This window comes from Pseudonaja textilis, chromosome 5 (assembly GCF_049901715.1).
Source record: "Pseudonaja textilis isolate UNSWEBS1 chromosome 5, rPseTex1.2, whole genome shotgun sequence".
Taxonomy (NCBI): Eukaryota; Metazoa; Chordata; class Lepidosauria; order Squamata; family Elapidae; genus Pseudonaja; species Pseudonaja textilis.
In genome coordinates this window covers 75,934,956-76,068,009 of record NC_141994.1, presented here as the reverse complement: position 1 = coordinate 76,068,009, position 133,054 = coordinate 75,934,956, and the positions used below count along the sequence as shown (strand labels likewise).

The 133,054-nt window shown below is 62.8% G+C and overlaps 8 protein-coding genes across 15 annotated transcripts; 5 read left to right on the top strand and 3 right to left on the bottom strand.

The window, feature by feature from the left end:
• Nucleotides 1–29,257: 29,257 nt before the first annotated feature.
• On the top strand, nucleotides 29,258–34,559 carry LEP (leptin). The gene is made up of 3 exons (XM_026721928.2): nucleotides 29,258–29,348; nucleotides 31,335–31,492; nucleotides 32,448–34,559. Exons 1-3 carry the CDS (start codon nucleotides 29,258–29,260, stop codon nucleotides 32,805–32,807), a joined length of 609 nt encoding a protein of 202 aa, XP_026577713.2. The 3' UTR covers nucleotides 32,808–34,559.
• An 8,264-nt stretch (nucleotides 34,560–42,823) lies between these two features.
• RBM28 (RNA binding motif protein 28) lies at nucleotides 42,824–49,883 on the bottom strand. Its single transcript, XM_087935455.1, is given in 23 exon segments — nucleotides 42,824–43,097; nucleotides 43,194–43,266; nucleotides 43,269–43,305; nucleotides 43,431–43,765; nucleotides 43,919–43,993; nucleotides 44,202–44,336; nucleotides 44,816–44,974; nucleotides 45,470–45,534; nucleotides 45,629–45,764; nucleotides 45,878–45,951; nucleotides 46,187–46,261; nucleotides 46,264–46,295; nucleotides 46,461–46,530; nucleotides 47,076–47,248; nucleotides 47,434–47,521; nucleotides 47,743–47,823; nucleotides 48,566–48,658; nucleotides 49,075–49,150; nucleotides 49,291–49,351; nucleotides 49,353–49,386; nucleotides 49,526–49,675; nucleotides 49,758–49,835; nucleotides 49,838–49,883. Coding segments are annotated over 23 exon segments (2,268 nt in total). The 5' UTR covers nucleotides 49,869–49,883; the 3' UTR covers nucleotides 42,824–42,960.
• A 12,130-nt stretch (nucleotides 49,884–62,013) lies between these two features.
• Nucleotides 62,014–72,498, top strand: PRRT4 (proline rich transmembrane protein 4; the record flags this gene model as incomplete). Its single annotated transcript, XM_087935630.1, is given in 4 exon segments — nucleotides 62,014–62,506; nucleotides 62,736–62,858; nucleotides 70,647–71,368; nucleotides 71,371–72,498. Coding segments are annotated over 4 exon segments (2,379 nt in total), but the record flags the coding sequence as incomplete, so codon positions are not given.
• Nucleotides 64,993–66,590, top strand: LOC113450648 (adenylate kinase 8-like). The gene has a single exon (XM_026721932.2). The coding sequence runs from the start codon at nucleotides 65,006–65,008 to the stop codon at nucleotides 66,554–66,556; it is 1,551 nt and encodes a 516-aa protein (XP_026577717.1). The 5' UTR covers nucleotides 64,993–65,005; the 3' UTR covers nucleotides 66,557–66,590.
• Nucleotides 72,499–74,085: 1,587 nt separating the features above from the next.
• On the bottom strand, nucleotides 74,086–96,849 carry IMPDH1 (inosine monophosphate dehydrogenase 1). Its single transcript, XM_087935446.1, is given in 17 exon segments — nucleotides 74,086–74,790; nucleotides 78,476–78,491; nucleotides 78,494–78,558; nucleotides 79,148–79,291; nucleotides 79,557–79,701; nucleotides 80,080–80,331; nucleotides 80,589–80,684; nucleotides 82,150–82,240; nucleotides 82,444–82,643; nucleotides 82,783–82,839; nucleotides 82,842–82,869; nucleotides 83,165–83,371; nucleotides 83,523–83,597; nucleotides 83,756–83,857; nucleotides 84,139–84,187; nucleotides 87,789–87,887; nucleotides 96,522–96,849. Coding segments are annotated over 17 exon segments (1,833 nt in total). The 5' UTR covers nucleotides 96,707–96,849; the 3' UTR covers nucleotides 74,086–74,768.
• A 244-nt stretch (nucleotides 96,850–97,093) lies between these two features.
• On the top strand, nucleotides 97,094–108,981 carry LOC113450649 (Golgi-associated RAB2 interactor protein 1B-like). 3 transcript variants are annotated; one of them, XM_087935449.1, is made up of 6 exons: nucleotides 97,110–97,368; nucleotides 102,434–102,612; nucleotides 103,324–103,585; nucleotides 106,761–106,876; nucleotides 107,441–107,505; nucleotides 107,703–108,981. In XM_087935449.1, the coding sequence occupies exons 2-6, from the start codon at nucleotides 102,455–102,457 to the stop codon at nucleotides 107,927–107,929; spliced, it is 828 nt and encodes a 275-aa protein (XP_087791575.1). In that variant the 5' UTR covers nucleotides 97,110–97,368; nucleotides 102,434–102,454; the 3' UTR covers nucleotides 107,930–108,981. The 3 variants fall into 3 exon arrangements, with proteins under 3 accessions (XP_087791573.1, XP_087791575.1, XP_087791574.1); XM_087935448.1 differs by lacking the exon at nucleotides 97,110–97,368 and adding an exon at nucleotides 98,455–98,492; XM_087935447.1 differs by lacking the exon at nucleotides 102,434–102,612 and having other exon boundaries at nucleotides 97,094–97,368.
• Nucleotides 108,982–119,439: 10,458 nt separating this feature from the next.
• On the top strand, nucleotides 119,440–121,514 carry LOC113450642 (regenerating islet-derived protein 4-like). Its single transcript, XM_026721925.2, has 6 exons — nucleotides 119,440–119,533; nucleotides 119,669–119,763; nucleotides 120,004–120,141; nucleotides 120,241–120,346; nucleotides 120,804–121,145; nucleotides 121,408–121,514. Exons 1-6 carry the CDS (start codon nucleotides 119,476–119,478, stop codon nucleotides 121,512–121,514), a joined length of 846 nt encoding a protein of 281 aa, XP_026577710.2. The 5' UTR covers nucleotides 119,440–119,475.
• CPT1B (carnitine palmitoyltransferase 1B) lies at nucleotides 121,467–132,826 on the bottom strand. Of its 6 annotated transcripts, none has more exons than XM_087935453.1 (20): nucleotides 132,627–132,826; nucleotides 130,676–130,746; nucleotides 130,007–130,152; nucleotides 129,515–129,654; nucleotides 128,862–129,039; nucleotides 128,617–128,718; nucleotides 128,123–128,260; nucleotides 127,895–127,972; nucleotides 127,664–127,771; nucleotides 126,985–127,069; nucleotides 125,830–126,025; nucleotides 125,513–125,698; nucleotides 124,832–124,937; nucleotides 124,562–124,678; nucleotides 123,805–123,969; nucleotides 123,528–123,662; nucleotides 122,740–122,892; nucleotides 122,498–122,611; nucleotides 121,943–122,035; nucleotides 121,467–121,790 (listed from the first exon to the last, which is right to left on the bottom strand). In XM_087935453.1, the coding sequence occupies exons 3-20, from the start codon at nucleotides 130,145–130,147 to the stop codon at nucleotides 121,701–121,703; spliced, it is 2,325 nt and encodes a 774-aa protein (XP_087791579.1). In that variant the 5' UTR covers nucleotides 130,148–130,152; nucleotides 130,676–130,746; nucleotides 132,627–132,826; the 3' UTR covers nucleotides 121,467–121,700. The 6 variants fall into 6 exon arrangements, with proteins under 6 accessions (XP_087791579.1, XP_026577712.1, XP_087791578.1 ...); XM_026721927.2 differs by having other exon boundaries at nucleotides 129,515–129,649; nucleotides 132,627–132,768; XM_087935452.1 differs by lacking the exon at nucleotides 132,627–132,826 and adding an exon at nucleotides 131,881–132,065.
• Nucleotides 132,827–133,054: the final 228 nt, after the last annotated feature.

Below are 133,054 nucleotides of genomic sequence, written 5' to 3'. Positions count from 1 at the left end.
CGTGCCCGGGGCTGCCAGCCATGTCGGGCCAGCAGCGAACGGCGAGCCTCTTCCCGCAGGGTCGGGGAAGGGCCCGCCCGCCCGGTCAGTTTCAGCACCGCGGGCGCGGACAGCTCCGCGACGGCGGCAGGAGCGGCTGCTGCGGCGTTCCGGGAGAAGCTGCGCCCCGCCCGCGGCAGGAAGGCGCTTTCCCCGCGCCGGACAGGGGCCTGGCCGCCCCCCAGGTGGGGCCACGGGGAGGCCCCGCTGGGCCGGAGGCCTTCGCGCCTCTCCCTCCGCCTGCCACTCAGCGGGCGGGACTCGGGCCAGGGAGAGAGGCGACTTGACGCAAAACTCCGGGTAGAGCTTCGCAAAAGACGCGCCGAAGCTCCGGAGAGGCTCCTGCTTTAGAGCCGGGCTGGGAAACCTGCCAGTCAGGGCCGGTCAGGGCCCAGTTTCAACGCGGAGGTTTTTCCCTCCCCTCGCCCAGTGAGGCCAATTCACACATGCCACCTGGCCAGCCGGGGTCACTTCGGGGCAACAGGTGAAGGGCGGCCTGCAACGGAGCTCTGGAGTTGAGGGAGAGAAGCCGAGGGGAGGCCACCGTGTCCTCCTGGAGCCCCCGATCCAGCCTGGAGACAACGAGAGTGGGCGCCCTGCTAGCCAGCCTCCACCTGGGGTCCCTCAGGCTGCCAAAGGCCTGGGCTCCTCTCTGTTTTGGAGTGTGGTGCCCGGACCCTCTGCGGGTATGGCTTTGTCCTCCTTCCCTGCACAAAGTGCCACCCCCGAGCAGCCCAGGCAGGCAGAGGAAGAGAGCGGGCATCTGCCAGGGGCATCTTCAGGCACCTCGGAACACAGCCACAGATGCTGGCCGGAGCCCGAATGGAGGGGGGGGTGACGGTTGAGTGAAATGTGATTGCCGAAGTGTTCCTTCTGCCTAAGGGGTGGGGCCTTTCTCAGAGGCAGCCGAGCACCCTGTCCTCACCTGTGGGGAATCAAACATTTTGCCCAGGTGGGCAGAGACACCTGCCGGCCATGCTGACCACAGGAAAGGGCAGGGGGTGCGGGCGGGGGCTTTAGTACCACTGCTTCTTCCACCTGGGCCCTTCAGTTGGCCTTGGAGTGGAATGGCTTCCACTGGATCTCAAGAGGTGCCCTCTTGGCCCGCCCCCCTCCGGTCGGAGCTGAGTGAACCGTGGTTGACTTGCCCACTTTCTCCGCTGGGCTGGGCAGCCGCAGAAGCCCCTGGGACAGCCCTTGCAGGGCTTCGCGCTGGGGGCAGGAGAGGGCTGGCTAACTGCTCACCTGACTGGTGGAGAAGAGAAACCACCAACCAACTCCACTCTGGCTGACCACAGCCGTCTCTCCTGAGTTTTCCTTCTCAACTTTCCTGCAGGAGCGGCTGCAACAGCCTTCAGAGCGAGGTGGGTTTCCATTCATAAGGATCAATGTTTTCCAAGGGGTGTTGAGGGGGGGGGGAATCTCTTCAAAAGCCCCAAGGAAGCCTCTTGAAACAATGCACGTGATAGCAGCCGATTGCGGTGGCTTTTCCATAAAGAAACTAAAGAAAGAGGCCTGTTCTTCCTTCTCCACTTGACACTTAAGGAGGCAGCAGCTTCTTGGGTATTCTCTGCAATGGGGCCTGAGAAGGAGGAGGGATTCGGACCTTTGGACAGACGCATCCTAGTTGAGCAAACCAAGGCCAGCTGATCTGGCCTCTGGGACTCCCTGATCCAGGGCTTATCTAGGGCAGGAGAAGCCCAAGCCTCCGGATTCTCCAATGTTCCTCAGCCTTTGGGTCCATTCTGTGCAGGTTCTCTCTCTCTGCAACGTCCACAGGACAAAGAGACTGGCCCTTCCTGCCTAGTGGACAGGAAGCCCAGGGGCTGACCGCTGGTCCTCCAGAGCGGGAGGGGCCAGAGCTTCCCAGGCAAATCCCTCTCATTCCTGACCACCGGAGGGTCTTTCCAGCATGAGGTGGAAGCCATTGGGGCTCCCTCCTTGCGTCTGATTACAAGCCAGCTTTGTAGCTGCATAATGGTGGCTAACCGCCAGCCAGCTGTCACGCTGGACTCTTCGCTGAAGAGTAGCCCCTGCCCTGCCACAGACACAAACCAGGGACAGTGGCTCTGTGAAGAGGCATTGGGGCCAGTCGGGCCTGAGTTACTCTTAATGAAGCCGTGTTGTGGCTCTTTCCGAAATGCTCGGCAACCCATTGGTTAGTGATCTGCTCTGGAGTATGGATCTGAGGCTGATCGGCCCCTGCTGTTACCCAGAGCCTCTGGCCTTTCCCCCATGTTGACGGAAGGACTGCCTTTCCCTTCGCTCTCCTGGCCCTCGGCTACCCAGGGTCCCTCGGAGGTCCCCAAGCGGGGCATCCGTGGAGACGCTGGCTTGTCCCCGGGTCCTTGCGTTCATCCACGGTCGTCAGAGGCACCCCCCCCCTTCCCTGGGCTGGTTGAATCCGGGGTTGTGCTTCAGCTGCTTTTCCCACAGCATCTGGACTCTGCGGACGACCCACCCACCTTCCCCCAAAGTTTGCCGTGTTTTTACCCCTTTGGCCACCTCTTCCCTGATGCCCTGCTCTCTTCTCCAACCTCTGGAAGGTCACAGAGGGTTTCTAGGATCTTGCAGCCTCAGATTGGTTGGTTTTCTAACCAACATCTGGGCAAAGTTTCCCATTATGAGTCTCGCTCTGCAGCCAGACCTAAGGAGGACCCCCGTCCAGATCTTCAGCCTGCTTGGCCTTATTTCCTCCTCTTTGTATTCTCACACAAATGTTCGTACATCCTTGCGTCTCCAGGCAGGCCTGTAGTTCCTTCCCCTAGGAGGCTGCGGCTGATCCAGGCGGCCTCGGTCTGCCCAAGAGCACGACTGCTTGGAAGGGCCATTTCGGGGGCACCTGGAGATGCTCCTTTTCCTCCCCGCCCCAGAATTACCTTCCCCCCGAGGTCAGATTGGCCATGAGCCTGTGGGCCCTTTGCAAGACCCTGAACCCCAGTAGGGAGACCCAGGGGTGCGGGGGAGCTGGGCGCTGGTCGTGCAGTTGATGTTGCTCTCTTTTTACCTTATGTGTCTGTTGTTCTTGTTTTGTTTTACAATGTTGCTAGCAACCCAGAGCCATGAATTTGAGTTGGGAACCCATATAAATGGAATAAATAAGTGCCTTCTTCCTCCTCCTACCCCTCCTCCTCCTCTCTGTTTGCCTGGCCTGTTCCTTTCAGATCGATCATGGCCTCCATTCCTGCATTGCTCTTATGTTTATGGCTATTGGCAGTAAATTGTATTTGCTTTCCTGCCTTTAGACGTCTAAGAAACCTCTCTGCTCTCTCTCTCTGTTCCCCATATTCTGCCCCTGGGAGCCACCCCCTACCCCAACCTGCCGGGCTCCTGACCCTATTCCTTCCTTTAATTGCACACTCATTATTGGAGGCCTCTTCCTCCCGTGGACTCTGCCCCATGCTGGCCCCCGACCCACACAGGACTCAGCTCAAAGTCAAATGCATGAGTTGCCTCTTCCAAAAACATCCCCTCCTCTCTCTCGTCAGGGATCCCTTGCCTAGAAAACGCCCCTCCTGGTTGTGCAGCCCAACTGTTCCGGTTGGTGCCGTCCATCCATGCAGCCTGTTGCTCCCTGCAGGGCCGCCACATTTGACAGGAGGAAGGGAAGAAAACACCCCCTGCGTCCTCCCCCTTTTCCTTTGATTCTGGCCGAGCCTTTGTGGCTGCATAGGGTCATGACCCTCATTCCCACATGGGAAGGGACGTTGGTCAGCAAGCAGGAAGGGCTGCGGAGACAGAAGACTCCTCGGGGACCCTCCAGCTGCGGTGGCAGTCATGGGGGGGCCCACCTGGAGCAGCCCCCAGGCTGAATGATGCCCACATGCTGGAGTCGGGCAGAGGAGCCTCCCTTGGGCCTTGATGGATGGGCAAACTCGGGGGCTTGCCAGTTTCCTGGCGCTCCTGAGCCAGTCTGGGAATTACAGCCATGCATCAAAATTTAACAGGAATGAGCTGAATCCAGAGCCACACATTAAGCACCGCACAATCAGCCGGTTCCATCCATAACAATTAATCCAGTATCATCAACAATAAAATTACTAGTCTGTAACCATAACACGTTGTGCAACAAATATCCATTGTTCACAGCTGCTAAAAATGCAATTAATTTTAATTCCTACATAATAAAACAATTCTACCAATAAATCAGGCGGCGGTGGAAGGAGCTGGCTGGGGCCCGAAGAGGCTGCTGCTGACGCACAGCCCCCTCCCCACCTGCGTTTCGTGACCTCCCCATGCCTCGCCTGGCGCTGAGGAGAAGGGGGGTCCCCAGGGAGGGGAGTGGAGAAGACACGGGGCGGGGGAGCCTGCCAAGCCAGCAGCATGGATGCAAAGCCTTCCTGGGTGTGCCAGTCGGGCGCATCACCCTTGCTTCGCCTGCCAAGCATCCATTGCCCACTTGGTGGCCGTATCCCCTCCCTTCACAGCCCTTCGGTCCTCCAGGTCTTTGGCTCTTCCCTGGGAGCCCCGAGAGCCTCCTCACAAGGAAGAGACCGGACTTCCGAGAAGGCCTGGAGCCTTTCAGAGGGGCCGAGCCCCAACACCTGGCCCCCTTCGTCAATCCCAGCAGCAGCCAGGAAGGGGAAGGGGCTGGTTTGCCTGGGCTTGGCTGTGCCACGTTAGGACCTCCCACGCCCTCCACGGACGCCTGCTGAGGCTCCATGTCACTCCCGGCGTGGCAGGGACCCTGTGACGCAGCCTGGGCTTCTTTCTGGGAGCCCTGACACCCTGTCCTGCTAGGCCCACTTTGCTTTGGTGGGCAAGGCCCTGCCGGGCTCTGCCCAGCCACACTTGGCCTTCTGGCTGAAAGTCCCCTTCCCGGTGGTTGATTGGCACCAGATAACAGATTGAGCGGGAAGGGACTTTAGAGGTCATCTAGTCCAACCCCCCGCCCAAGTGGGAGACCCTACACCATTTCTGACAAATGGCAGTCCAGTCTCTTCTTGAAAGGCTCAAGTGATGGCGCTCCCACCATTTCCGAGGGCAACTTCTGTTCCATGGGTGGATTGTTCTCACTGTCAGAAAATTCCTCCTTATTTCCAGGTTGAATCTCTCCTGGTTCAGTTTCCATCCATTGTTCCTTGTCTGGCCTTCAGGGGCCTTGGAGAATAGCTTGACCCCTTCCTCCTCTCTGGGGCAGCCCCTCAAATATTGGAAGGCTGCTCTCCTGTCTCCCCTGGTCCTTCTCCTCCCTAGACTAGCCAGGCCCAATTCCTGCAACCATTCATTGTATGTTTTAGCCTCCAGTCCCCTCATCATCCTGGTTGCTCTTCTCTGTACTTTTTCTAGAGTCTCAACATCTTTTTTATAATGTGGTGAACAAAACTAGATGCAGTACTTAGGTGTGGTCTTACTAAGGCTTTATAGGGTGGTATTAGTATCTCCCTCGATCTTGACTGTATCCCTCTGTTAATGCAACTTAGGATTGCATTAGCTTTTTTGGCTGCTGCCGCATATCATTGGCTCCTATTTAGCTGGTCGTCCACTAAGACTCCAAGATCCCTCTCACAGTTACTGCTATTGAGCCTGGTTTCACCCAGTCTATATGGGTCCTTTGGGTTTTCCTTGCCTAAGTGTAGGACTTTACTTTTCTCTACATTGAATTTCATTGAATTTCATTTTGTTAGATACCGCCCAGTCTGTCAAGATCATTTTGTTAGATACCGTCTAGTCTGTCAAGATCCATCTGGATCTTGAGCCTATCTTCTTAGGAGTTAGCTATTCATGCCAGCTTAGTGTCATCTGCAAATTTGGTAAGTTCCCCTTCTATTCCCTCATCTAAGTCGTTAATGAAGATATTGAAGAGTCCTGGGCCTAAGATGGAACCTTGTGGCACCCCACTGCTTCCTTCCCTCCAGGTAGACTTAGACCCATTAAGGGCTACTCCTTGAGTACGGTTTGCCAGCCAGTTGCGAGTCCATCTAGTGGTGGTGCTTTCTATTCCACTTTTTTCTAGCTTACTAAGAAGTAGGTTGTGGTCTACTTTGTCGAATGCCTTGCTGATATTTAAATATATTATGTCCACAGCACCAGGTCCTGGGTTCAGTTGGGGGGTCCCTTGTGCTTCTCTTGGCCAGAAGCCTGTCCAGCCGAAGACCCCTGGTGCAAGGGTCTGTGACAACTCACCACGGCCAAATCACCAGGGACAAGAAATAGGATAATATCAAAAAAAAATAGTGCAATAGAATCATTAAAGAAAGAATGGCAAAGGAGGGACAAGATGAAATGTGAATGATAAAAATTAAAATACTTTTTTAGACAATTTCAAATAACGGAGTTGAGTTATCTCTCAGCAAGTTGGCCGTGGTGAATCAGCCGTGGCGAGCTGCCTGCAGCGAGATGTCCCCTTCCGCTGTGGGGATCCTTGGGTGCTGAGCTTGTGGGCTTTGCCAGAGTTGGCCAAGAAGCTGCTCTCAGCTGGGCTGATGCAAAGACCCAGCCCGGACCAAGCCCTTTGCCAGGATGGGGAGCCTGTTGCAGATCCTGGAGGAGGCAGGGGGCGCTTTCTTGTTGGGGGTGCGGAAGAAGGTGCGGGCTGCCCCTGATGGGGAGCGTGGCACCCCGGTTCCCTCCAATCCCCAGACCAAAGGCTGGGGGGGGGGGAAATAGAAGGAACGGCTGGGTGCCAGGACGAAACGTCTGTCTGGAGGGCATCCCAGCAGGTGGGGCAGGGTCCTGCCCTCCCCCTGTGGACTGATGTGGGGAGGGATGTCCGAGTGGCCCCGGATGAGCCAAGGCATTGCCAGAGGCAGGAGGAGGAGGCTGAGGGCTCCTCTTTGCCTGTCGAGGGTGGCTCCTGAGTCTGGAAAGCCTCCATCTTGCTTCAGGTTTGGGCCCCTCCTGCCCCTTCCTGCCTCCAGGTGCTGCCTGAGTCCTCCCGCCTCTGCTGTCCAACCCGAGGGGGAGATGCAGCGCTGGCAGGTGGAGGGAGCCTCTCCCCCAGGGGCTTCCGCTGAAGCTGCAGGGGGGCCCCTTGTGTGACCCTTATAGGGTGGACTACGGCATGACAATGGACAGAATAATAGGATTACAGAATCACGGAAGGGCCCTTAGAGGTCTTCTAGTCCAACCCTCTGCTCAAGCAGGGGACCGGTGGTTTCCCAGTCTCTTCTTGAAGACCTCGAATGATGGAGCGCCCAGCCAGCCTCTCCCCTGATGAATCGCTCCGGCAGTCAGGAAATAGTCACCCGCATCTTCCCTCCTAGTCAGTCCAGAAGGAACCTGGACCCAGGAATCAAAGGCCTCTGAGGGGTCCAGCAGGACCGGGGCTCCCTCCCTCCCGCCTCCCCACCCTCCAGAGTCCTACCCAAGGGCAACCCAGGCGGTCTCAGGCCAGCTCTGATTCCCAGCTGGGAAAGGCCTGGGTAGTTGGGACCATGAATGCTGAGGGAGCTGTGATGGGCAGGAAAAGCCCTCAGGGCGGCTGAGTAAGGAACCCCTGCAATGCCTGGCACGGACCCACCGAGTCCTGGCAAAGACACCGCGGGGGCCGGCGGGGGCTGAGGCTTGGCTGCATGGGATGTCTTGTGGATTGGGCTTCAGTGCATCGCTTGGCTTCACTTGGGGAAGCTGCGCCCATCACGGTGAGCTTCTCCTCGCTGCCAGCGCCTGAACCTCAGGGAAGAGACGATGTCTGGTGGTTTATGCCCCTTTGCCTCCACTTGCACCAGAGTAGCAGGAAGGAGGTCGTCTCAACATCTTTCTGAGGTCCTGAACAATTTGTTGTTGTCCGTCCATCATTGTGGATGAAGATCTCAACACATCAAAACTAAGCCTGGAATGTCTGAAGGCGATCGGGCAGGCCAATTCGGGCAGGGACCGTCTTGGCACTCATTGGGCAAGCGTAGGTGTGGACATGGCACTTCATGCACTCTCTAGACTGACACAGCTTGTCCTCCCGTTGTGCTTCCTCGGTGAGCCTTGCTTGTGGAGGAGGCCGGGCTGGGCTGAGCGGTTCTATCCCTAGAGTGGCCCAGCGGTTGTGTCTGTGTCAAGAGGGAGGCCGTTGGTGGCTCTTAGCCGTGTCCCTTCTGCCCTCTGTGAGGGCATCTTCCAGGCCAGAGTTCCCCGAAAGGAGCCGCCTGGGCGCCCGCTTGTCCGGCGTACACATGACAGGCTCTGCCCACCGGTCTGCGCTCCCGCCAGCCGTGTGCAGAGTGATGGGAGGCCTCTTCTAGAGAGAACTCCAGTGCCTGGTACTTTATCCAGCCCCCTGAGGCAACTCGGGGGGGGAGGCGACAGAATTGAAGTGTTTTGTGAGGTCCCCAAGGATTGTATATGGAGTCCACAGTTCTGCCCCTGAAGCTTCTCCAGGAGTTGGAACGTAGCCAAGATCATGTCAATGGTCCCACAGGCTCTTGGGAAGCCCCGCTGGGACTCTGGCCAATCTCCAGGTGAAGCATCTTGCAAGGGTCTGTCCTGGCATGGACAGCAACGAGACTCCTCCGTGGTTGTCAAGTACTCGTTGACAGGTGTCTCTGGAGACTCTCGGTCACATCCGTGTCATGGCGGTCCCAAAGGTGCTTTCTCAAGAGGCAGCTGAAGACCTTTCACTCCTCATCTCTTCAGCTTCAAGGAAAACCAGAGAAAGCCCAGCCGCCTCTTGGGAAGGCCCCCTTGGGACTGACTGGTTGGCAGCCCTTCCTCTTGTGCAGGTATGGGACGGAGGTGACTTTAAGCTCCTGAGGAATGGATCCTTGTTCCCCCAAAGACTGGGATAATTCGGGGACTTTCTCTACCGATACAGGACTACCAACCGTGGAGATCGCTGCCAGAGGGGCGTCTGATCCCGGGGCTTTGCCCACAGATGGCTGGTGGGCAGTTTCCGTGTTCAGCTCCTAGAGTGGCTCACCTGTGGCGCTGTGGAAGCTGGCCTGGAGAATTGGCCCACGGTTAAGAGAAGGGGGGTCAACTGAGGACCGCTTCAAAGTGTCTCTGTGGGGTCTGAGCCGGCTCCACCAGCAGAACTGCGCCTTCTACCCCGGGAGGGGGGAAACCCCCAGCCACGGAGGCCTGCAGAGAGAGTTAAGGGCTTCAAAGACGGCGTGTATATCCCCCTCCTGTCTCTGCATTGGGGCTGCCTTGGCACTGAGCCAGGCCTCTTGCATTTTCCCCAGTTCATTCTGGACTCTCCTAGGAGCCCCGGGAAGGGCCTTTGGGGAGCTGATGGTCAGCCCTTCTGACGGACACGATGAAGGCGAGGCTTTTCCAAAGTAACGCCTGTATCTCCTCATCACCCTCATCAAACCAGTCAGGGTGACTGCAAGGAGGGGGCTGCGGGGAGCAGGCGGCCTCCGTGCCGATGAATGGGCAGCCTCCCCAAAGTGTTTCCTCGGCCGGAGGTAGGCCAGCGAGCTCAGCTTCTCGGTCTCCAGCCAGGGCTGAAGCTGGGCCGGGTTCTTCCTCCGTCCCACAGCCTGCCTGCCTGCCTTGTGGGGGCCTCGGGTGGGAGAGAGAGCTGGGTCCCTCGGTCACCCTGCCTGCAAGGGCCTCGTCCCTCAGATGCCACAGCTTGGATTTGTGGGGCATCCAGGACTGCTGGAGACGGGCAGGCGGAAGGTTGCATTGGGGGTGAGGTGGCCGTGTGGTGCTCAGGTCCTCGGTAGGACTAGACCACCACGGAGCACCCCTCCCTCCCACCCTCCCTCCCTCCCTCCCTCTCCCAAGGCCTCTTTGCAGAATCACCCCTGGCTGGGGCATCAAGCCACCGGGCAAAGCAGGGCCGATAGCAAAACTTCCAGGTCTTCACAGAATCGTGGGGGGGAGGGGCCTTGGAGGCCTAGTCCGACCACCTACTCAGGCAGGAGGCCCCCTACCACTCTGGACAAAGGGCTGCCCGGCCCCTCCTTCAAAGCCCCCAGAGATGGAGCGACCCCAACTTCACCCCACTCAACTGTTCCGTCAGGAGGTTCCCCCTTAGTTGCAGGTTGCCAGTCTCTGCTGGGTTAGTTTCCATCTTCTTGTCCTGCTGCCTTCGGGGGGCCCTGGAGAAGAGGCCGACCCCTCCCCCCGCTCTTCTCTGGAGCAGCCCCTCACTAGAAAACTGCTATCCTGAAGCCCCCGGTCCTTCTTTTCATTAGACGAAACGGCCCCAATTCCTGCAACCTCAATTCCTCCCAGGTTTTAGCCTCCAACACCTTCACCCTCTTTACGTGACGGGAGACTCGAGCTGTCGGAATGGCAGGAACGGAGCTGTGGGCCAGGCAGGCCAGCTCTGGGTGGAGCTGGGGGGGCTGCCTCTGGGGGCCTCCGCGGGTCCCAAACTGGAAGTGAACCAGGGATGGGATGGGATGGGATGCGCCAATCCTTGGCTGCCTCAACCACAGTATTGCGTCGAGAGGAGGAGAAGGCGCTGCTCCCTCTGTCTAGGCTGGTCAGCCACACCGAGGACCCTGCAGCTGGGCAGCACCCTTTGCATCCTCTCCGGGCACAACCCAGGGAACAGGAGTTGCCCCTGGAAGCGGAGGGAGCTTCACCCCTGGAGGCTGGGCGGCCCTCGGCCCCAAATGGCGTAGGGTTTCCTGCTTGGGTGGAGGGGGTTGGACTAGAGGACCTCCAAGGTCCCTTCCGACTCTGTTAATCTGTATCTGTGTGTTCCACCTGGGCCAGAAAGAGCATCTCTAGAGTTTATGGAGATCCGTGGCTTTTTCATCCTTCCTGTATAAAAATCCCTGGCTTCCTCCCCTTCCTCCCGCTTTCAGTCTTTTCTCACCGCTATCACTACCCCGATACCGTAAGCCCCTATTCCTAGTAGAAGCCGTGGTACTTGGTGCTTGGGAACAGGGTACCCACATCAGGAGAAATCAGAGTTCCAACCCCGAACTTCTCGGCGTGCTGTCTCTACCCATTCGTGGTGAAACCGCAGCAGCATCGGGCCATTTATCCTGGAGACCGGTGCCAGAAGAGGGGTGCCCAACCACGTCCCCTCTGTGCCCCTCCGGGGGAAGGCTGGGTGGGGACACGCTAGAGGCCAGGGGCCCGTGTGGGAGAGAAAGCCGAACGAAGAACTGACTTTCCGGGCCTTTTTACTCTTTAACCTCTTCGGTGGAAGAACCTCCTGGGCTCTGAACCAGCCATTTCAACTGCTCCGACTCTGGCGGTTGCTCCAGTTTAAGGAGAGGTTGGGTCAAATGGTTGCAGGCGCTGCCCTCTTCCCAGCCAAAGGGCCCTAACTTCCCCTGCCCCACAGGGATGGCCCAGCGGGAGCCCCTTTGAATGGAGACCCCGAGGAAGGAGGGCAGCAAACTGGCCGGGCCAGGCTGTCAGCCCACAGGAAGCTGCCCCAACTGGGGTGGGATGTTTGGCGGTGTGGGTGTGTGAGTGTGCGGGGATGGGGCGGGTCAGGCCCCCCTCCTGGGCTGACCTGAGGGGAGGGAGCCGGGCAAGGCCAGGGGTCAGCCAGCCGGCTGGCACCGCTTTGACTGTGCATTTGCAGCCTCGCTCCGGGAGGCCCACTCGCGCTCTGCTGCTTGATTGCGCCCGGCTCCCGCGGCTGTCACGGAGCGGCCAGGCCCGGCCTGGGATGGGGGTTCCCTTCTGGGCTGGCAGCTGGCTTTCCACAATTGTTAGCTGGCGCTGCGTCCCACCATCCTGTTTCTCTCCCGGGGCTCTGGGTGACAAGGGAGACCCCTCGGTCGCCAGTCTGAGGCTGTGACCGGCGCTCAGGCGACTCCCGCCAGCAGCCTCCCCTCCTCCACTCTTGGGCGCTGCGCAGTGTTGAGCCGGGAGCGCCGCTTGGTGAGGAGTGAGAAGCTCCCGGGGGAGCCATGATTGGGCGCTAAATCAAACGATTAATCTGTGATGATTAGGGGCGAAGCCTCCCCCCGCCCACAGCTGGGCCTCCAAAGGGGAGTAAAGGTCAGAAAGCAGAGCTAACAGCCCAGGGAAGGCAGAGCAGGCCTGGGGGCGGGGGGGGGGGGACCTCAGCCCAGGGCAGGAGGGCCTGTCTGGCCCCCTGGGAGGCTGGGGCTGGAAAGCAGGCCCAGGAAAAGGGCGTTCAGGGGGCCCTTGGTGGACCACCCAGGCTTGGGATAGCCGGCGGCGCCTCCTTTCCGGGCCTCCCTCCAAGCCAGGCAGACTTCTGGGCTGGGTCCAGCGGCAACCCCACAGCCCCCCTCGGGCCGGCCCAGAGCCCGGGCTCTTCCCGCAGCTACAGGATGCCCTGAGCTCTCACTGGTTCTCTTTCTCTTTCTCTCCCCCACAGCCCCCCTCGGGCCCGGCGGAGTGAAGGGCTGCGGGGCCCAAGGACCTCGGCCTCCAAGAAGACTGCGGGGAAGAGGCCAGCCGCCTCCCTGGAACGCCCTTGTTGCTGGCCCCTGCGGAAGACCAGGAAGCCTTGGGGGCCGGAAGTGCAGCCAGGAGAGGACCTTCACGAGCTTCGGATGGGCTCCTCAGCCGCCTGCTGGGTTCTGCTGCCACCGTCTTCCTGGCGCTCCCGTGGAGGAGGAGCAGGTCGGCCAGGCGAAGCCCCTCTGATCGGCCCCAGGAGGAGCCCCCCCTGGCCTGCAGGCCCCTGGGGTGTTTCTCCTCTCCCCTTCCTCTTTCCGGCCTTGGTGGGGGGTGGGGGGGGGCTTTGTGACTTGATAGGGATGTGAAGGGAACACACCATCTGCCCTCCCGGCGGGAAGAGGGTTTGCATTTCCAGGCAGAGGGGAAGGTTTCCTTCGGGAGGCACAGCCCATGAGGAAGAAGGCCCGAAGCTCCCGAGGTGCCAGGTGGGGGGCAGGCGGCCCCTGACCCCTCCAGGAAGGGCCGGACCTTCTGCGGAGAAACAGCCGAGGAAGCCACCAGGAAGCCTCGGCAGAGTTCCCAGCGATGAAGAGGAGACGTCCCGGGGCCCGAGGCTCCCCTGCCCCTCCTCCTGGGTGGACTTGGAGACTTTCTCTCTCGGATCTTTTTGCGGTCTGGGCTTGCTGTTCCTCCAATAAGTAGCCAGGAAGCCCTTACCCCAAAAAGTATTTGCGAGGGATCACGTCATCCGGCAAGAAGGGCCAGGCGGCTTGGAGGTCGGCCGCCCTCCCTCCTCAAAGGACTCGGACGACATTGACGCTTCTCCGGGGCTCGAGCTGCCCCTTCACACACACACCCAGCTCCCCCAAAGGCAAGTGGCTTCAAGAGAGTCACCTTGCCGCAGGTGGGATGATGGACAGCTGCCCAGGTGAAGTGGAGGCTGCTGGGAGGGGCAGCCATCACGGACGGTGGGGCTGCGGTTGGCTCTTGAGTCCCACCTGGCAGTTTCAATTGATACCAGAATTCAAAAGTCGCAGGTAACACCTCTTAAACGTTGGTCTGGGAACGGAGCCCATCACCTTCGTCAGGACACTCTTCCCAGCATGAAATGATGCTTTGTGGACCAGAAGAGGCGTTGCAGACTGCGGAGGGCCCGTTCCTTCAAACCCAGGGCCGCGAGGGGGTTCTAGGCTGCTGCTCGGAGCCGCCCAAAGCCCAGGAAACCAGGGCAGAGTAAATAAACAAGGAACTGAGCAGTTGGGGTAGGTTGCTCATTACGGAGGTGTAACCTCAGGTTACGTCGGTGATTATCATTGCATTTCTTTAGCTTCAGGCTTCCTAATTGGTCCGCCTGTCCAAATTGCACGGGGATAGCTGGGAGTGGGGTCCCCACCTCCGGCCTTGCCTGAAACTGCCGGCCTCCCTGGGAAGACTCCGGCAGGCAGTCCGAAGGGCCAAAGAAGGACCCCGCAAGCTTTGGCACAAACAACCCCCAAAGGCAACGAAAGGAGGAATTGTTGAACCTGCAGAGAAGCAGCCGCTTCACTGCATCGGAGGCGTTTCTGCTGCGTCGTCCTGGGATCTCCAGAGAGGTGGCTCCCCAGGAAAGGCTTGCAAGTGGCCAGAGGGCCAGAGGTCAGCAGCCTGGTCCTTGGGACTGGACAAGCAGCAATAGGTAGGAGGGTTTTGTTCCAGAAAGAGCAGCTGAGTTGCCCAATACACACACACACACACACACACACACACACAGAGAAATGAGGGGTGGGATGGGGATTCTCTTTAGCTGAGCTTTCCAGTCCCAGAATTCCTGAAAGCCGAAGCCTCGGTTGTGCGAAGGGGTCCCTCCCTCACTGCCTGTCTGTGTGGGAAAGCGCCCCTGGGCTGCTGAGAAGGGAGGGTGACCCTCCCCCCCCCCGCCCCCAGAGACCTCCTGGCTTCTCCTGGACGGTGAGTCCTCCCTGCTGCCAGCAGCTGCAGGCCTGGGCTGCTTCCTGGCAGCTGAGCGTGATCCGAGCTGGCATTTTGGAAACAAGCAGCCGAGGGGGAGCAAAGGGGTTTCTCACCCTTCAGAAAGGAGGTTGCAGTGGTGCGTGGAAGGTAACGCTCGATAAATGGCCTGGCCAGGAAATTTCAGGCTCGGCTGCTCACGTTTCCACTCTGGGCAAGGATGCACAGCCGGCCTCTCCCCCAGCTCAGCTCCAGAGCATCACTCCGGAGCCCATCAGGCACCAGGGAGGCATGGAGTGGCCAATGGGCCAAATCCAAGGGTTTCCTGGCCTTCTCCGGAGGGAAAGTTCAAAGGCTTCACAGCATCTGCCAGCCCAGCCTTGCCCCCCCCCCGCTCCCCACCCCAAGGGAGGCCGCACTGGAAGAAGGATAAACGTCTGGGGGGAGTCTGAGAACCCCCAATCCTCAGGGATCCTCCTCCAGGGGCAGCTGCAAAGGCCCTTCTCCAATAGGGCCCTTGGATTGGGGGCAGGGGGCAAGGAGGACCTCCGGGGGGGGTGGCTTCCTCAGTGTTGTCTGGGGCTCCTGCCTCCCCTCCAGCCGGCCCCCTTGGGGTGAGTGCTGCCACCCTTTCTTTATTTATTGGCCCGTTTGCTTTGCAACAACTAGAAAAGATTCCAACTGTGCTGGGGAAAATCATTTTACTCATTCGAAACAACTGCCTGTTTAAGGCCAAAGTGTGAAACCGAGGCACCCTGAAGAGCCAGAAGGGTGAACTGACCATCCCTTCAAGGCCAAACGCCCAGGGGGGCACAGCTGCTCCCCTGACCCTCAGGAAGGTCGTGGGGACCGGTTGGACCTCAGGCAGTGCCCGGTCCATGGGGCAGCCAGCCAGCCAGCCATCCTGGAGGGGCCCCTTCTGCCTCCCCTCCCTCCCCAGGTGCTGCACCGAAGGGCAAGCTCTCTTGGGGGGAGGTTCCCCAAGGGGAAAAGGGGGCGACCCCTTCAGGGCTCTGCAGGTGAAGCGCAAAGGGGCCTGGAGGGTTGAGGTGGCAGGCAAGCATCTGGGCCCGATGCCCGTCCCCCAGTGGCCTTCCAGGAGATCCTGCTGCCCTACACAAGGTGGGCAAGACCCACTGTGGCTGCCCCCTCCACAAAGAGGCCCAAGTAGTCCCCAGACGTGGGCAGAGACCCCCGAGCCACGGAGAGGCTTCCGGGGAGTCCAGAAAGGGGCTCCAGTCACACCTTTGCTCTTCTAGCCTCCCAGAGCCTGCCGAGTGTGGATCAGGACCCTCGGCGGCACCTCTGGCTGGGCATGGAGCTGCGAAATGGGGCATCCCCAACACTCCAGAGCCACCAGGGAATCTGGCTGCTTTGCTCCTCTACCAGCTCCAACCATTAGCTCCAAACGGAGCGGAGCCATCAGGACGTGGTGCCCTGTCCTTGAAAACGGTCCGGGACACACCCTGCCCAGCTAAAGGCCACAAAGAACTGTGCAAGGGGGGGGGGCGAGGTCACATCCCCACCGTCCAAATCTTGAGGAAGGTCCACCACCAGAGTGCCAGGCAGCCTCTGACCAATGGCAAGCCCACACCCTGAAATGACAGCAATAGGAGAGTGGGGAGGGGCCCGGGAGGTCTTCTAGTCCAACCCCCTGCTCAAGCAGGAGGCCCCCGCACCATTCCAGACAAGGGGTTTGTCCCGTCTCTTCTTGCAAACCTCCTGCGTGGGGAGCCCCCACAACCTCTGGTGGCCAGCAGTTCCACTGCGTAATTGCCCTCCTTGGTAGGAAGTTCCTCCTTCCTCCCAGGCTGCTTCCGGTTCTGCCTCCAGAAGGGGCTCTGGGAAAGAAGTCGCCCTTCTCTGGGGCAGCCCCTCAAACCCCGGAAGGCTGCTAGCGTCTAGTCCTCCCCTTCGCCAGGCCAGCCAAGCCCAGTTCCTGCAACCGCTCTTCCTGGGTTTTAGTCCCCCGTCCCCTCATCCTCTTCCTTGGTCTTCTCAGCCTCCTTTTTACATCGTGGCGACCCATAAGCCCCAAAGCGCCAGGATCCACCCCGTCCGTCCGGGCTGCTCTCCAGCTGAAGCTCTGCTAAGCTCCCCAGGCAGAAGGGGAAGGCTCGAAGAAGCAGCCCCGGGCCTCTTTCAAGCCCCCCCCCCCGTCTCAGCTGCCTGAAGGAGCCGGGTGGGGGCTGGGCCAGCTGTTGTGGAAAAGCCCCTCGCTTCCTCTCGCCACCAGCTGCAACAACGGCCGGGTCGATTTGCCAGACGTTGCCGGCCACCTCATGGGATCTTGTCTGAGCCGCGTCGAGCTGAGTGTGAATCTGAGCAATTTTATGTGCGAAGCGTCAAGTGCCACGCGCGTCCGACGGCCTGCGGGAGACGGCCCTGTCTGCTTTTCTCCGAGAGAGACTGAGCAGGCCCGGTTGGGACGAAAGGCCCCGTTCCAGCCCTAATGCCCGGAAGCGGCCGTGCGACGCTGCTGCGGTGAAGGTCTTGCCCCGAGGGGGCTGGGCTCCGAAGACCCCCACTTCCCGGGGCCCTGCTGTTAAAGAGGCCAATGACAGCCCCGCTCTTCTTCCGCAGATGAAAACCTGGATGCCCGCTCCGTTCAGGTTGGGGCTGAAACAGGAGGGGCCCCGTGTGCAGCCTCTTCTGCCCTCAGTGAAAAGCACGCCCCCCCCTACCTTCTCTGGACCCCTCTCAGCCACCCAGGTTGTCCCAAAGGCCCAGTTGGGACCCCTGATCTGGAGGCTGGGAGGAAACCGGCAGCCAAGGTGGGTGGGGGCATGAAAAGTGCTCCAGGTCAAAGGCTGGCAGACCCCACCTTGGGTGACAGGTGGCAAAGCAGAATAGCAGCTGTTGGATCACAACTGTGGATTTCCACCTCTCTCTGCTCCTTCGCAAAGGTTGGCATTGGGCAGCCGGCCGGGGGGGAAGGGGGGGCTGGAGGGGCTGTAAGAGAAGGCCCCGTGTGCCCCTCCTGGACAGGGGTGAGGATGGCGCCCATCACGTGAACTTTACGTTCAGGGGTGGCAGTTTAGTGTCCTTCCAAAATGTGGGGCTCTCCTGATTAGCCACCTGGCCTCGGCAGGAGACGAGCGGGCAGAGGGCTGCTTCTTCCGACTGGCCCAGGGCTTCCTTTCCTGACCGAAAGCCCCCCCTCCTTCCTTCCTTCCAAGGCCCCCTCCCACTGGGCAAGGGATGATCTGAGCTCATGGGTCTCGGGCTCTGGGGTCGCACCCTACAACAGGGAGGGGCTCCAGCATGTGATGGACACAACAGTTGGGCCTTACCAACTGGGGAGTGAGAGGCACCAACATCGGCTGCGTCTCTCCAGCCGGCCGGGTTAACCGAAGCCCGAAGCCAGAAGAATAGAAGCCGGCGGTCTGGTCGGCTTGGAGCCCAAGAAGTTTGTCCCTGGGGGGCCCTTTCCCCGTTTCCCCGTTTGCCTTCTTGAAAAGCCTGCTGGGCCCTCCAAGGGGATCTGCACTGCAGGGACTTTTGCGGTGACCAATAATCAGAAAAGCCGAAACCAGGCCCAAAGGAAGCCAGGAGGCAGCACTTTCCGCCTTCGGAGCAAGTGGCATGTAGACCACTGGCGACCCCAGGATGCTGCTGCTGCTGCTGCTCTTGAATTAGGACGGAGGGAGGAAGCCCGGCTGGAAAGGGAAACCTCGGCCAGAAACCTCGCTAGTCCCCCAGGACCGAAATGGCTTCCATAAAACAGACTCTCTGGTTAGCCTTTCCATTCCCATTTGTCTGTCAAAGCCTTTAATAGCCCGTAAAGGCAATTGTTTTTATTGGTGCACTAATAATAAAATGTGGAAGCCGAGACCTTTGCTGGTCCCCCACCCCCCCTCCCCCCACAAATGGCTGAGAGGATGGGGAAAGCCGCCTCCCCCCTTCCCCAGACCCACAGCCTGGTTTGCCTCCAAGCCCCCGGCAGTTGCTACAGGGATGGCATTTGAGATGGAAGCAGAGTTCTGGTGTTTTTGGAGCTGGGCTCTGATGCCGCTCCAGGTGCTGGATGTTTGCTGGGAAAAAGAGGGAAATGTATTTGATTCAAACAAACGGGATGAAATGAAAACCCAGGCCGGCCCAGAGGAGGAGGGGGAGCGAGCTCTGCAGCTGGTGGAAAACAGCAGCTGGAGGGGGAGGAGCTTGGCTGGGGGGCAGGGGGGGCTCCCCCTGGTCAGAGGCCGTGCCCTCCCTGTGCCCTCCTGCCAAAGACGTGCAAGACAGGCCCCACCCCTTGGGAAAAGGTGGGGCAGGGGTCGGCCTCCCTCCGTTTCAGCTCCCCACGTCCCACCCTTGGCCTGGCCTCTTGCCTCAAAGGATGAGGACAGGGCAAATCCCACCCCCCAACACACACACACACACACACACACACACACACACAGAGGTGTGTGTCAGTGAAGGGTGCTTCCTTGCAGAAGTTTCACTACCCAACTAGGTAACCTCATCAGTGCTGAGCAAGAAAGGTCTGCCGGAAAACTGCCCGGCTCAGAGTGCACCAGGCTCTCAATTGCAGCCCCCTGCTGCTTCCTCCCCGTCTGCCCCCCCAGGAGGCTCCCCATTCATCAGCCACCCCAACAGGGGGCAGCCTTTTCCTTCCAGCTCCCACCTCCTCCCCATGGCCAGAGGTCTCTGGTCTCCAGCCAAGGGATTCTGAAAGGGGGAGGGGAGACTGGAGAGCTGCAAGGACCCCCGTCCCCGGGGCCGGAGGAGCTTCTGAGCTCCGCCTGGGGGGTGGGGGGAGGGGCGACAACCTCAGCCTGCACAAGTGGAGGCGGCTTTTGGGGTGGGAGGGATGACTCTCCCCAAGTGGGCTCCGGTATTCCTCGGCAGCCCTGGGAAGCTGCTCCAGATGCTGCCAGCTTTCCCCTCCTGTCAGCCCCCTCCCCCTCTTGCCGGCAGGACGGGCCCCCTCCGCCCGGCGGGAATCTCCAGGCTCTCTGGGCGGAGAGAGTATGGCCTTGCGCCAGGGCTGAAGGCCGGCGAGCCCCTTTCGAGCCACCTTCGCTCCCGCCCGCGCACCGCTGAAAGCCGCTCCGGCTGCTTGGGGCTTCCCCCGTTTCTCGCTTTTCCAGGAAAGCGGTTTTCCGCGGAGAGTGGATGAGGCACTTATCAAATTATCCTCTCCATTACGCTGCTCTGCGAGCGTAATAAAAATCTCATCCCATTTATCCCACCTGAATTGTAGGCTCGAGTGCGCACACAGGCCGAGCCTCCGACTCGGCTCCTCCGCCCTTCGGCCGCCTTCCCAGCTCGCTGCAGGGGCCAGCAAACCTCGGCAACTCCCAAGAACGCCCGGCTGCTCAGGGGGGCTGGGACCCCTCGGGCGTCTTCTGAAGGAGCGCTGGGGGTCTCGCCCGGCCCCTCCCTCTTTCTCAGCCCCTGCCGAGCACAGGGTGGGTGGAGGCAGCCGGACAGAGACGGTCCGTTTGGAGAAAGATTTGGGCCGAGAAGAAGAGAGCCCGGCCGGGGCGGTCTGTGGACCAGCCTCCCCGGCGGTCCCAAGGGCTCATTCCCGTCCCGGCCAGGAGGGAAGCGCTATCCCAGGCGCCGCCTCCGAGGTGCGCGGGGACAGGCCCAGAGATGCGCTGCAAGGCTGGCCCGGCCGAGGGACCGCTGCGGTTGGAAAGAGGAGGAAGGACCCCCAAACACAAGGGCCCCTCTGGCCAGCCGCCTGAGCCAACGCGGGGCAGGGAAGCCGAGGGGCTCCGGAGAGGCGCTCCGTGGACGAAGGGAAGAACCAGGATCGTTCCAGCAGCCCGGGGGTGGGGGTGGGGTGGAAGGGACCCACACTTACCTGGGCATTTCAACGGGGGCGGGGGTGTCAAATGCTGCCTCGGAAGCAGAGACAAAGACCAGGCAGCGAAGGACTTCGGAAGAGCGCTTTGCTCTGAGGAAGGGTTGTGTTGAGCGCGCTGGGAAGCGACTTCACACACCCACACACGTGTACACACCCACACAAACACAGGCTAAAGAGAAGCAGCAGCGAGGCTGTTTTCTCCCCTCAACCTTCAGGTCAGCCAGGGCCCTGGGGGTGGGGGTGGGTGGGACGGTCGTCTCAGCCTGGATTTGCAGAACCCAAGAAGGGAGTTGCGTGTGCGCGTCCTCCTCCGCCACTGGCTCCTCGGTGCCTCTGAAACGAGGCAGCGGCACGTCGTCCCCCGTGGAAGCGTTTGACCCGCCATTCCTCTCTCCCGTCCAAGGACGGCTCTCTTCGCCAAGCCCCGAGAGCTGGGAAGCGCTTTGGTTCCACAGCTGGAGCAAGAGCGACACCCAGCAGACACGGGTGGAAGGACCCCGTTGGATCTTCTGGGAAGTCAGCTCACCGAAAGGGACCCAGTGCAGCCTCTCAGCGCTGAGTGTAGGAGAGGCCGATCTAGGGCTGGCAACTACCGGGCGGCACCTGGGCTGAAAGAAACCCAGGCTAGTGAGGCGGTGGGGGGGCTGCGCTCTGCCGACTCCAGGCTTGGCTCGAAGGCAGGGCTGTCCAGACTTGGCCACTTTAAGGCTTGTGGACTTCAAATCCCAGAATTCCCCAGCCAGCAAAAGTTGATGTCCGCAAGTCTTAAAAGTGGCCATGTCTGGAGAGCCCCACAAAATCTCTCCACCAGCTGCCTTTGGAGGCCACTTGAAAACAGCAGAGGGCCCCAAATTCAGCTGCCCCCTCCGTTGCTAATTGCCCTGAATTTGCACCCCCTTCAGGGTTACTACAAGGCATGCCCCCCCCCGGCTCTTTCCAAGCCCCCGACTTCAACGCTTGGCTTAGCCAGCAAGACCTTTCTTGTGTTGCAATGACAGCCCCCCCCAGAGGAGGGAAAGGGCCTTTGACAGGGGTCCCAACCATCCTTTCACCAGTGCCCGGCCAGCAGGGCTTATCCGCAGAAGGAACCCACCAACCTCTGAGGCCGTGTGGGAAAAGAGGTGTGGGGGGGTGGGCCCAGCCATCTGCTCCAGGAGTGGCTTTAGGGGTCTCCAAGGGAAAGTCCGCTTGGTGGGAGACTTAGGAGGCTCCTGGGATGGGCAGAGCCTGGATGTGGGACAGGACGCCAGGGCACAATTCGTGTTGCCTGCAAAGACCAGGGTTTTCATGGGACGGTCCTTCCTTTTGTCTTGGAGCTCCCATGCTGGCCTCTGCGCCCGGCCTGAAAGCTCTGGAAAGGCGCATGAAAGGGCCTGGGATGCATAGCTTTTCCCCCAGGCACGGCCCAGGCCCTTTCGCGTTTCAGTTGCCCCTCCCCTGATGCACAGAATCCCCCCAAGGGTTCTAGGGAGGCAGTCCCCACCCTCTGGCAGGAGGTAGGCTCCTTTGGGGGGCAGGGGCCGCCCGGCCTCTCCTTCCTCTTGCACTAGGACCTCTGGGTCTCCTGCTTGGGCAGGGGGTTGGACTAGATGACCTACAAGGTCCCTCCCAACTCTGTCCTGTCCTGTTTTGCACCTTCCCCACCCTTCAAAGCCGAGAGGAGATCCCTTTGGGGCCGGTGAGCCACCTCCATGGCCGGTCTGGGGCTGCCGGATCTTCCCCCTCCCTTCCGAGCAAGGAGAGAAGAAAAGAGCTGTCAGCTTTATCTCTTCAGAGGCAGCCCTGCCAGAGAGAACACCAGATCGATCATGCAGAAGGCTGAATTGCAGCTGACAGTTTATTTTGCCTTCCGAACAGATCAGATCACCCTTGTTCTTGTTGACAATTGTGCTGTGTGAGGGGCCTCTTTGCCAGCCGCTGCCATAAGGCTTAGCTGGAGTGACGGGGGGGGGGGGGGGAATCCTGCTTTCTGTGGGGCTCCACGGGACCTTTTAAAAGCCGCCACAATAGAAGAAACCTCAAGAAAGGAAGACAAGATAAAATAGATAAAGATAGATAATAAACAAGAATTATAAATAAAGACAAAAACTACTAAGGGTATGTACGAATAGATGACGGAAATATGGATTAATATCAAGTGTTGATGCAAATGCTGTTGAAAATGCAATGAAGACATGTACTGGTGGAAAACAATAAAAATTATTTGGAAAAAAAAATAAAATAAAAGCAGCTACGATGTTGACCTTATTATATTTGTTGTCATTTAATTTTGTTCAACGTTATAATTACAATAGTAAAACTAATACACAGAGTAGTGTGAAAACATTTGCTTCCCACTTGGGAGGTTGAGGATTCAATCCTAGGTAGCCGCAGATGTTTCTCTCCTAGAGCGCAAAGGGGGAAAAAAATCTGCTGTGAACTGCATATCGGCACCAGGAAGGGCTTCCGGCCTGTAAATGCTCAGCTCCGTTCAATTGCTCCGACTCTACGCGAATCAAGGGGTTACAGGGTCGTAAAAAGGGAGTAAACGAATACACACTAAAATAAAGATGTCAAAACAGAACAAATAAAATATTGGAAGGATATGCAGAATAGAAACAAAAAAACCCCAATAGAAATAAATATAAGAATATGCACATAAAACCAAAAATATCCTGTATGACTCCTTCATCCCACCCCCCCACCCCACCCCCCCACCCCAATGCTAGAAGGAAGCTTCCTGTGTTTATGGGTGCTGACCTCGGGCCCCTCTTGTGCCCAGCATCTTCAAGGGCTTCGCCACTTCAGCTGAAGTCAGGAGAGCAAAGCTGGCGGCCTTTGGAGACCCCCTTTGGCTGCTCTGCAGGACAACACGACTGGCCTCTAGATGGCGATGGTGAACTACAAGTGCCTGACATTGGCCACCGCTGGCCAAGTCCCATTTGAGCATCAAGGGCTGAGAGCCCGTCCTGAGCTTGGATTCTGGCCTTTGGACAGGGGGACAGGACAGGACGGAGGACTTCAAGGTGTGCCTTCAAGTGATTTTTTGACACCTGGCAACACCCCCTGCCTGCTGTTTTCTGGACAGCATTTTTGTCCCCAAAGGATTTGCCAGTTCCTCCGTTCTAGGGCCCAGCTAAGTGGCTGGCCTGGGTCACCTAATGCCTTGTGCCTCTGGTGGGACTGGGACTTCCTGCCTCCCGGTTTCTAGCCCAGGTGTCTTAACACCTGTGGAGAAAGGACCCTTTGAATCCCTTTCAACCTGAAAGCTTCCTTTTAGCTTTGCAGGCCTCCCCTGCCAGGGTGGAGGGCTGGCAGGGCTTCTCCAAGGCAGGCAGGGAGAGCGGGGGGGGCCCTCTGGCTTCAAAGACTGGCTTGTTCCACCCTTGCAGTCTGAAGGGGCTTCAACCCCCTCCAACAGGCTTGTCATTTGGAGTCGACTTAAGACTCTGAGCTCCGAGCTGTGGCTCAAGGGACCTTCTTGGAGCCCCATCTTGTCCAGGGATGGTGGCCTTCCTTGGCCTTTCTTCCACTCTCGCTCACTCCTCCGTGGCCTTCCAAGCAGACTACCGCCATGCGCTCTCCATGGGGCTGCCCTTGAAGAGCATTTGGAAGCCACAACCCGTCCAGAAAGTGCTGGGTTCATCTCAAGCCACCCACCCAGCGCCTCTCCTTCAAGAGCTTCCCTGGCTGCCAACCGGGTTCCAGGTTCTGGTTGGCACCTTTTGGGGCTCAAGGCCCGGAAACAGCACCGGATGTTCTCGGGCTCGCTTCATTAGCTATTCTCAACATCTTAGTCCCCACTCCCACCCCCAGATACCTTTTTCCATATATAGAGCCCCCACCCTCCCTGCTGAAGATCTGGCTCTGTGCCATCTGGTCCCTGGGCTGGATTGAGCAATTCACTTCATTGGATTCAAATATTATTCCCCATGTTTGTATGGCTCATCATGAAGGGTGGCTTTGGTTTTAAATGCGGCTGTTTGCTTTCAGCCCAAGAGTACAGATGTGGAGAGTTGTCCTTTGCTGAAGGCTGATTGATTGGGTGGCAAACAAACAAACGAACAAACATATAAATAAATAAATTCTGGCCTGTGCAGAATTAGTGTTCAGCTTGGATCTGGGTTCAAATCCCCATCGGTCTGTGAAGCCGCTCTGGGCACGTCATTGTTTCCCAACCTAATGGGGTTGCCATGAAGGCAGAATTATAGGAGAGAGGAAGGGTAGAAAAATGGCTGAAGAAAAAGCTCTTGAAAAAGCACTTGGGCTCTTGGGGGTCAAGGGAAGAAACGAAAACCTCTCGAGGAAACGAGGAGGCCAGGACAGCTGGGCTGGGGGGCATCGCAGCAGCAGCAGCAGCAGCTCAAGCCCAGGCTGCCCAGGCAGGTTCCTTGCCCCCCCTTGCCCAGGAAGAGAAGGGCAAGTGGAGGCTGCCACAGCTGCTCTGCTGGCTGACAGGGGCTACCGGGGGGCCCTTTGTGGGAAGCGGGGGAGCCAGGGAGGTCTGCCCTGGACACAGAGCCAAGCAGTAGGTGAGCCGGCCCTGCTGAGCAGCTCCCCAGTTCCACAGCACCCTTTGCAGGCTCAATGGATCCCAAGCCAGGGGGCACCTGGCCATCCACCTAAAGCCGGCTGAGGGGCTCCCTCCTGACCCCCACTGGACCAGAGGAGAAGGGGGGGCCCAGAGGAGAAGGGGGCCCCTGAACTTGATCCCAGGGGCCCCTCAGCCAAAGGCTGAGCTTGGACTGCAAGATCCCTGGTGCCCAACCAGCCCAGGCCCTCAGGAGGCAGGAACCGGGGAGCGCTGTCGCACGCAGAGTGGCGGCCCTGGGCTTTTCCCACAAGGCAAACTGGCTGGACAAGAAAGGCCGGTTCCTGCACCAGGCCCTGGGAGGGAGGCAGGGCCTCCGATCCGGCTGTGGGCTGTTCCCTGCCCCCCCATTGGACGGGCCTGCTGGGGAGGAGGGGCAGGGGGGCCCCTCTCCCAATTGCCGAAATGGTCTCCTAGCCCAGATGGGGCAAAGCCAGGTGGGAGCAGCCTCAGATTTCATTCATTCATTCAGAGGAGGAGGAGGAGGAGGAGGAGGAGGAGGAAGGATTCCCAGGGAAGGGGAGGGGCAGGTGGGCAGAGGAGCCCCAAGAAGGGGCTGGGGGCAGGGGGCGAATAGAAGAATCCGGGGGCTGGAAGGAACCCAGGGCCCTCCTAGCCCAACTCCCCAGAGGTCCCCCCTCCCCCGAGAAGTGGCCTTTGCTTGAAAGTCTCCAGAGCCCAACAATTCTCGGGGGGGCGTTGGGGGCATCGGTGTATGTTAGCCCAGCCCAACTGTTCTCTCCCTCCCCTCAGACAGGGGCACACATGCCAAGCCCCTCGGCCAAGAGGGCTCCGTTCGGCTGGTCCTTTTTCAGATCTCTCCCGCCATTCTCTGGAGACGCCCTTCCTCGTCCTCCGTAATTTATGAATGGGGTGGGGGTGGGGGGATCCATTCTTTTTCCCCCTCCTGTGATCTCTTGTAAGTGACCTTTCCGGAGGGAGCTGTATTCAGATCAGCAAACCAACCAGGGATCCTGGCATCGAAAGGACCTTGGGAACGAGATCTCCACCCCATCTTTCCTGGGGGTCCCAGGGATGGAGCCCCAGGATTCCCTCCTTCGTTCCAGCTCAGAAGTGGATCCGCCCGCTGGGTCTTGCCCGGCCCTCGGAGCCCCTGTGGAGAAAAACTCCAGAGTCGCCTTCTAGGGAGACGGGCGGCCTCAATATTGAAGGAATAAAAACACAAGCAAACGGCTGCAGCCCTTCGAGGCTGGGAGGGCGGCCTCCTCTGGAGGCTGAAGATGCCGCCCGGGGCTTCTCCTTCGCGGGGTTCAGCTGTGATCCGAGCTGCCTTTCTCGGCCCCACTTCCAGTCCCTCAGTCCTTCTCCTACTGTGGGGACCAGAACCGGCCAAGGTATTCCAGGGGGCCAGTCTGGCCAGGGCACGCGGCCCTTCCCGTGACCTCCCAATTTGGCCTCTGGTGCTGCAGCCCATGAGCTGCTTCGGCAGCTGCAGCCGCACACGGCTGGCTCATGCGTGCCACCAAAGGGAGAACCCGCTGCCTAAATGGATCCTGCTGGTGGTCCTTCCCGCTTATTGGCCATCAAGGTTCCGCACTTCCTTCTCATCCAGGGTCCAGTGTGGCACCCAGAGGGTTGAAAGCGGAACGAGAAGCCTGCCTGCCTCCTGCTCCGATCACCGCGAGCATCTAAGCCGGGTCTTCACCGCAGCGAGCTCCTCCTGGCAGGGAGTAGCCGAGGGGCAGAGCTGGGCCGAGGCAGCTGCCTTCAGGGTTCAGGACCTTCGCTTCTGGTCGAGGGGTGAAGTCGCTTCTGCTGAGTTCCCGCCCCCCCCCCTGCTCAATGGGCTCTTCCTTGGTGGAGGGACGTTGCCTCCCCGGCTTGCTCCTCTCCCAGCCTCTCTAACTGAGCTGCCCAGATGGGGGTGGGGGGGGCACAAGCCCTGAGGAGCAGAAAGGGGCCCTGACCCATCAACTGCTCTCTTGCTGGTCTTTTGTCAGAACAGAGGACAACATTAGCCTCGTACTCGGGAAATTAGTACAGGCAGTCCTGCTTTCCAACCTTCCAGGTTCCTAGGACTACAGCTCCCAGAATCCCCAGCTTCTTCTTCTGGGCGGGGTGCTCCCAATTGAGGGAACCTATTCCTATCCAAGGAGGTCCCGGAGCAGAGGGGAGGCAGCAGGTCTGCCAGCCAGCAGCCAACCGCAGAAGCTGGTCAGAACCACGTCCAGCTCCAGCGCTGCGGTGACCCCTGGACGTAGCCCCACCGCAAGCCGTGAAAACGAGGCACCTGCCTTGACAGGGGTGGCTAACAGCCCCCTTCCTGTTGGGCTTCCCCCCTCCCCTCCCCGTTTCCCATGGGCGAGAACCCACCTGCTCCGAGACGAGGCAGGGCGGCGCAGCGCTCGTGGGCTCGCTAAAGTCTCGAAGGGAAACGGAGGAAAAGCTGGGCGGGAGGCCGCCAGCGCCTTGGAGCGAGGCTCCGTGCCTGCGTTGAACAGAACGACCTTGAAGGCCCCCCCCCCCCCGGTCCACCCCCTGCTCAAGCAGGGGACCGTACAGCATTCCGGACAAACGGCTCTTTCCCAGCCGCTTCTTCAGAACCTCCAATGATGGAGCCCCCACAAGTGGCCAGGCGTTCCACTGGTTAATGGTCCTTCCTGTCAGGAAACCCCTCCTTAGTTCTAGGCGAGTGTGATGAGTTTCCATCCTGCCTTGACCCCTCCCCTCTCTTCTTTAGGGCAGCCCTCAGGTACCGGGGAACTCCCACCCGGTCACCCCCAGTCCTTCTCCTCATTAAACCAGGCAGACCCGGTTCCTGCCCCCGTTGTTCCCGGGTTTCAGCCTCCAGTCCCTCATCCCCTCTGAACCGCGCTGAGCGGCTTCCCCGGTATCGGCCGGGTGCATCAATACACAACCCTTGGAGGGTCGCTCCATGTGCGGAAAGTGTCCCGGGACAATCGCCTTGCGGTCAAAAATCGGCCGCTGCGCTCCCCCGCCCCCCAGGTGAGAGAATGGAGCGAAACGCCCGGATAAGCGGAAGGGGCCCCTTGGGGCGCCCCAGCTTCCCCAGGGTCCCTCGTCCTCCGAAGGGAAACCAGCGCTCCCCACGTTGCCAGCCCGGAGGATTGAAAAGTCGGGGCGAAGGAAGTTTCATTCAAATAGGTTTTTTTCTCCGCCTCCCCTTCCCCACCCGCCCAGCCTTCCCTCCTTCCCCGAGAGAGATCGGCCAGGAACTCTTCAGAGTGGGGCGAGGGGAACGGGGCGGGGGGCGGGGAATTCCCGCGTCGCTCTTTCAAGCCAGAGGTGTTAAATTCGGGTCTGGAGGCTCTGCCGTGCGGTTACCTGAGGTCTCGCCACCTCCCGCCTCATCCGCTAGAGAGGGGGAGGCAGTTCACCCTTCCCGCGCGAGGGAGAGGCTGGGGGCTGGAGGCGCGCGGGACAGAAAAGGGAGGGGGCTGCCGAAGAAGGGCGCGCGGGGGAAGCGGGGAGAGGAAGCGCCCCCCTCCCCCGGAAAAGATGGACCCAGAACCTGCAAATCCTCCCGCTCCCTTTGTTCGGATGTCGGCTGGGTGGGGGCGACCTGGGGCGACCCTCCTGGGCGGCCCTCCCCTGCTCTACGGATCCCCCCCCCGCTTAGAAGAGCTTTCCCGGGAAGCCGAGGGGAGGGGACCGCGTAGCTCTCGCTCGTCCTTTGGGACTTTGCAAAGCTCGGCCGGTTCCTAAAGCGATTCGCCTGGCCGCGCCCAGCTGCGCGCCCATCTCGAAAGGATCGCGCTCTCCCTGCGGGCGCCCGTTTGGCCGAGGTGTTTCCCGCTGCGCAGGGTCTTCTCAAGCCCCTTCGGAAGTTGGAGGAACAAACACCGGCGGGGAAGCGGCCTCTCCCTTTCGCTCGCCAGGACGGCTGGCCTCCCAGGGTTGATTCTCTTCGGGAGCCCCGACGGCGCGGCCCTGCCTGCCCACGACTGCCCCGCCGCTTCCGACCCCTCTCCGCGCTCAAAGGCGGCCTTCTGCCACCGGTTCAAGCGCAGACGCCCCTGGGTCGGAGACTGGACGGGCAGGGCCCGGGGCCGCAAGCAGAGACGCCCGCTGGGTTTCGGCAGCCAGCGCCAGGAAAGCAGGCCTAGTGAGGGCAGCTCCGGCACCGCTTGGCAGGGCTGTCGCAGGCGCTGAGCCCCCAGATGCCAGCGGAGTCTAGCGGCCTGGGTGAAACGAGCTTTTACCCCAGGTTCTGCCCGTAAAACTGCCCTTGGATTAGAGTCGGGGGCGGGGGGGGGTGCGAACAGAGGTCCAGAGGCCCGCGCGGGGGACGTCGCGGAACCAAACCCATTCCAGGCAGCCAAAAGGCGAGGGCACGCGGGGCAATGCGAAATGCCGCCCCGCCCTCGCGCCCATCTCCTGGTCGTTTCCCCATCAGCCGGGCCAGGAATCGACCCCCTTGCTTAGGGATGGGGCAGAGATGTTCCTAAAAGCCCCCCCACCCCGTCCAGCCTTTAAGCCGAGGGAATCTGCGGGGTGGGTCCCCCCTGCTGGGGTGGCGGGGCCCTGGAGCGTGGGGGAGGGAGCGAGGGAGGGGAAAAGGGAGGGAGGAAGGAGGAGCCGGGCAGGGCAGGACGGGACGGGCAGGGCCGGGCAGAGCCGAGTCGCGGCCGGCTGCGCGTTGTGCAACGCTGCACTTATAAAAGGATCGCGCTGCGATGGAGCCTCAGAGGCCGGGTCGGAAGCGCGAGGCAGCACCACGGGCGGAGGTGAGCTGCGCCGTCCGTAGAGCGAGTGATGCGCTGGGCAGTGAGGTTCCTCGCGGCGGGAGCGGGGAAAGGGGGGAGCGGGACGTGGGCTGAATTTTTTGCAGTTGTTTGGCTGCCGGGAAGAGTGCGCCTGAGCATGTGCAGAGGACCTTCTTCCAGCTCTTCCCGCCCTGCCTCCAGGCGCCTCCCAAGGGGAGACTCATAGCCTCATCGCAGGCTGAGACCAATATCGGGGTTCGCCCAACCCCTGGAAACACAGACTAAGCTCCGGGGCTGGGTTCGCACAACGCACTAAGCCGCAAAGGCAAACCGTCCTAAAAGGAGCCAAGCTCCGTTCACGGTGAGAATGCCACCGCGAGGTCCTTCCCAGATTCAGGGAAGCGTGTCATGAGAACACCGCCAGGCCGGGTTGCCTTTCCCAGGCCGCCCGCCCGCCGGCCCGGCGCTAGTCCGCGGGGACTCAGGCTGGCGCGCGCGCTGGGGCCAGGGAGGAGCCGCTGCGAAGCCGGGACGCCAAGATTTCATCACTTGGATTCGCGGGGCGGGGGGGGGGGGGGGAGGATGGCGCCTGCGTCTGCTTCAGACAGGCAGCCCCTTCTTGGGAGGGACGGTGTCGGTCGCAGAGCTGAGCAACGCCAGGATTTTTGAGCCACAGCCCCCAGTCTCACCCCGCGTCCCACCAAGAAGCCGGCAAAGGGCGCACGCCCAATCCCCCAACTGCGACTGAGCAGCATTTCCCGTCCTTAGGGCTGGAGGGGGCTGGAAGTGCCCAGGTGGCCGTGAGTGCTCAAAGCTGGCAGCGTTGCCGGTCTCGGGATGGGCGGAGGGAGGGGCCAGGAGGAATTCTCGGGGGTCCCTGCCTGCCCAGTGTGCTTTTCCTGGACCTCCTGCAAACTCTCTCTCTCTCTCTCTCTCTCTCACACACACACACACACACACACACATCCCGAGTGTTGTGACGGGGGGGGGACTCAGTGTCCAAGAGGACAGCTCCGGTGAGCCTACAGAGGACTTTGGGGGCCTTCACTTTCCTAGGGGTCAGCCAATTGGGCAGTGGGCTCGGGCTGCTCCAGTCGGCCTCTGACGGGGCCCGGCCAAGCCCTTGCTCAGCCACCAGCCGGATCTAAGGGATCTAAGCGTCGGTCAGCGGGCGCTGCTCATCCAGTCCCGCTGGCCTGGTGGGGGGTCTGCAACCGCTTTTGCCTTCCTGGCTGGGCTGGGCACAGCGGCTGCCTGGCGTGCCCCCTGCTGCTCCCCGGTTATGTAACGGGGGTGAGTCGAGCGCAGCTGGATGGCCACGGGCCCCGGGAGGCGCTGCCTCTGCTTGCTGTTGCCGGCGAGGTGAAGGAACTTGTCCCAACCGTCGGCGGTGGTGGCGGGGCTCATTAAGCGCGCACCACTTCAGAGGGCACCCGGACTGGCAGGGCAGGCCTGCCCTGATTGGGCTCCCAAGAGCCGGGCTGGCTGGGAGCGGCCCAGATGCACCGCGGCCCTCAGCCCAGCGCAGGAGGCGAGGGCAAGGCAGGGCAGCCGTTGGTGTGGCCCCTGCTGGGCATAGCCCGGATCTCCCACGCAGCGGCTTTGCCACAAGCCGCCCTCCGCCTCTGCCGCTCCTGGGAAGCGGAGAAACGCCCGTTTCTGCAGGAAAGTGATGCCAGGCTGCTCTCTGCACGCCCCTCGCCTCAACAGGGCTTTCTGGGGAGGAATGAAATCATGTAGCCCGGCAGGAAAGCGACCCTCACAGGGTCACCGGAGCACCCAGTCCCGTCGGACAGCCGAAGTTTCCCTCCAACAAAGGCGCCTTTTTACTTGCTTTTAGTGCCACGCGTCTTTGGCAAAGAATTCAGCGCTGCTTCCTCAGCCCCGCAGCCCACCCGCCGCCTCCTCTGCTCCCCTGCAACCCTCCTTGCCCTGGCCTCGGATAGGGCAGGGTTGCCATCCCCCCCTCTTCTTCCTCTCTCCCCTCTCGCCTTCCTCCTTCTTGCAGCCCCCCTCCCCATCATTGGTCCCCGTTTTCCCTGTGCAGGTCTCAAGGGGAAGATGCGCTCCCCCAGCATTTCTGTGTGGGGGTTTCTGTGGGTCTGGCTGCCCCTCTTCTACAGCCGGTCTGTGAAAATCGACAAGGTGATCGCTGACACTAAAAGCCTCACCAAGACGATTGTTGCCAGGATCCAGGAGCACCAGGTAAGAGGGGCTCCTTGTCAGCCACCGGGACGGTCCCCTCTTGCCAGGTTAGGCTTGCCCGGGATCCCCTGCCTGCCCAGAGACTGCCCTCCCTTCGGCGCCGGTCCCAATGCAGCCCCACTGGCTTCGGAGCCTGCTCGGGAGCCCCTGGGGTGTCTGGGAATGCCACGGAGCCTTTGCACGCTTTACACACCCAGAGACCCAGCAGCGGCTCTCCGAGCTCTTCCTTGTGGAAATGCGGCTGGGCGAGGCCCGAGCACCCCAAGGCCTCCCCATTCATTGCCAGGCAGAACCGTGTGGCTTTTGAGCTGCGAAGCAAAACAGCTCAGCAGGCCAAGCCCAGCCGGTGTCCTGGGCCGGTTGAGCATCTTTGCCACAAGACGTGGCGGCTGCACAAGAAACCGTTATACCACAACTCGTCTTTCCACACCCACACGGGCGGGGACGGGTTATGGCAGGGAGGCAGTCACCTAATTAGGTCAGTGCTGGGGATTTTCAATTGCCTCATCGTTGCTCTGAGGATACAGCGGGAGGAGGAGCCTAGAGGTAGCGCGCCCTGCCCCGTCCCAGCCATGGGGAGGAGAGCTCAAGTAGGCCGCCCCACCACCACACCCCCGCGGGGCTAAAGGGCCTCTTGGATGGAGCCGAGGTTAAGGCTGTGCTTCCGAAGAAGCAGCCCCCGTCGGACTTGGGAGGGGGAAGGTGGAGAGGGGTGTGTGTGTCGCGACCTCCTGCCCAGCGCCAGCCTAAAGAAGAGACGTGAGCTCCAGGCAGCGCCATTCAGACCGAGGGGCCTGAAGGCCGGAGAAGCCGCCGGGGGGACGCAGGGGATGTGGGCTGGGCGGTGTTGAGTTCAGGCAGAAGCTTGACAGCCCTTCTCTGGGCGAGCTTTCTCTGCTTGGCCCGTGCCAACTCTCGCGTGCTTTGACTCACTGGCCACTTCCCTGCCCTGCAGTTCCCTCCGCTGAGCCTGAAGATCAACGGCCTGGACTTCATCCCCGGGGAGCTGCCGGTGCAGAGCCTGGAGGCCATGGACGAGGCGCTGGAGCTCTTCCACCAGGTCCTCTCCAACCTGCCCCTGGAGGCCCCCGTCGCCCAGATCTCGCACGACGTGGAGAACCTCCAGAGCCTCTTGCAGCTGCTGGGCTCCCACCTGGGCTGCTCTCCCCACAGGCCCGCCCGCTCGGACGCCCTGCAGAACCTGACCGAGCGCCTGGCCGTCTTTCCCTACACCGCGGCAGTGGTGACCCTGGACCGCCTCCAGAAGTGCCTGCAGAGCATCACCAAGCACCTGGACCACGTGCACAACTGCTAGGGAGGGACCGGGTCTGCCTTGACGAGAGGGGGATCCCAGCAGGTGGCACCCCTGCAGCAAAACTGGGCGGGGGCCGGGGGGATTGACTTGCATTTGGCCCCCAAGTCTGGTTGGCAGATTCTGCCTGCCCCGTTGCGGTGGATTTTCTCGGTTGTGGGGGGGTCGCTTTGTGGGGCAGAGAATTACTGAATATTGGTGGTGGTGGGGATGGTGGTGGGTGTAGCAGGGGCCTCCTGCTTCCAACGGAGGAATGTCCGCGCACGTGTGTGTGTGTGTCTCCCCGGTGCAAGGCTTGTTGCCCCGGGGGCCACCCTGGACCTCATCTCAGGCAAGCAGGCAGCTGACGATTATGGGAAGGGAAGCACCTGAACGGAGGTTGGCGGGCAGAACCTCTGGGCAGAACCGGGGCTTGTGGGCCTGGCTGGGCCCCGAGCAAGCAAGCGCAGAGCTCCGAACATCTGTGCTTTGCCGAGGCAGCCCCCAGCCACGCCTGAGCGGGGTAGGTGGTGGGTGGGTGGGGCAGGGCAGGGCAGGGCAGGGCTCCCTGAGATTCCAGGGGGCGGAGCGGGTGGGGTTTACCTCGGTCCACATCCGACTCCCTGGATTGGGTCTCTTCCCAAACAAGGCTTCGGGGCTGGAGCGGTGTTTCCCTCCCCCGCCTCAAGAGTGGTGGCTGCATTCCTGGTCCCGGAGATCAAAGGGACGCCTCCCCTCCTCCCTCAAAGACAGACCTGCGTGGGCCTTTGGCTCTTGGCTCGTTCGCCCTTTGAGTCAACACCAGAACGAGAGGATTTCCCCCATTTCTCCCCGCCAGCTCCTCCTCTTCCGTCCCCAGACTGGCATCGCAACTCTCTTTGGGATGCGGCCAGGACTGAGGACGGAGGATGGGCGGGGGGGCGTGGAGCAGGGGAGGCGGTGGCTCAGCCCCTCTTCCTCAGGCCACCTGCAGCCGGCCGAGCCGGAGACCCACCAGACAAGCCGTGTTGAAGAGACGGGCAGGAAAAGGCGCTGGGTTAGCAAAGCGTTGCAACCCGGTCGTGGAAAGCCGAATCCAGAAAACTCGGGCCAGAATCCAGAAGTCCCGGGGATGCAAGGAGACTCCCCGGCGAAGGGCACAGGGCGTTTTTGCAACCATCCGGGGCGCCTTCGCCCTGCGTGCCTCTCAGTAGGGCCAGGAGATCGCGGTGGGGGGAGTTAATGGCTTTCCCGGCAGCCACTCCGCATCTTTGAAAAGCCTGCTTCACACGGACGGGCAGAGCCCAGGAGACGGGAAGGAGGCCACCTGGGAGGGCGACCCTGAAGTACCAGGCCGGCGATGGAGGGTGGGCGTGGGGAGGCTTCGCCGGGACAGCGCGCTGCACACAAAGAGCTCTAAGCGCTGCCGGCCTTGGCTTCTTCGGGGCCTGGGAGCGGCCCGGCTTGCAGGCGCCTCCCCGCAAGTAGACCGCCACGGATGCTTCGTTCCGGGCTGCCCGTGCGCCCACCCGAACGCGAACAGCCGAAGTCCGGCCAGTTGTGGTGCTTAGGGCCGGCGCTTCCCACCTAGGGAAGAGGGGAGTTATTGGGCGCGGTGGAACGGGCCGGCGGGGCGGGGGGGACCCACCGACGAAGCCCTTCCATTCTCCTGCCCCTCCTTGTAAAAAAAAATAGTGGCCTTTTTATTTATTTCCGTTGGTTTATTTTCCACGCTGATGGTTTTCTTTATATACCTGGAAGACTATTTATGTTTTATAAACAAACTTTGTGAATCTCTGTTGCTTCGGTTCCTTGGCTGGGCAGGGAGATGCTTCCCCGAGGGGAGACGGGGGGGCTGTTTCCGGGGTCCTGGGCAAGGGGCTTGGGCAGATGTGCTGGGAAACCAAAGGACTTTCTCGGCCTCCCCAAAGCCGGTGGGCTTAGTGCCCGGTTGAACTTCCACCCCACCACCCCCAGCCAGTGCCTCTATCTAGGAGGGAGGGGGAGGAAGCCTCCCCCGCCCTCTCCTAAGAACCGGATGGTTCAATGCTTAAGTGGACCTTCCTTCTTGGGGTGGGGGTCATCTTCAGACCCTCCCCTGGCTGCAGGAGCAGAGCCCTTCCCTCTCAGCCCCTCCCAGAGGCCTCTTTTTTGCAGGACAAATGCCAGGTTTTGCCTTCCAAGGTCAAACTGCCTTTTGCTGATTTTTACTGAGTTTGTTACTCCCTGCATTGCAACGAGGGTCTTGGTGACGTTCTGGTGCTACTGGCCACCTCCTTGCACGCCGAGAAGCCGGTGGAGCTTTGGGACTTTTACCTTCCCCGTCCAAACGCTTCACGGGCCAGGCTCCTAGGCCCCCCCTTCCAGCCCCGGCCCCATTGGCCAGGACGGGCATCCATTCCAGCTTGATCAAGGGTGGCCCCCAAGGCTCTTCTCCACTCCCGAGCTTCCCCCTGGCCAAGAGTTTTGGCCGCTGCTCCTGGGCTTTTCCCCTGGATGCCATTGCCCTGGGATCCATCCGTCCTGGCCCTCAATCCTCACTTGTGGGGTCTCCTTCCAAGCTGTCCTTCTCCACAGCATCCCAGGAGGACCCAGTTTTCTATCTACCTGGGCTGCTTCTAATGAGCCCCCTGCTGATGCCCATGGAAACTCCACAGAAGAAGATGAGAGAAAACAAGAAACGGCCTTTTCTCCACCATCCATCCATCCATCCAAGGATGGATGGATGGATGGATGGATGGACCGGCTCATTCATTCACTGTCTAGGTCACCTGTATGGCCAAGCAACTGTCTCTCTGCATCCGCACAAAAGAGGGCTGGCCCCAGCCCCTCTCTTGCCCCTTTGCCCAGAGGGCTGAGGGGGGGAGCCCATGGGGCCGAATTGGCTTTCACCCTGGGCCAAGTCGACACGCCCCACAAGCCCCTCCCCCCTCCCCCGCTGGCTTCAGGTGAGGCCAGGAAGCCTTGAGAGACCTTGGACCCCTTCAAGTCCAAGCAGCGGGGGGAGAAGGCACGGCAGCGGCTCCCCCAAAGCATTCATGAAGACGATGGCGGCGGTGAGGGGAGCCTCCGCAGGTCAGCCTCCGCCCCGGGGTCCCCTCCCAACGGCTTCCAGATGAGTTCTTCCGCAGGGGGCCTGGTCCAGGCTTCCTGGTCAGCGGACAGAAGCCGCCCAGTCTGGCCGGAGCTGAGATTGCAGCCCTTCCAGCCTCCCCGTCGCCCAGGTGGCTTCCATTTTATGACCTGAATTCATAGGAGGCGTTCTTGTAGCTGGGAAACCAGAACATTTGGGGATTTTTTTTTAAAGAAAAAAAGATCAAGTTTAAAACGTGGCAGATCTTTTGAGGACTCCTTGTGAACCATGATCCTCTTTCCTTTAATTAAGCCTTCCAGCCCCAGGTGACGACAGGCGAGCATGGAGCCCCTCTCTCGCTGGCTGCAGCTTTGCCTCCTTCCGTGCCCCCCTTTGGGCTTCCAGGGGGCCGTGCGCCTTGGCACAGGGCCTACGGAGAGCAGGGCTGGGGGGCTCCCAGCCCCCAGCCCATCAATCCGGCCCCCTCCTCCTCTTCCTCCTCTGTGCTGACTTGGCAAAGAGCAGGGGGCTCAGCCGGAGAGGCGCCTCTGTGCCCCCGGGAGGAGGGGGCTCTCCCCCTCGCAAGGGAAGGCAGGCAGGAAGGCCGGGGGGTGGGCAGCCATCCAAGGCAGCCGCACCCACCCTCCCTCGTCCTCCTGTAACCTCCCTGCATGGCTGATGGGGGGGAGCCAGCCCCTCTCTTCACGTTGCTGCAAGAGGCCACCTCAGGACAGGTACGCACCTGGGGGGGGGGAGAACCCCCAGCTGCTCCTGCCTCCCTCCCTCGTGGTGCGTAGGCCCCCCACCCTGTGAGGTGTGCGTGCATACGGATGAAGCACGGTGCTCCAGGCTTTGCAAAACACGCCTAACCTGGACCCAGAATCCACCTATTTTGTGCTTCACACATCACACTAAGCTGCCCCGCCCCCCCAGGAGTGGCTACCCACAGGAGGTGGCTAGGCCAATCTCAGGGCCTTATGGGGTTGGAGCTGCTAGGCTCATCACCGAAATGGTTCAGGATCACTCTGGAGAGAAACCTGGAATTATCATACAATCCCGAGGGTGTGAAGGCCCTGTGAGGTCTTGTCCAACCCTCCACCCAGAGTAGGAATCCTCAAGACACCCCAGACAAACAGCTGTGCAGCCTTTGCTTGGAAACCTGGGGAGAGAAGAGCCCCGACTCCAGGAGGCGGCCCTTCCGCTGTTCCCTGGGCCCAAAGAGTGTCAGGAAATGCTTTTGAGCTGGGCCCTCTCTGCCAGGGTGGCCCTTGTCTGCCCTCGGAGGTTCTGCAGAAGAACTGGGGCAGCCCTTCGAGGCTGGGAATATTGCCAGGAGAGCTTGCTCTTTTGGAGGTTAAAGATGGGCAGGGTTTAGCTGTGACCTGAGAGGCTCTGCCCTGCCCCAGACCCATTTCCTCAGCATCCTTCCACCGTGGGGACCAGGCCCGAACACAGAAGCACTGGAGGGATCCGAGCCTACAGCCCTCCCTGGGCATCGTTCATCTCGTGTTGATGCAGCCCAGGATTGCATTGGCTCCTTTGGCAGCTGCAGCACATGGCTGGCCCACTTGCAACTGGAGGCCTAACAAGGGGCCGAGCCCCCCCCCCCATCTCTCAAGAGTACCTCCAACCTTGTACCTGTCCACCTGATTTTTCCTACCTACGGGCAGACTCTTATCAGGGGTGGCTTTCAAAGGGGTTTACCACCGGTTTGATGGGCGTGGCTTGGTGGGCGTGCTTTTTCCTACTCCTCCTGCAATCCTGCACTCTCCCTGGAGCTTCAACAGGCAACGTGCAAAGCAGCTGCGCCTCAAAAGCAGAAATAAAGGCCTGTACGGGAGCCCTGGCAGGCGGATGGACCCAACTGCAGAGCATCGGAGAAACTCGGAGTGAACCGGTTCTCTGCCAGCTGATCTTCGGCGCTACTGGTACGCCAGAACCAGGCCGAGCCAGTAGAATGGCACCCTTGACTCTTACTTTGGTCACTGTTGAACTGCAGGGTTCCAGCCTTTCAAGATCTTTGGGGACCTCGAGCTGATCTTCTGAGGCCTTGCCGACCTCCTCCAGCTTTGCCTTGTCTGACCATGTAAGGAGGTCCCCTCCGATCCCCTGAGCCAGGATGGAGCCCTCAGGTGCCCCCTGCCCACCCCTGCTGCCATCAAAGGCTTGCGCTGCAGGGCGGGCACGGAGGAGGAAGGCCCAAGGCCCCCTCTGAGCCCTGCCTGAATCCCTCCCCCCACCTTCCTGGCACACAGCTTGTGCCACAAAGGCCCTCCGAGGAGGTGATCAAAGCCACAGCTGCCACAGAAGGTCGCCCAGCCTCCCTTCATCTCTGGTGGGGCCCGGTTGGGAGAGGCGCCACGCAAGGGGAGGGCACCCGAGAGTCCTTGGCTGCGTCCCTGGCAGCGTTTGAGCCTCAGCTCCAGGAGCAGCAGAGTTGGGTGCTAGGAGCCCTGTGGGGACCCTCGCATGGGCCACCCTCCAATGGGGAGGACTCCGCTTGGGCCCCCCGATGGTGAGCAAGCAGGACCCCTGCAGGCCGGGATGAGACCAGCCAGCTGCCGTTGAGACGCAGTTTGCGTGTCTCCACAGCAACCCAGGTCAGCAGAGGATACGCCGAGTGCAGAGGCAGCACCCAGGCCCTCGCCAAGAGCGCTTTGGCTGGCTGCCGGCCAAGGCAGAGCAGCCGGCGATGGAGGGAGGCCCCTCCCAAGAGGAGGCGGCCTGGGGCTGCCCCGCCTTGGCTGCCTTCCCCAGGTGGATTAGCTGGCGGAGGCCCAGCCAACGGCTCCCTGGCCCCAAGCAGCCACAGCAGCACCACTGGTGACACGGGGCAGAGCAGGGCTGCGTGGGCTCAGACTGCCACCCCCACCTGCACGGAGATGCTTCCACCGCAGCCACTTCCAAGAGCTGCTGAACTCAGAAGGGGGGCCGAATGAGCCTGGCTGGCTTGCTGTCACATCCTTGGGCAGGTGGTGCCCAAGAGTCCAGAAGGAGGGAAGTCCGATGGCCGGGCATGTTGGTGCCCGAGTTTGCCCACAAACCACCCAGCAGGGTGCTGAGGTTTCCATGCTGCCCAGTGGCAGGGCTGTCGCCCCCCACATTTGCAGCGGCTGGGCAAATGTGCCTGGGAAGGGCAGCACCTGGACCCCACCTGGCTCTCTGCTGTTTGGGGCCGGGAAGGACTTGGCCCCCGGAAGCCTCCCTGGCAGATGGAGACATTGGTGGCCCAAAGGGGTCAAGATTAGCTCCACCAGGCAGGACACTGCCAGTTGGCCTTCAGCCCTTGAACCGGCCCTGGGTGCGGTGCCTCTCTCTCTCTCTCCCTCTCAGATCTGCAGTGACTCGGTTGGCAGGAGGGCAGGGAGCTCCCTGGCATTCAGGTCGGCTGGTCTCTTCCCAGTGCCACCATCTCTGAACCGCAAATCTGCATGCCAGTCTCGGGCGGCACCTCCCAAGACCTGGCTAAGCAGGATAAACCCGCCAGGGGACTTCAGCGCCTGGTCCCTGCAAAAGTGTTTCCCCATTCTGGGAGGGCTTCCAAGGGTTTCCACAAATCCCCCTTTGGGGAATTCCTGCCCCCACAGCCTCCCCCCCCCACACCTGGCCTTCCGTCCGTCCGTCCTTCTGCAGTTGTCCCTGCAGGCCCCCCTGCTGGCACGGGTCCTGCTGCACTCCAAAGTGGCCATTTCCTGCTTCCTTTCTCGGACTTCCTGGGTCTCTGGGTGAGGACCAGGCCCTCTCTGGCCCACAGCAAGGGGAGCTCTGGGTCCCTTGGGGTCAGCCCCTTCCCCAGCCAAGGAAGGGGCTGCAGGGGCCCCTGCTTTTCAGGTGGCAGGTGCTGAACAGCCACCCAGGAAAGTCCCAGGAGGCAGCAACTCAGCCAGGCACCACCCCCATCCCAAATCTTCCGATTCGCCACCGGAGCTTCCTGCTGCCCTGAAGAATTCCGGCCTGAAATCCGGCACTGGGTCACGCCCAGCCACAAGCTCCAAAGAAAATGCTGAGAGGAGAAAGCAGCAGGCCCCGGACCCCCACCCAGGGGAATCATGCCAGGGACCAGGGACCCCCGTGGCTAGGAGGGGGTGCCTTAGGGCCGGCATGTGACCAGGGGAGCCACCCCTAGCTGGGGCCTCAGCGGCTCGTGTGCCTAGCACTGGCCCAACCGCTGCCTGTCTGAAGCTCTCCGGCCCGTGGAGGGGCATTGCGGATGCTCCAGCTCAGTCAGCCACATCCTTGGAGCTGCCCGTCTCCAAATGCCAGGCAGGAGGGGGGGGGCTCGCTCCTCTCACCACCAGTCTGCGGTGGCGGTGGCAGCCAGCCCGCCCATCGCCACATGTCCCCGCTTCCCTTGCGCTCTCTCTGGTCTGCATTTGCCTGGCTTCTTCTGCCTCGGGGCCAAAACCAGATGCTTGGCTCTGGATTGGGCTGGTTGGCAGAAGGTCCCGCTTGGTAGAAAGGAACGGAGGTGGCTCTCCTCCCGCTCGGCTCTCCAGGTGGGCCGAGGTCCTCAGAGGGGTCGGCTCCCCCCCCCCCAGAAGTCTTGCACAGGAGTCACTGCCTCCTCTCGGGCAGCTCCTGGGACCAGCCTGCTTCCCTGCTCCTGGGCATCCAGCCTTAGGCGGCAGGAATGCCCAGCAGTGTGGCAGGCAGGCAGCTGTGGGGAAAGGAAGGGCCACTTGCCCGAGGAGGTGTGGGGCAGGCAGTGGGAGGCCCTGGGGAAGGGGGCGGCCGGGTCCCGGGGCTGGCTCTGCCCTCATTTCCCTGGCGCCGGGAAGGGGGGGGCAGACAAGCCAGGCTCCAGCTCTGCCTGATGAAGACCAGCCGCCTGCAACAGAAGGACTTCCAGCGGGCAGGGGGCCAGACCCACACGCTCCTCGGCGCAGACTTCCAGCATTCCGGACATCTGCAAAGGATGAGGGCGCTCCCGGTGCCAGCCCTCCCCCCATGGCCACAGGCCCCACCCCAAAGCCGCCTTCTAGGTAAGGGGCTTCCCTGGGGGCGCCTTCCGAGCTTGGAAGGCCAGCGCAGGGGAGGCAGGGCAAGGGGGGCTGGGGGGGACTGAAGGAGAGCCTAGGTGGGGAGAGGGGGAGCCAGGAGGCCCCCAAAGGGCAGAAGGGGCTTCCGGGGTGCAGGAAAGAGCCACAAGGATGACTTCACCCTGCGAAGGTCCATTAGATGCGCCCCCCCCCCGAACAGGCCAAGGGGCAGGAGGTGACCCTCACACCCCTCCAGGCCGCTGGCTCCAGCGGTGGAAAGCCCCCCCAACTGTCGGCTGGGGGGGGCTGCCTGTGAGCTCATCTGTTGACAGTTTCCCAGAACTCTTTCCACTCTGGGCCCAGCTGCAATTCCTGCTCCCGGGAGGATCTTAGGCGACTCTTTGGCATTTTGCAAGACTTGGCTTGGCCACCCGGGAGGCCGCCGGGCCAAAGCAGAGCCAGACAGCCCTTGCCCGTCTGTTGTCCCGCCCCCGGTTGGCTGGCTGGGAGCACGGGGGTGGGCTGAGGGGTGACACCCCCCCAATAGGGCTGCCCCCGAGGCCGATGCCCAGAGCAGCCTGGAGTAGGGCCAGACCCCAAGCAGCCAAGGCTACCAGCCCCAGAGCAGCCCCGGATGGCCACAGGGCCAGCAGCCCACCTGCCTTTGGCTTCCCAGCCGAGAGGGGGGCTGGGCCTGGCCGAGGTGGCATCTCTGGGAGGAGCTTGGGGTCCCAGGCCTTCGGGGCGGCCTTCTCCCCCAGGGGTCCGAGGCTTCAAACCCTTCCCTTGGCCACTGGGGAAAGTGGCTTCGGACCGTTTCCCCCAGTTACAGCCGTTGCATCACATGGGAATCAAAATTCAGCTGGCACCTGATTCGTATTTATGACGGCCGCCACATCTCAGGGTCATGGGATCCTTTTGGGGGACCTCTCGCAAGCAAAGTCAACTAGGGAAACCAGATCTGCTTAACGACGGAACCTGACAGGCCTGGATCTCATCACATGCCGACCCAACAGCTGCGTTGCTAAAAGCTACCCAGCCCCGCTTTGGCTCCAGATGGGATCCTCCCCTCGAGACGAGTTTGGGAAACTGGGCTGTGGGGGGGTGTCCCATTAAACCGAATGAGATGGTCCACGGGGAACAGGTGGGTAAAGCCCCCCCCCCCCTGCAAGGACTCCAACACCCCATTAACAGCACCCAGTTTTGATCCCCTATAAAAAAGAGGTCGAGGCTCTGGAAAGAGTGTGGAGGAGCGCAACGGAGGACGAGGGGGGGGCCTGGAGGCTCAAACCCGCGACGAACGGAATGGCAGGAACTGGGCCTGGCTGGTTGCAATCGGAGAGGAGGAAGCGGCCAAGCGGTTCTCCAAAGCGGCCCAAGGCCAGGCGGGGCAACCAACCAGCGGACCAGAAGCTGCCTCCAGAGGTCGGGGGGGGGGGGGGCTCCATCCCTGGAGCTTTCCGAGAGGAGGCTGGACAGCCACTCCCCTGGAATGGCGGAGGGTCTCCTGCCAGGGCAGGGGGCTGGACTAGAAGACCCCCCAAGGTCCCCTCCAACTCTGTTCTCCTGCTGAGAGCTTCAAATTGGCGACCCCCAGGTGGACTTGGTGGGCTCCTCTCGGGCGCACTGGGGCCAAACGCCTGACCAGGCTCAAACAGCCCCCAGCCTCCTGAGCAGGAGGAGAGCTCTGCAGTCGTCGTTCCCCCGTCCCCCCACCGAAGAGAGATCCTGTGATCCAGGCCCAGGAACCACAATTGCGAGAAAGTCATTTATTCCAAGATGCCAAGGAAGCGACGGGCGCTCCATCCGGGGAGCCTCCTCCTCCCCCGGCAGCCGCAGCGCCTCCTGCGCATCTCCTGCCAGGCTGCGTTGCCGGAGCACCTTGGGGCCCAGCGCCCCCGCCCCGCCTGCATGGCCTGGCACGGCCCACACGGCTGCCTTGCTTGGCCAGAGGCCCAAGGCCGGCAGAGACCCCAGCACTGCTAGGGCCCGGGGGGTCTCTCCACCCTGCCTGCCCGCCCTCCACGTCCTGAGTCCTGCCTGCCCCACAGTGCGGGGAACCGGGCCCTGGGTGAGCCTCCTCCTCCTCCTCCTCCTCCTCCTCCCTCCTCTCTCCCGGGAGCTCTCTTCCTTGGGGAGGGGCGCCTCAGTCCTCGAACCACTTGCTCCTCTTGAGCTGCCGGGCGGCCGTGCCAGCGCCCAGAATCCGCTGCTTGTACCGCTCCACCAGCTGCTCGAAGCGAACCTCCGCCCGGCCGTGGCCAGCCTGCTTCTTTTGGGGGCCCTGTGGACAGGACGGGTGTGTGTGTGTGTGTGTGTGTCAGGCTCAGAGGCCCCGGGGAGGGGGCACAGAGGCAGGTGGGAGGAGACCCCACCCACTCACCTGGGGGGCAGCTCCGGGCGCCTTCCGCTCTCTGGGCCCAGCCTTCTTCTTCTTCTTCCTCCTCCCCGCTCGGGAGGGGCCCCCTGCGCTTTGCCCTTGTCACGATTCCTGCCGGGAGGAACCCCCCTCAGTCCAGGGAGCAGCTGCGGGCGTTTTCTCCCACCCAGCTTGCAGAGCGGGACTTCCTCCGGCCATGCCGGGGACCCCGGAGCCCCCTCGGTGGCTGCCTTTACCTGATCTTGGGCCCCCGGTGGGAGGGCAGGGCCAGGACCCTCCGCCGCTTCGTGCCGTCCGGCAGCTCCACCGTCTCCTGCTCCTGCCGGGTCTGGAAGCCTGACCAGGAGGCGGCTCCTTCGGTGGCCTTCAGGCTTGGCCAGGGCCCAGGCCGCTTCTTCCTCTTCTGTCCACGGGGCTCTGGGGGAGCCTGAGGGCCCCCAGCCTTCCCTTGGGACCCCAGGGCCTTCTTCAAGCCCTTGGGGGGCTTCTGAGGGGCCCCTGGCCGTCCAGGGCCGGGCGATGACCCCTGACTGGCTGGCCCGGCGGCTGCTTGTTTCTGCCTCAGCTTTTGCTGCCCGAGGGAGAGAAGACGTGTCACCTGGGGCCCCCCCTCCCCTCCCCTCCCCACCTCTGCGCAAGGGGCCAGCCCCCTCCCCCTCCTGGCCAGTCTCCAGCTGGGGTGATGCAGGCCCCTGCCCGGGGGATGATCTCAGGGGGCCCCTACCAGGCTGCGTTCCGCACGCTGCTCCTTCAGCCTCAGCTTCCGCCCGTCCTCCAGGGAGAACTCCACAATGGGCCGCTGGGGAGAGAAATGGCCCCGTCTTGGACCCCTCCCCCAAGTGCCCTCCTGCCCACAGGGTAGCCCCCCCTCCCCTGCCCGGGGCCCAGTCAGCTCTGCAGGTGGCCCAGCCCAAGCCCTGGGATGCCCAGGCGGGTGTGGGAGCCCCAGGAGGGAGGGGAGGGGGCTCGGCCGGGGTCTCCGCTTGACGGGCGGGGAAGAGACTCACCTTCTGGTCCCCAAAGAGCCGGGGGTTGTTGTTGACTTGGCGCAGCGCAGTCAGGGCCTGCTGGGGCTGCTGGAACTCCACGAAGGCGTAGCCCAGGGACTGGCCCCGCCCCTTCAGCTCCCGCATCACCCGGCACTGGGGACGGGAGGGAGCCGCCGGTCACGCGCTGGAGGCGGACCAGTCCCCCCCCCCGAAAGGTCGAAGGCTCACCCCCGGCACACGAAGGACCAGGGGAGGCCCCACTTCGCGATCCGCCTGAAGCCTCGGACACCAGGCGACCCCAAGGAGCCCCCAGGATTGGGGTTGCAGCAAGACCCCCAGCCCATCCCCCGGGAGGCTCTGGAACCCGGGAACTGCAGCTGCTCCTGAGGATGAGGGGCCTCCAGGTGAGAAACGCGGGGCTCAGCCATGCGCCCCCCGTCTCCTGCCCCCTCTTGCCCTGCAGAAGTGGAGAAGAGCCGGGGGGAGGAGCAGCGACCCCCTCCCTCCCTCCCTCCCTCCCTCCGGCTGAGCCCCGGTTTCCTGGGCTCCGGAAGCAGCGCTGGGGACAGGCAGCTCTTGCCCAGCTCCCGGGAGAAGGGCGCCTGGGCAGAGGCCCCGTCCTGGCTGCTCACCTCCTTGAGGATGGCGCCCGGCGCGCCACCCACCGCCTGCAGCATGACCTTCCGCAGAGCGGCGCCATCCAGGCTCTTGGGCAGGTTATGGATGCAGAGCCGTGTCTGGGAGACAAAGACGTTCTGGTCCTTCAGCTTCCGGCGCTTCAGCTCCTCAAACTGGAGGGGAGACCCCGTCAGAGCTCAGCCCACCCAGGGCCCCCTTCCCCTTCCCTGGCCCGCCCCCTCCCCAAGCCCCCAGAGGCGCCTGGCCTTCCAGGGCCTGGCCGAAAGAAGGGGCCTTACCGGGGGCGAGGGAGGAGGGGAAAGGAAGCCCCCACCCGGTGCCAGAGGCAGGAAACTCTCCCTGTCCTAAACTCCCCATCCCGTCCCCAGGGGGCAGAAAAGAGGCCCCCTCCCTCCCATATCCAGGCATCAGACGGCGCCGGTCGTCCTGTCCAACCCTGTGACCAACTGCCCTGCAGCCCTTGTCCATCCCTGCTCTCGAGGGCCAGCCCGGGGGCAGACCCCTCCTTCCTGGGCACCTCAGGGAGGCCATCCAAGGGCCCGCTACAGCCACAGCCACAGCCACAGCCACAGCCACAGCCACAGCCACAGCCACAGCCACGGCCTGATGCTCCCCTACCCAACCAGTGCGGGGGGAGGGGCACTCACCCGGGCCCTTTTGGCCATGTCAGCAGCACTGACCCCCTCTGCCGCTTTCGTGCCAGCCCGGATCACTGCAAGAGGAAAGAGGGAAGTGAGGCTGGCCAGGCTCCCTCTCGCTTCTCCCCCCCAGGCCGGGCTGGGGGGGGGGGGCAAGGACCTACTCACAGCCTTCCCGGGCCAGGTAGAGGTTGCGGGTGCCGGTGGGCTTGGGGCTCTTTGGCCTTCGCAGCCGCTGGGCCTCCTCACGGCTGACAGCCAGGTCCACCCGGAGACGGCGGCCCCCCAGGTGAAGCCCCTGATCCTTGCGGGGAGAAAAACAAGGGGAGAGGGGAGCATCCCCTGAAGGGGCTCCGGTGAGCTCGAAGGGGCAGCCCCCCCCGCCGCCCCCATCGCCCCACAGCGTCCTGCACTCACCTCCCTCTCCTCCTGCGCCGCCTGGAGACATTTCTGGGCAGCTTCCTGGGTGGCGAACTGGGCAAAGGCGCAGCCTGAGGGGGCAAAAGGGGGGGGGATTGGAGGAAAGCAGGCAGGCAAGGGTGGAGGAGGGGGCTTCTGACCTGCCCTCGGCGGGAGGAGCGGGGACAAGGAGAAGATCCACCTTGGCCCTTAGCTCCCCCGCTCCCCCGGGTCTCCCACAGGGGAAGGGGGAACCCAAGGAGGGGGCGGGGGCTTCCCGCGTGGCCAAGCGGGGGCGCCCCGACTTCTCTCGCCAGCCCCACTCACCTTTGGAGTGCTCAGTGTCGGGGTGCAGCACAAGCCGGACGTATTTCAGGTCCCCAAACTGCTCCAGCAGCTCCCCAGCTCTTCCTCTTCCGTGTCGAACGACAGGTTCCTGGAGGGGGCGGCAGCAGAGACGGCTCCTTCCACACCTGTCCTGCCCCCGGCCCTCCCCCAGGGCAGCTAGAGGGAGGGGGCGCCCAGTCTGCCTGGCAGGGGGCAGGGGCTCTCCTGGACAGAAGCCCTTGGGGGCTGCAGCACAGCAAGCCCCCAGACCCACCTGAGGAAGACAGTCCGGCCCTCTGCCACGTCCGAGGGGCACTGCTTCTGCTTTGGGGGAGGGTCTTCTCCTGGGGGTGGGGGAGGAAGTCAGTGGAGGAGACGACGGGAGGCCCAACAAGCAAGTGAGCCAGAGAAATGGGCGCCAACCCCCTCCCCCCGGGAGTCTCCGCAGAGGCCTGGCTGCCCCTCCCCCCCAGCACCTGGGCTGCACTCAAGGTGGCCCCTGGAGGGGGGTGAATGAAAGGAAGCCCCAGCCAGGATGGGATCCCTGGGAAGGACCCCCGTTACCCTTCGGGCAATACAGAGGATCCCTCACTTAAAGCATTCGTTTAGTGACCGTTCAAAGTTACAACGGCACTGAAAAAAATGACTTCCGAGCCGTTTTCCTCTCTTATGACCACGGCATCATCCCGGTGATCACGATCCAGAAGGGTCGCAAAATAGGGCAAAACTCATTTAACAAACGTCCTGCTTAACAGCAGAAATGTCAGGCTCCCCTGTGGTCATAAGTCGAGGCCCCTCTGTGCGGGGTCTTCTGCTGCTGCTCCAGGTATTGACGGATTCTACGGGTGCAGGCCCTCCTCATCCCCCCGAAGCGCCTGGATCCACCAACCTGCTCCTTCTTCTTCCTCTTCCTCTTCTTCTTCCAGGCTCTCCTCCCCTTCCTCCTCCTCCTCCTCCTCCTCGGAACTCCCATCCTCGCCGGGTCCCTCCTCCTGCTCCATGGAGCTGGCCTCCTGCTCTTCGTCTTGGCTCTCCCCGGGGGGGCTGGGGAGCCTGGGGTCCCTGCCAGGAGGAGAGGCCAGGCAGATGGCATCAGCAAGAGGGGGCCCACCTGCTGGCTTTGGGCGGGGAGAGGAAGCGGCCGAGCTCTGCAACTGCCCACCGCCCTTGGGAAGGCAGCCCCGGCTGACCACCGGCGCTGCCGCTTCTGCCACCAGCGTGGCCCCCCCAGGCTCCCTGCGGCTCACCTGCTGGGCCTCCCTGGCCCAGAAGCCTCCGGTCTCCCTTGCGTCCCTTCGCTCCCACCCGCGCTGCCCGGCTGGCCTTTCTTCTTCTCTGGGGACAGACAAAGAACGTGAGGAGACAGTCCAGCCCTCGTGCCAAATCAGAACGGGGCTTATTGGGCCACCGCAACATGTGTGAAGCCTCTCCAAAAACTGGCTGCAAAATAGCCCCGGAAAGAAGGCGAAGAGCTGAGGAGCAGAACAGATTCCTGCCCCCACTCAGGCCTCCACCCCCCCCACCCACCCCCCGATTCAGACGAGACGGCCACTCACCAGCGGGGACGCCTCCGCCTTCTGCCTGCGCAGCCTGGAACTTCTCCCGGGCCACAGCCCAATCCACAGCCACGGGTCGCTCTGCAGAGAGTAAGGGGGGCGCTGAGGCTGCCTGGGGGTGGGGCTAAGGCGGGGCAGAGGCTTCCATCACCCGAGTCCGTCTCTTGCCTGCTTTTAAAAACCCGACAGGCCTCCCAGCCACCTTAAGGGCTGCCCTGCTTAGCTGCCAGGCCTCAGCCAGATGGCGGGTGCCAGTGCAGTGGCGAAAACAGACCTAGTGGAGACCCCTGCCCTCTTTCCCCACGTGGCCAGGGTTACCGCCGCCTCCCCTCTTTGCCCCCCTCCCTGCACCAGGCAAAGCCCTCTGAAAGTCCGCTTAGACCAAAAAGTCTCCTTGCTGCACGGCCCAAGGGAAACGGCAACCTAGACAAACCCCAGCTTTCCCTCCTCAATCGGGGATGTGCCCCCCCAAATCTGGCCTAACCTTAGAACTTGCTCAGGGACAGGAGCCGCCCAGCTTCCCCAGGTCCCTGGGAATCCCCTCCCTGCAGCCCCCAACTTCAGTTAAACCCTGGCTTCCCCCTGGATTTGAGGCTCCTCCTTCCCATGAAGCACCACGGCCCCGGCTCAGTTTCCTTTTATTTAGGACCCCTTCCTGCTGCTGACCCTCGGCCTGCATGGAAGTGAAGCCGGTGTGCGAAGGGAGAGGGGAAATTCTCCAACCCCTCCCCAGGCTGGTATCCACTGAGCCGCAACCGGTCCCCCTCTGGGAGGCCCTCAGCACGAGGGACAGACTCCCACCCGAACCCTGAACGGGACTCACCTTTGATCTCCTTCATGTTCATCCCCTTCAGGGCTTTTCCTGCTTCCAGGACATTCCGGAACTGCACGAAGGCAAAACCGCGCAGCTTTCCATCTGGAAGGCAAAGATCAGGGCCAGAAGCCCCGTCACACATCCCACCTCTTCCCTGCATCCCAGGAACTGCAGCTTCCGCCCCGCAAAGGGATGGGGGCAAAGCAGCCCCTCACCCAGAGCAGGGAGTCTCCTGGGTTCACCCAGTGGTGTCTGAACACAGACCTCTCATACATTTTGTTTCGTTTTACCAGCCTAGGTGAAATGTTAACGTACTAAAGCTAGCCCCTGTACCCTGAACCCAAAGAAAGGAGGAAGAGAGAGAGAGAGAGATAGAGAGGAGGAGAGGGAGCCTTCACCGGGACAGGCAGGAGAGAGGCGCCATGAAGGAGGCGAGGGGAGCGCATGGCTCAGGCTCCTCTTGTCCCTCCAGAGCACCAGGACGGCCTCCCGCCCTCCGGCTTTCCCTGCCCACCTACCAGGCTTCCTGGGCAGGGAGGCTTCCAGGACTGTCCCGAAGGGAGCAAAGGCGCTCTTCAGGTCGTCTTCCGTGCACTGGGAAGGAGAACCGAGAAGCCAAAGGGATTCAGGGGCGAAGAGCGCAGGGATGGGGGGGGAAGCAATGAGCCCCTCTCCCAATCTGAAGGGGCGCCTCAAACCCGGGCAGGGCAGCCGCAGCCTCCCTACCTACCTACCTTGAAGCTGAGGTTGCGGACGATCAGCCGGGCCTTTTGGGGGATCCGGGCCTTGGGGGCTCCTGCGGTTGCCGGGGGCCTCGGGGGGCGCCTCCTCTGGGGAAGGAAGGGAGAAAGGCGGCGCCGGGTGGGTGAGGAGGAGGCGGCCCGGGAGGCCCCCGTGCCGCACCAGGGCTCCGCAGCCTCCCCGGGACCCGAGCCCCGCCCCCCCTCCGCCGCCGCTCACCTGCGCCGCCGCCGCCTCCGGCCGCCCTCCGCCTCTTGGGCCGCGCCAGCGCCAGGCTGACCCGGCGGCCGCCGAAGGTGCGGATCTCGCGCAAGGCCCGCTGCGCGTCCTCCGGCAGGGAGAAGCTGACGAAGCCCAGCCCGGTGCACGCCTCGCCGCCTGCAACGACAGCCCGCCCCGTCAGGCGCCGGACCCGGAGGAACCTCCCCGCCCGTCCTCCCCTTCTCCACCCCCCGCTCACCGGGCGCCGTCACGGCCACCGCCCGCCGCACCGGCCCCGCCTGCCCGAACTCCCGCTCCAGGTCGGCGGCGCGGGCCGAGGGGGCAGCCCCACCAGCACCGTCCGCCCCATCCCGCCGCCGGGGAAACACGCGCGCGGCCCGAGCACCGCCATCTTGCGCCTCCCGGAAACGGAAGGCGGGCCGGCCGGAAGCGACGGCGCCCCCGCCAGGAGCGGCGGGGAAGAGCGTCTCCGCCCGGTTGCGCGAGTGCGCATGCCCGGATCGGGCGGGGCTTTCTTCCCCTGCCGACCGCTGGTTTGCGGAAGGCTTCGGAACAGGCAGCCGAGGGGCGGGGCTCCGTGACCGGCCCGAGGAGGGGGGGGGGCTGTCCTACTGCGAGCTTGCCCCGCCCCGGGTCTCCCCGGCCTGCCCGCCCAGCCCGGTCCGGGGTTCAAGTGGTGGGTGGCAGAGGCCGCGTCCCTTCCCCGCTGGGCTGCTCCGCTCCCAGCCCGGCTTCCTCTGCCTCCCCCGCAGGTGGGGAATGGGGGGTGTCAGCCAAGAGGCACGGGGTGGTGTCGGCTGGGGTGGCTCTCGTGGGCCCCGCTGCAAAAACAGCATTTTTGTCGCACCCTCGGCCGGGACCGACTCCAAGCGGCCCTCGCCTTTGGCTACAGCTCCTTTATTTGCTCCCTTGTCCTCTTGGTGGAGGGGGACACTGTGTGTGTGTGTGTGTGTGTGTTGGAAGGGTCCTGGGAGGTCATCTAGTTCAACCCTCTGCCGGTACAAGGATCCTCAGAGAACCCCAGGCAAAAGATGGTGGGTCTGAGCCCTCAGGGCCAAGGAGGAGCCTCCAGAGTCAGGGAATTCTCCCTGCTTTTGAGCCGGGGTCTCCATCTGCTGGGGAGCGGGGCGGGGGGTCTTGTCCTGCCCTCCAGGGTCACCCCACAGGAGGGATGGACGGCATAAGCACTGAATAAATGAAACTCCCCACCGCCTCCCCAGGGCAGCCCTTCAAGGCCGGGAAGACCGCTGGGAGGCCTTCCTCTTCCGGAGGCTAAAGATGCTCAGGTCTTCCTTGGGTCTTCTGTTTCCAAGACCCTCCCCATCTTCTCTGCCCCACTTCCAGTCCCTCAGTCCTTCTCCTACTGTGGGGACCAGAACCGGCCAAGGTATTCCGGGGGGCCAGTCTGGCCAGGGCACGCGGCCCTTCCCGCGATCTCCCAATTTGGCCTCTGGTGCTGCAGCCCAAGGTCGCCCATGAGCCGCACACGGCTGGCTCAGGCCGGGGGTGGAGGGTTGGCTGCTCTCCCCCAACCCTTCCTCATCTACCGGTGGGCAGCTCCAGTTGCTACATCCCTTTTGCTGTAGGAATGCCAGATTTTTAAAAGAATTGGAACCTGGCATTATTTTTGTGTGTGTGGGGGGGAATCCCCCAGTCTATCCCCCTTGACTGCAGTGGAGTTTTGTACTGCTAAGTTGATTTAATGTCACCCCAGGAGAATTTGGTGAGGCAGACCAAAGAGATGAGGGCTGCCAACCCTGACCTCACTGGTTCATGCAAAGTATGAGTTGGAAAGGCACTTAAAGGTCATCTAAACAATCCTTGAGGGTCATTCAATCGACACACTTTGAAAGCATTTGGTGAGTGGGAAGTTCCCGGCAGAAGGTGGTGCCGAGTTCCAGCTTTGGCACCACAGAAATCTGCCTCCTTTTCATTTCCCCTGACTGAGTCTTCTCTCTGTTTCCATGGAGAAGAATCAGGCTCCTTTTGCCCAAGGCGGTTGCAGAGCCCTCCCCGCCTTCTCCTTGGCAGATTCAGCCTCCTTTGAGGCTTCCTTGCAGGGTTGGTGTTCAAGCTCGGGATCATCCCGGAAGCTCTCGTTGCGTCTCTCCTAGGTCCAGTGGCCAAAACTGGAGAAGAGAGACTGGACCCTCCTGGGGGTCAATGGGACTATTGCCCCCCCCGCTCTGGCTGCAGGGCTTCTGCTGACGGCATTTGGCTTCTGAGCGCTGTATCCCTGCCGGCTCACGTCCAGCTGGGGATCCCAGGTCTTGTCCTGGGCCCAGCCAGGTCTCCTCTGAAGTGCGACGCTTTGCCTTCTCCCTGGGCAAGGCAGGCTCAGCGCTGGCCTTGCTCCACCGGGGCCTGGCCCAGCGGCTGAGCCTCTCTCGGCTGCGTCTTCTCTCTAAGGAGGATTGGTGTCACTTCTGAAGTTGTGGAAGAGCCTCGGCTGCTGATCCGCTGCTTCCTTCTAGAGTGAGTCAGAGAGAGGCAAGGTGGGCAGCAGGGATGGCTCAGTGGCAAAGCCAGCCTGGAGCCTGCTTGAGTGGATTGCCAATCTGGGGCTCTAACTGAGCTCCTGCTGCGTTGCCATCTGCCTGGGAACAGACGCGCAAGATGGGCTGAGGGCGCCAGCGCCTGCTGCCGGCTTCGGCGGCGTCCACCAGAGGGCAGCAGAGTCCTGCCAAACCAGTTACTAAGCAACATGGGTTGTGGGAGGGGCACACATACCCTGTGCCCGCCTGCACAAACGGCCACCCGCACAGCCCCAACCTGGGCTTGCCCGCTGCGGCTGCTGCGGCTGGCAGATGCTGAACTGGTGCTGCTGTCCCGTGCTCCCCTCCTCCTGTGTTTGGAGTGTAGGTGGCAGAAGTGTCCTTGTGGCTGGCTGGCGCCCAGAATGGCGCTTCTCCCACCTCTGAACTGCCTGCCAATCCAGAATGCCCGGGCGGGGGGGCGGAGGCAGAAGGGCACCCCAGGCTCTCCTTGGCTTGCTTGCCTCTTTTTCCGGAGATCGGATCGAGGCCTTGACCCTCCTTGACCTCTCAGCCTCCTCAGCCTGTCCCCCCTCCCGCTCCCCCGCAGTGGGCTGGGCTGGCTGCACTGGCTGCTCCGGAGGCCCCTCCCCTTTGGGCTTAAGCACCTGCACAGCTGCTCCACAACCACAAAACCCTTGTGTGCTGCCGTTTGTGCAGGGAGGCCCTTGGCACCTGCCGCCTCCCCAATTCCCTGCCTGCTCCCTTTCCACACACACACACACACACACACACACACACACCTTCCCCCCAGCCCTTGGCCCTGGTTCGGAAGGGACGTGGGCAGAACCCATGTGGGTGCCCCCAGCCGCCTGACACCCCCCCCCGCCTAAGGGGCCCTGGCACCGGGGAGTCCCCTGGCGTCAAAGGAGGTTAAATGCCACCAAAGCCTCACCACAATGATGTGGAGGGCGACAGGTGGGGCGAGCGGCTAAAGCAGCTGCCCCCAACCCGAGGCTTTGCCCTGTCCAGTAGCACCCAGAGCCGCCTCTTGCGGAAACCCGGTCTGGTACATTAGGCTTCTGCGGACCGTCCTCCACTCATGACCGCAGTGGAGCCCAAGCTCTCCCCCGCTAAGCGAGACGGTTGCTAAGTGGATTTTGCCCCATTTCATAACCTTTCTTGCCACGGTTGTTAAGTGAGTCACTTCAGTTGCTAAGTGAATCTGCTCCCCCTCTGGCTTTGCTTCTCAGAAGGTCACACAAGGGACGCTGCGGCCATCGTAAATGTGAGCCGGTTGCCCAGTGTCCGAATTTTGATCCCATGACCACGGCGGGGGGAATTGCTACAAAGCCTGCAAGTGTGAGAAACGGTCAAAAGTCGCTTTTTCAGAGCCATTGCAACTTCGAGCGTTCGCTGAACGAACGGTTGTGAGAAGAGGGCGCCTTGTAAGGCCCCCGGAAACACCTCGCAAAGGGAGGCTTGGCTGGCCTGCCCAACACACACCTATCACAGCCGGGGGGGCAGCCACCAGAGAGCAAAGGCCGGGGGGGCAAGTGCGCACAACAACACAGCACAGGAAACACACAGCCATGGGTGCCTCTGCCGGCCTCCCGACGCAGGAAAGTGGGGGAGGGTTGGGGTTACGTGCCCCTGTGCCCCACAAGTCAGCCAGCCAGGGGGTTTCCCTGCAGCAAGCGGGGGTGCCAAAGAGCCCACGGGCCCTCTGACCAACCCAGCCGGACAGGCTGGCAGGCTGGGCACACCGGCAGTGCCTGCAGCGCCTCAGTTGGGGGCCCAGAAGCCGCTCGGATGCCGTGCCCAGAAGGGGTTCAGGGGGGAAGAGGCTATTTTGCAGGAGCGGAAGTGCCTGGAAGGGTCTCCCCTCTGCTGCCTCCCCTCCCCTCCAAGGTCAGGACGGGGCAGGAGGGTCTTAGGAAGCTGGAGGCGGGCAGGATGGCTGAAAGGGGAGGGAGGGAGGGAGGGAGAGGCTGGTTCTCCTTCGCCAGTGCCCGGACAGAGGCGGCGTCCATGCCCTCTTCCTGGGTGGAAAGAAAGGGGCTTCAGGCAGGCCTCGAGGGGCTCTCTCCCCCACCCCATTTCCCAGGGCTCTGAGCAGAAGGGGTCTCCCGGCACCTTTCCGACTCAGCCCAGGGAGGGGGGAGGCTGGACATGGGGGTCACCACCCAGCAGCAGCAGCCGCCGCCGCCACCAGCGGGCTCAGATCCCAAGGCCCCCAGAAAGGCCTTTGCTCCTCCTTCCATCAGATGGGAGAACTCCAGGGGATTTGGGGGGGGGCTTTCCCATCAGTGCCCCTTCCCTGTCAGTCGTGCACCAGCTCCTGGTGGTCTGGCCCCCTGGTGGCCCCAGGAGAGTCGCCCTGAGCCCCAATGGCTCTGCTTCAGGTGGCTGGTCCTTGCTGCCTCTTTCTTTCTTTTTTTTTTGTAAATTTTATTGGTTTTTAAAGACAAACAAAACAAACAAAACATCCAGCTTTCTTCCACAAGTGTACAAGCAGTGTGTCGGTTGGTTTACAAATTTTTTGTGCATCCATTTCATAGTCACAATTACAGTTACGTTGCATAATAACTTATATTATCGATCAAAGATTAAATACGCTCGTATCATTATTAATCAATCATTTGACTACAATTTTGTTCATTCATACATTGCGAGATAACTATAGTTTACTCAGTTTATTTTATAACAATTCGTATAATCCTCCCAAATCTATCCTAGAAACATTTTATAGATATAGTCATAAAAAAGAAAAGAAATACGTCTTTATATATTCATTGTTTTCTAAAGTTCTACATATTTGTACAAGATGTTTTACAGGCAGCATTCCCCCAAGAATAGTCATTGCTGCCCCTTGAAGGGGGCCGGCAAGGGGAGGGCTGGGGAGCAGGTGGCAAGGAGGCGGGAAATGCCCCCAGCTCCGCTTTTCCAGGCCTGGCTGGTGGGGGGGCTGCTTTCAGAGCTGCCCATCTCCCACCTGCCCTTGCCTGGAGGAGCAACGAGGGAGGAGGCGCCCCAAGGATCAGGCCTCCTGCCTCTGGGTCTGCTGCCAAGAAAGCTGGCAACTTCAGCCTGGCCTGGAGGGGCTTGCGAGGATCTCGGCCAGCCACGGTCAGCTCGGGAGCCAAACTCCTGCCTGCAGCCTGTCCAGGTAACCCCCGCTGGAGGATCTGGGCCTGTGTGGCTCTCCCCTCCCCACCCGAGACCCTCAGGCCCTTTTCAGGCCCTTGGGATCTGACCCCTCTTGTGGGTGCTGCAGCGGCTGCTGGCCAGTGGCCCCCATGCCCACCTCCCTGCTGGGACCACTTCTGGTGGGAGGCCTCCCCTCCTTGAGCCCCGCGTGGTCTGCCTGAAGCCCCTCCGGGCCAGTTGCCTCCTCCTGGGAAGGCCAGGGTGGTGGATTGCAGGCCTGCTCTGGTTCCAGTCGAGCCATTCCTCCCAGGCCAAGGGGCTCCTGTTCCACCACTGGAATCCCAGGGCGGCAGCTGCCACATGCCAGCCCTGGGTGAATTTCTCTGGCCCTGGCGCTCCTGAGCCAGGCTAGGTGGCATCTGCCAGGCTAGGAGGGAGGGGTTTCGTCCTGCCAGGGTTGAGGGCGAGACGGGGCTTGGCAGAGCAGCTGAGGGCAGCACCTCCATTTCCTGGGCTTCAGCTCCGCTACGGGTGGGTGCTATTCGTTGTAGTTTTAGGGTCTGGGCACATTTGTGGGTCTGTGTCTCGGCCACCGACTGGCTGGCATCCGGAGCTGCCCATGGGGGAAGGGCTGACAGCACCTGCTCCTCAACAGCAGCCCTGCGGTGTAGGCCAGCCTGAGTGCCCAGGCCGTGGGGTGTGGAGGGGCTTGGAGCCAAGGCCTGCAGCTGAAGGTGAGCCTGGCTGCCCCATCCGACGGAGTCCACCCTGTCCCGCCCAGCCTTGGGCCCTGCTGAGGGGGCGGGCCAGAGAGCCCTGCTGACCGGGCAGAGGGCCGGGGACCTCGGGGTCTCCCAGCCAAGGCAGAGGAGCGGGAGAGGGGTCTGGGGCGCTCAGGATCCCCCTGGCCGCGCAAGAGGCCCGTCCCCAGGCAGGCGGGCGGCCGGGCCGCCTCCTCCGCTCCGGCTTGGCAGCGGCCGGAGTACCCCGTACGGGCGGGGCCGCTGCCGCCGCCTCCGCTCCGCCTGCGAGAGGGTCGCGCGTGCCGTCAGCGGCGGCGGCAGCGGCCGCCGGGATGCGCCCGGAATCCGTGGGCAGGGGAAGGGGATGGGGCGGGCGCATCCGTCCGACGGCATACGGGGAGGAGTCGCCGCTGCAGCCGCTTGTCACTCGGGCTGCTCCGCCGCGGCGCCAGGCGCCAACTGGGCTGCTGCGAAGGAGGCGAGCTCGGGAAGGAGGCGCGCTGCGGGCCGCCGCTGGTCAGCAGCAGCCCGGTCGGGCCAGGCCAGGTGAGCAGTTCCGGGCCCGCCGCATCCCCGGGGCCCCGACGGCGCCGCTGCGTCCCTCTCGCCGAGCCTCGAGGGGGGTAAGGGGGGAGCATTTCCTCGGGGCCCGTTCTTCGCCCCCGCTCTGCCCTGGGGGAGCCGGCGGGCTCCGGGCCGCGCGTGGGTCTTGCTGTCGCGCGAGGCGGAGGGCGAAGCGCGCGCGTGGGCGACTTCTCCCTCCGCGCCGCTGCTTTCCCTGCGCGGCTTCCTTCTGCTCCGCGGCGGCCCCCGGACGATGCGGCGCCTTCCCTGCGGGCGCCCCGAGCGGCTCTCGACCCCCGCTTGGTTTTGCGGCTTCCGTGACCGGCCGAAACTCTCTGCCGCCGCTGCGGGAAGTGCGCGGCTTTTTCTGGGCCTCCCAGGTGGGATGCGGCGTCGGCGTCGGTTGGCTTCGGGGGGGCGGAGGGCACGGTTACCTTGGCCGTCTGGCGTGAGGCACCCCCTTGGTTCTCTTGCGGGAGGAGGGTGTCCGGATCCAATGCGCCGGCAGCGGTCCGGACTCCGGAGCGAAAAGTCTTGCTATGGTCCCCCCACACCCCCGCTCCCCCGGACCTCGGGAGGCGCCGATGCTGGAAGCCGCTGTCGAACCGCCGCGCAGTCCGGAAAGGAGTTGCGAGGACTTCTCTGGGGATCAGCACCCGCTCCCCCCTTACAGGGAAGGCCCAGGCTCAGCAGCCCCAGGGAGAGGGAGGAAGACCCCCGGCGAGGCTGTCGTGGGGGGTAGCCAGGGGCCGTTCTCGGAGAGGCTCCCAGGTGAAAGGTGGATGAAGCCCCCAGGAAATCTCGGGACACAGCCAGCCTTTGGCGCCGAAGCCCCCCCCCCCTCTAGATTTGGGTTCTGCTGGAAGCTCTCTGGGAACCCCAACCAAGGGAGCCGGTCAGCGGCCAGAGGAGAGACGCCTGGCAGGAGGGGGTTGGGGGGTGGGGTGGGGGACTCCACTTCCTGGTGTAGAAGGTATCATACACTTGGGGGTGTGGGGGGTGTGGAGAGCACACACTCTGGTGATTGAAAAGCACTCTGTGCATGGACAGCCATGCAATGCACTGCCAGCCTCAGCATCCTCCCCCCATGTGACCCTCCCCCCACCGCTTGGGAGGAAGGGGCAGCACCGCCTTTTCTGAATGGCCGAAGCCCGAGGGCTCCTTCTGGGGGCCCCTTTGGTGGCTGGTCTCGTGTTCCTGGGGCCCCGTTGCCCCGTCTTGGGCCGCCTCCCTTGGGTGGGACAGAGCTCTGGCTGGGGCTGCCCCTCCTTCAGGCCCCAGATAAGCTCTTGCCCTCCAGTCCAGGGTGGCCAACAGGTGATCCAGCAGCTGGACTAGGTGGGCCCGATGTTCTTATGCAGGTGTTTAGGTGATCTCTAGGGGGACCCTGGCTGGGGAATCCTGGGAGCCCACCCATCTCCCAGCGACCAGGACCCACCGCTCTCTCTGGGGGGCTGTCGATGCGGGTCTGGTTGAGTCACGCAACCTTCACGCCCTCAGCTGCCTCCAAGCTCTGGCTCCTTTTGGGCTCCGCACGCTTTGTGGCTCTTGGCAACGCACTTGAACAAGGTCCAGCGGGATTGGGTGGTTGTGAGGATGCAAGCCGGGGATTAGGATGCCGTGGGAAGCTGGCCATCGCCCGAAGCCCCCTCCCCCCGGGGTCGGTTTGTTCAGCCAGACTGAAACGAGATGGCTAACCTGAGTGGAGCGTTCGGCCGGTTGGGTCACCCCCAAAATGGGGGATAATTCAACGTTCAGGTGCCTGGATTGGCGTGAGCCCCACTTTGACCTCGGCAGCTTCTCAGCCCTTTTTTCTGTGGCTTCGCAGCTTGAGAAGCAGGGTGGAGAAAAGGGTCTTTGCTCCATTCTGGAGACACAGGCAGTCCTCAACTTACGACCACAACGAAGCCCAACATTTCTGTTGCTAAGTGAGACGGCGGTTAAGCTAATTTTGCCCCATTTTATGACCTTTCTTGGCACAGTCGTTAAGTGAATCTTTGCAGTTGTTCACTAATAACACCGTCGTCAAATGAATCTGGCTTCCCCATTGACTCTGCTTGTCAGGAGGTCGCAAAAGGGGGTCATGTGACCCCGGCGGTCATCATAAATGTGAGACCATCGCCAAGCAGTTTTGATCACGGTTTTGATGCTGCAACGGTCGTAAAGTGTGAAAAACGGTCCTAAGTCACTTGGGACATCACAAAGTGATGTCATAACTTTGAAGCATCCCTAAATGAGCTGTTGTAAGTCGAGGACTCCCTGTGCGCAGCTGTGGAGCCCTAAGCCCACTGACCCAATGGGACTCCTTAGCCCCTCTTGCTCAGCCCCCCAAGAGGCTCCTCAGCTGCAACTGAGGGGGGGGGCATCCGGCCTGGGATAGGAGCCCCCCCCACCTCCATGTCTGTGCTGGGAAATGCTGCCCCCCTCCTCCCCCCCCCCCCCCCCCCGCCCGGTGAGGGAAAGAAGTTGGAGATACCCATAAATAAGGAGAATTAGGGGCCTGGAAGCGGAGAGGCGTGCAGGGCAGTGGCAGGAGCCGCGGTGGGTCTTGTGTCATGGAAAGAAGGACTAGGGGTGACATGATGGTGGTCTTCCGGTCTCTGAGGGGCTGCCCCAAAGAAGAGGGAGGGTCCCCCTCTTCTCCAAAGCCCCGGAAGCAGCGCTGGATGGAAAGAGATGAAGGAGGGAAGCCACCTGGAACTAGGGAGGAATTTCCTGGCCTGGGGGGGACGGGGGGACGGACAGCTAAGACCGGGGGAAGGATTTGCCTTGAGAACTTGTGGCTGCTCCACCCCTGGAGGCTTTGAAGATGAGACTGGGCAGCCATTGGCCTAAAAGGGTGCCGGGGTCTCCTGCCCGAGCAGGGGGTGAGACTAGAAGACCTCCAAGGTCCCTTCCAGCTCTGCTGTTCTGTCAATCCATCCATCCAAACTGGCACTGCCGGAGGGCCCAAGCCAGGCTTCCGCTCTTTGCAGACGCTGAGGTGCTTGTTGGCACCAGCGACGGAGCGGCCACCCAGCAGAAGAAGAGCCTCCCTGCCCGCCTTGGTGCCCGGCTGGCAGCAGCCTGCCCACAAGGCCTCCGGGTCCGGCAGAGCAGCTCCGTTGGGGCTGGGCTGTCAGCTCCATTGGCTCCTGCCTCTTCATCTGTCGCCCACCAGTGCCCAGAGAGGGGGGCGGGGGAGATGCCAGCTGGCATTGGGGCCTGTCGCTTCACACGGCTCTCGGCTGAGCTGCGGTGACATCCCGAGAGGGAGCGCCTGAGCCCAGGAGTGCCCAAGGCTGCCTGATGCCCCCGTTCCTCTGCCTCCCGAAGGACGGGGAGGGGGCAGGCACCAGACCTACTTTTTCACCGGGCATCCTGGATCTGGGCAGCCGTGCGGGTCCTTCTGCCCCAAAGGGTGCTGGGCATGTTTGGAGCCCCAGAGAAAGTCACTGATGGGAGGAGGAGGAGGAGAGGAGGCGGCAGCCCTGGGGGAGGAAGGGGCCAGGCAGCTGACAGGCGGGGGGAGTGAGCAAGAGGGGCCCGGCCCTTCTCCCCCTCCCTCCCCAGGGACAGAGGCGCATGGGAGTTCCCCTCCCTCCCTGGAGGGAAGGCAGCCTTCCTCCCCCTCCCTCCCTCCCTCCCTCCCTCCCTGGCTGGGACTCCTTTGCTGCTTGGTGACTGGAAGGTGGGGGGTTATAGGGAAAATCTCCTCTCCAGGCAGCCCAGCCCAGCCGACTGAGAGCCTGGGGGAGCCTGCGCCCTAATCCTAGGACCCCCCGCCCCAAGATCATAAAGGTGAAAAATGGTCATGTCACTTTTTTCAGTGCGGCTGTAACTTTGAGTGGTCGCTAAATGAATGGCTGTGAGGACTATCTGTACTTAATTCCCACCGCCCAGTGGGGGGCGCTGTCCCAGAGAGGCGTGAAGGACGAGCGCCAGGTGGCTGAGAGGCTGGAGAGATTCTGCTGCGCCCCAAAGGATGCGGGGGGGGCTTCCTAAAGGGGCTCGGTTGGGGCTCTCCGAGGGGGTCTCTCTGGGGGCCCACCTATGGGGGAGGGGGCACCAGCCGCCGGCCCTTCCTCTCATGGCCTTTTCCAGGCTGGCCCCAAGCCCCGTTCTCTTGCTCTCAGCGCCCGCAGCCTTCCTGCCTGCGGGCCTTGGCCTTGGCCTCCTTAGTGGCGCTTCCTCCCCCTCCCAGCTCAGCCCGGTTGGAAGATGCGGCCACCAACGGGCTCCCTCCAGGCCCAGGGGGAACTGGCGCCTCCCCTCTGGACGCTGCAGCTGGACGTGCCAGGCTCCCCACCCGCCTCGCTTGCTCACAAGTGGGCTGCCTCCCTCCCCCGTTGGGCTTGCGGGGTCCCCTCCGGCGGCTCACCTGGGTTTTCCAGGGCTGGGGGCTGCAAAGGGGGCTGGGGACTCTGCCTCACTGAGCCCCTCACTCTAGAAGCCGGAGGGCTCCCTGGCCACCTGAGAGCAGCCTTGCTGCAGGGGCCCAGAGTGGCCCCGAGCACCGGCTCTCTTGTGGAACAGGATGCTGCTTGGGGGGGGCACTGGGGGTCTTGTTAGGCCAAAATGGCTCGGCTTGAGGTGCTTCAGGTGACAGGTGCACGGTTGCTAGTGGGTGCCAGAAATGGGAGGAGGGGGAACATCTGCCCGGCTGCTGTGCCTGTCGGATGTTGCTCAGGCCTCCGTTCTGACCGGGAGCGGCCCCTCTCCTGCGGGGGTGCAGAGGCCCTGCGCTTCCTAAGCGTTTGCTGTTGGTGCAAGATCTTGACACACTTGTTTGTGAGCTGCTTCCCCGCATCTCCTCCTCCTCAGCCCCAGTTCGTGTCCTGGTTTCATTCCTTTTGCCTTGCTCCCAAATTCTGCTTGCCCAGCGCACTGAGCGCCACCCAGGCCTGGTCCTGGCCCATGATCTGCCGGCCATTGCTGGCCAGGGGAAGGCGGCCTCTGCAGCGCCTTCTTTGTGGGGGTGGCTGCCAGAGAGGCTCCTCTGTCTGCGCCCCCTTGGGGCTCTGGGAGGGGGCTCAGCTTTGGGGATTCCCGTTGTGCTGAGCAGGCCAACCGTCATCGTTCCATCTCATCGGCTGATTTTGCATGTTTCCAAACGTGCATAAAATGTGTGGGTGCCTTTATCAGGAGGAAACAAGGGGGGGGGGAGTTCAGTCTTCCCGCCCTGGCTGAGGCCTGGGGGCGCCTTGCTCTCCCTGAACCTGAACCTTCCCAGGAGCGAAGGGGGACGTTTCTTGGAGACGCCGGAATCCCCGGGGAAGGGAGGAGCCACTGGTGGCATTTGGGGCACTTTCTGGCTCTCCAGAAGGAGCTTCTACTCAGGCAAAGCCTTGGCTAAGGAGGAGGAGGAGGAGGATACGACTAGATGGCCGACGCTCCCTGGGGGCCCTCAGCTCCGCTTGACCCTCTGCCCTTCCCTCCCCAGGTGCTTCCTGCCGGCAGCGAGATCCACACCGGGGCCAATGTGGGGATTCCTGCTGATGCTACTGCTGCTGCTGCTGCTGTGCCTGTCCCCGCCGCCGGGCTCTGCAATGCCCCCGCCCCCCGCCCAGAATGACTCTGGCCCCTCCCCGGCCCCTCCCGCCACCTCCCCCTGCTGCCCAGCCAGAGCGAAGCCCCCGCCTTGCGGCTGAACCTGGGGCTCAACTTCCAGGTGAAGGTGCGCAGCCAGGGGAAGGGGCAGTCCCCCGAGGGGCCCGGGAGAGCCGCCACCAGGCCGCCCTCGCCCCGCACCCAGCCGGACGAACCCGCCCACTCCCCAGCCGAGGGCGCCGGAGGCTCCGCGGGCGTCGGGCCGGCTGAAGAGCCGCTGGCTGGTCCCGCGAACGGGGCGAGCAACGGCTCTTCCTCGACGCGCACCCCTCCGGCCCCCCGGCCCTCCACGACCCCCCTCCAGCCACGGGAGCACAGCAGCGAGCTCGAATTCCAGGTGGACATCGGCCTGAGCGCCGGGCTGGGCCAGGAGCGGGGCTCGGTGCTCGGAGGCGGCGGCGGCGGCGGCAGTCTCCTGCCCGTCCTGGCCGACGCCTTGGGGATGGCCGGCCAAGGAGGGGGTCCCGGTGAGTACCGCGGAAGGCCTCGGGGAAATGGGGGGGGGGATGCGCAAACGCTGGTCCCGAAAAGGCCCGGGAAGGAGATGCCCCGTTGCCCCCTGCGGGAATGGCTGAGCCCCCAGCAGCTCCGGGCGGTCTTGGCCAGAGGGGGAGAAGTGGGAAGGAGTCTCTGGCCAAGTCCACCTGGGCGGAGGAGCCCAGAGCCCTTCTGACCCCGCCCCCCCTCCTTCTGCAGGCCTGTTTGGCTTCACCCTTCCTCCTCTGGAGCTGTGGAAGCTCCCGGAGTGGAATGTCACCGCAAGCCCCCTGGAAGCGTCTGAGGAGCCCCCCTGCACTGCTGAAGGGACCCTGGAGCCAGGTAAGAGCCCAGGCTGTCCTAGCCCCCCCCACTCCCTTTGAGGGGCTCCTCCTGGCTGTCAGTCTTGCCCTCCTCTAAGCAAAAGGCTCCTGGATTGAGGGGGGGGGCGGCAGGGGGGGCTGCCATGCACTGGTCAAGGAAGTTCTCCAGCAACACAGCAGGACCCCGGATGGGAGATGTAGGGAGGTTGGTCTCCCCCTTGAAAGTTTCCCTGGATTGGAGGGTGGAGCAGCCAAGGGCCTCTGGAGCAAACCCCCCCCAGCCCCCCCAGCCCTCTTTCTCCAGGGGCTCCCTGGAAACCTTCCTTGGTCTGGAAATCAGGCCTTGGACTTCTGCTTGTCGCTTGACCTTCAGGAGGTTTCCCAAGAAAATTGGTTTAGTAGTAACAGCCCTCACATTTGCGGAGATATTTTAAAATAATTTCTATTAAAGCATCTTTTCCAAAGTCAAAAGATACAGGAGAGAATGGTTGGTAGGTAGGAAGAAAGGCAGGCAGGAAGGAGAACAATAGAAAGCAAAGGAAAACAATTAACCCTTAAAAAAGGAGGGACTTCTGATCCTTTTAGCAGTTGCAGACATGCTTGAAGCCGTTTCCCCCAGTTCTGAATGAATAATGTGGTTCCTTCGCCCCTTAGTCCACTTTCATTAATCAGCAATTCCACAAACTGCCAGTTCACTTTTACTCATCTTTAGCAAAAAGTCCATAAAAGGCTTCTGGTCTGTTATAAAAATAAAGATGTGAATTTAGCCATTTCTTGCAAGTTCGTCACCCCCCGCATTCCTCCATTGTGTGTATTTTGATCTTCTCCTGCGCATCTAATAACCTGGCTGCATCCAGGGGCCCCTCCTGAGCATCCATAAGTCCCAGAAAGGAGGATTCCACTTGTCAGTTTTTAAAACTCTGAATCCTCATCGCTTTTTCATAACTACGTGAGGAAATGTCCCCTCACGCTTGTTACAGGTTTCCACGAACAGAGGATTTTGCTGGGGGCAGTGAAGCCAATACACCTTGGTGGCTTTGCACCTATGTAGTTGGGGGAGGGGGTTGATGGGTGGGGGGGCTGCTCGCCATGCAGGAATTTCCCCGAAGAATCTCCAGGCCGAACAGAATTCCCGGGAGGCTGAAGTCAGGTGGGAGCAGAATCCCTTTGAAAGCTTCAGAACGTGGGATCTGAATTCTCCGGCATGGGGGCTCTGGGGTCTCACGGCCTGGACTGGGGCAGCCCTGCCAGGCAACAAGGCCGGGCTGGGGTGGGTGGGGCTTGTGGAGTCCAAGGCAGGGCAAGAGAAAAGGGTGGGGGGCAGTGGGGCTGTCTGCCAACCCAAAGCCTCTTGGGCATCGGCACCAGCAACCCTGGTCACCAAACGGGCCAGACCGGCTCCTGGGCTGCCCGCCTGCCATTGCCTGCAGCTCCCTTGTGCCCCGTCGCCCTCAAAACATTCCTCCCTGGTTCCGCCATGGCCAGGGGGGGGAGGAGGAGGGGGAGCAATTTAAAAGGATGGGAGCTGAGGAAGACGGATGTTTGTTTACCGAGAAGGGAGATGCAGCTGCCCATCTTAAACCCACCCCTCTGGGCAGGGGACCATACATGCCAAGATGAACCCACCACCCATGGAAATAGTCCGGTCCAAGGAAATAGCAAGCGAGGCACCACCTGGCATGAGGCACAGGTCCCCTTCCGGGCCTCGCCCACCAAAGGAAGCAGCTGCCGTTCTCCTCAGCCCCGCCAGAGCCCCCCTCCTCTTGGACGATGGGTGCCAGGGGACATCAGCTTCAAAACAGGCAGCCGGTGCCATCTTAGGTGCCCAGAGCTGGTGGAGGAGTGCCACCTGCAACCCTGTCAGTGCAGGTAGGAGCTGCCTCCTGAGCAGCCTGATGGAGGATGGCAGCCCCTCCGCGGCTGCTCCAAGGGCAGGAGAGCTTTTGTGGAGCCGGGCGCTTGTCTCCTGCTGACCGGAGACGCTTTGAGTGCCGGGAAGCCAAAGTGGGAAAGGCGGAGGGGACGAGGCAGACCGGAATATCTGTGCCTGGGCAGGACCGTCTTTGCTTTGGCCTCTTAGGTGACCTTCCAGGGAGGAGGACCCTGGGTGGGGGCCACTCCCATGGCGGGGGGGGGGAGCGGAGGTTCTCTGACTCAACTGGGCCAATGTGTCTGAAGGTTCCACGGGCTGCTTCCATCACCAGAAGCGCCCGGCAACCTCGGAACGCAAAGTCTGTTGAAGAACCCGCTTTACTGGGCTGCCTCCAACCCTCAGAGATGGATGCTGCCAGCAAGCCTCACCAGATCCCCCCGGAGATGGGGATCTATGCTGAAAAGCACCACATCTTCCAGATTATGCAGGGCCTGACGGAAGCTCTCCTCATATCCCGGCCGGCCAAACCCATTGACTTCATGATAGACCACCTCAAGAAGAACAACGAGGAGGTGCCCAGGGTCTTCATCGTGGGGCCCCCGGCCTCCGGCAAGACCACCATCGCCCGCTGGATCTGTAAGCACCTCAGTGCAACCTATCTTTGCCCCAAGGAGCTTCTGCGTAGCAAGCTGCTGAAGAGTGCCAGGGAGGCCGCGGCGTGTCAAGCCCGGGGGGAGAAGGTCCCGGATGAGCTGTGGGCTTACCTCCTGCAGGAACGCCTGAGCGACGTGGACTGCGAGACCTTGGGCTGGGTGGTGGACGGCTTCCCCCAGACCAGGAAGCAGGCCCTGGAGCTCCAGACCCTGGGGGTCTTCCCCCAGCACCTTGTGGTCCTGTACGCCCCGGATACAGTGCTGATTGAGAGGAACCTGGGCAAGCGTGTGGACCCCTTCACCCAGGAGGTCTACCACACCACCTTTGACTGGCCAGTCGACTTCAACGTGCAGAAGCGCCTGGTGAAGCCGGAGGACACCTCGGAGCAAGCCACCGCTCGGCGGCTTCTGGAGAGCCACCGCAACATGCCCGGCATCATCCAGACCTACCAGGATTGCCACAAGCGTATCAATGCCGACCAGCCCTGCGTCGATGTCTTTGCCCAGGCACTCAATTTTGTGCAGAGCCGGCCACGCTCCAACGCCCCCTTCACTCCCCGCATCGTGCTCCTGGGGCCTCCGGGCAGCGGCAAAAGCCTGCAGGCAGCTCTGCTCTCTCAGAAATACGGGCTGGCCAACATCTGCTTCGGGGACCTCCTGCGGGAGAAAATGGCTGGGAACCTGGGCGTGGGCGAGTTCATCCGGCCCGCCCTGGAAAGGGGCCACCCCGTGAACGACGAGATCGCCCTGCACGTCCTGCAGGAGCGGCTGGAACAGGCCGACTGCCGCACCTATGGCTGGGTCCTGCACGGCTTCCCCAGGGACGTGGACCAGGCCCTGCTCTTCCGGCAGATGGGCGTCGAGCCCAACCGGGTCTTCTTCCTCAACCTACCCACCGAGTTGGGGCTCCAGCGCATCTGCCAGCGGGCCACTGACCCTGCCACTGGGGAGCGGTACCACACCCTGTACAAGCCGCCGGTGGAAGAGGAGGTCCACCGGCGCCTGCGCCGGCACCCCAAGGACAACCCCCTCTGGGTGGAGCGGAAGACGGACATCTACAGCCACCAGCTGCCTGACCTGGAGGAGCATTACGAGGACTCCATCTGCCTCAATGCTGACCAGGATCCTTACACCGTCTTCGAGTACATTGAGAGCTGCCTGGTCAAGCCTCTGCCCATCTGCAAGCTGTAAGGCCCGAGAGGTGCCCCCCCTCCCCGTGGCTTTGCCAGCCCCCCCCCTCGGCAGCAAGCAGCCGGGCATGGGCGGTGAGGGGAGGGCAACGTGGTTAGCGTTAATGAGAGAATAAAGCTATTTTGTTTTAATGTGGAAGCCATCTCTGCTGCTTGCTGAGGAAATGTCTTGCCCCGGGTCAGCCACCAGGCCCGGCTCCTGCAAGTCGCTGCTCTTGGTGCCCGTCTCTGTCGAGGGGCACCAGGCTGGGGGACAGAGCCTCATTCTGCCTGCCTTCCTGAGGACCCTTCCCCTCTGGACGCAGGAAAGGGAAGTGGGGCCAACTTTGGCAGGGCTGAGTCAACCTCCCCCATGATCCTGTGGCTCGTAGTGGCCTGTTTGGACACCTGCCCTACAGATTAGCCCCCTCTGCCCCCAAGAAGTGGGCACCTGCCCCTGTCACCCGAGGCTGCGGCAGGTGGTTTCTGCCCGGCTGACAGGGAAGGAATGGGGCTGATGGAACCCCAGCAGGGAGTGTCTGGCTGACCTTGCCATCCTGTGTGCCCCCCAGCCCCCATTCCTCCTGTTTAGAAGGGAGGGGCAGGTAAGCACAGAAAAGCTGGAGGAATTCCCCAATTCTGCCCTGTCTCTCTAGCTAGGCTGTGCTGCTGATGCGGACACGGCACTGTTAGGGGTCCCGGCTGCCACAGAGATAAGCGAGGACTTGGCCTTGGGGGGGGGGGGCGAAGGGGGGGGGGTAGCTGAGCTTCCCCACTTGGCTGGTTGGCGTGGCATTCTCTTAAGCCGGAAGGTATTTCAGGGCGGCCCCCTTCCGCCTGTCCACGCCGGGGCGTCGGTTCCGTTAATGGAGGGTTTACTCTGCCCTCAAATCTTGGGGGGGGGGCTGGATGCTTTTGAGGGCCCTTGGGCCAGGCCCCTTGTTCTGCTTCCCCCATCTCCCAATAAACAGAATACCAGAGTTGGAAGGTACCTTGGAGGTCTTCTAGTCCAGCCCCCTTTTCATACGGGAGACCCTGCACCATTCTGGACGAATGGCTGGCTAATCTCTCCTTAGAAACCCCCCGGCTGACCTTCCCCCTGAATGTAGCTGGGAAGATTCCGTGGCTTCAGCTCCTCCGTCCTTTCCGTAGCACCCACTGAATGCCGGGGGATCCGGTCCTGCTGGAGCCTCTTCTGAGAGCAGGAACCAGGCTGAGCTCTGGAAGGCCAGTGGCGGCTTCAGCAGATAACACAGAAAGAGAACAGAACAGAAAGAGAATAGAATTCTTTTTTAAAAATATGTTTATTGAAAGTTTCAAATCGAATTCTTTTATTGGCCAAGTGTGATTGGACACACAAGGAATTTGTTTTAGTGCATAAAAGAAGATACATTCGTCAAGAATCTTCAGGTACAACACTTAATGGTAGTCTCACAGGGTACGATAAGCAATGAAATCCTACTAGGAAACTGTCAATATAAACCGTAAGGATACAAGCCACAAAGCTACAGATCTGAGCCTCCAAGCCCCGTTTCTCCGTTCGGGGAGCTGGCAGAGGAGGGCGGGTGCCAGGCCGCTCAGCCAGGGGCCTCTGCCAAGCCAGGAGGCACTCCCGAAACAGGGAAGGATGCTGCCCAGGCACCCCATGGCGATGTTGGATCGAAGTGGAAGAGGCGGCATCTGGGAGGGGCCAGCGGGGGCCTCCCCCCCCTCCAGGTGGCTCTGGATCCCACCCCACCAGTTCCATCCCCCTTACAAAAGCCCCAAGGGGGCAGCTTTCTTGGGGGAGCAGCCTTCACACAAGCCAGTCTCTTCATTGGGCTGACTCACCTGTTCACCCCCTACACTGATGGTAGCGCTGGTGACTTCTGCCCAGAGGTCGTAAAATCCCAGGATGAGAGGGAACCCAGAGATCCTCTGGCCCACCCCCCCATCAAAGGCAGGAGACCACAAAGACTCCGCCAGCCCCAAGAGGCTTCAGGGAAGACCCCCTTCTAGGGAGATGCACCTGGATGCGAAGTACAGCCGACCCTCAACTTACCCACCTTTCGTTTTGGGATCATTCAACCTTACAACAGTGTCGGTATTACATCAGTTCAGACTTAACGGCCATTGGAGCATCCCGGTGTTTGTCAGCCCACAGTCCCGTGGCCACGATTCAGGCTGTTTTCCCCAGAAAGCCCCCTCCGAGGACCCCCAAGGCGAACGATGGGCTTGCTTCACAAGGCGCCTTCGCTTCCAGCCGTTGCAGCTGCTTAACCACCATTGGGGGGGCGGGGGGGGGGGAGGAATACTAAAATCAAGCATGGTTGCATGATGACCTACTTAACGACTGTCATGGCTTACGATTGTAGTAGGGGCCTCAATTGTGGCTGTAGGCCAGGGACCGCCAGCAGTAACACCGTCTTGCAAGAGTGACTGCGCTTCCCCTCCTCCCTCCCTTATATTCATGGGGATTATGGGGGGGGGGTCTAAGACAGTTTTTGGGTGTGCCTGGGGGGGGGGTGAAGCCTCCATTTTCTGACCATGAAATGGGCCCCGGTGGGGTTTTCTTGGGAAGGTCCCCCCTGGCTCTCCTGCCTTGCAACCGGGCCTTCGGTGCCCCATAGCCATGGCCCCTGGGAACTGGTGGCCCCTGGGAATTGGGCAGCAGAAGCGGTTCTGGGGAACGGCGAAGGGTGAACCCCCCCCCCAAAGACAGGCTGCCTCTCCCACTTCAGGTTTTTTTGGTACAATCTCTTACAATTGCAGGAGGAAAACGCCAAAGGCGCTTGGTGGCATTCACACAATTCACTTAACTGACATCCTCCTGGTTTGGTCTCTGCCTGCACGATGCCCTCAAGCAGCCCAGGTCGCCAGGATTCTCCCTTACTTATTCTTTCACTTTCTCTCCCTCTCTCCCTCCCCCTCATCCTCCTCCTCATCCCATTTATACGGCCCTGCATCGCTGGGAAAGCGGCTCCTATCTCGCCATGCCTCGAATCCTAAGCGCCTGCGTCATTAAGAGGGACTAGCCGGGCCCCCACCCTGGGCTGCTGCAAGCAGGCCCCTTCCTCTCTTCATGGGTCATGGGGTTCAGGCTGGGGGAGACCAGACCCTTGGCTGCCCCCCCCACCCATAATGCTGGAGCCATGCTTTGGAAGGGGGCGGTCCTTTCCCTGCCCCCCTCGGCCCCATCCTGCAAGAGGGCCGGGCGGTTTCTGAAACAGGCCTTCAGGAGCCCAGTTTCTGCGGGAGCAGCAGCTTTTTGGGGGCAGGGGGGCTTCTGCCTCTGTCCCCAAGGAGCCCGTTAGGGGTTTGGGTGGCTTCTACTCACCGGGAGTTTTGCGTAGCTGACATTTGGCAACGTTTCACAGGGCGGCCTCTTCTTTTGCCCGCTCCTCTGTGATTCACCCACCCCAAGGCCTATTTCTGGGTCCCCGGTGCTGCCGCTGCCTTTACTGTGCAGCCCCCCAAAGTGGATCTTTCACTCAGGGTGTTTCCTTCCTGCTCAGCCTCCCCTCCCTCGGGCGCCTGTCAGCCCAGCTGATGGGTCGCAGCCCTGGGGGGTGGGAGGAACAGGAGGAGAGCCCCCCTCCCCAGTCCTCCGTCTCACCAGGGATCTGCCAGTCTGGCTGCTTCTGGTCCTGGGGCTGGAGTGCTACCCACCCCCGACTGGGTTGGAGCCCCTCCCGGCTGGCCGCCTGTTTCTTGGGCAGCTTCTCCCAGTCTTGGGTCTCCCCCTCCTCAGGAGAAGGCGGTGGGGGGGGGGGGCAGCTGAGGGGCAGCCAAGCTAGGAGGGCCCAGAGGTCTGGAGGGTGGAGGGTGGTGGGTGGGTGCATGGCAAGGGGCACTTTGGCATTGAAAGGGGAAGCTGCTGAGAATCGGGAAAGCGAAGGAAGTGTAAAAGGGTTTCCAATGAATTAACCTCTGAAAAAGGAGGGGAGCCCCGTTGCCAGCCTCGCCCAGACCCAGATCCTGGCAGTTGGGGCTGCCCAATTCCCGGGTCGCTCTCTGTGCCCCCAGAGGGCAGGCCTGGCACACAGGAAGACAGAGGGTCGGCTGGGCGTCGTCGGAACAGGAGCGGCTCCTCCCTCCCTGGCTTAATCCTCCCTCCCGTCTTCTCTCCTCAGGACCGTCGGAGTCCAGCGGCAGCCCCACCGCCCAGCCGGGCAGCGAGGAGGCGTTCGTGGCCCTGCCCGCTTGCCTCCCCGACCGGCCCGACGCCTGCGGCTCCCCCCGGCCGGAGCCCGGCACACCGGCGGTGATCGGGCCCCTCTTGGTGCCGAAGCACGCGGGCTGGGAGGCGGCGCTGGCCGCGTGGGGCCCGGCCTGGGAAGCCCACGTCTACGGCGCCGGCTCCCTCTTCGCCCTGCTGGCAGCGCTGGCGCTCCTGGCCCTGCTGGCGCTGCCCTGCCGTCGCCGCCGCCCCCGCCCCTGCCGCCGCCGCCTGGCCGCCCCCGACGGCCGCCTGCTGGGCCTGCTGGACCTGCTGCTGCTGGGGGCCGGCGGCGCCCGGGCCGGGCTGCTCTTCGGCCAGGCCGGCGGGCGGGAGCGGCTCCCCGCGCTGGCCGTGTGGCTCCTGCACGACCTGCCGCTGCCCTGCCTGACCTCGGCCCTGGGCGCCGCCCTGCTGCTGCTGCTCTCGCGGCGGCCGCGGGCCAAGCTCTCGGCGGGCCCCGGCCTCCGCCCGCCCTGCCTGCTGGCCCTGCTGCTGCTGGGCCACTCCTCGGCCGCGGTGGGCGCCGTCCTGGCCGCCGAGCGGCTGCCGGTGCTGCTGCTGGCCTCGCGGGGGCTCTTCGCCTTGCTGGCCGCGCTGCTCTCGACCGCCCTGCTGGGCTGCACCTGCTGCTGCACCTGCTGCTGCTGCTGCTCGGCGCGGGGGAGCCGGCCCAGGTCTACGACCTCCGGAGCGAACCCCCGCCGCCGGCCTGCCAGGCTGGCTCCTTGGCCAGCGGCCGCCGGTGGAGCCGCGCCGCCCGCGCCGCCTCGGCCGCCGCCGCCTTCGGGCTGCTGAGCGCCGCCCTGCACGCCTACTCGGTGCTGCACGTGCTGGGCTACGGGCTGAGCCCGCCTGACTTCGGGCCCTGGCCCTGGGGGGCGCTCCAGCTCTCGTGCCGGCTGGGCGAGGCCGGCGTGGGGCTGTCGCTGGCCGCCTTCGGCCTCTACCTCACCTGCGGCTGCTCTGCCGCCGGCTGCCGCCGCCGCCTCGCCTCCCGGCCGGGCCGGGCAGCTGCCGCCGCCGCCGCCAAGGCCCCGGTGCTGCCCAGCAGCCTCCACTGGGCGCTGTCCCAGCACGAGAAGCTGGCCGTGGGCGGCGACGCGGGGCTCCGCAGCCAGTCCGACTACCTCCCGCTGTGCGCCGTGCCCAGGGAGGGGCCCTTCGACGCCCGCCCCGCCGCGCCCGCCTGGTCGGTGCTCAGCCTGGCTGCGGAGGCGGCGGATCCCACCGCCGACTTCCACCCGCCCTCGCCCATCGACCTGCGCCGCAGCATCGACGAGGCGCTGTCCAGCGAGGGGCTCCTCCGGGGCAGCGGCGCCTTCTCTGCCTCCAGCTTCCTCTCGCTGGCCTCGGCCCCTGAGCGCCCCCTGCCCCGCGCCGCTTCCTGCCTGGAGGGGGCCCTGGCCGGGCCGCGGGACGACGGGGCGGCCACCCGGCCCTCCTCCCCCGCCAGCCCCAGCAGGAGCGCCGCGGGGCCTTCCCTGAGCCGCGGAGGCTCGCTCCCGCCTTCTCCGGCCCCCGGAGGCCCCCGCGGGCCCCCGCCCGAGCACTCCCGGGGGTCCCTGGCCTCGCCGGCGCCGCCCGGAATGGACGCGGCCCCCTCGGAGGAGCCGGCAGTGGAGGGGAGCCGGCAGGCCGATACTCTCAGTGTTGGCAGCGACACCATAGATTTATAAGCCCCTGGACCCCCCAGGATGGACCCCCGCCTGGGCGGCTGTGTGCAGGGGCTTCACTCCCGGGGAAGGAAGGGTCTCTGACCCAGCGGGAGGCGCGCAAAGCGTCGGATTCTTGCCAGCGAAGGGGCCGGTTTCTAAAACCCGCCAGGCGCCTCCCCGCTACCTGCCCCCTGTGCGAACGGCTGCCGGGTCTCCGGCGGACGCGGCTAAACGTTGTGGGGACAGAAGCGAGGAGTCGGAGTTCTGCCATTGCCCAGCCCTCCCCCTTGCCTGCTAGCGAAAAGGGTTGCCCCTCCCCCTCCCTTGCTGGGGACCCGGCCAAGGGGCACTGAAATGAACCCCCCCCCCACTTCCCGAGCCAGCAAAAAGAGCGGGCGACCCGGTTTTGAGGGGGGGGAACCCAAATCCCAGGCGTTGGTCCTCTCCCCTTCCCCAGAAGAGAACCGAAGCTCTGGAATTTTAATAAAAGGATTTTATGAAGAGGCTGCCTGGTCTGTGTGCTTGGGGGGGGGGGGGGCTCCTCTACCTGTCCTGCCCCCTTTCAGAGCCTCCCCTCCCCATGAGGATCCAGCTTCGGGCCCCTTCAAAGGAGCAGCTGGCAAAGGAGACCAAAGAGGGCAAGGTTGGTAGCAGCCATTTTTGCTTTCTCCCCAAAATGCCAATGGCTCCAGGTCCAAAAATTCAGATTTGGCTCCTGCCACCCACCGAGGCCCAACCGGGCCGAATCCCCACAGCCCCAAGTGCAAGGCAACCCCTCCGGCGTGGGGAGGAGGAGGAGGAAAAGTGGAGAGGATGGGGCTGGAGGGCGCTGGCCAGGTAGGGGTGGAAGGCCGCCTGGGGGGCCGGGTCTCTGCTGCCGTCCCGCTTCCTGCCACCTCTAGAAATGGGGCGAGGGGCCTGGCTGCTTTGCTTGCTCACTGGAGAAAGGAAGGACTGCGGTTAGCGGGGTGGCTGGAGCCCCTCATCGCTGACCCCGGCCAGAGCAGAGAACTCCTCACAGGGGCAGCAGGAGGAGGAGAGGCCGCCTGGCCCATGGGACCCGCCGGAGTCGGACACAATGGAGAACCTGCCCCTTGCATCACCTTGCTCGCGTGGCCTGGGGGGGTGGGGCAAGGGCTGTGCTGGCCAGGGAGGCTGAGTGCTGCAAACTTGGTGGTCTCACTGCTCTTCCGTCTGGGGGAGGGATTTGGGGAGGGGGCTGCCAGGTTCTGCAAATAATCAGGCGGCTTCTCCCCGAAAGAGCATCCCTGGGGGGGCCTGCCATGTCCTGACTTGCAGGGAGGGGGGAGTCCCAAGGTGGGGTCGGGTCATTATGACTAGGACTTGCGTTTCCCCTCCCAACAAGTCGTTTTTTTCAGTGTCATCATAACTTTGGCCACTAAACAAACTGTGGTTAAGTCAAAGTCGGGCTGTATTCCCTCTTCGCCTGTTTCCCTGCTCCAATGGGGACCTGGAGGTGAACCCCCCAAATGGATGGAGGTGATTCTGGAAACCCCCCCAAGACCAAGTGCTTCCTTTGGGAGAGGTGGGACAAACCATCTCAAACGCTGGGCTGGGGGAACATTGGACAGGGGTCTCCAGGGCAGGCCGGCTGAATGCAGCAAGGGTCTCTCTGTGTGGGACTCCTGCTCCCCCTCCCCAATTCCAGAGCAAGAACCGGCAAAATCGATGCAATGACACTCCGCTGCTTTTATTTACGAATAATACAGGACATGACACGGGGCCCTGGCATGCGCGAAAATTACAGCGTTGGGGGGGAGATCCCGGGAGGGCTGCCCCCCCTTCATAGCCACGAGCAGCGCAGAAGCTGCAGTGGGGCTGGAGAGCCCGCCCAAGGGGGCCTGGGCCTGGGCAGAAGGGTTTGGAGAGAGGCCGCCAGCCCCCACAGCTCTGCAGCTGGGTTTGGTCCCTTGCAGCTCCGTCAGCCTGGGCCCTCCCCCTTCCTCCCCATGCCAGCGGGAGGGTAGCAACCCTTCCCCAGCTGCCTTCCAAGGGCCAACCTGGAGGCCCTGCTTGGGGGCTGGGTCCGGCTGCACCTGCCAGCCAGAGGTTGCACCCAGGAGGCAGAAGCCCCCCAAGGACCCTGCCTGCCAGCTGGAGGCCAGGCGCTTGGGAAAGCCCAGGAGGGGCATTCCTCCCTCCCACCCACCCACCCCCAAATCTGCCCACCAACGGGATCCGGCCAGAGACCCGGATGCCAGGCGAGAGGCCCGACCTGCCGCCAGCAGGGCAGCCCAAAGTGCAAGTCACCGGCCACAGCCCATCCGGGGGCGGGAGAAGAGGTGGGCTTCAGCGGTGGCCACGGGCGGCGGGGGGGCTGGAGCGGTCACTGGCCGCTGCTGCTCTGGAAGTTGTCCTCAGTACAGCCGCTTCTCGTAACTGCAGGGGGGGCAGAGGGGAGAGGAGGATCAGCCCCCCCCGTCCGGCAGCTGGGGGGGGGAGACCTTTCCTCCTGAAATCAGTCCCCCCAAGGGAAGGGGGGAGGTGGAACTGGCCCCCAGGAAAGCCCCCTTGCTGGCTCTCCTCCAAAGTGGACCCCCAACCCTCGCCAGGGAACGTGGGGAGGAGGGGAGACAGCAAACCAGGCGGGGAGCAAAAGGGGGGCGGGGGCAGCTCGCAGGGTCAGTGTGAGAAGCTAGGAAAAGGGGCTCCTGGGGGTCTCGGACCCTCAGCCCGTGAGAGAAAGATCGGGGGCCATGAGCCCCCCCAAAAGGATGGGGAGCCCCTCGCAGTCCCCAGGGATATCAACAATGCCCCCCCTCCATGGTCCACAAGGGGCACCAGGCGTCACAGAGCTTGGGCTGGGCCAAGGGAGCCCCCACTTAGCCCCTCCCTCTCCCTCCCCAGACACGGCCTCCCTGGCACCCCTGAGGTCATCAGCCCCCACTGCAGATGGCATCCCCCCCCGGCTGCCCCCTCCACAGGAGGGGCTCATGGCAGAGACCAGGGCCGTGGGGAATGGAGGGGGGCGCTGGCCCAGAGCAGCCGGCCAAGCGAGGGAGGTGGGGGGGGCTGTGCAGGGCACCCAATCCACCATCCTGGGGTGACGGGCGGAGGGCGCTGCGGACCCCCCTCCAGCACACCCAGAGTGGCTCGGAGTCCGTTACTTACATGGCAGAAACGTAAAGCTACAGGAAGGCAGTGGGGGGGGGGGCGGGGGGGAGAGAGAAAGGGAGAAGGTCAACGTGTGCCCCTCACTCGAGGCCACCACCGTCACCACACCAGCCACCGAGCTGCTTGCCAGCCGCCAGGCCTCCACCACGCACGGGGCCCCCAGCGCTGCCCAACTAGCAGAAGCCCCCCAGCCTGGCTTGCAGCCCCCTCCCTCCCTTCCCAGGCCAGAGCAAGGACTCTTGGGAAGCCCCCAGCCCTTCCGGACCCCCCTCCGCTGGCACCCACAGCCAACTCGCCCAGAGCAAGGGACAGCCTGTGGCAGGCCAGCTGGGGGGGCCTCCAAGGGTGGGCGAGGCCCCAGGGGCTTCCCTGCAGGGCCCTGGCGTGCATCTGGGGGTCTCTAAAGCCCCCCGCAGGACAGCCTCGGAGCTGCTCACATCAAAACAGTGTCAGCTGCTGGCGGGTGTGTGTGTGGGGGGGGGGCTGGGAGAGCCAGGTTTGAGCCTGGGGGAGAACTTTGGTCTCTCTCTCTCTCTCTCTCTCTCTCTCTCTCTCTCTCAAAGCTGCCCCCTTTTACCCATCTGCCCCCACCCGAAAGGAACAGATCAAGAGGAAAAACGCCCCCACCCCCGTTTCCTGCGCCTTTGCACAAGACACCCCAAAGGCAGGGCTGCCTCACGGCCGTTTGGGCTTCCAAGGCCCCAGAGATCTAGGGACTGGGGGGGGGGTGTCAGCCAAGCACCAAGTGGGATAATCAAAGGGTTCCCCCAAAGGACGCAAGAGATTTGGGGGTCTCCTCCTACAGAAAGCAGAAGAGGGAGAGCCGCAGGGCCGGCCATCAGGCTGCTGGTTGTGGGGACACCTCCAGTTTCTTTTTACGAATGGCAACAGCTCCCCCCCCAACACCCCCAATTCCACTTGGTGAAGAAAGCAGGACGGGGCCCGGCCAGCAAGCCCCCGTTTCTCTGAACTGCCAGGACCTGCGCAACCCTCAACTCTGGCGCTTTGGGGGCTCCCAGCAACCCCCTCAAATGCCAGCCCCCAAGCTGGAGCCCCCAAGCTGGCTGCCCCAATGAGGACGGTCCGAGCAAGCGGAGCTTCCTGGCGCCCCCTGGGGAGCCCAGCCCTTCTGCAAGAGGAGACCCCCGACCCCCCAGCAGACAAGCAGCTCCAGGACAGAAGCTGCTCCTTGTGGGACCTGACGGGGTCCACCGGCTCCGTGGTCTGGGGTACCCTCCGTGGTCTGGGGAAAAGGCCTTGGGACAAAGTTCCCTCGATTTTGACTCTGCCGTCAGGGAGAAAAACTTCACCCAAAGCCCCCCAGGTTCTCCAGGGAAGGGAAGGAAGGACAAAACCAGCAGCATTTAGACTTATATGCCGCTTTCCAGGCCTCTCTGAGCGGTTCACAGAGTCCGGGCCCTCGCTTGACCCGCCTCCCCTCGGAAGGACGGGAAGCCCGTCAGCCTTGAACGCCTGGCGGTGAGCAGAGTCGGCCTGCAAAGCCTGCGCTCTCGACCACTGCACCCCAGGGCCCGACACTCACACGCTTGGATGCCCTGCGACTGACTAAATTCTCCCCTTTTAGTCTTAACCCCCACCGATCTCTGCCCGCTTCTGGGCCCGGCTGGAGAAGAGACCGGGGGGCGGCGGCCTCTCCCGTCTCTCTCTCTCTCTCTCTCTCTCCCTTGGGGGGGGTGAGGGGAGCCCACCCTCAGCGTGTCTCCCTCCCAGGGAATCTCCCCGGGGCAGACCTTGGTCCTTGGGGCCCCTCAGCCCCAAAAGGCGCTGCCCGAAGGGCTGCCCAAGAGCTCCTGCCCAGCCAGGCGGAGGGGGGGGGAGATGGGGGGGCAGTGCCATCTCTTCCCGAAAAGGACTGGCTGATGGACAGCCAATTGGGGGGGAGGGGGCATGAACTGCCTTCTGGGACGATCTCTTCAGACCCAGTGTTGGGGGGTGAGACTGGGGAGCCAAAATAGCTGGTGCAAAGACAGGCAAAGCCCCCCACCCAAATAAGGCCCAGCTGAGGAAGAGGAGGAGGAGGGGGAGGGGGAGGAAGGGCGGGCTTCTTGCTCGTACCAGGTGTGCAGGTGCCCCGGTGGTACCTGCCCATCCATCTTTGGAAAGGGACCCCTCCCCCGGGTCTCCCCTTCTGGCCAGGCTCACTCAGGCCCAAGGAGCGCGGGGCACCTCTCTTTCCTCAGACCGTGGCACAGCTGGCATCGGCTCAGGCCAAGCGCCCGCCCCCCCCAAGCGATGCTGCTCAAGCGGACCCGCAATCCCCCTGCAGCCGGAGGGCGTACATTGCAGATACCCCCAGAGGCCGCAGGACGGACCCCAGGAGCTCGGCCCTCCCCTGGCCAAGAGCAGCAATGGGGGGAGGGGCTGGCCCTTGCAGGCTCCACTTGGCACAAGAGCCGAGGGCCACAGAACGGCAGCGACTCCGGGCCCTGGGCAAGGCCAAGTGGCACCTTTGCTTCCAGCCCCTCCCCTCCCGGGGGCCAAGCAGCAGCTGCCCCTCCCCCCAAGTACGCCCCAAAGTGGAGATCTGGAGGAGGAGCCAAGGGGCCCCCCCAGGCCAAGCACCCAAGGGGGAGACAAGGGCTTCTGGGCGAGGGAGCTTTTCCTTCTGGTCCTCCTGTCACCCCCAAAAAAACCTCCGCCTGGGGGTGGCGGGCGAGGGCTCTGCGCCAGGCAGCCCAGGCAACGGGGAAGGTGGGGCAGGCGCCCAGGGGCTCTGGGCGGAAGGTCTTGGGTGGGAGCTGTGACAGCCCATGTGGCTTCTTTGCGGGGGAGGGAGGGAAGGGCGGGGAAGCAGAAGGGGGCGACCCATTGCACTGGACCGGCTAGGTTTGGATGGGGGGTGGGGGCAAGGGGCAGGGGGTGGACAGCTCCTTGGAAGCGGGGGGGAAGGGGAGGGGGTTCAGGGCAGCCAAGAAGCAGAGAGACTTACGAGTGGAGGCCATGGACCCCCCCTCGATCTGCGCTGACATCGTCCTCTTCTCAAACTTCAGTTCCCCTGAATACATCATGGAGCTGGCAAGAGAAAGGGGAGGGGGGCTCGGGGGGCTGCCTCCTCCCCTGAGCCCACCGGGAGCTCTGGGCCCAGGCAGGGGGCGCCGCAGCTGCTCAACCTTCCCAGCCCCCTTAGGAGAGGGGGGGGCCATCAAGGGAGCCAGGTCTAAGGGGAGCCCCAGTCGGGGCCCAAGCTCAGGCCTGGCGGGGAGGGGCGTCCGCTTGGGCAGCCTAGGGTGGGGGGGCACACAGGGGGCTGGTGAGGAGGAAAACACGAAGTCCCTTTTCACGCCGGGGGAGGGGGCTAAGAGATGGAGGAGGAAAAAGGGGGGCCTCCCCGCAGGAACCCCGGCTGGGCAGCTCCCTCGCAGGGGCCCTTGTGCTGCCACCCTCTCAGGCCGGGGCTCTTGGTGCCCTGGGAATCCCCCGGAGCCTGTGAGAGGCGGCTGGTCCTCCTGGCATTCCCGCTGGGGAGGCTGCTGGGTGGGGGCCCCCGCTGCCCCCCCAGGGCCCCCCCGCTGCCTCCCCCGTGCCTTCCCTCCCCCCCACTGCCCAGGCAGCCATCCCAGCCCCGGGGATCCCAGAGGGGAGGGCCCCCCCACGGACTCACCGCAGTACGGAGAGGCTTCTGGCGCCAATGTCCTGGCAGCCGTGCTGGATGCCAGCAATCAGGTATGGCACGAACTTGTGGATGGAGCCCTTGTCCTGGATGGAGCCGGAAACGCCCTGCGCTACCTTCACCTTGTCCCCCTCGCTGCAAGGCAGGGCAGGGCAGGCGCTGGAGGGCAGCCGGTCAGGCCCCTGGCACTCTTGGCAAGCCAGCGCCCGCCCACCCCCGCCTGAGCCGGAGCCCCCGGCCCTGGCGAAGGCCCCTCCCGCTCCGCGGGGGCTCTTTGGGGGCAGCCCCCCCTTGCCCACCTGGCCGCCCCTCCCGCCCTCCCCCTCCCGCTGGAGGCCCAGCTGGCCTGGGAGAGCTGCCTCCGCCCTGGGGGCCGCTCCCCACTTCCTGCCACCCCCACCTGAAGTAGCGTTTCTGGCTGCCGCGGTTCTTCTCCATGGCGTCCAGGGAGCCCATCCCCCGATACTTCTTCAGCCGCACGCCGTCGGAGAAGAAATACTCCCCGGGGGCCTCCGTGGTGGCCGCCAGCAAGGAGCCCATCATGACTGGGGGGAGAAGAGGGGGCCGTAGGTCGGGCTGGGGGCCGCACCCAAGGGGCCCGGGCACGGGGGGAGCCAGGTCCAGCAGGGGTCCCTGGGGGATGGCGGGGCAGGGCCAGCCCCCTGCTCTCAGGTCAGCCTGGAGGGGCTCTGGGGGGGGAAGCGGTGAGAAGCCCCACCGAGCTGTGCTGAGGATTTGGGGGGTGGGCCACGAAGGGAGGGGGGCAAAGAGCTCCGGTGGCCCAGAAGCTGAGATCCAAGGAGGTCCCCTAAACAGCCCCGCTTCCTGGTGGCCAGGATGCCCGCAACGCCCGTTGGCAGAACCCGAGAGAACGCACGTGTGCCCCCCGGACCTCCCTGTCGTGGAGCCCCAGGGCTCCTCACCTGTGGAGGCCCCCAGCGAGAGCGCCTTCACCACGTGGCCGACCGTCTGGATGCCACCATCTGCGATCACAGGAACCCCAAACCGGCGGGCATACTCTGCCACTTTGTAGACCGCGGTGCCCTGAGGCCGGCCGCACGCCATCACTGAGGGAGGGAGAGTCATGGGCAGGAAGGGCCCAGCGAGGGTCTGGACCGGCCCTCGGCCGCCCCAGAGAGCCAGGGGCTGCAGCCAGGGAAGCCCAGGCAGCCGCTCTGATCGGAGACCCAGGGAGGAAAAAAGCGGGGTGGCGTTGGCACTCTCCGGGCACAGCAGCGCCAGCCTTCCCAGCCCCTGGGACTTGGCGGCTGCTGCCCCTCCAGGCTCCACCCACAGAGCCCGGTGCCAGCAGCCCTGCCCAGCCCGCCGACCGGCGGACCAGCAGGGAGGTAAAGGCCGGGGAAGGGCCAATCCGGGCTTTGCTGGGGGGAGTGCTAGGCAAAGGCCCCCCGGGGTCCCAGCCGGGACTCACCTTCCTGCGTGATGCAGATCGACCCGCAGCCCATGCCCACGCGCAGGGCATCCACGCCAGCGTCAATCAGGTTCTTGGCCTGGGCAGCTGTCACCACTGGGCATCCCACAGGGCAGAAAGCGGGAGGGCCCCGTAAGGCCCCTGAGCAACCGAGGACCCCCTCCCCCTGGGGCCCTCCGTCCACCCTAAGGCCCCCTGCCCCAAGCCCACTTTCCAGCCGGCCTGCCTGCCTCCCTCCGGCCGGAAGGAGCCAGGAAACGTCCATTCGGGAATTTCTGCGAAGTCATTGACTGCAGAGAGCCAAGAAGCTCCTGGGAGCCCCTTCCAGGAACAGCTGCGCACCAAAGCCAGACGCTCCACACCGAGATCCGAGCCTGGCCTCCTGCCCGTCCCCCTTGCCCCAAGGGCACCCAGTGGCCTCCGACACTTTGGGTCCCATCTAACCCGCCATCCCTCCATTCATCCTTCCTTCCTTCCTTCCTTCCTTCCTCTCCTTCCTTCCTTCCATCCATCCATCCATCTCCTTCCTTCCTTCCTTTCCTTCCTTCCATCCATCTTCCTTCCTTCCTTCCATCTCCTTCCATCCATCTCCTTCCTTCCTTCCTTCCTTCCATCCATCCATCCATCTCCTTCCTTCCTTTCCTTCCTTCCTTCCATCCATCCATCTCCTTCCTTCCTTCCTTCCTTTCCTTCCTTCCTTCCTTCCATCCATCCATCCATCCCCTTCCTTCCTTCCTTCCATCCATCTCCTTCCTTCCTTCTTTCCTTCCTTCCTTCCCGCCCTCCTTCTTTCCTTCCTTCCTTCATTCCTTCCTTCGTTCCTTCATTCCTTCCTTCCTTCCATCCATCTCCTTCCTTCCTTTCCTTCCTTCCTTCCATCCATCTCCTTCCTTCCTTCCGTCCTTCCTTCCTTTCCTTCCATCCACCCATCCATCCATCCATCCATCCTCCTTCCTTCCTTCCTTCCTTCCTTCCTTCCTTCCTTCCTTCCTTCCTTCCATCCATCTCCTTCCTTCCTTTCCTTCCTTCCTTCCTTCCTTCCTTCCTTCCTTCCTTCCTTCCTTCCTTCCTTCCATCCATCCATCCATCCATCTCCTTCCTTCCTTCCATCTATCCATCCATCCATCCATCCATCCCTTTTTTAGTCACAGACAGGAAAAAAAAAAAAGTCTGGTACCAAGCTGTTTTCCTCCTTCTCTTGGGGTTTTTTCTAAACAAGCGGAGGTTATGGGAGGAAACTACGGGGGTTTCCAACGATAATTCCGCCCCTACTTGGGTCGAAGGCCCCCCCCCCCGGTGGATTAACCGACCCTCCAGGTTTCATCCCAAACAGGCCGTGAAACCTGCACCACCCACAGAGGAGGCCGCCCACATTTTTCACGGTGCTTTGCTTAACAATCTGAGGATGGGTTTATCTGCCCGCAGGGTGACAGGTAAGTAGAGACGGTCCTTGACTTACAACTGTTTGTTTAGGGACCGTTCAAAGTCAGGACAAACACTGCGAAACGGGACTTATGACTGTTTTTCAGAGTTGCGACCTTTGCAGCCTCCCCACGCTCACCGTTGCCCCCGATGACCTGCAGCTCCGGAGATTTGTGCTTGATGTAGTGAACCATGTTGATCTGGTAGACGGAGTTTCCCTGAGATGAGTCCTGGGAGGGGGAAAAGGACCATGAGGACCCCCCCCCCCGAGTAACCCCACAGGTGCCCCCCGGAGCGCCAGGCGAGCAGAGTCGCCCGGCCAGACACGCACCCCCCGAGGGCGGGAAGCAGCAGCCCCTCGCGGGCCAGCTAAGCCCCCTTTGGGGGGGGCAATTTGGGGGGGCAGAGCCTGCCATCCCAGCCTCACACCCACCAGCACCACCACGTCCACGCCGGCCTGCACCAGCAGGTCCAGCCGGTACTTGTCGTCCTCCCGGGTGCCGATGGCTGCCCCGCACAGCAGCTGCTTGCGGGAGTCCTTGGAGGCCAGCGGGTAGTCACGGTTCTTCTTCAGGTCGGTGCGCGCAATGATGGCCACCAGCTCATCCACCTCATTCACGATGGGCAGCTTGCCTGCAGGGCAGGAGCGCCCGGTTGGCCCACGGCCGGGAAGGGAGCCGCCCTGCAGCGGGCTGGGCCAGGCAGGACCCGGCCTCCCCGTTCCCCTGCAGGCCACGGAAGACCCCCCCCATCCAAGCCCCCCCCCCCGCACCTTTCTTGCCCCGCTGCAGGATCTCGTTGGCCTCTTTCAGGGTGACGCCTGCCGGGCCACCACCAGCTCAGTGCGCTTGGTCATGACCTGAAGGAGGGAACGGGGGGTCAGGGGTCAGCCGGCCCCCTCGGCCCCTGGAGCGGCAGGATGCCAGCCGCTGCTTTGGGCCTGGGGTGAACCAGCCGGTTTGCCTTTGGGGGACCCAGTGGGAAGAGAGCCGCGCCCACTAAACTGGGCTCAGCACGGGCACCGATCCAGCCGGGCAATGGCCCCACAGGAGGGGCTGCCTCTCGCTAGCCCCCCCGCCCCCCCCCCGCCAGAGGGCTTCTGAGCCCCGGACGCCCTTGGGGGGGCCAGGAGGGAAGGCGGGCCGCTGCCTCACCTCACTGAGAGGGGTATTGTAGTCCTTCTCGGAGAGGAAGTCGATGTCCCTGGAGGTCACGATCCCCACCAGCTGGCTCTCCATCTTGCCCGTCTCCGTGATGGGGATGCCCGAGAAGCCGTGGCGGATCTTGGCCTCGAAGACATCCCCCACGGTGTGGCCGGGGCTCAGGACCACCGGGTCGGTGATGAAGCCCTGCTCAAACTTCTGTGGAAGAGGGGGGGGGGGCTTTTCTGACGAGCGCCCCCTGCGCCCCCACCCAGGGCAGCCTGGCAGGCAGGTCTGGGGGGGCTACCAGCCAGCCCCAGGCCTCCTCGCCAGTGTCCCTGGGCCGCCCCACACCCAGGCCGGCCCTCACCTTGACTTTGCGGACTTCGTTGGCCTGGAACTCCGGGGTGCAGTTGTGGTGGATGATCCCGATGCCCCCCATCAGCTGCAGGGGGAAAGTGGGGGGAGGCCTGAAGCCCCGGGGCCAGAGGGGCTGCCCAGTCCAGGCCTCTGCCCTCGGGCCCCATGGCCCCGGGGCCCCGGCTCTGGCACCCCTGGGCAGACCCGCCGCAGGCGCCCCACCAGCCCCTGGGAGAGGCTCACCGCCATGGCAATGGCCATATCCGACTCGGTGACGGTGTCCATGGGGGAGGAGATAAGGGGGGTCTTCAGGGTGATTTTCCGGGTCAGGGCGGAGGTCAGGTCCTGCAGGCCAAAAGGGCGGAGGGGGTGAGGGCCGGCTCTCCTGCCAGCCAAGGGACCCCCCGCTCCGTCCTTCCCCTCCCTTCAGCCTTGCAGAGAAGGAAGAGCTGACGGAGGAGAAACTGGGGTGTGTGTGTGTGTGTGTGTGTGTGTGTGTGTGTGCTTGTGCTGCCCTGTTCATCTCCCAGCGCAGGGGGAGCTGCCCAGCACAGCCGGGGCCCCCTCCCCCTTGGAAGGGCTCCCCAGGGGCACTGCGGGAAGCCGCCTTCCTCCGCCAGACTCACCACTTCGTCTGCCGTGAAGTCGATGAAGCCGGGAAGGATGAGGAAGTCACTGTGGGGGGAGAGGCGGTGTCACCAGACGCCCCAGGCAGCCCAAGCGGGAAGCGGGAGGCAAACCAGCCCCGCCCTGGGACACACCCCCCACGGAGCCCAACGGTTGGTATGGCCGCCCATCTTGTAAGAGGCAGCTCAGCCGCCGTGAAAAACGCAGCCCAGGCTCCTCCCTCTCTCGCCCCTCCATCCACCCACCCCTCCAGGGCACGCCAGGCCCCGGCCTCTCCCCGCTTAGGGACACTAAGGGGCACCGGCCACGGGGGGGGGGGCTGTAGAGAACCGCCTGCTCCCCCAAGCCCTGGAGGCAGCCAGAGGGACATTGCGGCCCAGGGCCCTGAAAGCCACCAAGAGGGCCACGACCTCCGTGGGCAGCCCCCCCTAGGTCACCACACCCTGAACCCAGCTGGAAACTGGTGGGCAGCAGAGGAGGAGGAGGAAGAGGCTGCAAGGCTGTTGGTCAGCCCCAGAGTCTTTTCAGGTCAAAGAGACATCACCCACATTGGAGAGAGAGAGAGGAGGGAGGGGGGAAGAGGAGAGGGAGAGAGAAGGAGGGAGGAGGGAGAGGAGAGAGGGAGGGGGAAGGGGAGAGAAAGAGAGAAGGAGGGAGGGAGGGAGAGAGAGAGGGGAGGAGAGAGGAGAGAGGGAGAGAGAGGAGGGAGGGAGGGAGAGAGAGAGGAGGGAGGGGAAGAGGAGAGGGAGAGAAGGAAGGGAGGGAGGAGAGAGGAGAGAGAGGGAGGGGGAGGAGGAGGAAGAGAGAGAGAGGAAGGAGGAGGGGAGAAGGGGAGGGAGAGGGAGGAGGAGGAGAGGAGAGAGGAGAGGGGAAGGGAGGGAGGAGGGGAGGGGAGGGGAGAGCGAGGAGAGGAAGGGGAAGGGAAGGGAGGGAGAGCGGTGTTCAGCTGTCCTCCTCTGTACCACCAACAGGAAAGAACCAGCGGCAGCCGGGCACTTCAGGTGGCCGTGAGGGGCTGGGGGCTGTTTCGTAACACAGACACGCTCCCCCCCGCCTGTGCTTTGAACCCGGCCTTTGCCATGAGCTCCGCGGGATTTCTCTGTTGCTGCTTCCCATGGGGCTTAACAAAGACCAAACTTTGCTGTCCACTGGGTGGAGTTCAAGGCGGTGTCACCTCTGAACTGGGGAGACCCCCCCCCCCAAAGGGCTTTGAACTTTGATCTAACTTTCCAACTTTTCTCCAACCGAGTCCATCCACGTGGGAGGATCCCAGCAGGGCAAAACAAACTGTAAATTCTCAGCTAGATCAAAATGGCAGAAGTTTCTGACAGGAAACGAAGTGGATCCAAGCCGGTCTTTTGAACCCGGAGGAAGCTTTCCCAAAGCCCCTCCCCCCAATTCCGAGACCCCTGACCCTTCTCAATTGGACCCCACGCTCAGCTGTAAGGCAGAGAAGGGTCCCCCCTCCGCCTTCTCCCTGGGTGCACACGGTGAGGATGGGAACACTTCTTTGGTGCAGAGACCAAGGGGCTGCTCCCCTATCCCTGCACAGACCCCCCCCCCACTCTGACCAGCCTGGCTCAACCCCACCCACAGCCCCCCCCCCAAAGGCTCCAGCAGAGCCTCTGCAGCGGCAGCTGACCTGTGGAGCCACGCCCTCTCTTAGGAGGAACGGGAGCCACGTGTATTTAAGTGCCACGTTCCCCAAGGCTCTGCAGGCGCCCAAACGGAGCGCAGACAAATGCTAATTTCACTTGGGACAGGGCCTAACCCAGGTCAGGCCCTCCTTCCCACATGCGCCAGGACGGCTGGTGTGAGTGAGCGATTAAAAGCTCAACCGTGCCCCCTCAACCCTCAAAGAGGTGGCGGCTCTGGACGTGCCACCTGCTGGCTTCAAAAACCACAGTTTCCTTCAAAGGACTCCAGGCAACGCTCAGCCATTAAATATTAACTGGGCGCCCCGCTGAAAAAGCGCAATCAGATAGCTCGGCAGGTGAAACTGTGTGTGTGTGTGTGTGTGTGTGTGTGTGTGTGTGTGTTTAAACCTGCAATTAAGGAGGGCCTTTATCTGGAGGACTTCCGGTAAACAAGCCTCACATGGAAGCAGCCTGACTAGCAGAGCCGCCGTAGCAGCTCTTTTCCTGGTGGATTCACGGAGGTTTAACCGTGAGATGTAAGCCAAAATGGGCCTCTGCAGACAGTGGGAAGGGGCCATGAGCCCAACTCTGCAAAGGGGGGGTGGGCAGCCCACTTCTCTGGTCCCTGGGCGCGGTTCAGAAAGAGCAGCAGAGCACAGAACTGAAAGCGAAAAAGGAGTTTTCAGAGGGGGAAATGTGGCCCTGGAAGGAGGAGGGACCGGCCTTCAAAGTGCCCCCCCTCGTCCTGCACAGCTGGAGGGTGAAGGCCAAGGGGGGGGGAGGCGGCAGGTGTGGAAGAAGCTGCGGACATTGAGCAAAATCGGTAGCACAAGGCAGAAAACGCTGGTGGGCGAGAGAGCCACTCTGGCCTCCTGGGCTCCCCCTCCCCGCACCTCCCCCTTGGAGAAGCCCTGCCGGCTCTTTCCCCCAAATCGGGGCCCAGGCAGGACGGAGTCGCCCTCCTCCTCCTCCTCCTCCTCCTCCTCCTCCGTCAGAGTTTGCCCAATTACCCGCAGAGCTGAGAGGATGCCCGGCCTGCCTCCTGCCCTGCCTTGCTTCTCCCCTCCTCCCAACCTTGTTCATTTTGGGGCCAACCCTGCAGAAGCCCCCCCTGCCTGGAGATGCGCCAGGCCGGGCCCATTGGGGCAGCCTCCCTACGGCTCCCGGAGCCCCGGCAGTGCCTGTGGGGAGGAAGGCAAGCCAGGCTGAGACCTGCCCAGCCCTGGCTTCAGGTCCCAGTGGGCCGGATGAGGGTTCGAAGCCCCTGCCCATCCTGGGGTTCCCCACCACCTCTCAGAGCGCTGACCTTTCAAAGGCACCAAACCCCGCAGCCCGGGGGGCAGGAGGCTCAGGCGGCCCCAGGGCCAGTGGTACCAGGGGACATTTGGCCCCGGGTGTAAGCAGCAGCAGCGCCACCACCACCAGGGTACGTGGCATCCCGTCCCTAGCAAGCACACCTGGCACCTTCCATGATGCCGGGGTGGAGAAAAGTCCGGCCCAAACAACGTTTCTGCCAGGCCCCCTTTGTGCCATTGCAGGAAAGCAGCCCCCTGGGAGGGGAGGGTGGCGCCCCCCATCCTTCCATGCGGGGGGATGCTGCAGAGGGCTTGGATGCCAGGCTCTCTGGTCCAGGTGCGGCTCACAAGGCTTTCTGCCCACGCTTCTCGGGAAAAGGGGCCGGTCAGCAGAGCCCCCTCCCCAGGAAGGGTCAGCCCAGAGACAGGCTTCAGCCACGGCTTGGCTGGGGGTCCGGGAGACGGGGGGGGCGCCGTCGGCTGAGCAAAGGGGCCAAAGGGGCCCCTTCCGGGGGCGACCGGAGGCTGCGGCGCCCTCGCGCGCCCTGCCCCCCGCCGCCGCCCGGAGCTCCTTTCCCGGCTCCGCGGAACAAGGCCCGGGCCGGCCGGGGGCTTCCCGGCCGGGCAGAGATGCGCCTCGCTCCGCAGAGCCCCGCGCGCCGCCCCTTCCTCCCGGGCTGGGGGCCGCCCTCCCCGCGCCCCGCGCCCGCCGCTTACTTGTAGGTCAGCCCGTCGGCCACGGCGAACAGCTGCTGCGCCGTCAGCCCATCCTCGGGGACGTAGCCGGTGCCGCCGCTGATCAGGTAATCGGCCATGCTGCGCAGGGAGGGAGGGAGGAGCGGCGGTCAGCCTGCGCCCAGCCCCGGGACCCCCGCCCGGCCACACCCGGGCGGCGCCCCGGCTCGGGGATGCGCGCCCGCCCCCGCCCGCCCCACCCACCCGGCCGCCTGGGCTGCTGCGCTTGGGCGCGGCGCCCCCGGAAAACGAAGGCTGCTGCCCCGCTGGCCCGCGCGCCCCGCCGCCGCCGCCGCCGCCGCCGCCCGCTCGCATCGCTCGGCTGAGTTCCGGGCAGCGCGTCAGTCCCGGCGTCCCTTGCAGCGCCCGCCCCGCCGCGCCCCCTCCCCGCGGGCCGGAGCCTGCCCGGGGAGGGTGGAGGGCGCCGCTCCCAGGCGGGCGGGGCTGCGGCGGGAGGCGGGGGGGGCTTCGTGCAAGGCCGGCCGGGCAGCGGGACGGGAGAGCGGCCTCTGGCCACGGCGAGCTTCCTGCGCGGCCCTGGGGGCCTGGAGGGAGCTCGGGATGGGCTGGGCGAAGGCGGGACCCCCACCCCACCCCCGCCTCCCTCCTGCCCTGCCGGCGCCTCCTGCGCAGGGGGGGTGGGGCTCTGGAGCGGGGCCCCTTCTTTGGAGAGGCGGCCTCGCCCCCCCCCAGCCCTTTCCAGGGGGCTGGTTTTGTTTTTTCTGGGCTGCCCCTTGGAGGGAGCCCCCTCCACATCCCGCCATCGGCTGCCAGGCCGAGTGGTCCTGCTTGGGCAGCCCAGCCCAACCACAGTCCGGGATCGGCAGGGCAGGGCAGGGCCTGGCATTTGGAGCAGGCTAGCTCCACTGGGGGTTCATGGGAAACACCCCAGCTGACCCCCCCCGCCTCTGCCCCCCCTTCCCCATGGGCAGGGGCTGCCCACGAGCTCCTGGGATCTGCTGACCAGGGCATGATAGCCAAGCTCGAAGGACGGACGGCCTGCCTGCCCCGTGATTCCAATTTGCCCCCGGCTGAGACTCCCTCCCAGAGGCCTGGCTGGGTGCCAGGAACGGGGGTGGGTGGGGGGTGGGAGTCAGAAGGGGGCAAGCCCTCGCCAGGCTGGCAGAGAGCAGCAGCACCAGGCAGCCAAGGGCCTTTCCCACATCCTGGGCTAGGCCGGCCATGGCTGCCCTGTTGAATCCTGGGAACCGTAGTTCCAGGCAGGCTTGCTTGAAAGAACAGGCGCTTTTAAAGCCCCCGCAGCGTTTCCCATCCTGCTCCTGGGTGGCAGAAGAGAAGCCCACGTCCTGCCACCCTCTCGGCCGAAGGAGCCGCTTTGGGGTGGGAGGCCAGGCCGGCCGGAGGAAGATCCCAGCAGAGGAGCCTGAATGGGCCCGGAAGATGAGCCAGAAGTTTTGGATTCAATTCAGAGCCGAGTCGGAAGGGGCCTTGGAGGTCTTCTAGTCCACCCCCCTTCTCAAGCAATGGGCTCATCTTCTGGGCCCATTCAGGCTCCTCTGCTGGGATCTTCCTCCGGCCGGCCTGGCCTCCCACCCCAAAGCAGCCCCTTCTCTTCTTCAAAGCCCCCGGAGAGAACTCATCCCTCTGTTTCCTTGTTCTGACTGTCCAGAAATCCCTGCTGAGTTCCAGGCGTCTGTTGTTTCTGGAGAAGAGGTGGACCCCCCCTCATGCCCCCCACAGTCCTCCTTTTCTCTAGACTGGCCACACTTAATGCCTGCAACGGTCCTTCGTGAGTTTTAGTCCCATGCCGGTTCTTCTTCTCTGCACATTTTCCAGCCAAAGTCTCGGCATCTTTTGGTGACCAAAACTGGATGCCGCGTTCCAGGGGAGGCCTTACTAAGGCTTCACACAGCGGCCCTAATACTCCGCGGACTTTGGATCCCATGCCTCTGTTGATACAGCCAAGGGCCGTATTAGGAAGGCGAGGTGCGAGGCCCGCGGGGCTGCCCCACGGCCAAGGGTCCTGCCCCCCCCTCCACCCTCTGGGCGGGGGATCCCTCGGCCCCCCTGTTGGGATGGGGAGGACGCCGATGAGTGCAGCAAGAGGGCTGGCTCACCCCACAGACCTGAACCCCCAACCTGGCAGGCGACCTTGGCTGCGTTCTGAGAGACTCTTGGGGGCGCCCTAAAGAGTCCTCAGCAAGAAGAGGCAAGGCACTCTGACTATGCTCAGAGACCCCTGTTCCTCTGCTGGCAGGAATTGGGAGATCCAAGAATTAGCAAGTGGGGAGCTCTGCGGCCCTCTTCTGGTAGGGGCCACCCCTTTGCGCGGAACTGTGGGATAATGGCCTCCCTGAAGCCTGAAGGACCTGGGAGGGGCTCACTGCGGGTCTTCAAAATGGCAGGGGGCGGGGGGAGGACAGCTTCAGGACTGTTCAAAACAGGCCCCACTCAGAAGGATCACCACGTTTGTTCCCCAAGGCTGGAATTTGCCTGCTTCTCCTCCCTCCCCCCATTGTGTGTTGGGGCTGCTGCTTCGCTTTGTGACGCTGGAAAAGCTGTAAATGGGGCTGAAAAACCCTGGTCACAGATTGAGCAGCAGCTGATGAGGAAGGAGGGACTATAATCCGCCTCCCGTGAAGTTTGGTTTCTTGCATGGCAAAAAATTAAGTGCGTCTCTTCATTAGGCCTTAAATGCCTCTTTGGTGGATGGTGAAAATTTAATCGAGCCGTGGAAAGGGGAACCGCCCTTCGTGTTTGTAGGAGCACAATGCGCCCCTGGCCTTGGTAGGAAGGGAGGCATGTGTGTGTGTGTGTGTGTGTAGGAATATACGGTACAAACACAGACCACGTATTGGGGGTCAGATTCTCCCCCATGTGTCCGACAGAAAGAAACATTGGTTGTTAAAGATGCTTCCCCAAAAGTCAGCTTTTCTCTTTGTTCCGGGGTTCTTTTTTTTTTTCTTTGTAAACGTTTCACTTGTCATCCAAGAAGCTTCTTCAGTTTTAAGGGAAGTTATTTAGAATAGTTAGAACTGGAAAAGCTTCTTGGATGAGAAGTGAAACAGCTTCTAGGGAAAAAAAACAAGAAAGTCCAGTTGCCTTTTGGAAAAGCAGCTTTGGGGTAACGGTGACTTGGATGACGGAGAATCCACACACACATCAGTGGCTAAAGATCTGGAAGAGAAATAATAATGAATCGCCTTCTGGCCAGCACAAATCTTTGGTCTATGTTGAAAAAAAGGCTCGAGAAGGTTTATGCTTCCGAAACAACAGCGCCAGTAAAGCTCTTGGACTATGGGACAATTGGAGGGGGGCGGAGGAGGGCAGAACAGGGAGGCTGCAGGGATGTCAAGTGGCTTTAATTATTATAAGGCTTTGTGCTTGGATGGGACACTGCCAGGAATCTTAGGGCTGGAGTGGAAGAAGGCAGCGGCTACTTTGTCCGGAACTGCCGGACAAACCCGGTGTTTAAGAATTCCTGGAGATCTGCTGGAGGAGGACGGCCGCAGGAGGGAGGGAGGGAGGAAGGAAGGAAGGAAGGAAGGAAGGAGAGAATTAAAAGGATTCCTTAATCGGACGTGTCCGTGTGTCATCCTTTTTAAGGCAGCTGTTGCCAGCTAAGGTTCTGGGTCCCTGTGAAGGCAGGAGTGGGGCTGGGCTGGGGGCCGGCTCTTGAGCAACCCTGACCTTCCACGGTGGCCCAACTGTTGGGCATCCTCACTGCAGCAGAAGCAAAGCTGCTGGGTCCGAAAAGAGGCTCTGAAACTGTCTGGACAGCACAGGGCTCCTCCTGAGTTTGGGCTCCCCTACCCCAGGGGACTCCAAACCGGACAACCCTAAGGCTTGTGGACTTCAACTCCCAGCATTCCCCAGCCTTTCCTCTGCCCTCTGCCCAGGACCATTAGCAGGGCTCTCGGCATCTGCTGCCCCCTACTGGCCTAACTGAAAACCTGTCCAGCTCTCCCAGGATAACCCTGGAGAAGAGCCCGTTTGGGGGATGGGGGGGGGCACGGAGGGTCTCAGCAGGCCGTGGCTGGTCAAAAGATCGTAACCCCATGTTCAGCCTACGCTCTGGTCAGGATCCCCTTTGAAAGGTCCCTCCCTTCAGCGGGGGCTTCTCAGGCATTCTCCCCCCCCCCCATTGGAAGAGGGCCTTAAGCCCCCCTGCCGGCTCGGGATGGTGGGGGGGGGGGGGACAACGGACTAGCTGAAAGCCTGCAGGTGGCGGCAGTTCCTGTCCACACGCACGCACGCACACACACACACACACACACACATGCGCGCACACACAGAGGGACAGCCTGTTGCCTTGAACAACCTGCCAAGGTAATTACACCTCCAGGGACCCCCAGAGCCAGCAAAACAGCCTGGGGGCCCAGCAACCAGGGCTGCTGCTGCAGCTGCTGCTGCTGCTGTTTGTGTGGCACCGTTGCAGGGAAGAAGCGGGGGGGGGGGGCTGTGTAACCCTCCAGCAGGATGCAGCTCCAAGGCCGCCCTTCTCGGGTGGGAGGGGGCACTGAGTTCGGACGGGGGGGGTGTCATCCAGGGCCCAGAGACAGAAGGGATGGTCCCAGCATCTCCTGGTCCAGGCGTGAGGTCAGGCCAGCTCAGTCCCAGAGCTGCCAGCAAAAGGGCTGCTTCAGCTTTGAAGCCAAGCAGATGGGCAGTGGGTGTGTGTGTGTGTGTGTGTGTGTGTGTGTGTGTGTGTGTGTGTGTGTGTGAATGGGGCAGGCTTCTGTCTCTGTCCCTGACTGGCCGTGGATGCATCGGGCAGCTTAGGAAGAGAAATAAATAAATAAACGAATAAAACCTTGGCAAAGCCCAGGAGGAGGAATTTGGGGTCGTTGAGACGAGATGCTTGTAAAATTTGGGTGGCAGTCCCCCAACTTTCCACTAACTGGCGGGGCCCCCAACTGCAGACCCCCAGGGCAGCTGCAGACCCTTGGCAGGCAGAAGACTGGGGCACCCCCCTGCTGAGCTGCCCATTTCTACCCCGGGTGGCTTCCTCCCTGCGGCTGAGCCGCTTCCTTCAGGGCTTGAGGGATTAGCGGCCGCGCGTCACTCTGTCCTGAGGCAGAAATAGCCCCGGAGGGGGGGAGGGGGGAGCCGCTTTGCAGGGCAGGGCTGGGCCATTGGCCGCTCAGAGCCAGAGCCCGCGGGAGGGTGCCCGGGGTGAGGCCAGGCCAGGCCAGATGGGCAAGGCAAGCGGGCCTGAGGTGGGGGTCTGAAATTGGGGAGAGGGACCTGTCAGGTCACATCACCTGGAGGAGGAGAGTGCAAGGCCCCTCAGCCGCACCTGCTTCTGGGCCTGGCTGGGGTTTGAGCCCAGAGACCAGCAGTGCCAAAGGCCTCCTGGGGCCCTGAATCGAGGCTGCACCCCCCACCCCAGATTGTGATCCGTTTCTCTTGGGGCCCTGCCATTGGACAGAAGATCGCCAGATCTCCTCTAGACTGCATTGACCTTGTGAAAAGGCTCCCCACGGGATCCGCCAGGCCCCCTGTCCTTCTCTGCCCCTCCCCATGCTGATCCAGCCCAGGCTGCCCCCTGCAAAGAACCTGCCGGCTGGGCCGGATCAGGCTGGGAGTTTCGATTACTGCTGTGGTGCTATTTCGACTGGGAGCGGAGCCCCTCGGTCTCTGGGGCGGGGGAGGGGGCTGGAGATGGCAGGAGAGGCCTGGTCCTTCTCAGGGCACCCCAACCTTTCCCAGCCGGGAGAAGGGCCTGACAGGTTCAGCAGCTCTGCCCTCTGGGCTTGGACCCCAAACATTGCGGCCCCCTTCTTCAGGGTGTGGACGTGCAGCTGGTCTGACTCTGGATTAGCTGAGCCAGTATTGTCCCCCGCAGCCTCCTGCAGGGATCAGAGGGCCCCCTCCCCCTCCAGGGATTTCAAAGGTCTGGCTTGGGCATCGCTGCCCTCTGACTGGCCTCCTTACCAGGTGCACCCAGCCACCTCCCCTTTCGGTCACTACCTCTCAGGCTCAGCTGCATCAGGGCAGGGGCTCCAGTCAGCTGGGCGTCTTGGAGTCAAGGGGCCGGCAGCTGCAACCCCCCACAGTTGGGTGCTGTGGCCCAAAGGACAGCCCCCAGGTCAGTCAGTCAGGCCACCCTCTTGGGGCCTTCACTTGATGCGTTTTAAGGTTGGGGGGTCTTTGGCGAAGAGCAGCATCAAATGCCTGCCCCCCCCCTTGCAAAACGGGCACGTTCACACATGCAAGAGCACAGGAGGGCTACAACCACTGTCCTTTGATCTGGAGGGCGGTGGGGGGGAGATTCTCCAGGTATTTGCAGAGCTGTGCTTGGTGCATGAGCAGCTGGCACTGGGGGGTGGTGTGGGGAGTGGAATCGGAGCTGATATTTCCGTAGGCCGGAGGAACTCAACTTGTTTCTAACTAGTCACCAAACTTGCCTTGTTTAAATTGCAGCCAATTCTAGGGGAAACCTCCCGGCTCCCCTTGTGTCTCGTTTGCACAAGCTGAAAATGTGGGGATTCCAGAGTAACTTTTTTTCCCCCCAATGTTCATCAAACATGCAGCTCTTTGAAATCGAAGCGTTACGCATTTAAGGATTGTTGCCTGTCTGTCTAGGACGGGGGTCTCCACACCTGGCATAGCTGGATGGGGAATTCTGGGAGTTTTGGAGTCAGGAGGGACCCCCACACACACACCCCCCACACCCCGGTGCCAGGATGAAATCCCAAGCTCCCCACCTGGCCTAAGAGCAGACCCTTCGCCCTACCTGCTCCTAGGCTGCTTTCCAAGGTGAGCGAAGCTCCAGAAACACACCGCCTGTTTGTGGGCAATGGGGCTGTTTTCCGTGGGGTTCGCCCCCCCATTGAGTCTCCACAGAGGCTGTTCCCCTCCCCCCAGGGTGAGCCCAATGGGCTCCTGCAGGCCCGCTGACCCAGGCGGCCCAGTGGACTTGTGGCCGCTTACAAACACAACAAGACACCGTGTGTTTTTGCCGAGGGGTTTGTTTGCTTGGCTCTCGCTCCAGCCTGAAAGGACAGGTCAGCCCAAACGCCGGCACAAACAACCCCAGCGAAGGTTTACGGAAGGCCGGGATTTGGATCCTGCCCCGTTGGACGGGTTCAAGGGAGGTCGTGCTCCTTGGCCAAACAGGAAGCGGGGGGGGGGAGGGGAGGATCCAGGGTGGTTTGGGTGCCGGTGGGCCCTGGAGCTGGCAAGGAGAGGGCTCCCAAGTGTGGTGCCTCCAAGGGAAGCCCCCGCGTGTGGGTGGCCCACCAGTGCGCAGAGCCAGAGCTTCCAGTACGCTTGCACCCCCCATGGCCCAACACAGCTAATCCCACAGCAGCGAACGAAGCACCTTTGCTACTTCAGGTGACCTGCCAAGCCAGCCAAATCTGTCCTGACGTAAATGACCCATCCTGTTTCTGCCTGGACCCACATCTCGTCTGAACCAGCTCCCACCCTGGACCTTCCCCCGGTTCTGCTTTTTGCACCCTAAACCTTCCTGCAGCCGAGCCGCTGTTTGCAGGTTGATGAGGGGCTTGGCGCACCGATTCCCCAAAGGGGGAGATTCCTTTGCCCCGGTGATTCCTCCGACTCTCTTCCTCCCCCCACCGCCAGGTGCTTCCCTCCAAGGAGAACGCGGTTAAGTGTGCAAACCAGCCCTGTCTCCCCCCGAGTGCTCCAGTCCAGGCAGAAAGGAGGACCAAGGGCCCTGCTTTCACACACACACACACACACACACACACACACACACACACGCTTTCCAGGCCAGGGGAGGGGGGCCCTCCATCGGCCTTTCCTGACTAGTCTGCACCATTTCTGGGCCACCCGCAATGGGCGAGGCTGGCAGCCACCTACCAGGATCAGCTGTGCCAAGGCCCCCAGCCTGTGGCAGGGAGCCGGGTGAGGAACTCTTCGGGAGAGCAAACTCTGCACTCAGCAAGGGTGGCACAGGGCGTAATTGAAGTTGGGGGAGGGGGACAGAGAAGGCGCCTCCCTCTTGCCTGAAGCTCCTGAAGTGCAGGCACCCAGAGAGCAGCCAGCCTCTCCTGGACCCATTGACCAAACACAGCCCCCTCCGTAAATCACGGCTAAAACAAAACACAGCGTCCACACGGTTTGACAGGATGGCCACACCTGGCTATTGCCTGATTTTAGCCCCTCTTCGCTTGGCCTCAGTGCTGAACCTTTGGGGGAATTCTGATCTCCTTCACAAGAAGATCTGCAAAATATAAGAAGTGGGAAGGGGGGGGGGTGTCTCCTCTGGTCCCCACATAAGAAGGAATCCCCCAGAATAGCCTCTCCCTTTGGGTGTCACAGCAGCTGCCGTTCAGAGATAGACTGCTCCCCAAGAGGGAGGATCCATTCATCCAAGGAAAATATAGTGAAGATTATGCTTTCTAAAGCCAGAATGTCGATTTAAAGGCAGAATTCGACCTCAGGTCAAGCTCCAGCGCTGAAGTTGGTGAGAAAGTGATCCCAGATCCTCGGCTCAGCGGATGCCCAAGAGATCCGCTCCGGCAGAGGCTGACCGTTCCCCCCAGGCGTCACGAGGCCAGGCCTGCCAGGGAGAGCCGGCGGGTTCAAGCTGGCAGCCTTCCCTGCAGGACTGGCTGGGCAGGCGCCGGCCGGGGTGGCTGGGGGGCTGCCGCTGCTATCAGCGCTCACCTGGCCGTCCCCGGGCGGCAGCGGGCAGGCGAGCAGGTCGGACCCAGCGGCGCAGAGCCCCCGCGAGACCCCCCGTCCCGCGCGCCTCGCTCCGCGTGCCGTCCGGACACTCACCTCTCGGGTTCCAGGCCAGCCTGGCAGAGCCGCGCCTTGTACCGCTGCGCCGCGGTCCGGTGCCCGGTGTGGAGCGTCGCACAGCCGGCGGAGTCCAGCCGCGGCGTCCTGGGGCTGTCCGGTTCTTGAAGGGGCCCCACGATCCGGCTGTAGTCGTAGGGCTCCATCGCCGCCTGCCCGTCCATGGCCACGGCCACCTCGACGGCTCCGGGCAGCCCAGGCGGCGGCGGCGGCGGCGGCGGCGGCGGGGAGACGCTCGCCGACAGGCGTGGCGCTGGGCGGGAGTGCCCGGGAGGCTTTCCGCGCCCAGCCCCGCCCCGCCCCGCGGTCTACCTCCCGGGCCGGCCCGGAGGGAGGAGGCTGGCAGGCTCAGTTCGGTCCGGCTGCAGGCAGCGCTGGCCACCCGGCCAGACCGGCCCTCGAGGCCCGGACGGGGCGAACAACAACTAGCCTTCTGAGCATGGGCAAAGTGCGAGTCCTCTCTGCCCTGAGCGCGGGCGCTCCTTTCCCACCGAAGGCTTTTCCCTGCCGGGAGGCCCCGCGGGGGCTGCAGTCACCTATTGAGTGACCCCCACCCCCCGACCCTCCGCGCGCCCGGGTTCGAAGCAGGGATGAACGCGCGGCTGGAGGACCGGTTGTGTTGCTATTCTTCTCATCCCGCGGGTGTTGGCTTCTTCCGACGCCACGCAGAGTCCCAAGACTGCGGCGCTCTCAACGCCGCCCCGATGCCCGAGCACACCTCCCGGCGGCAGGTGCCCGGCTGCTGCCCAGGGCGCGTCAAGCCTCGCCTCCAGCCCGGGGATTTCGGCCCCGCGCGCCCTTTCGCTTTCTCCTGCCACGTTTCGCGGTAGGGCACCAAGGTCAGCCGTCGCCTTTCCGGCCCGGGCGGGCACCAGGAAGCCCGCAGAGTCGGCCGGGTCCCCGTTTCGCCCCCAAGTGGGGCCTTTTGTGGGGCCTCCTGGGTTCCCCGCGATTGTAGGGCTGCCCGGGGAGGGGAGGAGCGGGGGGGGGGGCGGGGGCTGAGTGGTTTGCTCGCTTCCTTTGCTTGCGCTCCGCAACCAATTGCCTCCCCAGCAAAGCTCTACCCCGTTGCTTGAAATAATGTTCGCCGCCCCCACCCGCCCGGAAACCCCGAGTATCCCAGAAGCTTAACTCCGATGCCGGCCGGCGCTCGCCCCTCGAAAGCGCCTGGCCGGCGGAGAGCGGGAACTGCCGCCCGCCCGCAAATCTCTTGATCCGGATGCCGGTTTAGGGAGCGGCCCTCCAGGTGGGGGGAAGCTCAGCCCAGAGCGTTGAGTGGCTTCCCGCCGGCTGCCTAGCCGCGGGGGTGGGAGAAAGGGAGCCCGGTGGCCTCACTCGGCGCCCTCGGTCGGGCAGCTTCCAGCGCGGGGCTCTGGCGCCTCCGCCCCAGATGGGACAGCCCAGCCGAGGCTCCGCTGCAGTCTCCCCTCCCGGCCTTCTGGGGAGCTGCGCTTTGGGGGCGGCTCGGCTTTCCTTGCACCCAGCATCAAAAGGGGAAGAGGAGGAAGAATTAATGTCCGGACTGTGGGGATTGGAGACCCCCCGCCCAGCCTCGGGGTCTGCCTGAGCCCCCAAGCTGCCGCTGCCGCTGCCCCTGCCCCTCCTCCTCCTCCTCCTCCTCCTGCCTTTGGCCTCTTACAGGAGCCCCCAAACTATTCTTTGGCCTTTTCATCAGCCTCCATAGAAAGTCCCATTGTTCTCCCACAATTGGGGGAGGGGCTGTCATATTTCTTTGCCTGCTTTTAGATTGTCATTTAAATTTAGAATTGTTGCCATGTTTGCCTGCTGTGTGAGGTGATGGGCTCCTACTTCCGTTAAACAAACTGTTTAAACAAACCTGTTTTGGCAGGAAGGGCCCCTTGGCAGCTCTTCACCTTGGAGGCCTCCCCTGTGGTGCCGAAGTCCTGGGGAGGAGGGCAAGGGTGCCCCCGCCGGCTGCTCCTTCTCCTGGTGAGCACAGGGCCTTGGTGACCCCCTCCCAGGCCTTGGCCAGTCCAGAGGTGGGACACCTGGTTCTCTGCCCCCTGCAAGGACGGAGGGCGGGGTTACAGGCAAAGGGCGGCCTTCCTTCTGCAGGTCCAGAGCCCTGTGGGGTTACTTTGGGGCAGCCCACCCTTGGGGCTCCTTGCTCAGCAGCCCTGGAACAGAGCTGGTCTGCCTGTAATGGTTTCTCCTGTGTGTGTGTGTGTGTGTGTGTGTGTGTGTGTGTGTGTGTGTGTGAGAGAGAGAGAGAGAGAGAGAGAGAGAGAGAGAGAGAGAGGACAGTCCTCCCTGTCCCCAGTTTCAGAGCCAAAAGGCTGGGTCTGTTCTCTGAAGCCCCCCGTGCCCCCAGGCAAGCAGGGGCCAGACTGGGCTAACCAAATGGCCCACTTCAGGCGATGTGGGAGCAGCAGCCTGAGGCCGAGTCCATCTCCCCATGGCTGGTTCCGTGCTGGGCCTGGGTGGTGGGGCCACGGCGAGGGAGCCCTTCCTTCGCTGCAGGGCTGACCTGGAGCTCCCAATCTCACCCCCCCTCCCAAGCAGAGAGGGAAGGCCAGGAGCCCCACCTGGCCAAAGAAGGAGGGAAGCCGAGGGCCCACTCCCCAACTGCCCCCAACTCTTGGTCTCCTCTGGTCACAACACAGAACCTCCCACCCGCGATGGCAGCTGATCTGCAGCAGGTGGCAGACCTGAGCAGGCCTTGCTGTGCTCAAAACAGTGAAGCAGGACTTAACCTGGTTTGTCCTCCTGGATGAAGCAAACCATGGCTTGTGGAGCACCGAACTCCATTTCAACCGCGTAACTGGGGGCTGGATATCCACTGTTGGGGCAATTTCGTGGAAAAAGGCTGCTTTGGGATGAACACCTATGCAGACGTCTCAGCAAGGGTCCCCTTAGCTTGGATCTCCACCCCAAGAGTCGGTGGTTCCTTGTGGCCAAAGAGGAGCCGTTTGGGGCGGCATCAGCAGAGTTTCTGATCTAAGCCCTGATGTGGAGTGTGGAAACTATGGAGAATCCCAAACAGATCCCAAGGAAAAACAACCAGTCAGGGGAAGAGGGAGCAGCGGGGAAGGAGCCCTTTTAGGAACACGAAGGGCCGCAGGGGTTGGACTGGCGGTGGGGAGGTCGAGGCCAGGCAAGGAGGCCCAGAGAACTGGGGGGCACAGAGAACCCTGCCTCGAGTGTGGGGAGGAAAGAGCGCTCCTTCAGGGGGGCTGCACTGCTGGGATAGCCCCCCGCCCGTCTCTCTCCGGCCAGGGAGGAGCCGCTTGGGGGTCTCCAGGCCCCCCCCTCATCTCAGCTCTGTTTCTGCCTGTGTGGGTGGGCAGCCAGGCTGGCCTTCAGGGAGGAGTCCGGGTGCAGGGAGTCCTTGAGCCCAACATTTCTGTTGCTAAGCGAGACCGGAGCTAAGTGGATTTTTGCTCCATTTTACGACCTTTCTTGCCACAGTTGTTAAGTGAATCATTGCAGGAAAGTTAGCAACACGGTCATTAAGCATCATTAAGCTCCCTTTGACTTGGCCTGTCCATTGGTCGCAAAAGGGGATCGTGAGACCCCGCTGGGAGGCTGCAAATGGTCATAACTAGGAGCCAGCTGCCAGGCGCCTGGACTCGTACCGCACGGCCACGGGGAAGGGTGAACAGCGGCCCTTTTCTCAGTGCCATCGTGCCCTGGAGCAGTCACTGAACGGAGGGGGGGTGTTGAGTCACAGACTGCCCGTGTTTCGGGGTCAGGAATCAGGTGAAGGTGGAAGGGAATGGAGTCGGCCGGCGGGAACCAGGCGCCAGGCCTTCTCCGCTGTGGCCCCTGCTCTGTGGAACAGCCTCCCCGGAGGTTGGGCTTGGCCTGCTGGCCTTTCGCAGGGCCTGCCAGCCTGTCCCGGGGCCTGGGACCCCTGCCTTGGCTTCCTTGCTAGCTGGCCCTTTGGTATCTCGTGCCGGCCTATTTCGAAGGCTTTCTTTATGGTTTCTGAAATAGTTTTAAGAACCTTGGGGGATCATTGGCTGAGATAATGGGAGGCCCCCTAAATGGCATGGATACGTGCGTAAGAGGCTGGCGGCCACCCACAGGCCCACGTGGAAGTCTCCAGCGCCTCTTGCTCATCCGCGGGGCAGCTGGGGGGGGCACTCCTCCCAGCAGAGGGGAGGGTCTCATTGGTGGAGACAAGAGGCTTTGAGCCCCCACCCCCCGGGCCCCCTTTTGGTTTTTACCGTGCGTTGCTGCAAAGTATGTACACTGAGGACTAGCTGCACGCAGAAACAGGTGCTTTCTTTCTGGTTTTCTGAGTGCCTGCTTGCCTGTGGACCCTGTGAATGACCCGGGATAGGGAGACCAGCCCGATTCCGGGCCTGACACCCGAGGAAGCCCACCCGAGCAGAGTCCCCGAGCTCCTTCCCCCCCCCCCCACTTAGAAAGGCCTGGGCTGAATGCTGGGGGTGGGTGGGGCGCCTGGGCACACGTGGCTTTTAGTTGTTTTCAAAAAACCTCTTGTGCTGCTGTTGAGATGGTTGTTGTTTGGGGGGCTGGATTTGTTGGGCTTTTTAGATGAGAGTCACCCGGAGCCATGGAGGAGGAGGAGGATCAGGCAAATTCATACAACGGAACCTTCCCCCCTGCCCCCTCCCCAGGTTACGCCCACCCTCGAAGCTCCTCGTAGGCAAGACCTACACCAGAGGAAGGGGAGGGGTCTCCCTGCAGAGGCGGTGGGTTCTCCCTCGGGGCCAGAAGAACCTGAACAAAGGGTCCTTCGAGGTTGCTCTAGATCGGGGGTCTCCAGCCTTGGCGCATTGAGGACTCCTGGACTTCAACTCCCAGAATTCCCCAGCCAGCATCGCTTTCCCGAGCGACCTCCAGTCTTCCAGACTCAAGGCAGGCGGGAGGGGAGAGTGAGGGGACGGCTTGGTGGGCATCCGCTCGCTTCCCTGGCCCGGTTCTCAATGGGCTGTGGGGGAGGGGGGCTAGGGACCCCTGGCCTAAAGGATCCTCGTGCTCCCTTCCATGCTGGGTGCTGAGTCCTGGACTGATCGCCTTCTGAGGTGAAACGTGGCCCATGTTCTACAAGCTCAGAATCGGCCTTTTCTTGACCCAAGTTTAGGGTCAGCCTGTCGTGTAAATGCAGCCTTTACAGCCCGGATGTCTATGGAGGCCCATGAAACGTCGCACGCCAATTAGGGGGCATATTAACGGGGGGAGGGGCAGGGTGAGCCACTTGGGGCCTTCCCTGCCACTTGGGCAATTCTCAGGGCAACCAGATCCGTGCCAGGCTCTGCTGCCATCTCAATGGAGCCAGCCCTTCTGCTGCCAGTGTGACATCACAGCTTCCTCCGGGTGGCACCCCAATGCCACTGTGATGCACGCAGCTCTGCTCTGACCCGTTCCACGGATTGCTGAGCCAGCTGCCCCCCCCCTGCTGAGTCGGTGCTGGACCCTGCTGCCTGGCCAGCTAAGGGAGGGCCTGGGCATGCCTGTGAGCCCAGCCGCCCCGTGCCCCATGGCTAGAGGGCTCTTCACTGGCAGCAACCAAGATGTCGGCAGGGCACTCGGCTTGGAGGGGGGGATGCTCTGCCAGCTGATCCGTTCCCCAGATTACCACCTCTTCCCCAACTCGGCGGTTTTTGAGAGCAACTTCATTCAGGTTGGTGGGGTGGGGGGCTCATCGGAGGGGCCCCTTTCCCGGTCCTGAAAGGAGGCCGGCTGGGCTGGGGACCCAAGAGGGCCCACTTAGCCTTCTGCCTTCACCTTTGGGCAGAGTCGCCCCTCCGGCTGAGCAGGCCCCCTCGCCCGTTGCGCCAGCTGGTGGGAACCAGGGGGCGGCTGGATTGGGGGCAAACGGACCGGCTGGATTAACCAAGCGGGGCCTGGCCCTCCAATTGACTCGGGGGTCTCGGGTGGGTGGGGGACGGTTCCCACAGGTCACAAAGAAGGGGAAATGGATGGACATCACCCACACCCCCACCATTGTGACTCTGGCAGTGACCTCCTCGGACCCCTGCCTCCCTCTCCCCAACGTGCTCCTGATGGCGAACCAACGGGCCCCACTTCGGGGGGTCCCCCCTGGCAGTCCCCGGCTGTCCCAAATGGACCTGACCAGGTGACGGGGGGCCAGGGCCGGGAGGGAGGGCCGGATCAGGGAGGGAGGCACGTGGGCACCAGAGCGGCTGACGGGGCCTCCCCACCACTCAGGGTCCTTTGGGACCTCCCGAATGGACCGGGGGCAGCGCCATCCCCCCAACCTTTGAGGGAACGCTGGATGCCCCTCAATACTCCAGAAACGGCCACCTGCTGGTTTGGTCTAAGAGGAGTGGGATCGTGGGAACAGACCCCTGGCCCCCACCCAGCGTTGTGCAAAGACCCCAGCTGCTCCTCTAGAGGAGGAGGAGGAACCCGGCCGGGTGTTTCACACCTGCGACCCAAGGGCTGAGTGTATGGGCACCGTCCAGGGCCTCCTTTAGGGCCTCTGTAGCTGCAGGTCCACAAGGGGGCTGGTGCCGGACATCGGCTGTGTTTGCATGACATGCTTGCCCGGGGTTACCTGGATCGTGGTTTAGTCCATGAATCCTGAGTTCATCTAATAAACCAAAACCGGCTGCAGGGAGCAGGTTTTGAGACCGTGTGTGTGTGTGTGTGTGTGTGTGTGTGTGTCTTGTTCTGGGAGGCCACTGCTTGCCCAAGGGAGCAGCTGAGTGTCCTTCGAGCCCCCCCCCCCCAGGCCCACCTCCGCCCCTCCCCTCCCCACCCCTCCCCTCCCCTCCCCGAGCTCCTGTCCCGGCCTGTCCCTGACTGCCTCCGTTGCTTTGCCCAGGCTGCTCCCCCTCCGGTACGTCCAGCTCTCTGTCCACAGTGCCTCTCAGCGCATTTTGCGCCTCCAGACGGTGACCAAGACGGTGTATTACCTGCAGCTGCACCACAAGCACCCAGAGGCCGTCTTTGCGCTCTGGAGCCGCCTGGCCAACATCCTGGAGAACGGCCTCTCCACCACCACCAAGGACCCAGCCATCCCCATCCGCCACTGCCTGGTCTCCAGCCGTAGCAGCAGCGCCTCCAGCATCAGCCCCCTGGCCGAGGTAGGTGGCGCCCACGACCAGCAGGCAGCTGGGTTGGACCCCGGGGGTCTTCTAGTCCAGCCCCCGTCTCCAACAGGAGACCCCATGTCCGTCCAGGCTCTTCTTCAAAGCCTCCAGGGCTGGAGCTCCCACGGCCTCTGCAGGGAAGCAGCTCCACTGCAGGTCCCTTGTCCTTCCGGGGAGGAAGCTCCTTGAGGAGTTTCCACCCGTTGCGTCTTGTGTATCCTGCGCCCTGAGTCACAAAGAGGGCTGTGGAAATATCTAGAGACCCCTCACATCCCGGACACCAACTGTTTCAACTCCTTCCCTCAGAAGGACACTCCAGAGAGCATTGTTGCACACCAGAACAACGAGACACAAGGAGAGTTTTTCCCCGAACGCCATCACTCTGCTAAACAAATCATTCCCTCCACACTGTCATTTACAAAGTCTCCACTACAATTACTATTGCTATTAATCCTCCCATCACTCCTTATCACCCAGCCCCTCCCACCTGTGACTGTATGACTGTGACTCACTTGAATCGTAATGATCTGCAGTGACCGTTTCCTTGCACGATTTGATTACTTATTGTACCCTGTGACTATCATTCAGCGTTGAACCTCATGACTCTTGATGAATGTCTCTTTTCTTTTATGTACCCTGAGAGCATTTGCACCAAGACAAATCCCTTGTGTGTCCAATCGCCCTTGGCCAGTGAAGAATTCTATCTCTATTCCTGCCTTCAGGGGCTTTCAAGAATAGCTTGACCCCTCCGTCTCTGGGGCAGCCCCTTGAATACTGGAAGGCTGCTGTCATGTCCTCCCTTTCTCTAGACTGGCCATACCCCAATTCTGCAACTGTTCTTCGTATCCCAAAGTTTTTTTTTCTTTTTCTCTCTCAAGAGGGACCTGGACTTTCTCTGAAGACATTTCGCTTCTCATCCAAGGAGCTTCTGAGTGGATGGTGGTGGAAGAAGCAGTTTGGATGAGAAAGAAAAACCAGAAAGTCCAGGTGCCTCTTGAGAGAGATAGAAAAAGCACCTTTGGGACACCCGGGACCTGGACGACTGAGAATCTCCCGAGAACATTCTTCCTATGTTTTAGTCTCCATACCTTTGAGTTGCTCGTCTTTGCACTTTTTCCAAAGTCTCAACATCTTTCTGGACCCCAAACTGGATGCGGCATTCCAGGTGTGGCCTCACTAAGGCTTTCAAAAGGGGTCCTGGAACTCCACGGAAGGGCTGCTGGGTTCCGGGGAGCCCCCCGGAGAAGGTGCAGCCGCTCTGACCACCTCTCTGCAGGCTGCGGGTGGCTTGGAAGGAGTTTGGTGTTTGTTTGTTTGTTTGGTTGGTTTGTCAAGCAGCTATGAGAAAACAAGCACAAGTATGAACATAACATATAAACATATAAGTATAAACAGGCATAAGTCTATACATAATAAACGAGTATGAATCAATGGGAACAGTAGGACAGGGACGGTGGGCACGCTGGTGCACTTATGCCCCCCCCCCCCTTACAGGCCTCTTAGGAGCAGAGTGAGGTCCAGGGTGGCCTCACTCTGAGGTTAAAATTTGGGGGGGTTGAGGCTGTAACAAGAGAGTCAGGTCGTGAGCTCCAGGCATTGACCACTCTGTTGCTGAAGTCGAATTTTCTGCCATCGAGTTTGGACCGGTTTACTTTGAGTTTGTATGTATTGTTTGCCCGTGTATTGTTGTGGTTGAAGCTGAAGTAGTCACTGACAGGTAGGACCTCGTTGTAGCAGACAATTTTGTGTACTAAGCTCAGGTCAGACCGTAGGCGGCGTAGTTCTGTCCAGGCCCAAAATGTTGAGCCTGGTATTCTATTGCGAGCATAGGAGTCGAGTCAGGGGTGGGATTCTACCGGTTTGGACCAGTTCTATGGAACCGGTTGCTACGATTCTGCAGAGTTTGGAGAACCAGCAAATCGTGCCCCTGGCTGGCCCCTCCTCTCCCTGCCCACCCAATCCTTCTCTTGCAAGGGTGACACCGGATGCCTGCCCAACATCGCGGACTGTGTTCTCACCTGCCCAGTCGCTCCTTAAGGTATTTCTTTTTTTCCCCTCCCTACCATCAGCTGTTCCGATGATCAGCTGTGCCGGGATCCCCCTCCCTCTCCTACTGCTTCGCCCAGGAGGCTTCCTTGAGGCCCAGGAGGCAAAAAATGGAGTGCGGGGGGATGCTACAAAAAAGCAGTAGCCATGTACCCCCCCAGTCACGTAGCCACGCCACAGAACCAATAGTAAAAATATTTGCAATCCACCCCTGAGTGGAGGACTCTTCTCGTGAAATACAGTGTGGATTCCAGGCAGATGAGCACTGTATTCGAGAATTGGCCTAGTGAAGGTTTTGTATGCCCTACTTTGCAGTACAGTGTTACCAGTCGACGGCAGGAGAAGGGTGCCCTGAAGGTCATCCAGACGCCCTTCTGTCCCTGGCTTCATGCAGAGACTTTTGATTTCGGAGATCATCAGAAAGAATCTCGCTTGCCCAGCCGATCTTGACCAATCTTGCAGCATAGCACCAACGGGGGGGTGGGGGGGTGTCCTTGGTGCTCTCTGAGCTTGGTGGGTTCTTTGGAGACTTCTCATAACCCACCGACGTAACATCGTTAGTACTAAAATAAGGGAGTGGGGATTGTTTTATATACCACCTGTTGGTGTTGTTGGAAGTGTTTGTGGTGGTTCCTTTATTAGGCTGTTGTTCACCCCTTGATTGTTTGTCTGAGTTGGTAGTTTCTTGATTGGGGTGTATAAACAGAGCAAACCCTATTTCTTTCAAACACTGACGATGTCCCCTAGCTGGGTCACGAAACGTCTGCACAAAAACCACCCAGCTCATAGAGCACCCAGGAACCGCCCAGTTCAACCCCGAGCTACAACTATTCTGTCAAGAGCACCCCGCCCCCTCAGCTGGTTCCCCATCTCTTCAACGGGGCAGCCCAGTCCTGGCCGGTGCTGAGCCGAGGCCAAAGCACCCGCCCACTTGGCCTGAAGCTAGTTATGGTGCAAAGAAGCCTGACCCACAGCGGTCGCCTTCCTTTCCACCTCCCAGGGATGGGGCTGCAGGCAAGGCGGGGGGTGGGTGGAGCCCTTTGGGGGAGCGAGGCATTGGCTCCTCCTCCCTGGGCTCATGGTGGGGGTCTCCATCTCATACCAGCCTCTTCCCCGCCCACAGCACTCTGATATGGTGATGAGAAGCCCAGGGGTGATCAAGAAAACGGGCAGGAAGGTGTCGAGCACCACCACCCAGTTCTCCCCAAGTCCCCAGCAAAACCTGGAAAAGCCCCGGAGGTAAGTGGGCAGATCAGCCAGGCGCCCCACCTGCCCCCCCGTGCCCCCCCTGGGGGGGGGGTCTGTCTGGGTCAGGCTCCATCCTCTGATTGGCTCCTCTCCTGACTTCGGGCTAAAGTCAGCTTGTTGCTTCCTGGCCCATCGTCTGGTGGGGTCTGCAGGGCAGGTTCAGGCTGACTGCCTGACGGGAGCCCCGCTGAGGACCAGGGCGGTTGGACAGGGCAGCCCCTGACCCCGAGAGCGAGGGGGTCCGGAGAGACGCTGGTGACCCCATTTCTCGGAGGCTTTCGGTTCTTTTCAATGACCCCATTGGCCTTAGTCTGAATTTCCATTCAGGGGTGGGGCACAGTGGGGGCCTCGGCAGGAGAGGACCCACCTGTCTGAGAAGTGGGACATCCGGGGAAGGAGGCGGGGGTGCGGTTGGGAGAGAGTCAAGCCCCGCCCCCACCCGGGACGGGCTTTAGCAAAGGCAGCGCTGTCCCCGGGGCAACCCCCCACAATCCGGGGCGGGGGTTTTGAGGGGCGGAGGGTCCCTTCCCTGACCGGCCTCTCCTCCTGCGCCAGAGTCTCCTTCCAAGCGCAGCAGCCGAGCCTGGAGGACACGTCGGGCCAATCCAGCGACATTAAAGGTGAGCGCTGCCCGACAGGCATCCCAGCCCCGGGGGAGCCGGGGGGCGCAAGGGGGACTTTTCCCGTCCGAATGCCGGGCAGCAAGAAGGGCGGGAGAGGCCCTGCAGTGGCACTAGACTGCCACCCGGGGGCGCCCCAAAGCAACCCCCCCTTCCGGGACCCCTTCCCCACCTACCCACCGGCTTCTGCCCGGCAGTCCTCTACTACGACCTGCCTCCGCCGCTGGTGTGCTCCCGCTGCAAGGGCCGGCTGCCCAGGACCGAGCCGCGGAAGAGCCCCCTGGACTCCCGGCGCGCCGACTCGGAGGTGGAGCTGGCGCCCTGGAAGGACCGGAGGACCCACGGCCTCTGGCAGCAGGAGACGCCCACCTGGCTGCAGCCCCCCTGCCGCCTCAGCTGCCTCGCCGCCGCCGGCTGGAAATAGGGCGGGCCGGGCCGGGGCGGGACCCCGGCGGGGCGCACGGCCGCCCGGACACGCCGCCGCCGCCGCCCAAGCGGGACGAGAAGCGACCGGCGGCGCCAAAGCGCGAAAGGAATAAATAAAGCTGCCGGCTGGACCCGGCCCAGGAGTGGCGCCCGCTTGCCGAGGAGGCGGGGCGGGGGGCGGTCGGGGGGCAGCTAACTCTGCTGGATGTCTCTGGGCACAGCCAAGGCGGGGAGGGGGTGCGGGGGCTTCTAATACCCCCCCAACCCTCCTCCCGCCTGCCTCCCCCCCCCTCAACTTTTTCGGACTCCCCGTCACCTGGAAACGGTGCCTCAGCTGTTGAGTGGGCTGGGGTCCCTCCCTTGCCCAGGGCAGGTGGCAGATGTCCACCCAGGGGGCGACCCCGCCTCCAGGATCTGCTTTTGGGTGGGGGGAGGGAAGTTGGTGGCGAGCGGCGTCCTGCAGGGTGGGGGGAGGCTTCATCCGGAGCATCCCCCAGAAGAGGGGGACCAGGAGGGGGCTTGGCCCTGGGCCCGGCTTTGGAGGCAGCCGCTGAGCGAGTGTCTCCCCCACAGATGAAGGAGTCAGAATGTGGGGAGGGGGCTGGGGGCGAGATGCTGCTTTCCCCCTCGGCATAACCTTAGGGTTAGCGTCCCCCTTCCCTTTCACCCCCCAGTAATCCAAAGGGCGGTCAAACCAATTTGGGGGCAAAACGGAAACCAGGCTCTGCGCCTGCCTGCACGGGAGGGGGGCTCCTCTGCGGCTGCTGCTGCTGCTGCCAGAGCTGCCGTCCTCCGGGTGGGTGGGGGATCCAGTGGCCCCAAAGGAAGCTTAGGGCCACCCTGAGACCTCAGCTCACCACCTCAAGGCCAGGGGGCCTGAGAGACCCAGCCCTCCCTGGCAGGGGGAGTCACCCCAACCGCCTCTTTGGATGAGCCCTGGACAAGCGGGAGGGCGGGACGGGGGGGCTGGGAGGTCTCAGGCCTGCAAACCCTCAGCTCTGGCTTTGATCTCCTGTAGCCACTTGACTTGCAAAAGAATAAAGGAACTGAGGAAGCATAAAAGTGTCCTCTTTGCTGCCACTGGAGTCCAGAGTCTCGCTTTCCTGGAAGACCAGGCTGGGCCGGACTGACCGCTGCACCTTCGGGGGAGGGAGGGGGGAAAGGCAGCGGGTTTCCCTGCCTTCCAAGCAGGCCGGGAGGAATTCTCTGGCCTGGCCAAGCTCTCCAGCTCCTGGCCTTTCCCCGCTTTTGCAGCTGAGCTGGGTGGTCCTGCCTGGCCGGGAGGAGCCCCCCCTCCACCCCCCACGCTGACCCCTCCTGGCTTGCAGTTCTGGGAGGGGCAGCAGGTGCTCCCAGGCCACCCTGCCTGATGGGGCAGCCCCTTCCCCAGGCTAGGAAGGCCCGCCCGCCCCTGCAGCTGCTGCGTGGAAGCTCAGCCGGTGGCTTCCCTCCCGGCTGGCAAGCAAAGCCTCCCTCCGTCCAGGCATCTGGATCCTAGGAGACGGGCCTCCTCCTCCTCCTCTGCCTTTCTGGCCTTCCTCCCCGTCCTGAGGCTGGAATCTCCAGACGTGGCAGGCTGGGTCAGGCGGGGCCATCCCGGGTGGAGGAGGGGGGGGAGGAGGAGCCGGTCCTGCAGCCTCAGAAATAGAGCCCACCCCCCCTTCTCCACCCCCACCCCCCCTTTCTATGCCTAAGGAGGTTCTGACACCTTCCAGCGTTTGCCCCTTTTCCCGCCCAGGTTTTCCTGGTCTCAGGCTGAGCCACCTGCCCTCCCTGGGAAATCTCCACACCTGTGGCACAAAACCAGCTCCGAATCGGAATGACAGAGCTGGAAGGGACCCGGGAGGTCTTCTAGTCCAGCCCCCTGCTCAAACAGGAGACCCTCTACCATGTCAGACGGGTGGCTGTCCAGCCTCTTCTCGAGCCCCTCCAGTGGTGAAGCGCCCACAAACCTCTGCTCCCCTGGTTAAGGGTTCTCACAGTCTGGAAGTTTCTCTCCTGAAGTCCAGGTTGCTTCCCTCCTGGGTTGGCTTCCATCCCCTCCTTCCTGTCCGGCCCTCAGGGGCTTTGCAGAGCAGCTTGACCCCCCCACCCCCCTTCTCTGGGGCAGCCCCCCAAAGACTGGAAGGCTGCTACCGGCCCTCCTCCCTCTTTCAGGCCCAGATCCTGCCTCCATTCTTCATAGCTTTTGAGCAGCCCCTCCTGCCCTCTCTCTGCTACGGGAGACGTGTTGGGGAGGGGGGGGCAGGGACCCTTCCCACGGGGGGCTGAGCCCACAGCCCCTCCCCTTCTCCCGACCTTGCACCTGGGCTAATGTCGGGCGGTTTCCCTCCCTTGCTGATGTGCAGTTCCTAGGATCCCGAAACAGCACATCTGGAGCACATCAGCTTGGGAGAATCTGCCCCACCTCTTGGAGGGAGAGCGCCGATCTCCGGCATTTTGGCACAAACAGGCCGTGGAGCCTCCAAATCCCGCTGATGGTGCTGCATTCTGGGCTGGGACCTCCGGCCGCTTGGCTTCCCTGCTCGCCTGTGTTCCTGCCTCTCTCAGAGGAGCTTCTCCCCCAAGGCAACCGGATGCCTCTGGTTCCGTTCCTGGGAGGCCTTTTCCTTCTCCTCCCGGAAGCTTCTCCGGTTCTTCTCGGGTGAGAAGCGAAACGCTTTCAAGGGAAACAAACGGAGAAAGTCCAGTTTGGAGAAAGCGCCTTTGGGGCAGCCGTGGCTCGAATGCTGGAGGCCCTCTGGAGGAGCCCTCTGCTGCTCCTCCTCCCTCCAATTAAGGGAGGGGTCTGGAGAGAAACCCTGCGGTGGGCTCCAAGAGGGGAGGGAGGGAGGGTTTCCTGTGGCACCCGATTTTCCTGACCACCTGAGATCTGTCCTCAACTTACAAGAGTTCGCTTAGTGGCCTTTTGAAGTTACAAGGGCCCTGCAAGGAGTGACCGAGGCCCATCCCCCCCCCACAACCGTTGCGGCCTCCCTGGGGTTGCAGGACACAAATGCAGTCCCTTGGCATCCGGTTCGTGTTTATGAGGGCGGCCGTCTCCGGGGTCAAGGGACCCCCCCTTTGGTGACCTTCTAACCAGCCAAATCCAGGAGGACATCGAACAACCGGGCTCGCTTCACTTAACGACTGTGGCGATCCACTTAACAATGGTGGCCAGAAAGGCCGTAGAAAGGGCCAGACTCCCTGGACCTCCGCCTTGCTCAGCCATGGGAACGTGGTCCTTGACTGGGATCCCAGGTGGAAGTCCAGCCGTGGCCAGAGAGTCCTGGGCTCACGTGGGCCTTGTGAAGCGGACAAGGGGATCCCCCCCCCCGTTCACCCCACAACACACAGCTAGTGAGCCAGGCTGGGTCCCTGCCTGTCCTCAGAGGCAGCTTCACAGACTGGATCAGGGTCTCCAACGGGGGCCACTTTAATTCCCAGAAGCTGGCTGAGGAATTCTGGGAGTTGAAGTCCACAGGTCTTCAAAGTGGCCAAGGTTGGAGGCCCCTGGAGCGGACCAAGGCAGGGATATGGGCAGGGGGCGAAGCAGGCGGTGTCCAGCAGCCATCTCCACTTCTCCGGCCCACCCCCCCACTGCGTCCTGGGCACCCCCTCCTCCCAGGCAGATGTGGGGGGGAGTAGGCTTCTCAGCAGGAGGGAAAAAAGAAGCGGGGGGAATCCAACCAATCGCTTCAGCTGAACTTCCCCCCACACTGAAACCCCAAGGACAATCCAGCTGTTCCCGAAGCCGAATCCAGCAGTTTGTCTTGAAGCTGGATCCTTCCTGGCTTCAGAGGCTGCCGAGCATCCAGCTGTTGCCGGCCCCCACTGCACCCTGTTTCCCAGCCAAGGTGGCTGGACCAACTCCCAGAACTCCCCAGCCAGCGTTTAAAGTCCACCCACCCAAAGCGGCCAAGGCGTAGGAAGAAGGGCCGCTGGCTGGGTGAAATGGTGTGTGTGTGTGTGTGTGTGTGTGTGTGTGTGTGTGTGTGTGTTTGTTTGTGCTGTACATTCTTGGCTGGGGCTTACGTAAGTTGTGTTTTGAGCACAAGTTTTGTGAGTTGGCAACTCACAGTGCAGCAAGTCCCACCAAGCAGAGCTGGGTGGATTTTATCCTCCGCAGAAGAGCCATCCTGCTGGGAAGACCTGAGCTGGGAGCCTCCCTGGGCCCCCCGGCTGGAGATTGGACCTCCTTTCTGGGGAGGGGGTGCAAGACCTCCCTCTGGAGCAAGCAGAGATGCGAGATCGATCCTCCCAAGAGGCCCAGGAAGGCAGGACACAAATGCATAATAAACGAATAATAAAATCAGTCCAAGCACCATGTCTCGGGATGGGACCAGAGGTGGCCTTCAGCCGGTTCTGACCAGTTCTGGAGAACCGGTAGCGGAAATTTTGAGGAGTTCGGAGAACCGGCAAAAGCACCTCAGACTGGAGATTTCACAGTCTCCTCCCCCTGCCACGCCCACCAAGCCACGCCTACAGAACCGGCAGTGAAACAAAATGGATTCCCCCCACCGGATGGGACGCCTGCAGTTGTGTGTTTGGGTATTTTACTGGTGCACGGAAATAGGGAAGGCAGAAGTGCAAATGAAAACAAGGGGAAGAAGGGAGGAGAAAGAGCAAACGGGGGCGCTTGCAACTGTGGTGCGCAGCAGAGTGTGGCTGATGTGGCTCCGGAAAGACCCCCGGCCCCCCTCCTCCTGCCCCCCTCCTGTTCTCATCCCAGGGATCCAAGCGCAGCCTTGCAGGCGGGTGGGGGGAGGGGGGAGAGCTGGCCGCTGAAGGCCTGGGTGCCCCTCCTGCCAGCAGGGAGGGGCATCTCCCTCCCCCTTTTCTTGGGCACGGAGCCCCCAACCTCCCTCCCCCCTTGCCAAGTCTGGAAGAGCTGGGGAGGCAGAGCTTTTGGCTCCCTCCGGTTCGGCTGCCTCCCACTCGCTGCAGAGGGGCTCTTGGCCGCTTTGCACGAAGAGGGGGGTCCTCTGGGGGGTGAGGGTGACCCCAAAGCCCCTGGATGATCCCAGAGAAGCCACCCAAAGGGCAGCCCCCCTTTGTTCCCCCTTCCCTCAAGAGGGCCAAGCACCCCCAGGAGGAGTTTCTGCCCTGGGAATGCCTCCGCTTTTATCCTGCGCACAGGCAGTCCTTGCCTTACAACCATTCGTTTAGTGACGGTACAAAGTTATGACAGCCCTGAAGAAGGCGACTAGAAGGGCTAGACGAGAGGACCTCCAAGGTGCCTTCCGACTCCGATATTTTATTCTGTATCTGGGAACGAGGTGGGATTTTAAGTTCTTGCGTTTCCCTGGCGCAGTTGTTTACCGTTTCTCTTCTTCTGCTGGCGATGGAGCGAGTAAAGCAGGCTTCCAAATGCCCAGCTGCCGAGGCCTGTCTAGGCGGCCTCGTGGAGAGCCAGCGGCCCCCCCTGCAGCCGCCTTCCCTGCCTCCATCTGAGACCCAGCCGTCCAGGCCGCCGGGGCCACGACTCAACCTTTGGGCTCCCTCTTAGGGCGCAGCCGGCAGGTGCCAGGACCGAGTTCAGGTCTGAGCCCCTTGCAAGGCATCCAACTGGCCAGCCCATCTTTGGTGGCTGCCAGGGCCCCCTTGCCTATCGAGGAGAGCCCAGAGCAGAGGGGGCCACCTACACTTGGTGTGTGTGTGTGTGTGTGTGCGTGTGTGGAAGATTCCAGGCAGCCTCTGTTCCTGGGCAACTTGGTGCACTCCAGAGGTGGGATTCAGCTGGTTCTGACCAGTTCTGGAGAACCAGTAGCAGAAATGTTGAGTAGTTCGGAGAAGCGGCCAATCCCGCCTCTGACCGGCCTCGCCAACCCCATCTCTTCTCCGCCTCCCATGGAGTCCCAGCTGATCGGCTGGGTCTCCTTTGGTTGCCCTGCACAGGAGAAGGGAGCTGGAAAGCAGGTCAGTAGGTGGGGAGGGAAGGGGGATTTTGCAGTATATCCTTCCCCTGCCACGCCCACCAAGCCACACCCACCAAGCCACACCTACAGAACCGGTAGTAAAAGAATTTACATCCCACCCCTGGTGCAGTACTTAAGTCAGTCAGATGGTCATTAAGTGAATCCAGCTTCCCCTGTTGACCTTGCTGGTCAGAAGGGCTCAAAAGGGGAGCCTGTGACCCTGATCGCTATGACCGTCATAAATGTGAACCAGTCGCCAAGTGCCTGAACTCTGATCATGTGACCGTGGGGGAGGCAGCAGCGGTCGTAAATGGGGAAAACGTCACTTTCCCCAGACCCATCGTAATTTCAGATGGTCACTAAGCAAATGGATGTAAGGGGGGGTTGCCTGCATCACGTCTGTCCTTTATTATGATTTGGATGATATGCAAAGAGTTGACTGAGCCACAGCAGCCCAGCCCCCCTCCCCCCGTGTCTCTGGAGGGGTTGGACTCTGAATGAAGGTGGACAAGCGATTGGGGCCTGGGTGACCTCAGGAAAGTGGACCCCTTGCAAGGGGAGGGGGCCCAGGGTGGCCCCAGAGGGGGCTCGGGCAGCCCACAGCTACTGCAGACCCCCTTGTGGGGAGAAAGCCCCCTCCCAGAGGGGCAGAGGGGCTGCGGCCTCTGCTCTGGGATCAAAGGGACCCGAGCGAAGGCCCTGGAGCCTGGGGAAAGAAAGGGAAGGCGGTCAGCAGAAGCTCTCGGCCCTCCAGGTCACGGCTGCAGCCCCAAAGCTGCTTTTCAAAAGACAACTGGACTTTCTCGGGTTTTTTTTTTTTTTTCATGAAGACACTTCACCTCTCATCCCAGAGGCTTCTTCGCTTCTGCAGTCTTCTTCAGAACTGAAGAAGCTTCTGGGATGAGGCGTGAAACGTTTTAAAGGGGGAAAATAGCAGGAACGTCCAGCTGCCTTTTGGGAAGCACCTCCGGGACGAGGGGAAGACAGCTAAACGGGCCTGGCCAGGGAGCCGACCGAGCGCAGGGGCAGCTGGAGGGCTGGGCCCGCTGGGGCCCCGGGAGGGGCTGGCCATCTCCCTGACGGGAGTTCTTGTGCACGGGTCAAATACCTGCACACCTGGTTCGGCTGAGGGGCATGGAGGCGGAGGGGCACCTGGCTGCCAGCTGGCCCTCTTGGCTCTCTGGGTGAGTCCTGGGTTAGAAGAAGGCATTTGGGGGGCAACTTCTGGTAGCCGAGAGCTGCCCTTTGGCGCCCCTGTTCTCCCAACTGGGAAGGGAGGGGACTCCGCATCAGCCTGGCCTTTGGGAGGAAGCTACAGCCAACGGGGTGTGTGTGTGTGGGTGTGTGTGTGTGATCTTGCAGACCCCTTGGATGCCTCACTTGAGGGCAGCCGCAGAGGGCAGAGGCCTTCGGTCTCTCTTCATCTGAAGCAGACACACAACGTTTGGGCTCCCCGAAGCACCTGCTGACAGGCCAGGGGGGCAGCAACTCACCCAGGAGACAAATGACCCGGGACGAGGGACTTCCGGTCCTCGGAGAGGCAAACGGGGGTCCCGAAGAGGCTCACCAGGCATGGGACCACTTGTCCACGGAGGTTCTCTGACACTCAGCCACGGGGGCCCCAAGGCTGCTTTTCCAAAAGGCCACTGGACCCTCCTGGTTTTCCCTGGAAGAAAACCCTCTTCAGTTCAGAACGGAAGAAGCTTCTGGGACGAGAAGCGACACGTCTTCAAGGCAAAACAAAGTCCACTTGCCTTTGAAAAAGCACGGGGGGGAAGGAAGGGCTAAACCTCATACCGTTTTTTCATATAATTTTGATATATTGACCCCCCTCCCCCTTTAGTAGCTAAATGAAAAAGATCTTTCGGAGCCAGCTTGGCCAGCAGGCTGCCTTTGGGGGCGGGGGGCGGTGGAGGAGGACGGGGGGTGCATGTGGAAATGGGGGTTCGGGCCCTGAGCCTGGAGTCAGCGGGGCGCCCGATAAGCAGCGGCGATCCCAGGCTGCTCGCGAGGAGACCACCCGTCGGAGCTCTCCGTGCGGGGGGCGGCGGCGGGGGCGGCACTGACAGCTGCCGGGGAGGGGCGGGGGCGGGTCGGCTTATAAAGCCCGGGGAAGCCGCTCCTCTCCTCTTCTTCTCTCCGGTTCGGCTGCCCAGGGTTTGCTCTCCTCCCGGCGCGACAGGACCGGTGAGTGGCTCCCGTCCTCTTCCGACTCATCGCGGCTTCCGATGGGGCGCAGGGGGCGAGTGGAAGGGCCCGCTGTTTTGGCCGCCCCTCCCCCCGTCCCTTTGGGGGCCAGGCTCAGCGGGGGCTTCCCTGTGACCGCCAGCGGGCAGCCCGGCCAGGAGGCCCGCGCGCTCGGCCGGCGGAGGGGGGGCTTTCCGTGGCTTTCCCCGCTCCAGAGCCCCCCGCCTCTCTTCTCCAAACGGCCCCCGAGCGTGGCAGGTCCGTCGGGGAGACGCGCCCGGAGGGCGCCCAGGACGAGGCTCGGATTCTGGCAGCCTGAACTCCCTTCTTCCTGCTTGGGACGGGCGGAAAAGCAGATCCCCTCCCGGTGGAGGACTGGGGCTCTTCGAGGCTGCGCCTGGCCCCCTCGACGCTGAACCCCCCCAGACCCCCGATGGCCCAGTGCCCGGCCCTTTCGCCCGGAGGAAGCGGGAAGGGGGGGACGCGCGTCTCTGCTTGCCAGCCCCAAATCAACTCCAGCTGCGGCTGGACCTCAGCACCCCGGAGAGGCCCAAGAGAAGCCGGAGAGCCCTCGGGGCTGGAATGGGACAATTCGCCTCGCGCCCCTCCAGCCCCTCCGGTCCTCCAGCCCCAGCCGACAAACACGGGTCTTTAGAGCAGGCTGGCCGGACCCCCGGCCCTCCCTCTCTGGCCCCTCGACCGGAGCGATTCTCAGGTAGGGATGCTTTTACGAGGGGGCCTCCCGGCAGCCACTCTGCCCCCTGAGCGGTGGGCTTCTGGGGAGCAGTGGTGGGGCGGAGTCCATCGGTTCCTTTCTAGGGGAAGGGGAGGGTCCCACGTACCCCCACCCCACCCCCTACCCCCAGACCCGCCTTCCCTTTGAATGTCCTGGCAATTACCAGGAAAACTAGAAGTGTCTTTTCTTCTCCTGTTTTGCAAAGATGCAGGAAAGGGGACCCTTAATTTGGCCGCCCAGAGAGTCGGGATGCAAGCGGGCTGCGAAAGCAGGGTGGGGGTGGATCTATTTCGGCCACGCTATGGATGAGGTGCAACTAGGAGAGTTCCCACTGCACTGACCGCCAGAGCCCCGTCGGCTCTGCCTGTGGCTCTTGCCCGCGGCTGTTTTTCAACCTCATGTTGAAGCGCGTGTGCCTAGCTCAGAGGCTCCAACCTTGGGCCCTTGAAGACTTGTGGACTTGAACTCCCAGAATTACGCTCGCGGGAGAATTCTGGGAGCTGAAGGCCGCCAGGCTTCAGGCGGCCAAGGTCGGAGACCCCCGGGGTCGGCAGATGTGCAGAGGGCTGAGGGGCAGACCCAGGGCAGCCCTTTCTTAGCGGGCCTCGACGACGACCTCATTTTCAATAGGTGGATGGGTTCATGTTACATCTTTTCTCATGCGGCGAATGACACAGGAACATGAGCCGGGGGTGCAAATCACAGTTGCCGAGAGTCATTTCAGTCCCTGCCAAAGATTTTCTCCCAGCTCTTGGGTCACAAAAGGAAAGACTCCTAAAAAGCCAACACCTGCAGGCCCCACAAGGCTCCTGGCACAACGTTACCTCATCCAGTACTTTGTTTTTCCTGCTGTCTCCGAGCCCAACTCTGTGCCGTGTGTAATTCAATAACCTCCTAGAAATTCCAGCTCCAAGCTATTTCTGCGTGGCTTTTCAGTTCAATTCAACCCTTTACTGAACGTCTGGAAGGAAACCCCCCAATTCAGAGACACCACAGCTCAACCCTGAGCCACCGATCTTGCGCTCTGTCCGTGTTCAGAAACTACCCGCTATTTTATTGTTTCTAATCGATGTCCCCACTAAGCTGGCCTGAAAAGCATGCACAGCCCCCGGGTGACGTGGTAGAAGACCCCAGGGCACGAAGGGAACGCAGCCGCTTGAGACGCCATTTCTCAAAATACTCCTCTTGCATCCTTCCTGTCCCTTGAACTAGGGGAAGGGGCCACCTGCCTCCACCTCTTTCCTTCACTGTAACCTTACCTGCCCAGGTGTGACAGCCTCTGATTTCTTTCTGTGCTTGCTGGGGACTCAGGTGCTCAACGGAGAGAATTGCTGTAATTCCACACCTTCCCAATCTTTTCTTTCAACTTCCCCTCACTTTGCGGTATCCCCCCCAACAACACAGACCCCGCCGACAGAAACAGTTGCCAAGGGGTGAGGATTGTCGCCCTCCCCTCCCCCAAGACAAGCAAATCCCTGCACAAGAAATCCTCAACTTGCAAACGTTTCTTTAGTGGCCAGTTACAGGTCCTCAGACAACACTGAAGCAGCCCCAGAATCCAGGCGCTGGGCAAGTCCCTGGGTCACGCGGTGGCCGGTTTCTGACAAACACGGTTCACCTAACCACAGTGGTGATTCATTTAACAACCATGTAAAATTGGGCACAAGTCATGAAACGGCCGCCTTGATCCTGGGGAGGCTTTGATAGCTGCAAGAGTTTGGTTGATTTTGCACCATTTTATGACCTCCCTTGTCACGGTTGTTAAGGGAGACCGGCTTCCCCCCTGGCTCTCTGCTTGTCAAAAGGTCCCCATTCCGGTCACAAATACGAGGCAGGTGCCAACGCCTGAATCCTGATCACATGGCCACTGGGAGGCTGCAACGGTCGTAAGTATGAAAAATGGCCGTAACTTACTTTTTTCAGGGTGGTGGTAACTTTGAGCGGCCACTGATCAAATAGTTGAGAGCTGAGGACCGTCTCTAGCCTTTACTTGCCATTTTATCCTTCTAAAATGCTTCCCCAGGGGGGGTTTCGAAGTTCGGTGAAACTGTTCCCTCCTTTGCCTGGAATGGCCTAGGCTTTCCTACCTGAGCAGGGGGTCAGACTAGAAGACCGCCGAGGTCCCTTCCAACTCAGATGTTCTGCTATACTGTTAACGCTTCAATGTTTATTGTACGGGATATTTTCCTTTGAATATTTCCATTAAGAAAAATGGAAAACTCGCAAAAAGTTACCAGCTCTGTAGAAAAATGATTTTCAATCAGGCTGAGCCATGCTGCGTTTTCGTGCCCGTACAGATCCTCGGCCCTCATCCTCACAGGTTTTCCTTATTTGGGGCGAAACCCCGCTCCCCCCCATAACTTAGCAAAGGTTTCTGTGTATGAGGAGGTGGATATCAGTGTCCCACAGCAGCTAAGTGGAGGGAGGTCGAAATGAAAGACGGTGAAGGTCTGGAATTATATCCATTATCTCAGTTGAGCATTTGAGCCCCCAGGAGCTCAGAAAGAAATCAGCTGCTGTCACACCTGGGCAGGTAAGTTTAGGAAAGAGACGGGACGGCTGACCCTCCCCCGTTGGAGCAGAGTGGAGAAGCCCCCACCCCGTTTTACTTTTCTACCATCAGGGCTGGTGGGTGGTTGAGGGGTGTCCCCTCCCCCACGGAGGCTGCCCTCCCCTCACACCTTCTCTCTCTTTAGACGACCCCCCTCTCTGAAGACTCGGAGGATGGCCCCCCTCGGCCTCGGCCTCTTGGTCTGCCTGGCGCTCGCACCCTTTGCAGCCAGTGAGTGTCCTCCCAACCCCCCGGTCACTGCATGAGGGGAGGGGCTCTCCCCTTCCTCCGGTGGGCTCTGCAGTTCCACTTCCAAAGCCAACCTGTGGGCATTGGGGGGGGCTCACCCGTTTCCTGCCTTTGCAGATGCCCAAGCTGACCCCTGCCCCGCCGGCTGGCTCTCCTACAATGGCCACTGCTACGGATACTTTGAGCAGGAGGTGAACTGGCAGCAGGCGGAGGTGAGTCCGGGCAGGGCAGGGGGCCTGGCTGGGATTGGGCCCTCTGCATCCGGGGACGGGCACTCAGCCTCGCCCACCCGCTGGCTGCTGAGTGGGGCAATGCCAGGGGAAGAAGGCAGCAGGGAATTCTGGGAGTCGAAGTCCCCCCATCTTCAAGTGACCACGGTTGAGACCCGTTGCTGTGGAGCCACCTTGAAAGCAGTCGGTCGGCTTCCTCTGCAGCCTCTCTGCCTCCCCCAGGCCTTCTGCCAAAGCCACAACGGCCACCTGGCCTCCATCCAGACCCGCGAAGAGCATCAAGCCGTGGCGGACTTCCTGACTAAGGCCCAGTGGTGGGAGCGCGAGGATGTCTGGCTGGGGCTCTTCCTCCCATCCCAGGTGAGTGACCGGGTGGGGCTTCTGGTGCCCCTGCCTCCCCTGCCCCCCCCCGCTTCTTCCTCCAGTGACCGCTCTCGATGGGTTGCCTTGTGCCTCTAGAGCCGGACCTGGGCTTGGGTGGACGGCAGCCCCCTGGGCTACACCGCCTGGGAAAAGCATTACCGCCGCGCCTGGAAGGCCTGCGCTGCCCTGGACGACTCTTACGGTAAGGCCCAGGGCCAGAGGGGGGTGGGTGGGTGTGGGCTCGTCTGGGGACTCCCTGCCCCAAGGAAACCCACCGAAATGGGGCAAGTGGACTCCCCCCTCACTGGTCTCTGGAGATCCCGTCCCAGTTCCCCAAATCTGACCGTACCTCGGCCACAAATCAGCCCAAAATGTGTTGCTAAGTGGGACGGTTGTTAAAGGAGTTTTGCCCCACTGGACAAATGTTCTTGTCAGCTGCTAAGTGAACCCGGCTTCCGCGTTGGCCTTGCTGGTCAGGACAACGTTCGCAGGCGGCCTCAACCCCCCCGCCCCCTATTAACAGGCTTCCTTTCACCGAAGGGGGGTACAGGCTGAGCGGTGGCCAAGGACCCCTCTGGGCTTGGTGAGGGGCCCCTCCCGGGAAAGCCTGCTGGCAGCCCCCAGCCCCCCCAGCCCTGACTCCCTGCTTCTGCTTCCAGGGTTCATGCTGTGGGACGACGATTCCTGCTACGACCGGAACCCCTTCCTCTGCAAGAGCCTGGCAGCGGCCGCCCCCCCCCCCACCCCCAGGGAGCCCAGCCCTGAACCCGCCTCCTCCCTCGCATGGCCAAAGCCCAGAGCCGGCCTGCCCCCTCCGCCTCCACCCCCTCCCGTCCCCGCAACATCTCACAATAAACCCCTTTTGAGCAAAGGACGGGGCTCCTTGGCTGCTTTGGGGCTGCTGCACTTGGGGGGAGATCCTACCCGCTTAGCCTCAACACCCTCCCCCAAAAAAAACAGTGGAAGGCCAGGCCTGGCGTCTTGGGTCGCTCCACCATCCTGTAGACTGCACTCCATCAGGTGGGGTGGGGGACAGGCCTGGTTTCCTGCACCTGCTGAAGTGGCACTCGTTCTGCAGGGGGCACAGGGGAGCAAAGCACCCCCAGGCACCCAGGAAGGGCCCCGCAGGGCAAGAGGACCTGGGCTGCCAGGGGTGAAGGCTGCCCCCCCCCCCGTCTTCCGCTGGGGGCGGGGTGTGTGGGGAGAATGGCTCTGCAGTCGCAGTGGGCACGGCTGCCTCTGGGTCTGGCCTGACCTTTGCAGTGGGGCCTCTGCCGTCCCCCCCCCCCAAAGCGCCACAAGAAAGGAACCTGCAGGCAAAATCAGGCGGCTTCACTCCGGGGACTCCCCCAAACGATCCTCCTTTATGAGTGACATCACAGGGCAACCGCTCTGCCCCCCCCAGCCCTCCCCCCCCCAATCCAGGAAGCCCCCGCAGGGCAGCTCCGCAGGGCAGGAGATGCAGCCGGCCGGCTGGCCCCAGGCTGGACGATATCCGGCATGGCCTCCCCGAAGCGGCGGCTGCTTCCTCTGGCTCTGGGCAAAGGGCACCCAGCTCAGCGGGCCTTTTGCCTGGGCTGCACGTCCATCAGAGCGGCTATGTCCACCATGGCCCGGCGGATGTTCGTCCCAAAGCGCTTGGAGTCCTGGGGGCGGGGCGGAGAAAAGGGCCATCGGTCAAGGCAGGAGGGGCAGCACCTGAAGGGCGCCGAGGCTCGCTGGCCGAGGGGCCTCCTGGGGTGGCTCTTCCTAAGGGCCGGTCAGTGGCCCCCCTCAGCCCTTCTGCGGGCACACTCACCGTTTCGGGGCTGGAGAACTTGCTGGAAACGTGAAACGTGATCAGGTTCTCCCCGGCAATGATGTAGGAGACCCCGTAGCCATCGTCAGCCACCTGCGGGAGGGGGGGGAGAGCAGAGGACCCACCGCTGGGCATGGGGGGCACAAGGGAAAGGGGGCTAGAGGAGGAGCCTTGGGGTGCCTTGCCAGGGTCCTCCCCTCCCCCTCCCCCTGGCCCCTCCCCCTGCCTCTTCTGGCCTGCACCTCGCCACCTCCCCAAGGGGGCCCAGCCTCACCCTGCCCCGCCTTCCACAGCTGCCCCTGGGCAAAGGCCTGCCCACCCCGCCAGAAGGTGGCAACGCTGGGCAGGTATCGGCTCATCCCCAAAGCCAAGAAGGGGCCAGGGCCCCCACTCCCGGGTGAGAGACCCCCATGACTGGGTGGGGAAGCTAGGCCCTTGCAACCTCCCCCACTCGGGCACCTCCCTCACTTCCGCCAGCCTCGGTGCCACCCAGGACCTGGGCGTCTCCCTCCGCCCAGCCTTGGTCCCTTCCATGCCTCCCCCGCCCCCCCTCACCGGCCCAAAGCCCCCGCCGGAGGAGACGAAGTCCGGATGGGCCTCCAGGCTGAACATCTTGATCTGCTGCTGGGGGGTCTGGCTGGTGGACAGGCGCCAGGGCTCGGACAGCACCTGGGGGGGGGAGAGAGGGGGGGTCAGCCCGCTTCTCTTCCCTCTCCAGCCACAGCCCCACAGGGCGGCCTCCCGCTCAGACTGCCCTCAAGGCAGGTGAGCCCCTCCCCAAAGCCTGCCCCCCTCACCTTGTCCAGGAAGGGGGACTTCACCCCGAGGTAGCGGGACATCACGTAGAGGCAGAAGAGATGCCGGTCGATGCCGGCCCCCGTCATGGCCAGGCGGTACATCTGCTGGTGCTTCTCAGCCGCCACTTTGAAGAGCTTCAGCTGGTCCAGGGGCTACGGGGGGAGTGGGGGTGGGTGGGGGGTGGGTGGAGAGGGGGGTGAGCCCAGCCTGACCAGCTGCTTGGCTTCTCCAGGGCGGGCAGGGGCAGAGGCTGCCAAGAGGCGCTTCCTGTGCTGGGGGCTCCCGTTGGGCCCCCTTTCCCCAGTCCCCCCCCACTCCTGAGCCTGCCTCCTCTATCGGGACCCCACCCACCGCAGGCCCCCTCCCATCTCCCGCAGGGGAGCTTCCCTTGCCTAGGGGGGCCCAATTTCCATGCTTCTCTCCCCCCGCCGAGCCCAAGTTTACTGCTCTGAAGGTGGCCACGTTTCACCCCCCCCTTGCCCTCCCCCTGCCAGGTGGCTGGAGAGGCAGCTGGGCGAGGGGGGGGCGCCAGGCAGCTGTGCCTGAAGCCCCCTGGATCTGAATCCCGGCCTCTGCCCACAGCAGAAGAGCCGGACAGCCACCAGGCGGCCCTCCGTGGGATCCCCTGAAGGCACCCCCTTTGCGCCGCCCCTTTCGGGGAATGCACCCCCTCCTCCTCCTGGGGGCCGGGCAACGGGTGCTGTCTGCACACTCCCCCCGGCTCACAAAAGGCAGAGGCCAGGCGGGGCAGGATGGGGGCCGAGTGAGCGGGGGGGGGACGACTCACGCTGCAGTTGGGGTCACTCATGCTGAGCACAAAGGCCGCTGCCTCCCCGGTGCAGGAGCGCACCGTCTCCGTCCGTCCCTCCCGGAAGAGCCGCGTCATGGAGGCCTCGTAGGTCAGGCAGAAGTGGCCCCTGTCCTGGAGGGGGCAGCCGAGGGGCCAGGAGGAAGACGAAGAGGAGGAGAGCCGGGTGAGGAGGAACCCGGAGCCCTCGGCACGACCCCCGCCCGGCTTCCCCCGGCTCCCAGCGCTGCCGTGCCGGCCGGGGCCCCCTCCTCACCCGGAAGTGGGCCAGCTGCAGGGCGATCTGGATGAAGCTGTCCGGGCTGGTCCGGCATTTCTTGATGAGGCCCTTGCCGAAGGCGCTGAAGCAGAAGCAGCAGAAATCCACCTCGTCGGCCAGCGCCCGGGCCTCCCCGTAGGCGGCATCGATGGCCCGGATGCACTGCGGGGAGAATCCGCCTGAGACGGGGCCGGGGGTGGGTGTGTGGGGGGAGGGGGTTGCAAGGAAAGCTCCCCCCCTCCGTGTGAATTTTGCCACGAGTCCTGACCGGTGTCAGCCGGGTGCTATTCTGGCCTTTTTGGACGCAAGAAGCAGCCAAGAGACCACCTTCTGGCTTGCCAAACGTGCCATGTTTACGGCGGGGCTCCCACAACTTGGATTACCCGCAACCACAACATCCCGTATGACCCAGAGTAGCTCCCTCGTGTGCCGGTCTGCGCCAGCTTTGCCCCTTGCACCAAACCCTCCAAGACCGGGGGGTGGGGGGGCTCTGGCAGGGAGACTTAATGGGGATCCCTGCACTCAACAGGAGGCTGGACTGGATGGCCTCAAGGGCCCCATCCTAGCTGAGGAGCCTAAGGCTGGGCAGAGTTTCTTTGTTCCAAGGAGCCCCCCCCCGGATGTTTTCAGGATGGGGCCTGTTGTGGGGTCCTCCCACCTGCTTTCTGGGCAGAGGGGGGGGGGCTGTGGTCCTAAGGTAAGAACCCGCCGAGCCCCTTTCAGCCCCCCCACTCTGCAGGGCGCCCAGACCCACCTCTTCGGGAAGGTCCCATGCCAAACGCTGCGGGGGGAGAAGATCGGTGTTGGGCACCCCCTGGCAGTGCCCGCCATTGCAGTAACCCAGAAGCATCTGGTCTGTCGCCAGCATGAACTGGGCCGTGAGCAGGAGGGAGGGAGGGAGGAAGAGGAAGGAAGAGAAAGGGCACCACCAGGTTAGACAGCTGCTCTGGCCTCCCACTCCCCACCCCGTCAGCCTCAGCCAGCCGGTCTCCAAGCAGGGCTGAGGACGTGGGGGGCTGCTCACCTCCCAGAGGTGCCCCATGATGGGAGCGTCGGCCCACGAGTGCTCGGCGTTGCCCCCCAGCTTCCCGTTCGGGTAGACCACCAGCGTGAAGGACTTGTCGAACCACCTGGGGAAGAGAGCCCACCTGCACCCAAGCTGGCCCGGCTCTGGGCGACCCCCGGAAGCCCCAGAGGCCCCGAGGCAGGAGGGAGCGGCCCTTCCCCCTGCGGGGGTCTCGGGCATGCAGAGTTCCCAGGACCAAGATGCCCTCCTGCACAGGAAGATGGGCTTGGCTGTCGTCCCCACTCCCCCCGGGGTGAGGAAGGGGCCCCACTTCCCAGGAGGGGGCCAGCCCTGAGAGGCAAAAGTCCAGGGTCCAGGATGGAGAGGGAAGCGTTTGCTCGCGTAGCTAAAGCTCCAGGCTAGAAAGCAGCCAACTGTGAGTTCAGGTCTTGCTGGCTGGGTGACTTTGGGCCAGACCCCACCCCCAGCCCCAGCCCAGCCCACCACACAGGGTTGTTGTTGGTGTAGGGAAAAGAGGAGGAGGAGGAGGAGGAGGAGGAGGAGGAAAGCGTGTGGGATGCCGTCCGCCGTCTTGAGCAGGTTGTGGAAATGGCAGAGGCAGGGGATAAAACCGTCAAATCCCAAACGCCTCCCCCCCCCGTCTGCCATCCCAGCCCAACGGGAGCCGGATGCCCTCACCGGTCGTAGCAGCGCCCATGCAGGAGGCTCTTGGCGTACTCGCTGAGGCTCTCCTCGCGCTCCGGGTTGAAGCCTTGCGCCTCCTCGTCCAGCACCAGGAAGAAGGCGGCTCGGTCGATGCAGTCCAGCGAGGCCCGGTTCTTGCCCCGCCCGAAGAACTTGGCACGGGCCTCGGCCCAGGGTACCCTGGAGGGGGGGCAGGAGGAGGAGGGGGGGCCCTGGCTGCCACGGGTGCCTCCAGGGCTCAGGGGCCCCCCAGCTGTGCCCACTGCCCCCGCTGCAGTTGGGGGTTTCCCTCCCCTCCCGTAAAGGGCTACCTGCTCCCTGCGGTGAGGGCCGCCAGCCTCAGCTCCCCCGGCTGCGGAGGGGAGGGGTCGTCCAGGATGCGCTGGAACTGCATCTCCAGGTCCCGGGGGGGCAGCTGCTTCCCCCCTTGGTAGAGCCAGACTTTGAAGAAGCGGCCCCGGTGGAAGACGGCCAGGTGCCTGCTGTCCGCCAGGTGCAGGAGGGAGTCTGGGGAGGGGGAGGGGGGGCGAGTGAGGGGGGGCAGCCAGCGGGCCTGGCCTCTGCTCCACGCTGACCTAGAGGTCACCCGGCCCCTTTCCTCCCCCCTCCCTTCAGGGGCTTGAGGTCAAGGGTCAACCCGCCTGCTTCTTGGCTAGAGAGGAGTCCCCCCCATGAGGAAGGGCCGGCCTCCCCGCCCCCAGGGGCCAAGTTTGGACCCCATCTGGATCGGTTTCTCATTTCAGGTCAAAGTCGTTACTGGTAGTCCTCGACTTACAACCATCCATTTAGTGGCTGTTCTGAGGTTACAACGGCACTGAAAAAAGGGGCTTGCGACCATGGGAGGGTCAAACTTCGGACGCTTGGCAAGTGACTTGCATTTATGACCGATCCCCTCCAGTGACCTTCTGACAGGCAAAGAAGCGATGGGGGGGATTCACTTAACGACCTTCACCATGGTGGCAAGCAAGGTCGTAAAACGGGACCAAACTCCATTAGCCGATGTCTCACTGAACGACAGACAGGTGGGGCTCAGTTGTGGTCATAACTCGAGGACTACCTGTGTTGCAGGGGGAGGCATGGGGGCTGGCAAGCCCAGGACCCTCAGGGGTTCTTCTCCCCCGCACTCGGGGACCTCCTGAGGGACACCCCCCAAAAGCCCCCTCTAGATCCGCTGCCAGGGGCCCCTGCCAAGCCCAAAGGTCCCCCGGCCTCCTCCTGCTTGGAAGCCCCCAGGGTGCCTGGGACGGGGCAGGAGGAGCCTGACCCACAGAGGCACCCCCCCGTGCCAAGACCCCTGCCAGGCTCAGGGGGAGCCAGCGTGGGAGCCCCCCAACCTGGCAGCAGCCTTTGGCCTGGCTCAGCAGGGAGAACGCAGCCTGCCCCCTCCCCCCCCACAAACCAGCCCTCCTGGAACGGCACACGTGTGTGTGTGTGTGACCTCCACCACCACCCCCAGTGCCACCCACCCGTCTCTTTGCCAGGGATGCGGGTCGTGTTGAATATCCGTTCCATCTGGTAGGAGCACAGGGGCACCACTCCCAGTGCCATCACCTGCGGGGGGGAAACGGGCCGAGGGGGCCCAGCCTGGCATCAGGGGGCCGGAGCGTCCCAAGGTCTGCCCACCCACCTGGGGGAGCAGAGAAGGGGCACCGGGCAAGGCGGACCAGAGTCCCGGCAAGGGGGGGGGCAGGAGTGCGCAGGTTCACTTAATGACCGCGGCAAGAAAGGCCACCCAAACCCACTTAAGGAACGTCCTGCTTAGGCACAGAACCCCCGGCCTCAACCGTACTGATCAAGGACCGGACAGGAAACGTGATCCATGGAGCAGGGGAGGGGCTGCTTTGGGGGGGTTCAACCTCTCCCTGCCCACCCCCCACTTCCCACCTGGAGGGAACCCCCCCCAAAAGCTCCTTCCCTTACGGGGGACACTGATCCTTCAGTTTGGGGGGAGACTTCTAAAGAGCCCCTAACCCTGCCCCCCCGCCCGCCCTCCCCCTGCCCCCCGGAATCCCAGGGATCATCTCTGCAGAAGGGAAGGGGGCTTGGCGGGAGGGGGGCAGCCGGCCCTTCTGCACGGGGCACCTTTCCCTCCAGGTATGGGGAGCCAGGCCCCTTGTGAGCCCCCCGCCCCCCCCTTTGACTCACGGGCTCCAGCTCTTCCCGGTCCAGCTGGCGCCGGTACTTCAGGATGGCGTGCACGGAGTTGCCTGCTCGGGCCGCCTGGATGGGCGTGGGGGTGATGTAGAGAAAGTCCTGTCCGGGGGGGGGGGTGGAAGCAGCCGGTGACCTGGCAGGCAGGGGAGCCCCCCCCCCAACAGGCCCTGCCCCAGCAGCCGGGGGCCCCCCTGGCCGAGCCCCCCAGCGGCCGAGACTCACCATGATGTAGTAGTTGCTGTTGACCATGATGGGGCCCCTCCCCCGCAGGTAGATGTACTCCTCCCACCAGTCGCTCACCTGCGGGAGAGAAGGGGGAGGGGCTGCCTGGGTGGGGGCCCTCTCCTGGGGGCTCTCCCTCCACAGGCCACCCTCCAAGGAGCAGGGTCCCCCCGGGCAGGCCATCCCGTGGGGGTGTGTGGGGGGGGTCAGCCCAGCCAAGGGACTCACGTAGTTGGTGGCCCACCAGGACTTGAGGACTAGGAACCTCTGGAGCCGGGGCGCCACCTGCTGCTGGAAGTCCCTGGCCAGGTGCCCCATCTGCTCAAACCCCTCCTTGTCCAGCAACGGCCGCACAGACTCCAGATACTGCAGGCAAAGGAAGGGCCATCGGGGTCCACTCCCTGCGCCCCCCCAGTCCCCCACCCGGGACCCAGACTGTCCCTGGGCCCCACTGGGCAGGGGCAGAAGCAGCCACTGGGCATTGCCTGCCCCCCTCCCAGCAGGAAGAGCCCAGAATCTGGGGGCTGCAGGCAGTTTCTGCACCCCCCGTCATTAGGGGTCCTCCCTGTGCCACCCCATCTCTGCCTCCTCAGCCCCTGACCCACACTCAAGGCAGAGCCCCCTTGTCCCCCCCCCGAGGCCCTCCCAGCGCAGGGCAGCTGGCCTCTCCCCTGCCATGGGCCGCCATGGGCCGGGGGAGGGGCCGGGGGGGCTGCCCTCACCCTCTGGATGGTGTCCTCCACACGGGGCACGGGCAGCTTGGGCAAGGAGGTCTGGAAGCTGTAGAGCAGCGGGTGGCGCCCGGACATGACTTTCACCAGGGCCTGCAAGGGGAGGGCGGTCAGGTGGGGAGGGGACGGGGGGCCGGGCTGCCCCACCAACAATCTGGCCCCCAGCCCTTCCCTCCCCCCTCTTGTGGGTGTTGGGGGAGCCGCAGAGAGGGCCCCCTCAGACCCCGGGGCCTCACCACCCAGGCTTTGGTGCTGAAGCTGGTCTTGCCGTGGGGCTCGAACATCCAGCCGTGGTAGGAGAGCAGCAGCTTCAACATCTGGCGGCGCAGCCAGATGCCCAGGATCCAGACGCCCGTGGAGAAGAGCAGAGCACTGAGGAGGGTCTGCTGGCGGAGGTTGAAGTAGCAGCTCCAGCTGGGGGGACACCGGCCAGGCAGAGCGTTTCCGGGCTGGGCAGGGCGGGCCAGTGGCTGGAGGGGGGGTCTTCCCCTCAGCAGAGGTTTGCAAAGGGTGGGGGGCGCAGGATAGCCCCCTGTCGGGGATGGTGTAGGAGCGTGCAATAGGCAGGTGGGGTGGGCTTGATGACCTGGGCCCTGCCGTCCCAGGAAAGGAGGGGGAGGGCGTCCACGCTCAGCGGTCCAGAAGGCTACCTGGGAGGGAGCCGGGTCCTTGAGGGAGGGGGCAAGGCCCTGGGCTGCCTCTGGGAGTTCCCCTGCCCCCTGGGCCCCCAACCCCCACCAAACGCTGCATGCAACTGTGGAGAGGGTGGGGTGGCGGCTCCCTAGGAGCCCCCTTGCAAAGGTCAGGAGAGCTGGGAGCTGCCTTGCTCCGCAGAGCTTCCCCCGCCCGGTCCCTCTGGGGGGAGGGGAGGGGCGGGCCTGGGGCTCACCTGGTGAGCAGGTGCCTCTGGATTCTGCTGATGGCCCCCCTGGAGAGGTCCACATGGACCCAGGTGCTGCCCATGGTGACGGCGGTGATGGCCAGCCAGCCGGAGGGGGAGCCGGGATACACCCCGGTCAGGAAGCTGTTCTGTGAAGTCGGCCCAGTCAGAGGGCGGCATTTGGCAGGACGGAGGACCCCCCCCCGTGGTCCCTGTGGAAACAGGGGGAGAGGAACCCCCAGGCAGGGGGCAACCCTGCCTGCCCCTCCTCTGCCCCGTATAAGCCGGGCGAGCAACGCCACAGTTGGGGTCCCTGGCAGAAGTGGGGTGGCCCCACCCCAGATGCCCGGCCTGCCAGGGAAGTGGGGGGGCTCCCAGGAAGGCTGCCAGCCAAGGTCCGGCCCTGCTCACCCTCAAGACCGAAACCCCAGGGCATGGGGAGGGGCTGCCCCGATTTGCCCACAACCCCCCCTCCCCCTGTTTCCCCCCCTCCCAGCTGACCTTGAGACGGATGAAGCGTTTCTTCCAGGAATGGAGGCCTGACAGGTAGATGTGCTTGAGGGCTTCCCGGCTCAGCCGGAAATCCACCCCCTCGGGGGTGACGGTGAACTGGAAGGCGACCGCCTGGTGGGCTTCCGCCATCTTGCCTGGGAGGGGGGAGGGGTCTTCACCTGGCGACTCCCAGGAGGCCCCCACAGCTTCCTACCCCTCCCCGCCCGTTCCAGTCGCCTGGGCCCTGGAAGGAAGGAAGTGCAGGACCTCCACACGCAGAGCCCTCAGAGCATGTGCAGAGTGCGGCCCTTCCGGACTGGGGGCAGGGACCCTGGAGCCAGACTCTGCTCTGCGGAAGGGAGCCAGAGTGGGGGGGCACTGCCTTATCTCACCCCACCAGCACCCTCCCCCGGGGGCTGTTCTGCCTGTGAGGAGGAGGTGAGACCTCTGGGGGAGGGCAAGGGGGCCCAGGAGAGCCCAAAACCGTCCTCCCCTTTGGGGGCCCCGTGTCCCCCTCGCTCTCCAAAGGGAATCCCCGGGAAGGGGCTCTGCTGGAGACTCCCCCTTGCCCCCGCCGGGCCTCCCCCTGGGCCACGTAGTTCCATGGGGCCCAGCTCAGGAGTCCATGGGGCTCTCCGCCAGGGGCCCCTCCAGGGCGCCAGAAGGCCCCCCGCTCACCTGGAAAGGTGGGTTTAGGTTCAGTGTCCGATTCAGCTGCCTCTCTCGCCTGCTCCTTTGTGCCCCTAGACCTGTGGGGACCACCAGGGTCAAGGTTGCCAGGAGGGTCTGGGGGCAAAGCCTCCCTCCCTCAGCCCCCTCCCTGCCAGCTGACCTGCAGCCCCCACCCCCACCCCGTCTGTGGACACAAGGGGCCGCTTGGCTGGAGGGGCTGTTTCCGTCATCACCAGCCCAGCCGAGCCGCTGGCATCAGGCACAGGGTGGGTGGCGCCCTCCACCCACAGCTGGAGGGAGGGGAGGCCCAGCTGGGAGGGAGAAGGGCCCTTGTGGACAGAGAGCAGCCCCCCTTTTCCCAAGGGCTGCGGAACGGCCCCCTCCCTCTCAAGTCCTGCTGGGCATTATATTATTTGTGATATACATTTAAGAACTGTCTCAAGGCCCCAAGTCAGAATCCCCCCCCTCCAGCCCAGCTGCCTCCTGTCCCCACCCACTCCAGACCCTTCCTTCCTTCTTTCCTTCTTTCCCTCCTTCCTTCTCTTCCCTTTGTTTCTTCCTTCCTCCCTTCCCTTCCTTTTCCTTCATTTCTTCTGGATTTCCTTCCTTCCATCCTTCCTCCTGCTTGGCCATCACCCAGAGGGGGCAGGGGTGGTCAGTCCTCCCAGCTGGGCCAGCATTCCTGGGCAGGGGAGCCGGGTAGCTGGTGGCCCAACCCTCCCTCGACCCCTCCCTGGCAGTAGCCAGAAGAAGACCCTCCTCCTCAACCCCCAGGCTGCTGGGGTGGGCTTCCCTTTGCAGCCGAGGGTTTTCGGGGTCCTACCGCCCCCGCCCCCATCCTGCTGGAGATCAACCCAGCCAGCCCAGCCCCCCTCAGGAGACAGGGGTCCAGTTCGGGCAGACCCCTCCCCCCGCCCTCCGGGGCTGCTCGGCGCCAGGCGGGAGGGGGGGAGAGCCCCGCTGGGGCGGAGGGGGCTTCAGGCAGCCACGATCCTCCGAGGAGCCGCCGGTCTTTGGGGAAAAGCGGCGTCGGGCCAGCCAACGAACCCAGCTCCCGCCCGCGACCTTCCCGAGGGGACGAGCGGGGCGCTCCCGGGCGTCTTCGGAGGCCCCTCCCCGGGACACGGGGGCGGCGGAGGGGGAGCCGGCTGGGCTGGAGCTTCTCCTCCCGGGACGCCCCTCCTGCCTCCCCGGGCGACCCCCGAGCTCACCGACCGGACGGGGAGCCTGCTCGGTCCGCGCGGGAGGAGGAGGAGGAGGAGGAGCCCGGGCGCCGCGGCCCCTTCCTGCCTTCCTCGCCAAGCGGCGGCGGCGGCGCTCCTGTAACCGGACACCCGGCGGGGAGGAGGAAGCGGGCGGCGCTTCCAGCCCTTTCCCCCGGTTCTCGGGCGGCCCCGGCGACCCCTCCCCGGTCCGTCCAGACTTCTCCGACGGAGGGCGGGCAGCGGTTGCCTTGGGGCGGGCTTGAAAGATCGCGGGGCCCTTCCGGGGCTTCGGCCTCTTTGCGCTCTTAGGGTGCCCGCTGCGGGAAAGCGGGGCCCTCCCGCCCAGGACTCCGCAGCCCGTTTGCCCGGAGGACGGATCGCCCCACCCGCCCTTCGCGCCTCCGCCACGTCGCTCTCCGCCCGGCCCGCCCCTTCCCCATTTTGCGCCCAGACCCTTCCCCGGCCGGGAGGGGGGGGGGGCTTCCCCCTCGGGGCGGGGCCTTTGCGCCCAGCCCTGCGCGGGTCCCGCGAGCGAACCGCCGCCGCCGCCGCCTCTCCCGTTGCCTTCCGCCGGCCTTTGCGCGCGGCGGCCCCAGGATTCCGCCCAACCGTCGCGCAGGCCTCGCCTCCGCCCGCGGGCGCTCGCTCCCTCCCTCGCCCGCCGTGCCCGTCTGGTTTCGGGCTCCCGGGAGGAGAGAGACGCGCGCAAAGCCACGTTCCCTTCATTGTCAGTTTGTAGGCGGACAACAAACCTAGTTAAATGGTGGCTTGAGCAGGTTTCCCGGTGACCGAGGCCAAGCGAGGGCTGGCAGCAGGGACACGCCCCCTGCCTGGCATGAGAACTGGGCAGACTGACTGGGGCGCCGGGCGGCTGCTCTGCTGCGAAACGTGCGGCTGCTGCAGGCAGGAACAAGGCGGCTGTCCAGCCAGGCCCCCTGCGCTATAAATAGAGGGCGGAATTTGGGTGAGAGGGCGCCGGGCCCGGAGGAGGGGAGGGCAGCTGCTGGCCCGGGCTGCCCCCAACCCCTCTCCTCTCCCAGCCTCTCTGGCCAGGTGACTGCTCCCCTCCAGCCCCCCCTTTCCAAAGAGCTCAGCCGGGATTCGGTGGGTTGTCTGAAGTGCAGCTGTTCAGCTGGGGGCGCAGGAGACCCAGCCTCTAAATGGGGGCAAAAGGCTCTGG

What these genes read in the sequence shown, in the direction of transcription:
- LOC113450648 (XM_026721932.2), top strand. Translation starts at nt 65,006, where the DNA reads ATGTGTCTGAAGGTTCCACGGGCTGCTTCCATCACCAGAAGCGCCCGG.
- LOC113450649 (XM_087935447.1), top strand. Translation starts at nt 97,133, where the DNA reads ATGAACGCGCGGCTGGAGGACCGGTTGTGTTGCTATTCTTCTCATCCC. An exon ending in TTCTCCTGCCACGTTTCGCG is followed by an intron (nt 97,369 to 103,323) that starts GTAGGGCACCAA and finishes TGCTTTGCCCAG; the next exon opens with GCTGCTCCCCCTCCGGTACG. An exon ending in GCATCAGCCCCCTGGCCGAG is followed by an intron (nt 103,586 to 106,760) that starts GTAGGTGGCGCC and finishes CCCCGCCCACAG; the next exon opens with CACTCTGATATGGTGATGAG.
- LEP (XM_026721928.2), top strand. Translation starts at nt 29,258, where the DNA reads ATGGAGCCTCAGAGGCCGGGTCGGAAGCGCGAGGCAGCACCACGGGCG. An exon ending in AGCGAGTGATGCGCTGGGCA is followed by an intron (nt 29,349 to 31,334) that starts GTGAGGTTCCTC and finishes TTCCCTGTGCAG; the next exon opens with GTCTCAAGGGGAAGATGCGC. An exon ending in CCAGGATCCAGGAGCACCAG is followed by an intron (nt 31,493 to 32,447) that starts GTAAGAGGGGCT and finishes CCTGCCCTGCAG; the next exon opens with TTCCCTCCGCTGAGCCTGAA.
- LOC113450642 (XM_026721925.2), top strand. Translation starts at nt 119,476, where the DNA reads ATGGCCCCCCTCGGCCTCGGCCTCTTGGTCTGCCTGGCGCTCGCACCC. An exon ending in TGCCCTGGACGACTCTTACG is followed by an intron (nt 120,347 to 120,803) that starts GTAAGGCCCAGG and finishes TTCTGCTTCCAG; the next exon opens with GGTTCATGCTGTGGGACGAC. An exon ending in TTGGGTCGCTCCACCATCCT is followed by an intron (nt 121,146 to 121,407) that starts GTAGACTGCACT and finishes TGACCTTTGCAG; the next exon opens with TGGGGCCTCTGCCGTCCCCC.
- CPT1B (XM_087935453.1), bottom strand. Translation starts at nt 130,147, where the DNA reads ATGGCGGAAGCCCACCAGGCGGTCGCCTTCCAGTTCACCGTCACCCCC. An exon ending in CATGGGCGCTGCTACGACCG is followed by an intron (nt 124,938 to 125,512) that starts GTGAGGGCATCC and finishes TCTCTTCCCCAG; the next exon opens with GTGGTTCGACAAGTCCTTCA. An exon ending in AGTTCTCCAGCCCCGAAACG is followed by an intron (nt 121,791 to 121,942) that starts GTGAGTGTGCCC and finishes CCCCGCCCCCAG; the next exon opens with GACTCCAAGCGCTTTGGGAC.